The sequence below is a fragment of the Haliotis rufescens genome, unplaced genomic scaffold (genome assembly GCF_023055435.1).
Source record: "Haliotis rufescens isolate VD_foot unplaced genomic scaffold, xgHalRufe1.0.p SCAF_46, whole genome shotgun sequence".
NCBI classification, from domain to species: domain Eukaryota; kingdom Metazoa; phylum Mollusca; class Gastropoda; order Lepetellida; family Haliotidae; genus Haliotis; species Haliotis rufescens.
Window position 1 is genome coordinate 3,087,700 of NW_025964179.1, and position 144,179 is coordinate 3,231,878.

At 41.2% G+C, this 144,179-nt stretch overlaps 3 protein-coding genes across 3 annotated transcripts in view; 1 reads left to right on the top strand and 2 right to left on the bottom strand.

The window, feature by feature from the left end:
* Positions 1-11,495: 11,495 nt before the first annotated feature.
* LOC124119327 lies at positions 11,496-70,911 on the bottom strand. The gene is made up of 13 exons (XM_048383241.1): positions 70,809-70,911; positions 56,709-56,746; positions 39,248-39,407; positions 29,237-29,346; positions 27,795-27,921; positions 27,086-27,232; positions 20,079-22,170; positions 19,222-19,377; positions 18,608-18,868; positions 16,592-16,822; positions 14,980-15,191; positions 13,862-13,955; positions 11,496-13,297 (listed from the first exon to the last, which is right to left on the bottom strand). The coding sequence occupies exons 3-13, from the start codon at positions 39,260-39,262 to the stop codon at positions 12,861-12,863; spliced, it is 3,882 nt and encodes a 1,293-aa protein (XP_048239198.1). The 5' UTR covers positions 39,263-39,407; positions 56,709-56,746; positions 70,809-70,911; the 3' UTR covers positions 11,496-12,860.
* Positions 70,912-82,733: 11,822 nt separating this feature from the next.
* On the top strand, positions 82,734-115,696 carry LOC125372737 (fibrinogen-like protein 1). Its single transcript, XM_048383239.1, has 2 exons — positions 82,734-82,808; positions 115,289-115,696. The coding sequence occupies exons 1-2, from the start codon at positions 82,775-82,777 to the stop codon at positions 115,687-115,689; spliced, it is 435 nt and encodes a 144-aa protein (XP_048239196.1). The 5' UTR covers positions 82,734-82,774; the 3' UTR covers positions 115,690-115,696.
* Positions 115,697-122,956: 7,260 nt separating this feature from the next.
* Positions 122,957-144,179, bottom strand: part of LOC124119326 (dnaJ homolog subfamily C member 1-like) — a 21,996-nt gene continuing 773 nt past the window's right edge. The window contains exons 2-10 of the mRNA XM_046481813.2: positions 143,854-143,955; positions 142,736-142,782; positions 138,368-138,539; positions 133,948-134,218; positions 131,958-132,088; positions 131,089-131,211; positions 127,625-127,691; positions 126,261-126,679; positions 122,957-124,002 (exon numbers count right to left, since the gene is read on the bottom strand). Of these exons, the coding sequence (XP_046337769.1) occupies positions 123,919-124,002; positions 126,261-126,679; positions 127,625-127,691; positions 131,089-131,211; positions 131,958-132,088; positions 133,948-134,218; positions 138,368-138,539; positions 142,736-142,782; positions 143,854-143,955 (1,416 nt within the window). The 3' untranslated portion in view covers positions 122,957-123,918. The remainder of the gene's footprint in view (positions 124,003-126,260; positions 126,680-127,624; positions 127,692-131,088; positions 131,212-131,957; positions 132,089-133,947; positions 134,219-138,367; positions 138,540-142,735; positions 142,783-143,853; positions 143,956-144,179) is intronic.

The following is a 144,179-nucleotide window of genomic DNA, read 5'->3' on the forward strand; positions in this document are numbered from 1 at the left end:
TTCAACTGCAATGTTATGATTACTACATCTTGACTTAGAGATAAAAACTTAAATGTGTTGGTATATCAAAGGTATCTTTCTACATTTAACATAATCTTGTATTCGTTATTTAACTTTACATTCACAATGTCTTGGCTTAGCCAAACATAACTGAAACCATACTGAAAGAGTATTTGCCAGACTTTTCCCTACATCATCCAAAGATCTTAACATTAATTAACACTGATTTGGAAGCCTGTTTTTGGGCAAGCGTATCAGTCTACACCAGTATTTAACTAGTCTGCCACACCCACCAAGAACAATGCCATTAAATGTTGTTCTCTTCACTTTAAGATATTATCAATAAAATATACAGCCTCTATTAATTTACAATGACCAATTCCCATATCCCAGAACCATAGTAGAATATAGGCACTATCATTGAATCAAACAGTGTGAATAAATCAAAGCATGTTATGTTACTAATCTTCTTCTGAAAACCAATTAAAGATATAATAGCTGTATTTACTTGATATGTTAAGGACGTGTGAGCTTTGCTCCATACAAGTTTGGGTGTGAAGACTAGTCCTAGATACCTATAAAATGACAGTTTCAACAGGGCTACCATTATAATACCATTTCAAATATCGGCGTAGGGGACCACCATTTAATCAGACAATAATTTTAATTTTATTCACATCTACCTCCATTCCAGTATCATTACATAGGTTTTCCACAACAATTAGCTTTTTTGGAGTAAAGAAACAACAGAAATATCATCAGCAAATATTAGTGCACACAAGTTAGCAAATAACTGATTTATGACAATCCTTGTCCCACTTCATATTCCATTTTTATGAAGCTCATTAATAAATATGAAAAACATGTTTGGACTCAAGATGCAGCCCTGGCGGGTACCAACAGTAAAGTTAAAATAAGATGAAAGTACATATTTGGTTATACCACGGAATGTTAAATGAGAATACATTGAAGCAATAATTTTATACAACTTGGCGGAGATCCCAGCTTTATGTTATGACTATAGGAGAACATAATGGATGAGTGTGTCAAATGCCTTCGAAACATCTAAAAATTTAAAGAGACAGTAAAATCTCCCCTTTCCTTACATCAGTACTCCTGGATAACGGCCTGTTTAGTGAACATGTGATCTGTAGCGGAGTAATTTGCTCTGTGGCCTCACGAATTATGTCATTATTTTCTCACCAAATTTGAAGCCTTTTATTCCAAATGGAAGTAAATATATTGCAGAGAGTGTAAATCAGTGATATACCCCTGTAATTGTTTGTATCATTCTTACTGCAAGAGACCCATGAAGATCCGGGGTAGAATAGGTCTTAAGCAACCCATGCTTGCCGTAAAAGGCGGCTATGCTTGTCGTAAGAGGCGACTAACGGGATCGGGTGGTCAGGCTCGCTGACTTGGTTAATGCATGTCATCGATCCCAATTGCGTGGATCGATGCTCGTGATATTAATCACTGGATCGTGTGGTCCGGACTCCATTATTTACAGACCGCCGTCATATAGCAGGAATATTGCTTAGTGCGGCGTTAAACAACAAATCAACCAACCAACCAACATCTTACTGCCAGATGTAAACAAAGGACATATAATACTTTTACCCCAGCTGTTTGGGAAGTGTCCACTGTTAAGAATGTTATTGAACATGAATTGAAGCGGCAGGATAATTATATGCCATGCAGTTAATTTGAAATATTCCTCAGCGAGTCCATCTGGTCCTGGAGTTCTATTGTTTGGTTAGTTTGTGACGCTAGATAACATTTCTTATTCTGTAATTGGACCGCTAAGTATGCACGTTTCTGGGGTTCATCTGGAGTAGTGTCAGAAATACCTTGTGAAACTCTGTTCTCTTTAAGAATTTTCCAGAACACATTGGGATCATTTCTTGCATCTATTAGTTTGCCTTTCTGTTTGCTAAATATATCTGTTTCTTTTGAATGAAGGTTCTTCTGAAAAGTGTCTTAATTTCATAAATAGTAAAATATCTGTGTTATTGTCAGAGTGAGTTTATTATAGTGACATATCTGTGTTATTGTCAGTGTGAGTTCATTATGGTGGCATATCTGTGTTATTGTCAGTGTGAGTTCATTATGGTGGCATATCTGTGTTATTGTCACTGTGAGTTCATTATATTGGCATATCTGTGTTATTGTCACTGTGAGTTCATTATGATGGCATATCTGTGTTATTGTCAGTGTGAGTTCATTATAGTGACATATCTGTGTTATTGTCAGTGTGAGTTCATTATGATGGCATATCTGTGTTATTATCAGTGTGAGTTCATTTTGGTGGCATATCTGTGTTATTGTCAGTGTGAGTTCATTATAGTGACATATCTGTGTTATTGTCAGTGTGAGTTCATTATGGTGAGGGGCGGTCGGGTAGCCTAGTGGTTAAAGCGTTCGCTCGTCACGCCGAAGACCCGGGTTCGATTCCCGACATGGGTACAATGTGTGAAGCCCATTTCTGGTGTCCCCCGCCGTGATATTGCTGGAATATTGCTAAAAGCGGCGTAAAACCATACTCACTCACTCACTCACTCATTATGGTGACATATCTGTGTTACTGTCAGTGTGAGTTCATTATAGTGACATATCTGTGTTATTGTCAGTGTGAGTTCATTATATTGGCATATCTGTGTTATTGTCAGTGTGAGTTCATTATATTGGCATATCTGTTATTGTCAGTGTGAGTTCATTATGGTGGCATATCTGTGTTATTGTCAGTGTGAGTTCATTATAATGGCATATCTGAGTTATTGTCACTGTGAGTTCATTATGGTGGCATATCTGTGTTATTGTCAGTGTGAGTTCATTATAGTGACATATCTGTGTTATTGTCAGTGTGAGTGCATTATAGTGACATATCTGTATTATTGTCAGTGTGAGTTCATTATAGTGACATATCTGTGTTATTGTCACTGAGAGTTCATTAAAGTGACATATCTGTGTTATTGTCAGTGTGAGTTCATTATGGTGACATATCTGTGTTATTGTCAGTGTGAGTTCATTATAGTGACATATCTGTGTTATTGTCAGTGTAAGTTCATTATAGTGACCTATCTGTGTTATTGTCAGTGTGAGTTCATTATAGTGACATATCTGTGTTATTGTCAGTGTGAGTTCATTATAGTGACCTATCTGTGTTATTGTCAGTGTAAGTTCATTATAGTGACATATCTGTGTTATTGTCAGTGTGAGTTCATTATAGTGGCATATCTGTGTTATTGTCACTGTGAGTTCATTATGGTGGCATATCTGTGATATTGTCAGTGTGAGTTCATTAAAGTGACATATGTGTGTTATTGTCAGTGTGAGTTCATTATAGTGACATATCTGTATTATTGTCAGTGTGAGTTCATTATAGTGACATATCTGTGTTATTGTCAGTGTGAGTTCATTATGATGGCATATCTGTGTTATTATCAGTGTGAGTTCATTATAGTGACATATCTGTGTTATTGTCACTGTGAGTTCATTAAAGTGACATATCTGTGTTATTGTCAGTGTGAGTTCATTATGGTGACATATCTGTGTTATTGTCAGTGTGAGTTCATTATAGTGACATATCTGTGTTATTGTCAGTGTAAGTTCATTATAGTGACCTATCTGTGTTATTGTCAGTGTGAGTTCATTATAGTGACATATCTGTGTTATTGTCAGTGTGAGTTCATTATAGTGACCTATCTGTGTTATTGTCAGTGTAAGTTCATTATAGTGACATATCTGTGTTATTGTCAGTGTGAGTTCATTATAGTGGCATATCTGTGTTATTGTCACTGTGAGTTCATTATGGTGGCATATCTGTGATATTGTCAGTGTGAGTTCATTAAAGTGACATATGTGTGTTATTGTCAGTGTGAGTTCATTATAGTGACATATCTGTATTATTGTCAGTGTGAGTTCATTATAGTGACATATCTGTGTTATTGTCAGTGTGAGTTCATTATGATGGCATATCTGTGTTATTATCAGTGTGAGTTCATTTTGGTGGCATATCTGTGTTATTGTCAGTGTGAGTTCATTATAGTGACATATCTGTGTTATTGTCAGTGTGAGTTCATTATGGTGAGGGGCGGTCGGGTAGCCTAGTGGTTAAAGCATTCGCTCGTCACGCCGAAGACCCGGGTTCGATTCCCGACATGGGTACAATGTGTGAAGCCCATTTCTGGTGTCCCCCGCCGTGATATTGCTGGAATATTGCTAAAAGCGGCGTAAAACCATACTCACTCACTCACTCACTCATTATGGTGACATATCTGTGTTACTGTCAGTGTGAGTTCATTATAGTGACATATCTGTGTTATTGTCAGTGTGAGTTCATTATATTGGCATATCTGTGTTATTGTCAGTGTGAGTTCATTATATTGGCATATCTGTTATTGTCAGTGTGAGTTCATTATGGTGGCATATCTGTGTTATTGTCAGTGTGAGTTCATTATAATGGCATATCTGAGTTATTGTCACTGTGAGTTCATTATGGTGGCATATCTGTGTTATTGTCAGTGTGAGTTCATTATAGTGACATATCTGTGTTATTGTCAGTGTGAGTTCATTATATTGGCATATCTGTGTTATTGTCAGTGTGAGTTCATTATGGTGGCATATCTGTGTAATTGTCAGTGTGAGTTGGTTATGGTGGCATATCTGTGTTATTGTCAGTGTGAGTGCATTATAGTGACATATCTGTATTATTGTCAGTGTGAGTTCATTATAGTGACATATCTGTGTTATTGTCACTGTGAGTTCATTATAGTGACATATCTGTGTTATTGTCAGTGTGAGTTCATTATAGTGACATATCTGTGTTATTGTCAGTGTGAGTTCATTATAGTGACATATCTGTGTTATTGTCAGTGTAAGTTCATTATAGTGACCTATCTGTGTTATTGTCAGTGTGAGTTCATTATAGTGACATATCTGTGTTATTGTCAGTTTGAGTTCATTATAGTGACCTATCTGTGTTATTGTCAGTGTAAGTTCATTATAGTGACATATCTGTGTTATTGTCAGTGTGAGTTCATTATAGTGGCATATCTGTGTTATTGTCACTGTGAGTTCATTATGGTGGCATATCTGTGATATTGTCAGTGTGAGTTCATTTTGGTGGCATATGTGTGTTATTGTCAGTGTGAGTTCATTATAGTGACATATCTGTATTATTGTCAGTGTGAGTTCATTATAGTGACATATCTGTGTTATTGTCAGTGTGAGTTCATTATAGTGACATATCTGTGTTATTGTCAGTGTGAGTTCATTATAGTGACATATCTGTATTATTGTCAGTGTGAGTTCATTATAGTGACATATCTGTGTTATTGTCAGTGTGAGTTCATTATAGTGACCTATCTGTGTTATTGTCAGTGTGAGTTCATTAGAGTGACATATATGTGTCATTGTCAGTTTTAGTTCATTATGGTGACATATCTGTGTAATTGTCAGTGTGAGTTCATTATGGTGGCATATCTGTGTAATTGTCAGTGTGAGTTTATTATGGTGGCATATCTGTGTTATTGTCACTGTGAGTTCATAATAGTGACATATCTGTATTATTGTCACTGTGAGTTCATTATATTGACATATCTGTGTTATTGTCAGTGTAAGTTCATTATATTGGCATATCTGTGTTATTGTCAGTGTGAGTTCATTATAGTGACATATCTGTGTTATTGTCAGTGTGAGTTCATTATAGTGACCTATCTGTGTTATTGTCTCTATGTTTTCATTATCCAGGGTGGTAGAGTATTATTTCCCTGTTTTGAAACGCCAGAGTATAATTAGCTCGTGTTCTGCAGCTTGATGGAACATATTTACTAAGGCTATAGCTGTATCTGTGTTGTTGTATATCATATTAACCAAAGTGGAATGTAAGTTACTGAAGATATTGCTATAGTAAGTGATGAAGCAGTTATTCGATTCTTTATTCCATGCAAACTGAATATTTTTGTTTCTTGTTTGTCTCCGTTCCTTTCATTTGAAATATGGGTAAATTAATTGGACTTTGTTTTGCAATTTCAAGGTCAAGTGAACAGTATAAAGGGAAATGACAGGACGTGTCTAATGTACCAACCCCAAAATATGTTATGTATGGAATAAATTATGGTGAGGCTATCATGTGACACTACTCCCATTGTGAGTGATACATGTAAATGCAGCTGCTGTGTATTTGAACATTCTGCTATTTAATGTATGAATACAAAAAGAGCGACACAATTCGACTAATTTAACACCATAGTTATTGTACACTGAATTGTCTTTAGAACATCTTGGCAAATCAAACTGATCACTTAGATAATCATCGGAGTCATGTATGAAGTCTAGATTATCAGCTGGCATATGGTCTAGAAAGTCCTTGATTCTCGCATTTAGGTCACCACCTATGAAGACATGTATAGTTGGGTGGTCAGATGTGATAGCATACAAAAACTTTCCAAGTGTTGAAATACCGTCATAATCAGTATCTTTATATACTCTTCAAAAAAAGAAACTTGACACTGACTTTCAAAATGTAAGATAATGCGATTGTTTCACAATAGGACACAGAAACCATAATTGAAACACTGTTTGAAGATCATTGTACACAAATGTTCAAAACATTAATCGTGTCACCTAGGCAGACACACGTACACGATACAGTTAATGACACAGGGGTACAGAAAATGTCAGTATCGGTTGTACCCACCACGTGCATCAATCACCGCATGACACCGACGACCCATAGATGCAATCAAGTTGTCAATAACACGCTGTTGGATGTGCTGCCATTCATGCTGAAGTGCATCAAGAAGCGCCGGAAGTGTTTGGGGCGGTGGATTCCTTCTGCGAACGCGTCGATCCAACTCGTCCCACAGATGCTCAATCTGGGACACATCTGGTGACCGGGCTGGCCAAGGTAATGTCTGGATGTTGTTGTGGTGTAAGAAGTCCTGACAAACACGCGCAATATGCGGTCGAGCGTTGTCCTGCTGGAACTGTCCGCCATGAACGTTGACGTGAGGAAGAACGTAAGGCTGTAGGATCAATTCTCTGTAACGCACGCCTGTCAATGCACCTGCCACATGCACGAGAGGCGTCCTACCACCGTGATGAATTCCGGCCCATACCATGACACTCCCGCTGCCAAATGGGACAACCTGCTGCACACAGTTGGGGGCGTAACGTTCACCCCGACGTCTGTAGACACGTGCGCGCCCATCGGCACGTGTGATTAGGAAACGGGACTCGTCAGTAAACAGTACATTTCTCTACCTTGCACGTGCTCATCTAACCCTCTGTTGGCACCAAAGCAGACGGTCCGCCAGATGACGTGGGGTCAATACATGACATCGAACAGGTCTTCGTGCAAAAAGTCAAACCTCCCTCAGTCTGTTGCGTACCGTTTGATCTGATATTCTGCGTACCCCAGGGATCTGTGTGGTTTTAGACGTGGCTGTGGCAGTGCGGTCTCGGAGGTGTCGCAGCCGGATGTATCGATCTTGTGCTTTGGTTGTCACCCTTGGTCTTCCTGACCTTGGTCAGTCGTCAACTCTGTTTGTGTTGTTGTATCGGGTCCACAGTGCGGAGATTGTCTGTCTTGATACGCCAAAGTGCCTGGCCACTTCTTGCTGAGTTGCTCCAACTTGTAATCTCCAAATGGCGTTGTTCCGTTGAGCTGCATTCAGTCTTGGCATTCTGTCACCGCCTCTACTGCCGTTATAAGGACTGTATGAACAGCCGTTGATGTGGATTTTTATACCCATTCAGCAGGGGGGCCTGCATGCCTAAATGCAGGATCCTGTGCTGCACGTTTTTTACAGGCGGTTGCGTTTGGATGAAGCTGTAAAATTGATCCCCAAACGCTACGTTTATGTGCTTTGCATGTGTTTTCGCGAATTATAGACCCACCATCTTCCTGTTTGACTTATTTGGTTCTCATTTAATGTAATTATTTTAGATATTTGGCAAAAAGTTGTTTTTCATCTATGTCAAGTTTCTTCTTTTGAAGAGTATATATTGACGAAATTTCAGGGGGAGGTAAGGGAGTATCAAGATGGACAGTGTCTTTGTCCCAAGTTGATGCGGGTGTCCGTAAAATCAATACAACACAATTTTCAAAAGTTTTGCAAAGTCCCTGAGTAAGACTATCATTTATGATGTCATATCTTATTAAAGACCTTAATACCGCCACTATAGCGACCGAGTGCAGTTTCTTTCTGACACAATTTACAGTATGACATCCAGGTAGAAAGTCACTGACATCCTCGACACTACGCACGAACTAACCAAATAATTTCATATTGAACACAATAAATGTTTGATATTTGAGGGATGATTGATATGTTTATTCAAACCTTAAATACTCCATGAAAGTATAGAAATTGATCCATGTTTACTGTTCACTTCGGACCGCCTCCGTGGTTTAGTGGTAGAGCGTCCGCCGGGAGAGCGGAAGGTCCGGGGTTCGATCCCCGGTCGCGTCATACCAAAAGACGCTAAAAGATGGTACTTGTTGTTACCCTGTCTGGCGCTCGGCATTAAGGGGCTAACACAAGGACTGGTCGGTTCGGAGTCAGTATACTGTGTCTGAGTGGAAATTCATGTTAAACTTCGGCATGGTATCTCAGTGAGCTAGCACTATAAATCGGCATCAGTCCGGACTAGTACAAGCAGCCACACAAACACACACACGTACATGCACGTCGCTTTATAAGTGCAATAATCTTGGACGCGACGTTAAACCCAATTTCACCTCACCTCACCTGTTCTTTTCGTCTTGGCCTACACATCAATCACCGGCAGTTGGAGTAGCTTCCCTTGTCGTGTCGTTGCTTCCGGCTTGTGCTATAAATAGTGACCCACGTGCATTTCTTGAAATCGGATTCGAATGTAACTCTGAGCCGTTCGGTGTTGTTCTCGGGAAATCGGAGGTTTTACCTGCTACCTGCTTACTGCAATCATTGTCTCTGTCATACACAATAGCAGCTCCATCCACAATAAGTGCGTGTATATTTTGGGGCATTTTGACCCGTCTCTCGCTGACTCTCGCTTGTTGAAACCTGTGTAACATCGACCGCCTGTCCTCCCTATTCTCTGTGTAAAATCTTCCGTGATCTGCGGTTCATGGCAGGTTTTCTCTTGATTTCATGAAAAGTGTACTTTTATCGTTCGATTTTAAGAAGTTTGCAATAACTGGCGATCCCTGTTTCCTCGGATCTAATCTTTGAGTTCTCTTTATTATAACATTGTTTACGAGTTGTTCTTGCCTGGCGTCCTGGCGTCCTGGGGTCCCGGGTTTAAGGCCACGGGTCCACTCATTACAAGTGGAAGGCTAAACAGATAAACAGAAGTACCAGCCTCACACTTTTCAAAATGATCGATGAGTCGCAATGTATTCTTCTTTTTGCTTTATTTGGTTGGGAAAATGTACTTATTTTGGCCCGATATTGGTCTAAGAATTCGCCCAATCGGGAAGACGTGGAAAACACGACTACCTTCCTCGTGCATGCGTAACGTATTTTTTGGAAATTATTGGAAAACGTCCAACACGCTCAAATATTAAATCCAGATAAGTCCCAGAATAATCGAGTCAATCAGAACCAATCACGTTAATGACTATCTTCTTTCAAGCATACGCCTTGAAATCAATCTATTATAATTTAGTTTCAGTTTGTGTGTTAATTCTCATCTCTGATTGTTTCAGGATTGCAGTGAGACTAGTGGCACAAGAACTGGTTTATTGCCTTTGGTCCGATGTCCACCATGTTGGTGGGTCACTACTCTCATATGGTAGTAGCCTGTCAACATGGAAGACCCGGGGTTTCTTTCATAGTCATTCTTAATTCAGTATGTCATGTTATCAATTTATTTATGACAAACCACCCTTTGCACCAAATCACCTTTTGTGGGGGTTGAACAACCAAAGAGGCTCTCAGACTGTCAGTTTTGTGCTCTTTGATTTTGTTGATGGGGCGGGATGTTTCACCTTCGTAGGATTGTCCACAGTTACAGTCAATTTTATAAACTACACCCTTTGGTTATTTGCGTTAAGGTGTGTTTCGGGCGTTGGCTCTTAGTAGGTTATTGATGATGTGAGTGATTGAGTTACTATTTAACGTAAGATCGGCAATATTTCAGCCATATCGATTGAGGGAGGTGGAAATGGTGAAGTAGGTGTCAATATTGGTTTGCTGTTTGAAGAGGCAGCTGATCTTGGAGTAGGTGGTGGGGTCTTGGAGAATGTTGTTGACTTGATTATGAAAGTGGACAGTGCCCATGGTGACTGTGGTCTTGCCCTTGTCAGCATGGGCGATCTGGATAGTCGTGTCATCTCAGAGTTCTTTGATAGCTTTACACTGAGGTTAGGGGTTTGCGTCTCTGTTTTGGCAAGAATGTCACAGATCTGGTGACACAGATAGTCGACCTTTCCCTTTGTTGGGAGTTGCTGAAGACCTTTCTCGATATTAGTTATGAAGTCATCATGGTTCCATAGTGGTCTAGTGGGTATGATCTTCAGGCCTTTGGAAATGACGTTGGTCTGTTCTAAATAAGTTGCTGAGGTTGGCAACAGTCTTTTGGTGGTGGTGTTTGTTGTTAAGGCGACTTGTGCTGGTTTGAAGCTTGTTGAAGAGGAGGTGTTGGAACTTCTTTATGTGGTTGACCTTGGCCTTAGTGTGCAGTTTGTTGTTGGCCTGGGTCTGTGCATAGCGGAGTGAGGGAAAGGTGTCAGGTTGTCGAGTGTTGAGCTGGTTGATGTGGTCAGAGATGTCTTTGAGGGAGGGAGTCTTGATTTGCGGTGAGGGCGGATTCGTTCAGTGAGAAGGGATTAAGAGGCAGTGTGCAGGATGGCTCTGGCAGTGAAGGAGTTGATGGGGTATCTGATCCTGAGGCCTTTGGGGCGATGTTTTAAATCTCTGCATCTCATGAGGAAGGTGAGATGTATGCTGGCTTGAATGTGCTTCTTCTCTAGTCGGATGAGGCTGTTGATGGTGTTGAGTGCCAAGTCTCCATGTAGACGACGCATGAATTGTTTGATAGGCATTACTTAGAAGTTGACTGGTGACAAAGTAGACACAATTTATGGATAACAACTTCTTGATTACTATCAAGGCGACGTTTCAGTACAGATCATTATACCACTGTCAAGCAAGACTGACTGTTAATCCTCCACCTACTATATATATTCTGTACCATGTCCATCATTCAATCTTGCTTGACAACGGTATAAAGATCTATACCGAAACGTCGCTTTTACAGTAATTAAGGAAGCTGTTTTCCATAAATTGTGTCTACTTTGTCATTTTAATGCCTGTCAAACAATTCATCAACATACAACGGTCTCATACCATGTGGACGATTAAACACTGGATTTTCATGCTCTGACCATTTCATGCAGTTGATGGTTTGTTTTTGTGAGTGATGAATATGTGCATGTCTGATATCAATATTGTCTCCCTGCATAATTGAGGTAATATAGACACATGACTCCAGTTTAGATAAATAGGAGTTTATTTACAAACGTCTTTGAAAATAAGAAACAAAACTAACGAAAACACAATGCACACTTCAGTCAACAATATAAACAATGCACAAATAACACAAACATATACCTAGCACTGTTAGAGTAAGTTACTTCCTGAAAAGGAACAACAGAATGAATATCACTACCTTAGTAAATCCAGCCTAATATTAGTTCGGGTTATGCAACACTACTGAAGTAAATCAGGCTATACATATCTTAAATGTCTAAGATATAGTCCCCATAAATTGAATGAATATGTATTGTATTACGATTTGAACTGAAGCAAACTCATAGGTCTTCATGGTGTGTTCAAAGATTTTACTTAGTTTGAGAAAAGGAAGTCAATTTAACAACATCAATACATCAATTTAATGAGCTGACACAATTATAATAATTGTTTTTCAGTCTTACCCTATCACTATTATGGTTTAACATTCTCACGCCATAATAAGAATGGTTTTACAATATTACACAATCATTGCAATGGTTTAACTATCTGGCACCAAAATTACAATAGTACTATAGTGCCATTAACACCGCCTCGATACTCTGTACATTAAAGCGTTTTTAACTTTGTTACATTTGGAACTATCATTAATGACACAATGGCAAGTTCGGCAATAACATGATGTATAGAATAGGAGATACGCATGTCATGTGTATAAATGGTGACAGGGTAAGATTATTGGAGCTTGATCACAAGTATCATATATAAAGCACTTCAACAGCATACATTATGCGACGCACACGTTACCCTGTCTCACATATTTGTTTAATGTTAACCACGTTATGAAGATGTACACTGTACATTTTGTTTCACAATTGTTATGTTTGTCAAACATATGTATAAACTGCACAGCAGTGCAGGAAGTCAGCATTCGATCACCCCAAAATATTCTGCAATCCTGTTTAACAATGACTAAGGTAAGCTGTACGAGCTGTCATGCATACCGTTTATCGCAGGTACCCAGTACCCACACATTAGAGGGTGTTCTGTAGCACGAGCTCTACGTACTCCTAGAAGTAGGGATATGCTGCTACTAAGAAGCATCTAAACTTCGATATGAGAATGTATTGATGACAAAATCATTATCATGCGATCATATATCAGCTTCAAATCCTTAACCCATCCTCTTTGAAAGGTTTGGATACTATCACTGTATCATTAACTAGATAGGTATTCAGTGAGATCACATATTCACTGTGTTCTTGGTCACAGAACCATGTATCTTCTTGCAAATGTATCTGTAGATACTCCAGGCTTTGCTTCTTGCAAACGCTGAATTTGATCGCTTCACCACCTTTTAGGTGGTGTTCAGCACAGTTCAATGAGACTTTTAAGAACTCAAAACTGCATCTTGGTACCATGTTCCCTTCTCGTCACCCAGTGAGATTTTTCATCTTTGAAAATCTTCTTCCCAAGTCTGTGAGCACAGTCTGAAAATCTATACACAGTCATACCGACAACCTGAATGACGAACGAAAACCCATACAGGACTCCATTCATAATGCCGTAGCCACTGAGACTATCAGTCTTCTCGACGGAAGTGGCATAGAACAGGCCAAGACCAATAATCCATATGACATTCGCCACTAAAATGGCAATTAGCGTCCTGAACCTGAGGGATTTGAGGCCATCAGCCAGGACATCCTTCTCCAACCCAAGGTTGATGTCCTTGCCAATCAACTTCTCCAACAACTGTGTCCAGAAGAGCTGTTCCTCGCTCCTCATCGGCTTCAGCTGGTCTAAGGATACCTCCGAATCTTCAGGGTCAACTATGTCTGAAACAACAACATATTAATTAGCGAGTTTGTTTGTTGTGTAACACCTCACTCAGCAATATCCAGCTATTAGACAGTGGCCTGTAAATAATTGTGTCTGAAACTGTAGATCCAGCTATCGTTATTGTGAGCAGCGATCCGCGCCACTGGCTTACGATGGTATGCTAGCAGCCATGTCACCGAGCCTGACCATCCGATCCATTTGCTCGCCTCTAAAGGCCAGCATAGGTTGTTGAGGATCTATCATAAACCGGACTCCGGAAACATATGTAACATTTTGTCAACAGATGTTGGAATAGCGATCATTTTGTCTTTTGTTGAACGTTGTCTCCCGTCGCAATTAGGACATCCCGACGATACCACTATAGCCCAAACATAAATATGTAAAACCGTGGTTGACATCATGAGCATTAATGACCCTCAAATACAAATGCCACCGAGCATCACGACGCGCATTTCCTACCAGGGATTATTCTGCCTGAGAACCCTGATGGAGATGTCTGAAATAAAATAAAGACACCGTAGCTGTTTACAATCATGCACTTTACCACAGCTAGCACGCACCTGCATCTGCAGACTTCTTGCCTTTGTTCTTCTTCTTCTTCCTTCTGAACTTCATTTTAGGGAAGCAAAGCAGTTTTGGTAACTTTGCTTTTTGCTGGAAAATATAATGTTCTTGTTGATCGGTACGGTTTGTTCTAGAATGTGGTGAGGTGAGTTGAAATTGGGTTAAACGTCGCGTCCAAGACCATTGCACTTATATTGCGACGTACATGCACGTGTGTGTGTGTGTGTGGCTGCTTGTACTAGTCCGGACTGATGCCGATTTATAGTGCTAGCCCAGAGCTAGCGGACGCTCTACCACTAGACCACGGAGGCGGTATGATACAGAAATTTCGCTACCCTAAATGTTTTTGTAGTGAGTGAGTGAGTATGGTTTTACGCCGCTTTTAGCAATATTCCAGCAATATCACGGCGGGGGACACCAGAAATGGGCTCCACACATTGTACCCATGTCGGGAATCGAACCCGGGTCTTCGGCGTGACGAGCGAACGCTTTAACCACTAGGCTACCCGACCGCCCGTTATCGCAACTGACAAAGACGAACCTTATATACATTTTGACACCATAACCTTCGTCATTATTCGTACTGTATTTTGTGAAATATAAAAAAGGTCATTTTCTCCTGGGTATGTATGTGTCTCTACATAAGACTACAACTAAAATCATTTACTGAAATGAAAGCAGAGTTTTTCGCCATAAAAATGGAACGTAAACACTTTTGATCATGTACAACGTAAATAACAGCAACAAAACCTGTTCTATAATCATAAGAAATCTCGCGATTCTAAGATTTCCAATATTTCATGAGCATGCATGTACGAATCGCTGTCAAATAGTGATGATACCAGGTGTGGTGACCCGTCCCTGTGTGTTAGTCAGGGTGAATTTACGTTTCAAGGTTTTACATTTGTAATGAAAATAATTTAATTTTCCTATAGACGACTACACAAAAAAGTATGCAATAAAAAGGATATACCCTGTGTCTCGTGAAATATCATGTCTCGTGACGGGGGGAAAAGGAGATATTTATCTCGTTTGGCCCCCGTCAACCGGTAAGAGAAACATGATATTTCACTCGACACAAGATATATTCTCCATATATTTGACAGTGGCTCACGTTGTCTCGGGTTCCCCATGTCTGATCAACGATGTTACACAACGCATACACCGGAAGCAGCATGTGCATTGCGGGAAAGAAGAAGAGGTAGAAAAGACCATTGAAGAGCAGCCAGCACTCTTTCGGGTGGAGCAGAGCAGCGTACAGAAGACTTCCGGTCAGCGTGATGAGGATGTAGTGTTCCTGCAACTGAAGGGTATCCTCCTGGATATCTGAAAAAGGGAGGTTTGTTTGGTTGTTTCTTGTTTTATGCGTACTCAGCAATATTCATGCCTTAAGACGGCGGTCTGTAAATAATTGAGTCTGGACCAGACAATCCAGTTATTGACATCACGAGCATCGATCTACGCAATTTTGGATACGATGACATTCATCAATGAGCTTAGTGAACCTGACTACCCGATCCCGGTAGTCGCCTCCTACGACAAGCATCGGTTGCTGAAGACCAGTTCATACCCGGATCCTAATGGAGCAAAGAAAGGAAGGTAGTTCTTTTAGTTAGTCGGTGAGTACGGTTTAAAGGCCAGAAATGTACTTCATATTCCTGTATCCAGTTTGCAAATCGAACCTGGGCCTTCGGCGTGACAAGCGAACGCTGTAACCACTAGGCTTCCCCCATCGCCTCATTAACTCTTACAGTTGTTCGCTGCATTAGGATCTCCATAAGACCAATTGGTACTTTGAGGCATTTAAACAGATAACTGGCGACACTGTGGTACATATGTGTGATGGTGGTAGTTGCCAGTTTGGTGGAAAATATAAAATCACACCAACAGTAATTATTTCAATTCCCTGGGGAATAGTCTGAAATGAATTGTCAATCAGATATTTCAGTTGTTACAATCTCGAATTTTAGCAGCAGCAACACCAGTACCGTGAAAGAGAATAGTTTTGAGAAAGTATTCCTTGCACAATTTTGTTTGGTATGTAGTTTCAGAAAGGTTAGTACACGAGACCAGAATGTTCAAAGAGATCGCGGTTAATTATGTCTTGGTAGGAAGGTGATAAATATTGATGTATTTCAACTAACGGGTTAATTATGTTTTGGTAGAAAGGTGATAAATATAGATGTATTTCAACTAACGGGTTAATTATGTCTTGGTAGAAAGGTGATAAATATTGATGTTTTTCAACTAACGGGTTAATTATGTCTTGGTAGAAAGGTGATAAATATTGATGTTTTTCAACTAACGGGTTAATTATGTTTTGGTAGAAAGGTGATAAATGTAGATGTATTTCAACTAACGGGTTAATTATGTCTTGGTAGAAAGGTGATAAAAATTGACGTATTTCAACTAACGGGTTAATTATGTCTTGGTAGAAAGGTGATAAATATTGATGTATTTCAACTAAAGGGTTAATTATGTTTTGGTAGAAAGGTGATAAATATAGATGTATTTCAACTAACAGGTTAATTATGTCTTAGTAGAAAGGTGATAAATATTGATGTATTTCAACTAATGCGATCTTTTTTCGATGATCTCTACAACTATATACTGATCTCTAAGTTAACTTCAAAGCCTAATAAACTTCATTTAGCAATTTGTGTCAGACATATTCTCAGGGTTAAGGCCATCAGTAAAAAAAACGTAGCTGCAAAACAACAACTCACCTGTCACCAAGTCTATGATGACGAAGTATGCAGCACCAAGCACAACTGCAGACATGCAGAGCCCGAGAAGGACGATGGAGAATTTCGTGAGGAGGATCTGCATGTTGGATGTGAGACGAATGCACAAGTAGCCATACAGGATGAGGATGAAAGAGACGATGGGCGTGAGGATGTAGAAGTTTAGTCCAACCAGCATGTCCAAACCAACAGTCAACATGATCACTGTGGAACCTGTTGGTTATAAGGTATAACACATGATGTACACAGCTAAACTAAATAAAACAGAATACTCGTCTTTTACTCGATTGTCTGTTTTGTAAATTGGCCACTGTATGACGGGAGGACAACTGTGCGGCGTCCAATACTTGCAGACACTTATGTTTATATACGACCGCGTCCGTGGTCTTGTGAGGTGAGGTGAGGTGAGGTGAGGTGAAATTGGGTTTAACGTCGCGTCCAAGATTATTGCACTTATATAGCGACGTGCATGTACGTGTGTGTGTTTGTGTGGCTGCTTGTACTAGTCCGGACTGATGCCGATTTATAGTGCTAGCACACTGAGATACCATGCCGCAGTTTAACATGAATACCCCACTCAGACACAGTTTACTGACTCCGAGCCGACCAGTCCTTGTTTTAGCCCCTGAATGCCGAGCGCCAGACAGGGTAACAACAAGTACAATCTTTTAACGTCTTTTTGTATGACGCGGCCGGGGATCGAACCCCGAACCTTCCGCTCTACTGTGTCTGAGTGGGGTATTCATGTTAAACTGCGGCATGGTATCTCAGTGGGCTAGCACTATAAAACGACAGCAAACAATAATTCCAAATTGTCCAGATCGCTTGTGTTCTCCTAATATTTCTCAGAAATGTCCATTGCCACCAAAATCGCGAGCTTTTCTCTATCAGTATTTCATCATTAACGGGCACATTACGACTTGTCATGTCACACAACCAAGATATAATGCAGCTTCCAACTTGTGACTTCATTTGTCGCCAACCTAGTCAATGACCATGGCATTTCAATCGCTCACAAGTAAGACATCTCCACAAACTGACATAATTGTTGCAACGCCTATTTACAATGTCCAGCGTTCAATAATGAGACACACCAGACAAATTGTTTGTTTATTTGTTGTTTGACGCCGCACTCAGCAATATTTCAGCTGCGGTCTGTAAATAATCGAGGCTGAAGCAGACAATCTATATTTTGACATCATTAGCATCGATCCACACAAATGGGTGAGGTGAGGGGAATTTGGGTTTAAAGTCGCGTCCAAGATTATTGCACTTATATAGCGACGTGCGCGTGTCTGTCTGTCTGTCTGTCTGTCTGTCTGTCTGTCTGTCTGTCTGTCTGTCTGTCTGTCTGTCTGTCTGTCTGTCTGTCTGTCTGTCTGTCTGTGTGTGTGTGTGAGAGAGAGAGATACCATGCCGCAGTTTAACATGAATACCCCACTCAGACACAGTATACTGACTCCGAGCCGACCAGTCCTTGTTTTAGCTCTTTAATGCCGAGCGCCAGACAGGGTAACAACAAGTACCATCTCTTAACGTCTTTTGTTTTGTCGCGGCCGGGGATCGAACCCCGGACCTTCCGCTCTCCGGGCGGACGCTCTACCACTAAACCACGGACACGCTCCAATTGGGGTACGATGACATGTATCAACCAAGTCAGCGAGCCTGACCACCTTATCCGTTAATCTCCTCTTAGGATAAGCATAGTCGCATACATATGACGTTAAGAAGGACACATTGATCAATTACCTTGTGTGTCTGGACTAACAGTGCTATGAGAAGTTGTAGGTGCATTTTACACCGTGTTTAATGTCATCGTAAGTGACCATAATGTGAAACTATCACAATAGATCATTTCAGGGCAATTTCCATAATTACAATCACTTCGAATATAATAAATACTTTCCATATGTAAATGAGCATAGTCGCCTTTTTTGGCAAGCATGGGTTGCTGAAGACCTATTCTACCCCTTCAAAGGTCTACAGACAAATACCCACCAGGAGAGAGGATGACGATGAAGAACAGTTGCAGTAAGTAGATGGCGTAGATGACAGAGAAGCAGCCATTACTGCGGATTAGCTGAGGAATATTACGGAACACCATCAGAGAGTTCGCGAAATCCGACAGAATCCAGCGTCTCCTCTGCTTGATAAACTCCTCCACAGTGTCAGGGCAATAGGTGCCGTTGTAGGCGAAGTTGGAGTATTGAAGCTTCCAGCCACGTAACATCATCAGTGTACACATCCATCGATCCTCGCCTAAATTAAAGAGAAGTCTACTTTAACAGGAAGTGACAGAAAGAAAAATTGAAGTTCAACATAGGTCTTTTTGTCGCCACATTGAATTTGGAACCAAAAGCGTTGGAATAAAATGATTGACAGCATATGCTGTATTACGCCTGTGTTCATTAAATAAATGATACTTGTGAAAACAAACATCTTCAAAGACATCAAAGACAGGACTGAGAAGGATGGCTTCATTGTTTCATTGTGTTGTTTCAATACAGGTGCTTGCTTGACAAATAGCACCTGTACCTAGACTTCGCTTTGAGACAATAAAGAAAATGAATTCGACTCTTAGCTCCAGCTGTCAGGAGGCTAACACGACGTACCTGTGTCCTTAGTGAAGACATCCCCAGGTTTGAATGTAGGCTCCGAGTAGAGGTGCAACACTCCTTCCAGAGCCTTCACTCTGTACAAGCTGAAGCAGCCAGGGCAGCACATCACGGAGCCAATGATATTCTGGGCGCTCTTGATCAGCCAGAAGTCTGCGAAATCATCATAAACACATTATTTACGGAAAACTTGAAACATGAAAACTGTCCCTTATTGTCGAGCAATAATCCTGCAGATCCAGCCCTTGGTGTTTCACAACTTTTGCACTTTCTACCATGATTTCCGATGTAATTTACATGATAGCGCCAATTGTCACACACAAATAATTCTTGTTAAATTTGCGAAGTCGTAATGATAAATTGTGTTACAATGTGTGTGTTTGGTTGCTAATCTTGCTATGTTTTCTGTTTTTCCAAACGAAGAAAGCACCAACAGCTTTCTGAAAATATCACTAGACCGCCGGGTCACCATTAATTTATTCCACTTGTCCTTGAGAAACCTGACTAAACAAGGGCCAACATACTTATGATTGTGTCAAACTCACAGGTCGTGTTTTGTTATACAAAGTAATCTGAACACTGATTTGGCACTAAAATCACTTCTGAGGAACTTGTGAGTGACACTGATAGCTTTTACATTTACTACTTATGATTTGTACTGGAATAGTAAGTAAATGGCTGCTTCCTCAGAGCGACGACACATGACATTGAAGGAGGACAGTGCTATAGGATATATACTATATAGGACTATTTGTTAGATATCAAGATCACGATATGGCTGAAATATTGCCGATGTGACGTTAAATTTAAACTCACTCACTCACTCACTAGATATCAAGAGGGACAAAACTAACCTTTGGCATATTCGAACATTTGGAACCACACGATCGGGTGTTTCTTCTTCCCCATTGGATGAGTTCGGCCACAGGCGGCTCCAAGACGAAGATCGCTGTTGCATGTTTCGACCAGGTCAAGAACGCTCATATCATTAAATTGCATATCAGCATCCGTCGCCAGAATGTACGTCCTATCATCATATGCCGGCGTTAACTGGGACAGATCCAGGGTTGTTTTATCCTTAGATATTGTGGATATTTTCTCATTGGATGCAAACTCGAGCATATTCAGATCTCTGGCTGAGCCTCTGATATCTGACAAACTTGGGGCATGGCCAGTGAAGGTTGAATCTGATGTAAACTCTGGCAGCCATTTTGGTGGCATCATCTCGTTTTCATCGGGGATGTAGGCAGGGTTGACCTTAGAAATAGGAAAATCTGTTGAGATGAAACTTGTGTAGGACGGAGAGGAAGGGAAGACAGTGCTGGGTCTTTCTGTGCCATCATCCCCGCTGCCATGGCTTTCAGTTTGATCCGCCGTTTCAGACATATAGATCGGCGTGGTCTTCCCGAGAGGATATTCTGCAGAAACTAAATTGGCATAGCTATTGCTTGTTGAGGGCGGGGAGGTAGATCTCCCATCGCTATACTCTGTGGCCTTCTCAGGATACCTTTGACTCGAGGTCTCTGACATGTCATCCCCTGTTTCAATCCCTTGATCAGAACTGTATGCCGAGCCACATTTACTGTGTATGGACCCCTTCTCCTGTTCCTCATCCTGGTCCTTGAGGTTGTCCAGAAGGGACCTGATTTGCATGATCATCTGAGTGTACTTCGTAGGTCCTACCTCCTTCTTCAGCTTCATCTGATGCTGGATCTCACCGATGTGAGTTGTCATCTTGATACGGTAATCGATGATATAATTCATGTACATCACTTGACTCCAGCGTTTCTTAGCCTTAACAAAGGTAGGGTCTTTCAGATGAACAAACAAAGGCATGCCGCCTGGAAGGACGCATGAAATCTGTAGGCCATATGGGGTTTTATAGATGCTTCCATCAGATCGACCAACAGCAAGGCAATTCTGTACCAGAGCCATCAACTGAAGAGCAAATTCTTTCAGTGTTAATCCATCGGCGCCATTATCAAGGAAGATGTGGGCTTCAAGGTATATTTTCTTTTTCTTAAGTCGTTGAGACTTTGATATTTTGGCAAGACTTTTCAGCAGCTGTTCCATCTCATAGTCAGCCTCTCTGTACATTGTAGTGCACATGAACACCCGGCTTCTTCCGTGTCCGTTCAGCCCAGTTTCACGAAACACCAAAGGACAAGGATAGTAGTTGAGAAGAGAGTGTTGGTCGAAACACACAGCACTGTAGCCGAAGGTGATGAAGTTCTCGTGTTCGGGCTTGAAGAATGTATCAGCTGGTACAAAATAGTTCCTTCTCATGATCAGCATGGGAAGAAGCCATAACAGGATCACGAATCCCGCGACGATCAAACTTCCCTCTGACATTGGACACACGTCAACACTTAAGGTGAGGTAGATGCCATCGAAACAGTTCAGAATGTAAATAACTGATGCAATTGTTGTGGACAAGATGGATGGGATTAGAATACCCGACCATGTCGTGGTATAGTAGGCGGAGACTCGGGTCAACCCATACGTCAATAGACCTGCACAGCAATTAACTGCGAGGACGGACATCAAGACGCTGCTCTCACCAAGTGATGTAATCCCATCCCATAGGAACTTTGGAGAATCATAGATATCGATTTCTCCGCCCATGGGAATCACAGCCATCGAGAATATTCCAAGGGATACAATTCTCACAATCGATAGGAGGAGTGAAATGTTGTAGCGGACGGTTTCAGACGAGCATTCTGCTTGAAAGATATACACTTTGATTGGTTGGCTCCAGACTACAGAAAGGGTGAGAACTGCTGCGATAAGGGCGACAACTCGGGGCATCTCGGTAATGTCAAGGACAATCAGGAGGCAGGCGGACAGGATGAAGATACTGATGCCGAAAATGGCCGCCACACTGTGCAGGACTCGCGACACGAATGAGGGTGACGTCACATTGTGGTTAGGCAGGAAATTCCGTATCTGAAAATGCCAAAAGTGCGATGATTACTGATGATTTACATTTCGCCTAATATTATCTTGTTGAAGACTTGCCTTTGAAAATGTTACGTTTATGTTTTCAAATAATATCATAAGTAAGGTTACATTTATACATTTATCTTTTTCGAACTTCGGCTTAAATTCAATGCAACTGTGGTATGGGCGAGTTTAGTTTTATGCCGCTATTAGCAATATTCCAGCAACGGCGGATCACACCAAAAATGGGCTTCACACATTGTACCCATGTCGGGAATCGAACCTGGGTCTTCCGCGGGACGAGCGAACGCTTTTACCACTAGGCTACCCGACCGCCCGTTATCGCAACTGACAAAGACGAACCTTATGTACATTTTGACACCATAACCTTCGTCATTATTCGTACTGTATTTTGTGAAATATAAAAAAGATCATTTTCTCCTGGGTATGTATGTGTCTCTACATTAGACTACAACTGAAATCATTCACAGAAATGAAAACAGAGTTTTTCGCCATAAAAATGGAACGTAAACACTTTTGATAATGTACAACGTAAATAACAGCAACAAAACCTGTTCTATAATCATTAGAAATCTCGCGATTCTAAGATTCCCAATATTTCATGAGCATGCATGTACGAATCGCTGTCAAATAGTGATGATACCACGTGTTCGAGGAAAGGTGTGGCACCCGTCACAAATACATGCAAAGACAAGTTATGTGTTATAAACTGTGGTTCTATCGCGTTCTGGATTCTGGGGATCAGTTTTGATCATGCAGTCCAAACTCATGTATTTAAAAAGCTGGTTCCGATTTACAGTTCAACTACACCGATGTGTATTCTTCGTACTAATCGTACATATTCACTGATCACCGAATACACATTCCACGTAGGGTGTTATTATACATATAATGATTATTAAGCCGTGAAGATCCGGGGAAGTATAGGTCTTCAGCAACCCATGCTTGCAGTAATCCCGTTAGTCACCTCTTACGACAAGCTGAGTCGCCTTTTCGGGCAAGCATGGGTTTATGAAGCCCTATTCTTATCCGGATCTTAACGAGTCTAATATTCAAGTGAAACTACATTATAGTAATAAGACATTGTGAAGGCCACGATGGGTTGGTGTGTGATTGTGGGTTGGTGGGGTGAAGCGGTAGTTTAATCAGATCCGTCATACATTGGCAGCATCCTGACTTGTCAAACTACAGTACTTCTTCGGATTTAAAGTCGGAACTTCAGATATCAGCATTATACTCCTCTCTGTGAACTGCTGCACTACACGTGGACACATCAGAACGCACGGATCAGGATGTAAAGATGGGTGAGTGAGTGAGTTGGGTTTAACACCGCTTGTAGTATTTAAGCAATGTCGAGGCGGGAACATCAGAAATTGAACTCATTATACCCATGTGGAGATTCAAACCCGGACCTTAGGGTGTCGGTTAAACGCTTTATCCACTAGGCTACCCTACCGCCACTAATGTGATAATGAACACAATAAAGTTAAAAATATTTTTCGGAAGTGGGTTAGATCGCTGACTTTGTGTGCTGGCGATTAGGTGCCTCACTCTGGGAGTGTGGGTTCGAATCGCGGATGAGACTCAACCCAAAAAGCGGAAGAATCTGCACTTTACTAAGAAAGTGTAATCCCCAAAATAACATTTATTACATTTGACCACTTTCTACATGGCATTGAGTGTTCACATTTTCAACAACGAAATACAGCATCATGCGGAAACAACACTGCTGAGCTTGGTGTTTCTAAGGGCCGTTCTCCCGAATTGTCTGCCTATGTCAGTTCGTCCTCAAACCGTTTACAAAGGCTGGACGGAGTGTCAAAAATCAGGCAACCCTCACCTCTCCATGGAAGCTAACTTTAACAGTTTATCTATCAGCAAAGCATGTAATTCAGGGTTGCCTTTGGCTTGACTCCCACGCCTGGTCTAGGCTATGTATACACCGTGCAAGCAGATGGGCTAATATTTGCATGAAGGATATCACCTCACTTCAAACAAGAAGTTTGATCTGAGCATCCTATTTTTTCAAGGATTCGTCGTTGTTCGTTCTATTGAGAAAAAATAGCGACCCTGGTGTTTCAGAGGAGGAGAATGAGAGTGTTTGGATGTGGTTCAAGTTATCAGGGACTTTCACTGCTTTTTCAGAATTTGACATAGATAAATTTAAATTTGTTGGTTCCGACAAACTTAAGCTTCGAGGTGTATCCATGAATTTAGAAACTACTTGATTATTGTGGCTTAAGAGGATTGAAACTTGATTCGACTTTATCTATTTATAGATAGGTTCTTCTGTCTCAATACTTGTTGGTGGTTGTTTTGAAATAATTATAAGTGCAAGTACAATATGTACAGTGGAGTCACTAAAGTAGTGGTTAAAGCGTTCGCTCGTCACGCTGAAGATCCGGATTCGATCCCCGACATGGATACAGACCATTTCTGGTGTCCCCCGCCGTGATATTGCTGGAATATTGCTAAAAACTAAAGTATCCAAAGAATGTTGGAGTCTATACAGCGTCATATTTTGTTTTAAGGCTAGCATCAGTGTTTCTTTAATTCAGATGAACCACCCACTCAAAATACTTGACTTACACCACGCCGCTTCAAGCCATACTTTATTGGTTTAGTTTTGTCATTGTGAACCGATCTTGCGAAAACCTGGTGTCATCACTGTCCTTTCATATAGTTTGCACAGCTATTTTGCCCCTTACGCTAAATATGAAATCTGTTTCGGCGGATAATCCAGACTGGTTATTCTCTTACATTGGCGTTTTATAGTTCATACCTCAACTATCTACAAGTGAAGATATAGGGAAACTCAAGGCTGGCTATTCTCTTACATTCATATTTATTTGCAATACTAGAAAATGCAGTGCGGCATAGGGGACTATTTGATACTATTGTACTATTTGATATGGGAATGGTGTTTACTGCAGTACTCCTGCGTCGTTCACACCATAGCTTTGTTATTTAACGCCCAACACAGCACGGTCCATTAAGTCGTCTCGTATAAGGTGAGGTGAGATGAAATGGGGTTTATTGCACTTATATAGCTACGTGTGTCTGCTTGTTCTAGTCCGGACTGGTGACGATTTTATAGTACTAGCTCACTGAGATACCGTGCCACAGTTTAACATGAATACCCAACTCAGACACAGTATACCTGCAGCACCTGCATTGTTATTAATTTGATGAAGCCTGCGAGCATGGTCATTGGATTTTGGCACGTCTGGGGGACGCAACTCTGCACAGCGATTCGCGGCGCCTTAAACCACTTTACATGTCAAACACTAGACACACACACCCTCCCCCGGAGACACGCACACAAAGACAACCACCCCTGGACAGACGCACGCACGCACGCACGCACACCAGACAACGAAGCAGATATATTTTATCCCTGCATAAATATAATTGCAGCATTGCACTATGGTCTCTGATGTATGAATCTTGTTTTGTATTTGTTAACATGGCGGTTGGGTAGCCGAGTGGTTTATACGATCGCTCGTCACGAAAGCCTGGGTTCGATTCCCCTGATGGGTACAGTGTGTGAAGCCGGGCATCTCAACACCTGTAATCGTCTGTATGTGGGGCGAAGCACGGCCTGTCTGACTACCGGATGGATGGGACTTGCTGTACAAGCTCAAATTCAACATTGTTGCACAACGTCAGTAAACAGAGCCAGTTCGACGGGTGGCACGGCAACACAACCTTCGCCGCCTCACGCGAGTATCTGTCTGGCCGAGTCACATCACAACCCCCCGATAGAGAGTCCACCACGCAGCTAAATACGACAACACGACTCCCTGCACACACGTAACAGTAATCCACAGGTAACACATGGCAGCAACCAGGTTGTTTAATGAATTTAGGGATTTTTTTTAAAAAACACAAACTTTTTGTTAATTAAAGACATGCTTGAAATTGGCAATCCAAGGTGACGTCGTTTTTCCTGACCCATCTGAACTTACATCTGAGGTGTTGCCTTCCCAAAGATTTAAAAGATGACAGGGAGACGGTGAAGGGAAAAGTCAACACACTGTTTATGTACAGGAAAGATTAGGAAGCCAAGTAGATTTAGTACACCTGTATTTTCACAGTGTTATTCAATTCCACACAAATTTCATTCACATTTCATAGCTTAAAGGCCTTGTGGTTTAAGCGTTCCCTCGTCACGCTGAAGGCCCGGGTTCGATTCCTCATATGGGTTCAGTGAGTGAAACCACACCCATTCACTCTTTAAAATAGATAGCAACTCCTATATTAACGTCTCCACTATCAGTAGCATCTTCATTGCCACCTGGAGGAAACACTTACTCGTCAATAAACTTGGTATGGATTGTTATCAAGATTTTCTCTTGCTCAAAAGTTCTTTCATCAGGGTTACAACTTTCAAGGTCTCGGTAAATCTTTCAAAATGTTTTATGGTCGACATTCAAAATTTGACGTATCAGTGACATAAATGGTGTCTGATGCAATTCCCTATTTTGACTTATATTTTCTCGTGTTTTTAGGTGAACAATTGATTTGCCTTTGCATTTGTTTGTGATGGATGCCACCGGTAGGGCAGGATAGGCTCAAATTTTCGCGAACACCTGGTATCATCACTATTTGACAGTGATTCATAAACACATGCACATGGTATGTACAATCAAGAATTGGCGCTTTTAATGCGATCATCTCTCTCTCTCTCTCTCTCTCTCTCTCTCTCTCTCTCTCTCTCTCTCTCCCTCTCTCTCTCTCTCTCCCTCTCTCTCTCTCTCTCCCTCTCCCCTCTCTCTCCCTCTCCCCCATCTCTCTCTCACCCCCTCCTCTCTCTCTCATGAATATGGAAAGAGTTTTGTCGCTTTCACATCAATACCCTCATCTAACCCACATCTGAAAGAGATGCTGCGAAGCTTACCGTGGATCGCTTCCACTGCTCCAGGAGCACCTGTAGGAAGAGGAGGACGTTCATCAAGGGGAGGACCAGGTACCCGGGCAGCTGGGGGGACACCTCTAGGGTGAAGAACGCCAGGGCCGCCGACTCCAGGACGGTCGTGAATATACCCTGGGGTGAACAGACAGGCAGTTTAGAATGTTTGTTTTGTTTGTTTGTCGTTCAACGCCGCACTCAGCAATATTCCAGCTATATGACGGCTGTCTGTAAATAATCGAAGCTGGACCAGACAATCCTGTGGTTAATATCAGGAGCATCGATCCACGCCATTGGGATCGATGACATGCATCAAAAAAGTCAGCGGGCCTGACTATCCGATCCCGTTAGTCGACTCTTACGGCAAGCATAGTCGCCATATACGGCAAGCATGGGTCCATACACACAAGGAAGAGAATTGATGGTTGTCAACTTCTTTATGAGGAACAGAACGTTTCGGGGTATATGCTTATTTCTTCACTTGATAAAGAGGTTGACATCCATGAACTCTCTTAATTATTTTTATGTTAATTCAATTAAATAAAATATGCTCGGCAAATATTACACTCACGTGTTTCATATAAGATATGAAATACCTAGTGATATATTTGATGTCATAACACAACTAGGGCTCAACACTCGGCGTATGGAACAAGCTGTATATTGACGTTAAATCACAATTAAAATAATGACTCACGAGAAATATGATCTTGCACGGCGGCCATCTTGCCAGTCGACCTTTCACCACAAACGAGCTGCCCCAGATGATTCGGAGAAAGGTCACAATCTCTGGGACGAGCAGGACAAAGAATAACGCAGCGTACCTGAAACCAGAGCAGATGCGTGTGCAAGATTTGCGCTCGGAGTATTGTAAATCACATCTGTGTCGTGTGAAATTGAATTTTAACTCAATCTCAAGAGAAATATATAAAAAATAGTTTACCTCAAGTGGTATAATTTTACAGTTCTCTGTGACAAGCATGTTTTCTTTGTTTGTTGTTTAACGCCGCACTCAGCAATATTCCAGCTATATGACGTCGGTCAGTAAATAATCGAGTCTGGACCACACAATCCAGTGATTGACATCATAAGCATCGATCAACGCAATTAGGATGCGACGACATGCATCAACCAAGTCAGCGAGCCTGACCACCCGATCCCGTTAGTCGCCTCTTACGACAAGCATATTCGCCTTTTAGGGCAAGCATGGGTTGCTGAAGACCTATTCTGACCCGGATCTTTACGAATGTGACATGCATGAAGACCCAATATTAAACAGTATGCATATGTCGAAATATCCCAAAATATTGATAAAGGGCAAATACAACAGAAAATTACATTTTGTATATGAAGGTGTTTGAATATGTGTTCGTTTAACATTTGACTTCATACCGGTGCGCGACAAGAAACGACAGCGAAACAGATATGAATCATGCAGTTTATAACTAATTATGATTATAGTGTAGATTTATTTTCACAACTTTTTTGTTGTGTTTTGTTTTGTTTCTTGATTAACGCCACACTCAGTAATATTCCAGCTATATGACGGCGGTCAATATATAATCGAGTCAGGACCAGACAACCCAGAGATTGTCATCATGAGCATCAATCCTCGCAATTTGGAAACGATGACATATCAACCAAGTCAACGAGCCTGACCACCCGATCTCATTAGCAAGCATAGCTCGGTGGCCGACGATGACTGATTGGAATCAATCCGACGGCGCATGAATTCACTCATAATATCAAGCACGGATTTGCCTGTCTCGTTTATACAGACAGCCATGATATAGCTGGAATATTGCTAATTATGGCTCAAAACAACAACCAAACATTCCGCAGGATCACGATTACCATAGGCATACAGATTCCCACAGTCCTGGACTCAACGTGTAGATACACGCTTCCGCAACGTTCCCTAGACTCCTCACTGGAGTCCGTTCCTACTAGCCAATGCCGATTAAGAGGCGACTTAATGAATCGGATGTTGAGACTCCATGACATTGTTCATTGCGCGTGATCGTGCAAACAGCTCATAATTGTAACCACTGTTTTTCTTATCCAGACAGGATTAGTTACAGGCGGCTGTCGTATAGATGGAATATTGTTATATATTTGACTATTGAAAATCAGACCTACCACTGCTTGCCATTTGACTGTTGTTTCAGCGCCAGGAGATAGAGGAAGGAGGTCTTTAGGGAAGTGAAGAAGGCCACGCCCACCAAACACAACGCGCATGCCAACAACACCTGAAAATAGACCAATTCCATTTCACAAACATTATCATAAAGTGCCATGTGTATTAACATCAGAGCTGTAGTCCAATGGTTAAAGCGTCCTCCCGTCTCGCGAAGACCCCGGTTTGATTCCCCATATGGACACAATGTGTGAATCTCATCGATTGTGTCTCCCGTGTCATGTACATGTAACTGTAATATTGATAAATCACTCACTCTATTTCAGAGACACTAAATAGAACCTTCTTCATCTAACTTGCTCTTCCTAATGTTATACCAAGCAACCGTTGTCCTTGCAGATGTCACTACTAACGCTCTTGGTCTCAAGGGGTGAATCATATAGATCTGTAAATATATACTATAAAACCCTTTCTACTGGTATATTACTGGTTAGTTGACAGTTAAACAAAACCTGTAACTGCCACACTTGTTCATCAAAAATATCTGCAAAAAGCAGAGTCGCATAACAAACGCCACAACAAACGCGTGAAATTCATAATTGTGTCTTTTAATCAAATAACGCAATTCTTGGCAGGAGCTACCGGTAGGGCAGGAGATGCTTATCCTTTTCGCGAATACCTGCCATCATCACTGATTTTCAGTGATCCATTTATATAATTGTCACCGCTATTTTGCCCATTACGCCAAATGGAATCGAGACTGGTTCTTCTCTGGCGTTGACGTTTAACATATAAATTTGTTTTTCTTATTAAATACATCTTACGCTGTATTTGTGAATCGCCGATAGGGTAGCCAGGTAGATCCAGTTCCGACTCCTTACACGGGACCAATGAGCGGAGCCGTTTCTGGTTGTCCGTCCGCCGTCATATGGCTTTATGTTGCTACGCAAATATGTTCTGCAACTTGTTTTTAAACAAAACTTTGCATTAATGACTAAATTGTTACTATATTAACTTGGTCTCGTCGCTATATGGCTGAGATAATGCCGATGCGACGTTAAATTTTAACTCACTCACTCACCCACTTATGTTGCCACAGGCGGAAGAAACCCCTGGTTCGATCCCCGGCCGCGTCATTCAAAAAGACGTTAAAAGAGGGTACTTGTTACCTTGTCTGGGGCTCGGCATTAAGGGCTAAAACAAGGACTGGTCGGCTCGGAGTCAGTAAACTGTGTCTGAGTGTGGTATTCATGTTAAGCTGCGGCATGGTATCTCAGCGAGCTAGCACTATAAATCGGCATCCGTCCAGACTAGTACAAATCAGCCACACACACACATGTACATGCACGTCGCTATATAAGTGCAATAATCTTGGACGCGATGTCATACTCCATTTCACCTCACCTCACCTCACCTCACCTCACCTCACCTCACCTCACCTCACCTCACCTCACCCCACCTATTATTTCATAATAGCGGTGGTAAGAAAGTGAGATGTAACTCTTGTTTCGCATGTAGAATGAATAATATCTTCCATCTCAGTTTTTTAAGCAATACAACATTTAAGCAGGAACAAGAACACACTTTAAACTGGCGTAAGGACGCCGACCATTGCACTTAGGACGTGATTGGACGTGTCGTCTACATCCGCATATACTTGTAGGGCGCGTGCTGAATATAAAGGTTAAATTGCAGGTGTTAACACTGTCTGACGCTGTAGAACTTCCGTTTATACATGCCCCCACCCACCACAACGTATGTGTGTCACTGTGCAAGGGTTAACCGCAGAGCGAGACCACAATGTATATTTGCACTGTCTATCGCCTCAACACGTCCTACCCACTTGCTTTCCCGTGAGCCAATTACCTAACTGATTTACATGACACATCTTCAAGACAATATATGTTCCAAGACCTTCCGGGCAAATTTGGTGTGATTGATAACTTGACACTCCATTAAGAGGGTGTCTGTCTGTGTTGTTTAACGCCGCACTCAGCCTTATTCCAGCTTTATGACGGCGGTCTGTAAATAATCGAGTCTGGGAAAGGTCACCAGTGATTGACATCATGAGCTTCCATCCTAGCAATTGGGATCTGATGACGTGCATCGATCAAGTCACCGTTATTTTGCTGAAATATTGCTGCAAGCGACGTAAAATCATACTCACTCACTCACTCACTCTATCACTCACTCACTCACTCACTCACTCACTTTGTACTTCCGGCACCCCTCCTATATGTCAACTTGCATGTATAACGCGTCCAGCACTCTTTTGTATCGCCCACACTGGAGGAAGTGTCTAACTAATTTATATGAGTTTGTCAAGGATTACCATGGACCCGCTGACTGGATCAGCGGATAATGTTCGTTCTCAATGGAGCTGAGCCGTCAGAGATGTGCTGCTTGTTGATAGGATGACGCATTTCACGTCGACAAAAGGTTGAGGTTCCCATTCAGGGAGACTCCATAGGCATATGTCGTTGACGTGGAGTGAGTCAGTGATTAAGTTAAAACTTACAATTGCCCCTTGTTTCAAATATGCAGGGAACAATTATATACTGCCATGTCCAGTTAATCTCTGTATCGTAGTCTTTATATCATACATATATAGGTCAAGCATACATTTCTCAGGCACATAAGTCGATTAATTGACCCATGGCGACTGTAGTGTTTTTCCTCGTATTTTGAATAAAACTGTAATTTTCAACATCCTTACTTTCTTCTAACGAGGATGTTATGTCAACGACAATTAGTGATATGTGTAAAATAGTGAGGCATATTATTTCTTTAATGGAAAAAATGTAAAAGTCCATAAATTTGGGTTTAGAAGAAAACAGTACCGTATAGGTCACAGATTTTCATCTAAACCAATCTCTGTCTGGGATGAATGAATAATATCCCGACCTTTTCAAAGCACTCAACCATGTCCAACTTGTATGAATACCTGTACCGTAAGAAGACAGGAATTATATTATCGGGCATCTCCATTAACATACTGTAATCCTTCAATCTTATCCTGTAATTTGGGCATCTCCATTAACTGACTGTAATCCTTCAATCTCATCCTGTAATTTGGGCATCTCCATTAACTGACTGTAATCCTTCAATCTCATCCTGTAATTTGGACATCTCCATTAACTGACTGTAATCCTTTAATCTCATCCTGTAATTTCGGCATCTCCATTAACTGATTGTAATCCTTCAATTTCATCCTGTAATTTGGGCGCCTCTACCAATACATGAGATGAGCAAGTCGCAAACAAAACGTACAGCTTTATAGATGATCATTTATTGCAATAACGTCATTATCCATAACGTTGTACGTTTGGTTATTCACTCTGCAACTTCTATAGCTAGAATGCCAATCAAACAGTTAGTGAGTGAGGCGGTTTCACGCCGGTTTCACGCCGCATATACCTCGTTTATATGTATAAAAATATAAAAATCGCTACTAGCCAAAACCATGTACACTTTAAAATCACTACAATACTTATTTCTGTATGTCGTACGCCTGCCCTATCGTCTTACTCCTTATTGTGACGACACAAAGTTAGATTGCACTATGACGTCATACTATATTAGAGTGCACTGTGACGTCAAAACAGCGTAACGGTATAACTGTACTCTTGAAATTCACATGCGTGAAACCGGTTGAGTAAATTATACAGCTCATTTTTGGACTTTTGTATTTTATATACAATATATATATATATATATATATATATATATATATATACTCAGAGAAACAAACTGAAACTTTGTTGTTTTCTGTGTTCCATTTATATCACATCACATCCATTTTGCTCTTTACGCCGAATAACATCTGTTTCAGCGGATAATCAAGACTGGTTTCTCTTTTCTCTTGTATTGACGTTTTATAATTCATACCACAACTATCTACAGCAGAAGATATAGGGAAAAGCTTTAATTTTTTTATTGGAATAAAAGCTACACAACATATTTCCATGTTGGTGAGAAACCATGTACGATTCCGCAGTTTCATGAGCATATCAAATAGTGATGATACCAGGTGCTCGCGAACCACGATTGTTTCATTTTGAAAGGTTCGAATCTTGTGTTTACTCCTTCTGTTGACACATCAGTAAACACACCATTGACTATCAGTATTTGAATCAGTTGTTATAATGGTTTATTTCTTTTAAATGCTTATTCACTATTTAAGGGATATATGCCTTTTATCAGCTTGGCAGCTTCAAATCTCCTAGGAACTCTTGTACATTGTATTCATTACAGCCCATATCACACATTACTATTCTTAACAGAATGCCACAAATAAGGACGCTTTTGTCTTCAAGAACAGAAGCCTTTTTCACGTCCCTTTTCGTCCCAGAACAAATAAACAAATTCTCCTCTTTACACAACGTAACTATTGGCAGAGACCATGCTGACTATTTGTCCTTAGAGCTATCTTACAGCACCTAAGTCAATGAGGAACTCCACAGTTGGGTAAGAGTTCTCGGCCTGTAGAACCAATGTCAATGGGAATCCTGACAGTTTAAGCCCAGGAGAGGTGTTATGGCACCTGTATCATCGATGGTGTTTAGTCCAGGGTCACGTGATGTGATGGTATTAGTCTATATCTTACAGGGGAAGTGTTAGGCCGGTGACTGTTTTGTTGTGCAAGTCGCTCACAAAAAGGACGATCACTGCTGGTGAAATGTCACGACTCGCTTCACCAAGGGCGTCCTGGGTATTAAAGCTTTGATTTCAACATTAGAAGACGGCCACAGGAGTTGAAGTTCGGGCCAAAATGTGAACCCCGGTAAATGTTAAAAACCTGTAGACATACAGATTGAAGCAGCTGGCAATATCAACACCTCATCATTCTTTTCAAATTGAATTTGTTACTCGTCTGATTGGAATGTGTACTCTAACGACCCCGCTTGTTAAGGTAAATGTTTCATTAGTAAATTAACAGTGATGCTTGGAATAAAGACAGTATTGTAGCAAATGTTTGGCGAATCATCATTTACGATACTGGTTTATTCTATGGGATATCATTAAGACTACTGGAACATTGTTACATTTTGTTTAGGACTACTGGAACATTGTTACATTATGTTTAGGACTACTGGAACATTGTTACATGATGTTTAAGACTACACTGGAACATTGTTACATTATGTTTAAGACAACTGAGACATTGTTCTAGCCAGAGCCATGTACACTTTAAAATCGCTACAAGCCAGAATCATGTACACTTTAAAATCGCAAAAAGCCACAACGTTGCTCTTAAATCGCTACTAGCTAGAACCATGTACACTTTCAAATCGCAAAAAGCCACAACGTTGCTCTAAAATCGCTACTAACCAGATCCATGCACACTTTAAAATCGCTACCAGCCAGAATCATGTACACTTTAAAATCGCTACCAGCCAGAACGTTGCTCTAAAATCTCTACCAGCCACAACCGTTCACACTTTAAAATCACTACCAGCCAGAACCATGTACACTTTAAAATCGCTACCAACTAACGTTGGTCTAAAATCGCTACTAGCCACCACTGTTCACACTTTAAAATCACTACCAGCCAGAATCATGTACACTTTAAAATCGCTACCAGCCAAAACGTTGCTCTAAAATCTCTACCAGCCACAACCGTTCACACTTTAAAATCACTACCAGCCAGAATCATGTACACTTTAAAATCGCTACCAGCCAGAACGTTGCTCTAAAATCTCTACCAGCCACAACCGTTCACACTTTAAAATCACTACCAGCCAGAATCATGTACACTTTAAAATCGCTACCAGCCAAAACGTTGCTCTAAAATCTCTACTAGCCAGAAAACCATGCACACTTTAAAATCACTACTAACCAGAACGTTGCCCTAAAATCTCTACTAGCCACAACCGTTCACACAATAAAATCGCTACCAGCCAGAATCATGAACACTTTAAAATCTCTACCAGCCAGAACGTTGCTCTAAAATCGCTACTAGCCAGAACCATGACTGTACACTTTAAAATCACTACTAGGCGGAACGTTGCCCTAAAATCTCTACTAGCCAGAACCATGTACACTTTAAAATCGCTACTAGCCAGAACCATGTACACTTTAAAATCGCTCAAAGCCACAACGTTGCTCTAAAATCGCTAATAGCCAGATTCATGTACACTTTAAAATCGCTAATAGCTACAACGTTGCTCTAAAATCGCTACTTGCCAGAACTATGTACACTTTAAAATCGCTACCAGCCAGAACGTTGCTCTAAAATCGCTACTAGCCAAAACCATGCACACTTTAGAATCACTACTAGCCAGGACCATGTACACTTTAAAATCGATACCAGCCAGAACCATGTACACTTTAAAATCACTACCAGCCAGAACGTTGCTCTAAAATCGCTACTAGTCAGAGTGAGTGAGTATGGCTTTACGCCGCTTTTAGCAATATTCCAGCAATATCACGGCGGGGGACACCAGAAATGGGCTTCACACATTGTACCCATGTCGGGAATCGAACCCGGGTCTTCGGCGTGACGAGCGAACGCTTTAACCACTAGGCTACCCGACCGCCCCGCTACTAGTCAGAAGCATGTACACTTTAAAATCGCTACTAGCCAGAACGTTGCTCTAAATTCGCTACTAGCCAGGACCATGTACACTTTAAAATCGCTACTAGCCAGGACCATGTACACTTTAAAATCGCTACTAGCCAGAATCATGTTCACTTTAAAATCGCTACCAGCCAGAACGTTGCTCTAAAATCACTACCAGCCAGAACGTTGCTCTCACATCGCTACTAGCCAGGACCATGTACACTTTAAAATCGCTACCAGCCAGAACGTTGCTCTAAAATCGCTACTAGCCAGAACGTTGCTCTCACATCGCTACTAGCCAGAACCATGTACACTTAAAAATGCTACCAGCCAGAACGTTGCTCTAAAATCGCTACTAGCCAGGACCATGTACACTTTAAAATCGCTACTAGCCAGAACCATGTACACTTTAAAATAGCTACCAGCCAGAACCGTTGCTCTAAAATCGCTACTAGCCAGGACCATGTACACTTTTAAATCACTACCAGCCAGAACGTTGCTCTAATATCGCTACTAGCCAGATCCATGTACACTTTAAAATCGCTACCAGCCAGAATGTTGCTCTAAAATCGCTACAAGCCAGGACCATGTACACTTTTAAATCACTACCAGCCAGAACGTTGCTCTAAAATCGCTACTAGCCAGAACCATGTACACTTTAAAATCACTACCAGCCAGAACGTTGCTCTAAAATCACTACCAGCCAGAACGTAACTTGCCAGGACACTGTACACTTCACATCATCACCAGCCATAGTCGAGTGGGTTAAGTGTAAATCTATTACTCTGTTTTACCCATGAAAGCGCCAGCTTTCTACAAAACAAAAAAGCGTATAATTGGATACAACAAAACAATTATACATCCTGGTGATTGTAAATCCTTCCCCATGACTATAACTATGGTGCGATTATAATAACGCTAAACTACTGACATTTTTAATTACATGTCTAATATACTATTAATTATTTATTCCAAAATTAAATGATGGATATAAAACATATTACCTTGGTGGAAAATAGTATTGAAAATGCTGCAGAATATAACAAAGATAAAATATAAAACGTCAAAGAGGATAAAACCGCATAAATGGATCACAGTGATGAACCCAGGTGTTCGTGCAAAAGATAAGCATGTACAGGAGCTCCACTTTGCTATTTATGGCTGCTATATGTAGTCGTAGTCTCTCTCTCTCTCTCTCTCTCTCTCTCTCTCTCTCTCTCTCTCTCTCTCTCTCTCTCTCTCTCAATGTATTTCTTTTTCCAAAGACGAAAACCCTGGTCTCATTTAGCTTGTTGAACGTTGCCGTATTGTCATGAACATGCATATTGCTTGTATGTTAAAAATGTCTTCTTGGCCCTTGATGGCGGCAAGACGTTAGGCAAATATTGAATGGATGGTGAGTGTATGTTCAAACAACTTTGCCCAGACAAGTGTTGATAGAGGCGGCAGAAATAGCCAACAAAGAAGATTATGGATTCTCCGACACCTCGCAAAAACCACCCTGTAGGGTATTCTGACTGACATTTTATAAACAAAACAAGTGTGATGAAACAAGGACTCTTTCGTTTTTCCAAACATACATAGATCTGTGAATTTGTGGATAACGTATAAGCATGTGTATGACACAACTTAATAAACTAATTTATAGAAGGTACACATATCATGAGTGAGAGAGTATGGTTTTACGCCGCTTTTAGCAATATTCCAGCAATATCACGGCGGGGGACACCAGAAATGGGCTTCACACATTGTACCCATGTCGGGAATCGAACCCGGGTCTTCGGCGTGACGAGCGAACGCTTTAACCACTAGGCTACCCGACGCCCCACACATATCATGAACGTATTTTCCATGTGCTTATGGTTTGCGTTAGGGGTCTCAGCTCCTACTGTGACAATGGCAAAGATCAGTACACGTGAAGAAGATGATTAACGCTTCCTCGGGTGCACGTGTGTACTGCATCAGGTGTCTGCTCCAGTGGACTAGGTGAAGTAAAATGGGTTTGACGTAACATCGTAGATGAAACGAAACGTGCATGCACGCGTCTGTGTGCTTGTAATTGCAGGGACTAATGCCGGTTTCGCCGCAATTTAACATGAATACCCGCTCAGATACATTATACTGACTCCGAGCCGACCAGTCCTTGGTCAGCCCCTTAAAGCCGAGCACAAGACAGGGTAGCAATAAGCACCATTTTTCTATGTCTTTTGGTATGACGCGGCCGGAGATCGAACCCCAGACCTTACGCTCCCCGGGCAGACTCAGTGGTTCAAATGATAAACGTGATGAAAACTTGACCGTGAAACTAATCTCAGACCATATTTTAGACACATAGTGAATACATAGCTTTGGCTATTTCCATGTTAACTGTATATTGCAAACAAAGGCCTGATACAGGAGTGAGTGAAAGTGTACATTTTGCTCCCCATCTTAAACTGGATTCCACATTTACATCTCTGAGCAACACATCGCGTTTCATGTGTGTCACTCCTGTTACAGGTTGTAGTATCACCAGCAACCTACATGAATCTATGTATTGTTCGATTAACACGTTATTGGTAATAACTATCAAATGTCATGAACGTATTTCCACCAAATCGTTATTGGTATACCCTTATATTTCGATTTTACCTGAAACTTCTACATTGTAAGTGTTCATGATGCGATGTGGCAATGGCAACGCGATACATTTCTCAAATGTACCAATGTCGAATGGAGTCGATCCTATGTCTGTGACGAACGAACGCTTCAACCAGTATGCCAACCCTACCTGCCCATAAATTGCATTAGACTGATACAGGTACATTAGTGATACATAGATTAATCTTCTTTCAACCCAGTGACGGAATACACTTAACCTTATCACCGTTTTCAATCAGTATCGATACATTCTGACAGAATATATTCCTTTGACAAAAGTTAAATAAATTAAATTTTGAAATTTAAAAACAGAAATATATCCCAAGATACTGATGGCGTAAACTTTTACATGAAAATACACCATTAATGTTCATTGTTGATCCCGTGTTAAAAGGGCATTATCCTGATGACTGTATGCATCGTATTGTTAAATTCAGTATCGATACACTTTGACTTTAAATATTTAAAGATGTAACTGAAGTGACACGAAATATTGCTTTGAGTTTAATAGACCAAACGGAAAATAACATAAGAAAACACAACTAAGAACACTGTTTCCACTTACAAACATCATTGATTTAAAGTTTGGGAGAAAATAATTTAGAACTTTTAAAATTGTCATCTAGGTAAATAAGTGCATAGATGTCTTCTAGTTCTTGTTAAATAAATGTTTACAGCACAAACGAATATAAGATACATATATATATGTAATGCACTTCCAATTTGGGAGCAAAGCCAACTAGACAAATACGAAAACTAAAACATGGTACATATTTGTAACTAAACTGATTAAGTTTAATATAGGCCCTACCTGACCGAGTCTCATTATGGCACGATTCCGTTACTGCTGTATGCAGTCTCCTCCAATTATCCTCCAAGTGTTAGAATTATTGCCCTTTGCAACCTCTCCTCTGGTTTGGTACATAAGGACACTTGATGCCGATGTGACTGGCCACTTGATTCTTTGGTTTCTGTGGTGAGAAAACGAATGCAAAGTTTTAAAACATCAGCGAATGCCGGCGGTTCATTAGAAGTAAATAAAGGTGGAACGGTCGACAACGATGGCCAGTTATCGTCAGCAGACCAATCACGGTATTTAAATTTCACGTTTTGAGGTAAAGCTCCCCATTACGCGTTTTCACGCTGGGAGACGGCTGGCCAATCAGCATCCCGTGTTTCATGACGTTTACCATTAGCCCAGCCCAAAAACAAAAGGGCGGGTTGTTTGTTTGTGTAAAGTCGGTAAAACTCTGTTTATTTCGTTCTTACTACGACGGGTCCACTTCGCCTCGTTGAACACTCAGGTGGCATAGGGAAGTTTACATCGACACGTTACCATGGCACTGACGTGATCCCAGGTAACGCCGTCTCTCATTGGTTGACGTCGTGATGCAAGTCCCGGGGCTTACATCTAAGCTAACATTGATTGGGCAGAGTCGGTGACAAAGTGAAAACGTCAACAAGTATTGTGACGTTGATTGGTTATATTCTCTCCGACACAGCTACGTCAACAGCGACAATGGCAACAGTGAGGCTCCGGGAGCGATAACTCGGTGACGAGAACACAGGGAGCGCGGGAGTTTGGAGATACACATCGCTAGCATCGTGACCACCACGTTATGTACACAGTGTGTGTCAAAACAAGCCCCAGTCGGAGCCCACCGCTAGCCTTACAGTGTATCACCAGCGACTCGCACAGATTTTCAACATTTACTGAAAAAACATTCCGTGATCGACAGTGTTTCTAATTGCAGAACAAATTAAGGAAAAATATTTCAAAAGCAAACAAATAGAGCAGAAAAACTATATCAACCGTTCATTTCAATTTGTAAACGTAGAAGAAATATTTAAAGCAAATATGGTTTCATTGATTATAAAGAGAAACAAAGTGCAAATACGTTAAAATATCTAATCTTTCGACTGTTTGCTAGTGTAACATAGCGAAAGACCTACAGAGGGTATCTTACAGGTTAATATTGTTCTGTGATAAATGCCAAATGGAACCCACACTCTTTGGCCAGTTTCTCACATAGAATATACAAAGTGAGGAGGTGAGTTTGGATGGATGGATGGATGGATGGATGAATGGATGGATGGATGGATAGATACAGTAAACTACGGTTATAACGAACACGCTTATAACGAACTGACGGATATAACAAACTAAAAATAGTAACTTGTTTGATAGGCATTACTAAAAATAGTAGTCCCTTTGAGTTCGTTATAACCGTAGTTTACTGTAGATAGATAGATAGATAGATAGGTAGATAGATAGATATATATAAAGATAGATAGATGAAAAAAGACAACGATGTTATACATTTACAATGCAATAGTAATTGTGTAAACAAGTATATGAGTGAGTGGGTGAGCTAAGATTTATTGTCAGATTATATTTCAGCCATATCGTGACTAACAAAAGCTATACATAATATATACGTTTAAACAATAAAAGTCTGTCAACGAAGGACAGTAAAATAACTAGGATATCACAGATTATTATTTGAAACTAGTATACAACAATAAAAAGATTTCATTATATGTAACGATACAATTTAAAAAGGCTATGGATCGCCAGCACCACACTAGGGGCCATGGGGACTTACAGTACTTTTGCTATCTGCATGGACCCCAGCAGGATTTACACCATCCCCTCAGGTGTTGGCCATGGCTGACACAATTAGCCGAACATTAAAACAAGACATATTCTACGATTAAAATCGTGGAGGTAATCAATATACTTTGAAACATCTGGTCTCAACAAGAACATACAAGGAGTACTGTTATTAAGAAAAGCATGAAATAGTGAGGTACATATACATAACAGTAGTCAACAAGGAGACCCCGCTCGAAGACCGGGACACCATAGAGAATTTCGAGGTCATCTTTGTACAATAAAAGCGACAAAACCTTTTCCATAATCATCAGAACTTTCTGCTGAAAACAGAGCCAATTGTACGGGTCATGAACACGTATTTACGAATGACTATCAAATAGTCATGATATCAGGTGTTCAGTGTGACATGTCTTCAAATAGGCATTGTCCATTTAGATGAAACAATAAAAAAATATAATTTGCTTATTTTTCAAGAACATTTGCACGGTTTTGCATGACAATATATTCAAAGAAATAAAACATGACAGCTTGACCAACGCTTATTAAAGTAACTTCTGTTACAGTTAATGACGGCAATAATGTATTGTTTGAACCATGAGAACGAATCTGGAATTTGAATCCATGTCAAAACTTTTTGTCGCGCCAAAACGAACCTACAACGAATTCGGCGCTTTAGACGACTAGACCACCACTGTCCTAGAAATGCAACTTACTTTGATTGCTAAATGCTGACGATGAATACACCTCCTGCTATTAATGTCCAGTTATCCTTCTACTTATCTTACTTATCTTACATTTTCACCAGCCCAAACTTTGCATTCAGACATTTCCGTCGCACATATAATTTCCGATCGTCTTTACAGTCAAATCATATGTCTGCCTGATACAATGTATCTAGAACGCCGTCGAAAATACAAAAACACTACAAAGTAGCAAGCTTTTCCATAAAACGTAAATATAAAACAAAGCGTGACCCCCTAAAAGCGACCTGAATTGTTGACGTACGATCTTTACAGGTCATTGTCAAAGAACAGGACAAGTTACATAGTTATCGTCCACAGCGTCTAGCGGTCAGAGAGGAGACGACATGAAAGCTGTTATAACATTAGACCTGTAAACGGAATACAATTGACGTATTTGACAGATAAACAGTGTCTGTGATGTGATTGCAAACGTTCTGAGCGCACGGCGACCCCTTTTAATCCAGTGAGACAACCGAGCGTAGCAGCGTAAATCTGATGTTGGTGGCACACTATATTCTGTTCAATCAGAGGTGTCAAATCACGATAACATGTAACGATTAAAAAAAGCTGCATCTCTGCACAATGAATGTCAATCAGAAAGGTAAGAAAGGCAAAAAAAACAATTTCATGGTCACAGGAAATCTCTGCCAAAAGCAGAGTCGATTGTATGATTTCGACTATATCATTAGCATGTGTTTATGAATCACTGTCAACTTTGTGATGATGCCAGGTGTTCGAGAGAAGGTACCCTCTCCCACCGGTCTTTGTCCCCCCCCCCCGGAAAACACGGGAAGATTTATGGAAATTGCATCGGACATAAGTTTTGCCATTTATGTGTAACATTTGGAAATGTTCCCCACAAGTTCCCCCTAAAAACAACTGAATGTTGTAACCGTGATCAAACAACATTTGAGCAAGAAACGTATGACGTTCTTTGAAATGCTCGATTGAAACGAGACTGTAGACACTAAAGGCTGGGGCTGCTGGAATATTGTTTGACATAAAGGGAATATTGAAGTCACCCCCGTTGCCTGCAGTCATACAATTATATAAGGTCAACTGAATTATCAGTCTCGATCCCATTGGTCCTAAAAGTAAAGCTTTAATGAATGATAAATTATATGAATGGATCACGCAAACTCAGTGATGACACCAGGTGTTCGCGAATATAGAGCGCCATGATATAGAGCGCCGTGATATAGAGCGCCACGATATAGAGTACCGTGATATACACTGCTGTGGTGTAGAGTGCCGTTATATAGAGCGCCGTGATATAGAGCGCCATGATATAGAGTGCTGTGATATAGAGTGCCGTGATATACACTGCTGTGATATAGAGTGCCGTTATATAGAGCGCCGTGATATAGAGCGCCATGATAAAGAGTGCCGTTATATAGAGCGCCGTGATATAGAGCGCCGTGATATAGGGTGCTGTGATATAGAGCGCCGTGATAAAGAGTGCCGTGATATACACTGCCATTATATAGAGCGCCGTGATATACACTGCTGTGATATAGAGCGCCGTGATATACACTGCTGTGATGTAGAGTGCCGTTATATAGAGCGCCGTGATATAGAGCGCTCGTGATATAGGGTGCCGTGATAAAGAGTGCCGTGATATACACTGCCGTTATATAGAGCGCCGTGATATAGAGTGCCGTGATATACACTGCTGTGATGTAGAGAGCCGTTATATAGAGCGCCGTGATATACAGTGCCGTTATATAGAGCGCCGTGATATACACTGCTGTCACATAGAGCACCGTTATATAGAGCACCGTGATATACAGTGCTGTGATATAGAGTGACGTTATATAGAGCACCGTGATATAGAGCGCCGTGATATAGAGTGCCGTGATATAGAGTGCCGTGATATACACTGCTGTGATATAGAGCACCGTGATATACACTGCTGTGATATAGAGCACCGTGATATACACTGCTGTGATGTAGAAAAACGTTATATAGAGCGCCGTGATAAACAGTGCTGTGATATAGAGCGCCGTGATATACACTGCTGTGACATAGAGTGCCGTTATATGGAGCGCCGTGATATAGAGTGCCGTGATATACACTGCTGTGATATAGAGTGACGTTATATAGAGCGCCGTGATATAGAGCGCCGTGATATAGAGTGCCGTGATATATTCTGCTGTGATATAGAGTGCCGTGATATAGAGTGCCGTGATATACAGTGCCGTTATATAGAGCGCCGTGATATACAGTGCTGTAATATAGAGCGCCGTGATATACACTGCTGTGACATAGAGTGCCGTTATATAGAGCGCCGTGATATACAGTGCTGTGATATAGAGCGCCGTGATATAGAGTGATGTTTTATATAGTGATATATAAAGCCGATGTACACTTGAGTGAATGAGTTGGATTTAACGACGCTTTTAACAGTATCCACGGCATGTCAGCCTAATGTGGGAGGAAAGCACGAAGTGATGCAGGTCTCAGACGTTTACTACTTCGGTTAAACCCACGAGTACGGGAATGGTGCTGACAAACTTAGAAACATAATCAGGCAATCGAAAACCGGGATTCGAACCCACACTCATAGGTTTCTGGCGTGCCAAAGGGACACAACTCTGCACAGCGAATCGCGGCGCCACCGATGTACATATGCCAAGACCTTAAGTTAATATCGTGTTAAACGATATGTCTTCTTCAGCAGTGGTTCACTGTACATAGTAAAATCAGTGAAGCGATATTGATAAGAACAACAAACTATTTCCATGAGCATAGACAAACAATCCTCATTGTATCATCCAACACTGAAACCTCCCGAACATGAACACCACCACATACCGTGTTAGACGATGGAACCATTTGGCCCCACAGAACACTTATCAAATCTAACGACTAGAATAGACATTCCGTGTCTCTCGAACGACGGATAATTCGATTATCCCCAAGCCTTCGATGTTTGACAATATATTCAAACAATCAGTTCAAACTCAGGAGATGTTTGTTTCTTTCAAACAAAGGTTTTGACAGTTTTAATTCATTGTTTGTGTCGTATTTCATTAGCTGTAACATGAAACTATTCCGATAAAGTACTCCTCAACCGAATATCGACCCCGAGACCGTGAGCAAATATTTGCAATATGCTGTGTCAGCACGTGGAGGTCAGGCTGACCTAGCGCGAGAAATAGGTTGAAAAATTGGACAGCTCACGTGCTCTCGGACCCGTCACGTACAGCGTTTGGTGTTATATGGCTCGGAAGAACGGAAGCCGTCGCGCCAGGAGAACCGAGGTAAAAGAACAGCTTAACTACTGGATCAGTTCAGAATGTTGTAAAAATCGCTGAAATTTTACAAGGTCAAGTTTTAATTGTACAAAATGAAGGAAATATGGTCAAATGTTTAAAAACAAACATATTATTAGAAATATTGATTGATTCATGGAACTATAACACTCAAATATCATTATATCTTGATATCATAGTTAATCTGTCTTGCCGTGTAATATGCAAGAATCAGATTTTCTTTTACCTCTTTTCAATAGTATAATTAAAATGATACAATCACTGTTCGAACATCTAGAGATTGCGGGATGACTACTTAATTCCAGTAGATGTAACTTGATATGAATTATAGCAAACAAACCGAGAACACCTCTGTAAATGGTGATTTACCACATCAAGATAATATAAAAAAATGCAATTATGTACAGTGTTATATACGTAACACAAAGACATTTATGTAAACTGTATTGTTCCCACTGTTCACTTATCTTTCCTATCTGTATTCTGTCTTTTTCTTCTGGTTCATCCATGTTTAGTACAAGCTGTAAATCAATGGTGTAAATATCTGGGAGCAGGTGTTGGACTTGGAGAACTTGTACCCAATCCCATTCACTTTTTGTAAATAAAATATGTTTAAACCAAACACCTCTGTACCTAACAAGACGATGTACCAAAATCTACTAAGACTGCCTCCGTGGTCTTATGGCAGAGCGTCCACCCGAAGAGCAGAAGGTCCGGGATTCGATCCCCGGCCGCATCATACCAAAAGACGTGAAAAGATGGTACTTGTTGTTACTCTGTCTGGCGCCCGCCGGCATTAGGGGCTAAAACAAGGACTGGTCGTCAGTATACTGTGTCTGAGTGGGGTATTTATGTTAAACTGCGGCATGGTATCTCAGTGAGCTAGCGCTATAAAATGGGCATCAGTCCGGAGTAGTACAAGCAGACATACACACACGCTATGTAAGTGCAATAATCTTGGACGCGACGTTAAACCCAATTTCACCCCACCTCACCCCGAAATTTACTAAGAGTGAGTGAGTGAGTGAGTGAGTGAGGTTTAACGCCGCTTTAAACATCAGTCCCGCGTACTAATCCTTGAAAAGCTTAAGGTCAGTATTTGCTCTGAGGACCAATTGACAAATAGTTTCAAACGCTGAGGGCACTTTATGTCAATTAACTAAAGTCTATGAGCTCATACCACGCTTTTAACGAACAAGGTTCCAGCAAGAGGTTCGATAGCACATTGTGCTATTGACGCCACACCAGCATTTGTAGTGAGAAGGGAGATTAGCGCCACGTTCAGCAGTGTGAGATTAATGTAGGAGTAAACCCCAACCTACCCCGGTCTATAAACAACCGCGTGTCCATGCCCTGACGTATATTGCACTGTCCCACAACGGCCCTCACCTAGTCTGTGTGACCACTGGTCACTGTCCTCCCGCGGTGAGAACACATTCCACATGTAGGTGTCACAGATCAGTAACACGCAACCAGCTCGAAATAGGAGGAGGAGGAGGAGTAGGAGGATGAGGAGGGGGACGAGGAGGAGGAGAGAGAGGGGGGCCTTGGTGGGGACAGAAGTCAGTTGCTTTCTCCCTGCATGTCAACGCTGTTTGTGGTGTTTACCAGAATTTAACTTCCATGAACAAATAAAAGAAAGCCCCGATAAAATCAATTAAATTAGAGCCAATTAGATACTCGAAACACTTAAGACTTCACTTGATAGCGGCAAAATTTAAAGGCTTGGTCTAATAAATTAAAACTGACAACCTAAGTAAAACTCGTAATTGTGCGCAGCTACGTGTATAATCAGCCATAACCAGCCCCGACATTGCAATACACCGAAAGACCTTTTATTATTAATATTTACTCGACTTATCGTTAAAGACGTTGTGACTTAATAGCCCCTGTAGAATATCTGTGGGGACTCTGCTCTGATATCAACTCTGCGCATGTCTTGAACTCCAGATAAGTCAAATAGTTTAGTTTGTCATCAGAAATAAAAATTCTAAAAGTATTTTCAAAAATAATTAGAAGTCGTTGTGTGCGTGTTTCGAATTCCAGATAATTCAAAATACATCAGGCACTTCGAGTTGAAGGAGGGTAGGCTCGGGAAAATTAGAAGTCCCCGCAACTTTGATTTATTTCGTTCAAATATCACATTGTCTGCCTGTCAACTCATTTCTTACGTTTATCAATCTAACAGTAAATGATTACCCAATTACATAAAGTCAGCATCTCGGTTTTAAGCGCAGAGTACAAGTAGGTCTTTATTGACAATGTTAATTTCTTTTTTGTTGTTTAACGCCGCACTCAGCAATATTTCAGCTATATGACGGCGATCTGTAAATAATCGAGTCTGGACCAGACAATCCTGTGATTGATATCATGAGCATCGATCCACGCAATTAGGATACGATGACATGCATCAACCAAGTCAGTGAGCCTGACCACCCGATCCCGTTAGTAGAACGTATGGTACAGTCCAGTTATTAGACGTTTCACTTTATTACTTCATAGCTATAAGATTCCAAAGTTAAGTCTAATCATATATGATCAGTGTTACTGATGCGATAACCCAATAAAACAACTTGGTATCGCAATCCAATAAAAATTCAATCGGGTTACCTAGCAGGAATTACTTTTAGACCCATACATCGATGCAGTGTCTACTTGATCGATAAATTGTGTGACGTTCTCAATAAATTTCGATGTCGGTTTTCTGGTGTGTGGTGTTTCTGTAGACAAACATGGTTGAAAATCATTGGGAACTTTGTGATAAATAGGTCGATTCACTCAAACATTGACTGCGTTTTCACTTGATGGGATGAAAACAAGTCTTAGACACACTAAACGTTTATTTTTAAATGAAATTATGGGTGGATCGATTATTTTCTTCGCGTTTCGGTATCGTAAATATCATACACAGGTCAATGGCTCATATAATTCATTTTGTATTCCTAGCATATGATACACGGAAATACAGTCGGTTAATAATCTCATTATTAAGGATGAAGTAAAAATCAAATACGTGCATACATTGAAACTGTTAAAAGTGAATAATTTCTTAGCCATTCGTGCACAAATAAACTCAACGTTAGGGACCAGGCTAGACCAGATAGCTCCTTCAGTAAAGTGAGAGAAAAAAAGTTTGTTTTTCAAACAAAGCATTAACATTAATCCTCTCTTTTTACCACCATCTCCACTGTGAAATGTCCCAGCTTGTCTGCGAGCCCTTGCAACACGACACAGCAGATGTGTCAACTGTTCTGTTGTGTAGATCTACGTCCTTCTGTTTGCACCTCTGTAAAAAACAGATTGCTAAACCTTGCTTCACAATGTGGCAAACTTGCAGACCAAGTGTCATTAAAACAACAGTCAATAGTTGGCGAATTTCATGCCTGCTTTCCCTAATACCGGTAATTTCCTCAGTGACATAAAATAGTCTTCACGGCATGCTCAGCGTTGCATTGCGCATGCCAACCAGTGTTTCTCTGCTTCAAGGGTCATGGAAACAGCCCTTGGCCTCCGTGCAAATTCATAAGACCTTCTTTATTTTGACATTGTAAATATATCGGCGTATAGTTCAACATACAAATGCTTCATGGTGTAAGATACGCCAAGCAGACAAAGCATGAAAGTAACGTGGACATGGGGCAAATTGGAGGAAGTTTCAAACTTTACCATTTGAACTTGAAACAGTTTCTGTCTCTGGCGACTTTGTGTCTGCTATGTCACAGATAGTTGCTCAAAGCGCGGATCACACTGACAACTTCCATTAATAAACGTTTCAAATAGCCTTCATTGCTATGTCAACTAGTCCTCAAACGTCCAACTTAAATCTCCATTATATAAACCGTCAAACAGAGAATACCCAGTCTAGATTGTCCGTCGAACAGATTCCATTTGGTGTTAAAGGCAAAATAGCGGTGAGCGAGTTTGGTTTAATGCCACTTTCAATTATTCCAGTTATATCACTGCGTGTCAGCTTAACGTGGGAGGAAAGCCCGTCTCAGTGATGCAGGTCTCAGACGTTTACCACTTCGGTGAAACCCACGAGCACCGGTATGGTGCTGACAAACCTAGAAAGATAATCGGGGTGACCTGGGATTCGAAATTTTTATGAATCGATCACTGAAAATCAGTGATGACTCCAGGTGTTCGCGAAAAGGGTAACGTGTCCTGTCCTACCGGTATCACCAGTCCCCAACAAGCCACCTCTGGTTGTCCAAGAGAGTATATGAAGGGTGTCCACATTTCCACTTTCTACTTCATATATACCGAGGACAAGTTATCGCTAATTATTAAGATGCATACTATTGACGTATAAAAATAAGACCACATTAAGTATATACAAGAATACCCACTTCCCATAATTTTGATATTATCAATATAATTAATATTTCTGATAGACGACAGTCGGGAATATGCACACTAAACATGTACACATCCATAGTTTTGAAAGTTTTTGAAAGACTATAAATAACAGTGAAAACTGCAGTGAAAGCTCAGTTAGCTATCAAATTTATTTTAAGTTACAAGGATTTCGGGATGCTGATGCACGACATTTGAAAGAAAACAAACAAACAAACAATGAGGCAATACAGTCAAGACAAATCTAGTAAACCAACAGTATGTTATAAGTAGGAAATAGGATTGTATAAACAAAACAAGTTGAGAACAATTGACTTGTCTTTACATGTGTTTGTGACGGGTGCCACCGTTTGAACATGATGCGCTCACCCTTCCCCCAAACGCCTGCTATCATTACTTTAAGGTAGTGATTCATAAACACATGAATGTGATATAGTCGCAATAGTACAGTGGACACAATCGGTAGAGATTTCTTATCATTTTCGTTTTCGTCAATCATACAGTAAACTACGGTTATAACGAACTCAAAGGGACTACTAATTTTAGTTCGTTATAACCGTAGTTCGTTATAAGCATATATACAGTATAACTTCAGCAAATAGTCGTGATCAAAAATATAAGTTCGTTATATCCGTCAGTTCGTTATAAGCGTGTTCGTTATAACCGTAGTTTATATTTCACTTATAACAAATTACATACAGTGAAATCTAGTAAGATCGAAACCTTTTGTCCCCTATGATATGAGTGGCGATTTATATGTATGGTCCCATCAGAATCTTCATGAACACTATGGACGCCCTGCTTATCTCGAATTACGAATGATTCGGCACATAGTGGGTGATGCTCAGATATCACTCCAACAACCACCAGGTGTCATCACTATTTGATAGTGATTCATAGTCTGAGTTGTACAATGATGGACTCTGACTTTAGCAGCAATGTCTTATGATTGTGGATAATGATTATTTCTAGGTGAACAATTGACTTGCCTTCGCATGTGTTTGTGATGGTGTGACCGGTGGGGAAGGACACCTTCATCTTTTCGCGAACACCTGATATTATAACTGTTTGGTAGTGATTCATAAACACATGATTATGAGTGAGTGAGTTGGGTTTAACGCCGCTTTTAACAGTATTCCAGTTATATCACGGCGTGTCAGCTTAATGTGGGAGGAAAGCCCGAAGTGATGCAGGTCTCAGACGTTTACAACTTCGGTGAAACCCACGAGCACAGGTATGGTGCTGACAAACCTAGAAACATAATCGGGGCGAACCGGGATTCGAACCCACACTCATAGGTTTCTGGCGTGCCCAAGGGACGCAACTCTGCACAGTAAATCGCGGCGCCTTAGACGACTGGGCCACCAGTGCCCCCACATGATTATGATATAACCGTTCAATGGATATTATGATTGTGGAAATAGTTATGTCGCTTACATACAGCCAAATGGGGTTCCTGGTTGTTTCCAAGGCCTACTGCATAGAAAACACTTCCACTCGTGGGAGTGCTACATGTACGTGTTTTCATTCTCTTCACGTGATGTACTTGTGACCTAGTTAATAAAGAAGTTGACACACATGTCTTATCTGAGCATCTGGAAGGGTAATAAGATGCAGCTACATGCATCGCTGTTTGGAAACATGTCGAACACTAACATATCATGCAAATTAATGCAGCCCTACCGTAGGCCTGGGTTAGCGGTAGGTGATATTGTTGACGTGGGACTCCACGCCTTGGTGTAAATTACTTATTTCTTTAGTCGGTCGTACGTTCACCAAAGCGGCAAAATCAAACGGTATTATAGTCGAGATGCTGTATTCTAACACCTTGCTCTCAGTTTATTTATTTTCATTTCATTTTTCATTTTACAATGATTAAATGTCGACCAGACAATCCAGTGACTGATATCATGAGCATCGATAAACACAATTGGGATACAATGACATGCATCAACCAAGTCAGCTAGACTGACCACCCGATCCCGTTATCACCTCCACGACAAACATAGTCGCCTATGAAGGCAAGAATGGGTTACTGAAGACCTATTGCACCCCGGATCTTCGCGGGTCGAATGGTCGGTTGAGGCACGTTGCCTCCTACTGAGCAATATAATAGTGCATCGTTACAAAACCCTTTTTTCTGAAAGTCTACACAAATGAATATGGTACATATATTTGTGCGAAACGGTCTTGAAATATAATTATTTTGTTGATTAATAAATAATTTTTAAACGTGAATAATCATGAAACCTGTTATCTGGAACGTCTCATAAAACAAACAAAATTAAAAGATAGCATTAATATACTAGGGTCGAGATATCTACCATTAGGTATCGGATTAACAACCCTCGCACCTACAGAGTAATTGGATAGGAGAAAGGTCGTTTTCAAAGACGTTTAAGGAACGTTCATGAGAAGCTTGGCCTAAGATCTGTTTAGATCTTGTGTGTTTCCAGATTGCATGTATTGCTCTGTTTGTGTAGCATGTCCGTCCCACCTGCCATATTACAGTTTGTCTTGCAGTGTTTGTGTGTTTTCAGTTTCTAATTTATTCAGAGCACCTCTGTCTGTGTTTCAGGGGGGTACTGAAATAGCCTGTGGGTAAACCATCAAATACTCCACATTCATCCCAGTGTGTTCACACGTCCGTTGAGGTGACTTGTTCAAGTTAATGCATTGTCACGTTAAATACTATAATTCCACGTGAGGAATGAAGCAAGTACATTACGCTTAACCAACATTGTCTTGACTGGAATTTCAATAAAAATTGAAATATTTTTCTGGAGAATAATTGAAATGACGTGTTACTGTAAAGTCAGTTTCATTGACAAAATCAATATTTTTATCATGGTATAAATTTAAGACATCAAATTCTAATAAATCCTCCGTGAGAAAGTTCTTGTCACTACAATGATTCAAATGAGGCGATAATTAATTCTGCCGCTTCCATTTATCAAAAAGAAAATACAGTAGAGTAGGGTTATTACGAACTCAAAGGGACTACTAATTTTAGTTCGTTTTAACCGCAGTTCGTTATAAGCATATATACAGCATACATGTAATTACAGCAAATAGTCGGGACCAAAAAAGTAGCTCGTTATATCCGTCAGTTCGTTATAAGCGTGTTCGTTATAACCGAAGTTTACTGTAATTTCAACAAGTTTCAAGTGAGTGAGTGAGTAAGGTTTTATGCCGCTTGAAGACAATAACTACACAGCTGCGAACACCAGAAATGTACTTCACACAAACTACCCACTAGAAGAATCGAACCTAGCCCTAAAGTTTGATTGGCCAAAGCAAAGACTACTCGGCTTTCCTACCTTCCCATGTTTCATGTGCCGCTGTTACCAGGATGAATGGTATTGGATTGATTCCTGACATTTGTAATGAACTGGGTGACGGATGGCGTTATTATCTACCAGTTACTGTGCGGTGATGACATACGTTTTCCTAAGGCTGGGCACCAACTTGAACACACTTCAACGTGTTTCCGTGTTTTTTTTAGGTGAAAAGTTTACCTGCCTTTGCATGTGTTTGTGACGGGTGCCACCGATGGGACGGGATACGCTCACCTGTTCGCGAACACCAGGACCCACTTGCACAAAGCGATCTTAGCGATAAGACTATTGTAAGCCTATGTTAAAGTATGGGAGTTACGATCATCTTAGCGCTAAGATCGCTTTGTGCAAGTGGGTCCTGGTATTACTATTTGTTAGTGGTTCATTAACACATGCTCAGGATACACTCGGAACCGTACAATCGACTCTGCTCCAGAAAGAGTTTTGTCGCTTTTATTCAAATAGTGCAGGTGAAAAATGAGTGTCAGCGTTTTGATATTTTCCCCTTCTCGCATTAAGTGGTCTAATTTTTCGAAAGCATCAGTGCGTATAAATACGCTGACGTCAGTGGGGGATGTTGTGGAAAAGGCATTACATACTTTACATTCTCAACATTATGATAATGATATTACAAAATGACCAATACTAACATTGCAATGTCTGTATGTCAGTCGCAAATACTTAGGGACATGCATCACCAATCACTCGGGATAGATAATACGTAATTACCGAAAGATCCATAGTGAATAAATAAAAATCAATCTATGTCAATAAATATTTCTCAAAATAACTTCAGGACAGATTCTTTCACATTGCTTTTGTTAATCTGCCATGACGTAGCACTGAATGACAGGAGGCTTGACATATTAACTATAATGATAGGAAACAATCAGATGGTCCTTAGCTCTTTTTCAGTCGTATGTGGACGATGTGGACGCAAATATTCGATACGATGTGGGCGAAGTGCCTTTAGTACAATGGCGATTGAATAACGTTCCCAAAAGGTTTATATAGAACTCCCCCGATGTGTTTGAGCTTAGACAGTTTCAAAAGTTACTTTTGTGGTGAACATGTCTTCAACTTCGATTATTTTAAGAATGACATTCCATGGAGGAGAGAACGTTTTTCTCGTGTGATTTCGTATCGTTAATACATAGATGGAATAGTGCTCCCCAAAGACGCTCGCCTATTACAGTTTTTATTCTTAATATATATATTTACGTCTAATAATCTCGATGTAACGGTAAAGTTAAAGGGATGTATTTACCTATATGCTTGAGAGAAATAAAAAGTAAATGCTTCCAAAATAGACAGTGAACTACTTGATGAGAAAGAACAACTTAATTATATATTTCCTTAAACAACATAGACTTACCTTAAAACGTGGGTAGTGTAATGACTCGAGTTGTCAGGGTGTTTCGACTGTCTGCTCCAGAACACGGTAGGAAACTACCAAAAACCGATTCCCAAAAGGAGGGGTTTTCGCATTTCTTACATTCTCTTTATAGGCCTGGGCATTTAATTCACTCTCGGTATAACACAAAGGAACACAAGGGGCATTCCTCGGTATCGACCAGTTAAGCGTTGGACAAACCCTGTACACTGAGCCAGTTTGAGGGCAAGGGTTTCGCCGGCACTACATGGAGATGTATTTAACACAAGTTTTATGTGTACGATTAAAAGTCGCCATCCAAATTGAGAACAATGTAGTGTATGTGTTGACATAGGAAGAAATACATAACTTCAACTGATCTTCCCATCTGAACTAGAAATAGAATAGGCCAGTGAAATCACCTCATCTGTTTCATACTTAGATCTGGGCATAAAGATCCAGAGGGACAAGAAACTATCCACAAGACTTATGACAAGAGGGATGACTTCAACTTTCCAATAGCCAACGATCCCTTTCAGCCGTTCCAGCCTCCAGGTTTACATTTCACAACATTTGAGGTACAATTGCGTATGCTCTTTCTGCGAAGATTCAAAGAGCGCCATACGACACGAGCGCAAAGGTTTAATCAGGGTAACAACATCCAAGGAATCGGTAAAGCTAACAACATTTTCAAATTTAACGCATCAGTGACACAAAAGATGTTTGATGCTATTCCCTAATTTGAGTTGTACAATATGCGCCAGTGTTTTCTTAGGCGAACAATAGACTTGCCTTTGCATGTGTTTGTAGTTGGTGCTACCGATTGGGCAGGATACGCTCACCTTTCCCGGACACCTGGTATCATTACTATTTGATATTGATTTATTATTCCATGCCCGTGACTGAGTCGGAATCGTACTATGGAGATTTCTCGTGATTATGGAAGGTTCACAACTTTTTAACTTTTTCTTTCATGAAATGTTTAGGGCAATGACGATTCTTTCGCTCTTTGTGTACACAGAGTACACCTATGTATCTGTCAATTGGCGAAATATAGGAACAATGACGACATTTGATAGAATCTAGATGTGAATCTGACAAAAATGCCTCTTTGCTTAAAAATGTACATGAACAACAACCACAGACCGGTAACACACTTGTGAGTATTGTATCCTAGTTTATAGTGTATGAACAGCGGACAAGCAGAGGCATAAATGAATCAGACGCAACAATATAATCCTTCATCCCCAAATACACCAAGAGAAGAAAGAGCATCACTAAAATATACGTCTTCCCAACAATGTCGTCACAGTGCACGCGCTCGCTGACCTCTAAAACACTTTCTCAAGACTGGGCATCCAGGTGTGGCGCAGGAAGAGGGGTTGTGACCCACGGTGCCTTCGTCTCAGTCGCAGGTGAATTCTGCGACTCCGCGATAGCGGAAAGATTTGCAGGGAATTTGCCGCAGATTTACAGGAAAATCGCTGAACACTTTCATTATTTTCAACCTTTTCTAAATAAATGTGGGCACTCGGATTATGCCCAAACATTAAACATGGGATTCAAACATACAAAATATGAATCCTACAATTAAACAAAAATTGAAATAATTAATTTTCACCTTTAAAGGCTCTTGAGGTGTTATAGACTAACCATAAATGCATATCAGTGACATTATGCATAGTAATTTGTATTAATTTTGGTAGGGAAAACTTTACCGTAGATAATGTGATATTAGCTACAGAATTTGTGATAATTAATTTCACCGCAGAATTCGTCTGGGACTTTTGTCCTGTCTCGAGTCAGGGGTTGTAATTAGTTGGATCAGTCAAAGTAAGAAAACGTTAGTTATTGATCTATAATTATCACAAACAAGTTGATAACCCACAGCGTCACAGGAGTCATGTATTACAGGTGCCCAGGGGGTGCTGTCAGTACGCCTTTACTGAATGGGTGAGGGTTTACACTGCATGTTGCACTATTCCAGCAATATATTGTTTGTTTGTTTGTTTGTTTGTTTGTTTGTTTGTTTGTTTATTTGTGTAATGTCGCAATATGCCAGATATATCACAGCTGCCTCTAAAAGAGTCTGGACCTGAAAATCCAGTGGTTGATATCATGAGCAAGGTCTCATGCTGTGGGGATGTGATGACACTCGACGTTTCTTACCCGTCGTAATTGACGGGTAAAACAACGCAGTAGACTGCGAATTTAATGCTTTATTCAGTGAGTGGTGGTTATACGCTAGTTTTAGAAATATTACAGTAATATCAAGAGAAATGAGCTTTAAAGCATTGTACCCAAGTGGGGAATCGAACCCGAGCGAAGACCCCGAGTGAAGAGCGACCGCTAAAACCTCTCGACTACACCACCGCCCAGAAACAATATTCTGTGGGAAGACTGACACTATTATTTACAGTAAAACCGTCTCATACCGAACACTACATAATGTACTTTTAAACAAACATTTTATATTATTTGCCAGTTCAGAGTTTACTAACTTGCAAAATATCAAAATAATAAAAGCAGTGATAGCGAAGCAGTTTCTTTAATCCAGTGAATGTCATTTACCTGTTTCTCCTACTGGTTGTTTCTTAACCAAGCTGGATCTGAAAAAAATTAAAACAGTTTTTGGAAGAATGTAAAATACGTTGTCATTACGTGTTCCCTATCCGAATGGAACTGGAAAGAGGACAGTTTATAACACCCAGCAACACGTTGCATCTCAACTAGGAATATCCTCTATTCAATGTATTTCCTGTAAACCTTTAATGTACATAATGACATAAGTTCATTCAATAGAAGGACGCCGGCCCAAATTACATTTGATGCAAATGTCACACAGGACACAGTTTCTAGTTAAATCCTTTGGACGTATCACTGAGTTACTCTTAAATATGTAAAGTAATTCTTCAACGATTGTGTTCTGAACTACAACGTTGACATTGATAATATATTGCATCAGAGGTCACTCGGTGTATAATGCTAAAATGTACACAACACGTTTACAACTATCTGGAGTAACGCGTTTATTATAAACGTTAGTTCGAAATATATTTCGTTGTCAAAATGAGTAGGTGTACCATATCACAACTTTGAATTATTAGTCCAGCCCCACCGCGCATGGTCTGACATCCATGAAGTACGTGAAGGTGAAGGTCACGAATCCAACATGGCCATCCCCTGTAGGTACTCTGAATGACGTCTAGTCGCTAAAACCGGGATCGTCAGGTCGTGTTTGCCGCTAACCCAGTGGGTGTTCGACAAATATCTAATTGGAATTTATTCAGCTTACAGCATATAAAAGCAGCGAGCGGGGCGTGTTCCGTTCTAAAGACATTATTTGTTCGCGACGATTTGCGACCTTGGCCGAGCGTCAACATCTAATCTGACGTTCACACTTCAGACGTAGATCAACAGGTCTGCGCATGCGTCAAAGGTCAATACTGACCCGTCCGCCCTGTTAGGTCTCTGTCAGTGCGGCATTCTGGGTAGTGGTCTGGATTTAGCTCTCTTGGCAACGTTTTGAGCGCATGTATGGTAAAGCGCTAAATGCTAAGCTGTGGGTATTGTTGGGTCTTAACTACTGTTTGGATGAGAGTTAGAGAGGCTATTGTTGTCTCGGAGTCCCCGCCCTCGAGGAAGTGTGTTAGAAATGCCTTGTTCTGATCGTCGGCAGTCAATGGAGACACAAATAGCAACATGTAGTATTTCTGAACATGACATTGCCATAACAAAATAATTATGGACAAATATTATTCCATTCACTGCATATTTTCGGTATATTTCGTTTACACGCTGTGGTCTGAAAGCTGCCCTTGTTGACAAAGTATGACGGAAAACCGGATTGCATATGCTGAAGGATTGACGCTGTTGGATTTTTGTCAATCACACAAGGAAATTATATTTGATTTTCTATATATACTATCTAACGCGTTACACTTAAGAATCGCACTGAAGTATACAACACAGACACTTAATTTTCATATCGAGATAATGCAAGGCAAGATTTTAGAATTCTAGATTAATATAACAAAAGGCTTGTCAAAATATAAAGACATTATCTTACAGACGCATGTGGTACATTTACACAAGTTGGATGAAACCGAGAAACAGGGCCTGGTTATCTGTTTCTGTCAAGGAAAACACCCTTCTATTTCATTCTCTGAAATATCAGAAAAATTGCACATTTCAATAATGACAGCCGCAGTTTAACGCCGAACTCAGCAATATTCCAGCAATATGTGACAGTGGCAGTGTATGACAGTGTACATAATAGGGTCTGGACTAGACAAGCCTGTGATTGATTTTGTAAGCAACGATGCACACCGTGGAGGTTCGAACACAGGTAACCGTCCAAATCACCGAGTGACAAGAATAAGTTGATGGCTGCTGGATCCATCGAGGAATGACAGCCATGATGACGTATATTTGCTGACTTAGCAGATATTACACAGATTAATCGTTTTTTTAATCTTCGATTATATTTTAAGGCGAGATATTTGCAGAACTCTACAAGTTACCCTCTTGCGAACCCTTTCGTAATACACATTTAATCCAAACAAGCCTCAACTTTACATAATGTTAGCATTACTATTGAAAATGAATCCAGGTCTGACCGGATTGACTCGTGACAGTGACGATCGTGTTTAACAGTTGACGTTAGAGTTGATGTAACATTGGGTCAGTAATTCCAAGGTACACAGACAGTGACACTATGGTCACACCTTGATGCTGCAGCAACTGTAGGCGACGTGGGTAACACAAGGGCGATAACCCCAGCTTAAACAGCTGCCCACAGCATCGTCCTGTCAGTACAGGTCAATAAACGTACTGAGGGCAGGTATGTGTGTCAGTGTGTTAACGGGGGCATGGACGCCCAGTCGTCTCAAGCCTCACATTTGGCTATATAGAGTTGCGTCCCTTAGTTATGTCAGGATCTTGTGATCGTATGATTATAATACTTGCTATGTCAGCCCAATAACCATGTTCCTGGGTTTCATGATTATGCTAAACGCCAAAGACTGTTTCATTTTGAGGTTATCATTCCCTTCAAGCTGACACGTAGACCGTTAAAACAAACTACAGTCCGTTTGACTCCAAATGAGAACGATGAATGGCAAAATAACTCAAAATCCAGAAAAGTGTATGAAACATCAATACGGTACTTGACCATGAATACCCTGGACCCAACAAAATCTGTATTTTGTTTAATTTAAGACCCATGACGGATGAAGTTCTTTAAGAAACTATCATGTAATTTTGTATAGAAATGTGTACATGACACGTAGGGGGACAAACCGTGGAAGGAACAGCGCAAGCACAGTCTGCACGTGCTACACAGTGACCGTGTTCATTCAATGACAAGATGCGCTACTCAGCAGATGTTAAACAGTTGATGTTGAATGTGTATGATTTCTTTAGAAGTGAAGCAGAAAGAGCAAAGCTTTTTTATGCAATTAATAAATTCTTGAAACGAGCTTCAAAAGCTCTTGGTATGTCCCCTCAGAAACTTAAAAATGTTGTTAGTCGACGAGATACAAATAGTCAGGCCAAGGAGGTAGGGAACATGTCAAAACCACGCAAGGTTGATAAATTAGACAGTTTTCAGAGGGATCAAGTCAGACGTGCAATTGTTAAACTGCACTCAGAAAATAAGTACCTGTCCCTAAGAATTTTGAAGAAACACCTTGAAACTGACCATGATAAACGTGTTACAAAGTACAAACTATGGCAGCTGTTGCATACATTTGGTTACAAATACAAAAAGATAACTGGAGAAAATAGGGCTGTGCTGTGTGAACGGTCTGACATTGTTCGTCTCCGAAATCATTACCTTCGTACCATCAAGCAGAAACGTGAAGAAGGATATGAGCCCGTCTTCTTAGATGAGACATGGGTAGATGCGTCACACACAGCCAGCAGTCAGTGGGTACTCAGTGGTGACTGTAAGGAGTCTGGTAGAAAGTTACCAATGAGAAAGGGTGAAAGACTCATAGTTCTCCATGCTGGTTCTGCTAGTCAGCGTTTTCTCCCAGACTGTGACCTCGTCTTTAGAGCCAAGGCCAAAGACAACAGGGACTACCACACAGAAATGAACGGCAATGTATTTCTGGAGTGGGTGAAAGATAAATTAGTCCCTGCTTTGCCTACCAAGTCTCTCATTGTCATGGACAATGCACCGTATCATAGTATGCAGGATCCAGAAAGCAAGACTCCAACCTCTAATAACCGTAAAGACATGTTTACTTGGCTGCAACGGAGGAACAATACCTTTCCTTCTCGAGCGACGAAACCACAGCTCTATGAAATCATCAAAACTATGAAACCTGACCCCGTGTATAAAGTTGACAGTTACATCAAGGGTCAGGGTCACGCTGTCTTACGATTGCCACCTTATCACTGCGACCTGAATCCAATCGAGTTGGTATGGGGCGTCGTCAAGGGTGACGTTGGACGATCGAACACAACGTTTAAATTACGAGACGTTGAACAACTCGTAAAGGAATCCCTTGGTCGGGTAGCAGTAGAAACATGGAGGCGTTGTGTGGCCATAGTCGTTGGCGAGATAGAGCCACGTTATTGGTCACGAGATGGACTACGGCCAGCAACAGTCCAACCTATAATAGTGGCAGTCGGTTCAGGCACGAGCAGTTCCGACGACGAGATCTTTGGCATGAGCGAGTCATATTGCGACTGAAATTATCATGAGACGGCCCCTCTAACGCTCTGTCATTTCCCCTACCACAGAACGTGCAGTGCATGCGTGCAAAATACAAAATTACATGATAGTTTCTTAAAGAACTTCATCCGTCATGGGTCTTAAAATAAACAAAATTCAGATTCTGTTGGGTACAGGGTGTTCATGGTCAAGTACCGTATTGATGTTTCATACACTTTTCTGGATTTTGAGTTATTTTGCAATTCATCGTTCTCATTTGGAGTCAAACGGACTATAACCCAGTCTTGCCATTGAGAAGGAGATTTCAGACGGTTGAAAGCTGATATTTATGTTATGCATGCCAATAACGTATAAAAATGCATCATACCTCCATGTCAGAGTGATGACATCTGATTGATCCACGTGAGCTTGATAAAATACTGTGTATTCTGCCATAGAGAGAAATAAGTTTCTCAGCTGGTGAATTAATCCCTTATACCCATTCACGAGCAAGTCAGGCTGCACGTACATTTGTGGGAGGCAGAATAAATCCCGTACACCCTATCACGAGCAAGTCACTCTGCACGTGCATTTTTGAGAGGCTGAAGAAATCCCTTTTCGATGCAAAGCATTTTCCGAGTCAATGAAAGATACTTAACATAGCACAAGTTAACCTTAGCTTAATCAAAAAGCTGTTTTCTATCAATTTTGAATTTGTTCTGTCTTAGTGTTCTTCGTCTAAGGCGCCGTTCACATGCGCCTCTATACTTATGTGTGTATATGTACATACGTGTGTAGAAATTCATACGTGAGTATACTTGTCATGTGAACGCGTTTACTCATGTGCGTAATTAACACCAGGGGCAAATTTGCACTGTGTGTATATGTTGCAATGGGAACGTTTATGTCAACGTAAGAGGATGATCTAATTAATATCTGATCTTTTGCCAACACCAAACAAATTGTCAACAGTTGCCAACTTTTATGCGCATATACAGAGTTGAGTGGACGGTGTTTTCTTTTGGTTACAAGGAGTCAAAACTTTGTGTACAAATTATATCAAACACATGTTGCTTCACGCGGAAACGTTCGGTGAAGTAACTCCCTTCTCATTCAACTTCGATTGGAAAACAACCTGTTTTGTGTTGAAAGTCGTGAACAGACTGACGAATATGTGTGCCTTACACAATTTACATACTTTATTTGCACACCTAACATGCTTTTCATGTGAACGCAGAGTACATTTACATATACGCACGTATGTATAGTTACACATGTGTAAAATTACTTACGTTAGTAAATGTTGTGCATGTGAACGGGGTATTAGTGATATTCATTATGCAGCGATGCGGCTGGTTTAGTCGCGACTTATGATCGTGATTTGAAACCTCAGATTCAAGTGTCTCCTAAACATCAGTATACCACAAATACACTGCCACGCAGTCGATAAATATGGATGACAGTGTTGCACCGTTCACAAGGACAGTGTCGTTCAAAGGGTCACCGGCTCACATCGTTTGTAGTCACCTCATCAAAGACAGACACTGTTTATCAGCCAAATACGTCAACTGTATTCCGTTTGCAGGTCTAATGTTATAACAGCTTTCATGTCGTCTCCTCTCTGACCGCTGGACGCTGTAGATGACAACTATGTTACTTGACGAGTTCTTTGACAATGACCTGTGAAGGTCGTACGTTAACAATTTCAGGGGATCGCTACAACAGGCTTTTTTTATTTTTAAATTTTATCGAAAAGCTAGCTTCTTTGTACTATGTATGTATATTTGACAGGGCTTTAGAGATGTTATCAGAGAATTTGACTTTCAAAACGAATGGAAATAATATGTGCAACGGCTCGTGGAAATGAAAGTCTTTGTCAAGTAAGTGAGTGAGTATAGTTTTACGCCGCTTTTAGCAATATTACAGCAATATCACGGCGGGGGACACCAGAAATGGGCTTCACACATTGTACCCATGTCGGGAATCGAACCCGGGTCTTCAGCGTGACGAGCGAGCGCTTTAACCACTAGGCTACCCGACCGCCCCTTTGTCAAGTAAGATAAGTTGATTCTATTCATCGTTAGCATTTAGCAATCAAAGTAAGCTGCATTTCAAGGGCAGTGGTGGTCTAGTCGTCTAAGGGACTGCAATTTGCCGATCAATTGTTCAGGCGTGACATAAGTATTGACATGGATTCAAATCCCAGATTCGTCCTCTCACTGACACAAAGTTTGTCAGCACAGTGCTCTAATGTACCGCAATATAACAAACATGTTCACAAAGATCATTATACGAGCATGTGTGTCATACGGATTTTACGAAACGAGTGTTGGAATTCTTGTATTGTTTCCCGAGCAAGCATTACATGAATTCTCACACGATTTTCGTAAAATCAGTAGGACACAAAATGCGTGTGTAATGATTTCTTTATTACCCATCATTTCCTATCCTCTTGAGCTCCCCTTTAGAAAAATGCTCTGATCACGACCGCAGTCTTGGAAATCAACAACTGAAGAATGACGTCAACACTCTTCAGCTATGATGTTTCTAGTGTGACGTCACACTAGGATTCGAATAACGTCAGTGATGCCATCAGGATTACGCAAACAATACAAAGGTGCGCGTGAAGTGATATTTACACTAGTGCACATACGATTTTTATTAACTCGGTTAATTCTAATTCTGTTGATAATAAAAATAGCTATCCCACCCACTCACTCTAAGTTTCAGGACAAATCTCTGTTCCTTCAAAGAGCCACATAAACAGTGGCTGTCTCATACGAAGTTGGAGATGAGTATGATGTTCCGTTTCTTATTTAATGCTGCACTCGGCAATATTCCAGCTATATGATGGCGGTCCGTTAATAATCAAGCCTGGACCAGACAATCCAATGATTGACATCATGAGCATCGATCCGCGCAATTGGGATGTGATGACGTGCATCAAACAAGTCAGCGAGCCTGACCACACGATCCCGTTAGTCGCCTTTTACGACAAGCATGGGTTGCTGAAGACCTATTCTACCCCGGATCTCCACGGGTCGGAAATAGGTGTCAGTGGGAGTTTAGGATTTTGTTTGAGTTGACTTCCTGTATTGTAGCCACGGGACGTATGGTGCCTCAGTCAGTCGAACACACAGCATCGGTCCTCATTATATCAGACAGGGCCCTGGTAACTACCCTACAGTCTGGCTAGCAAAGTCGCGGCATGTCAGTAAGCCGGTTACTTCTCCGGCAGTGTCCACCCGTGAGATGACCCGTGAGCTGACCAGTGTGGTGCCACGAGGTGTGTGTCCACGCGTACACTGCATGTGTCAACACTGACTGTTTGTCTAAGGGTCATTATGGCCGTATATACACCCAGCGTCAAACAGCAACTTGTTGACCTGGTAAGGGCTTCTGAAGTGGTGAGTTGGCCTCAGCCTATCGTTGTTTCGCCGTATTGGGGACAATTCGTTTAATAATGTGGAAGGGCCGGGGAAGGAGGGGCTTGTGCCAGAGACAAACCATTGATATACGATCCTGCTTCAAGACATAATTATATCTTTTCCTATGAAATATATGTACAGCAAACCACGGTTACAACGAACTCAAATGGATCACTAATTGAAGTTCGTAATAACCGTAGTTCGTTATAAGCATCTATACAGCATATACACAACAAATGGCAGAGACTAAAAAGTGACTACTAAGTTCGTTATTTCGGTAAGAACTGACGGATATAACGAACATTTTTTTTGGTTCTGTCTATTTGCTACATATATTCCGTAGATTTGCTTATAACGAACTACGGTTATAACGAATTAAAATTAGTGGTCCCTTTGAGTTCGTTATAACCGTAGTTTACTGTAAATGTAAAACGCTAACGCAAGGGACTAACGGTTTCGATTATCCACTTGATATTTGAGAATCAATACTTTATTGTATAAGTTCAGTGTTCGGGTCAGCCTCTATTAACTTATCAGGCTCACAAGTATTTTCAAAATCGTGATATGAGATCAGGTTTTTGTTTGTTTGATGGTTGGTCAACACTGCACTCAGCAATATTCCAGATATATGACGGTGTAAATAATCAAGTCTGGACTAGACAATACAGTCATTGACATCAAGAGCATCGATCCACGCAATTGGGATACGATGACACTCATCAACCAAGTCAAATCTCAAACCATATATTTCCATGAGCATCTTTTTCAAAACTTTGTTTTTGTTTTCACGTCTGAAGGAGTCCGAAACAATGGGTCTAACAAAGCATACAATACACTTATCTATGTTGGAAAATACTGTGTCGACAGATTTGTTCAGTAATCCTTGTATTGGATCTGACAACAAATTCAAGTTTGTTATTATCCCATACATGTTACGCGTAATGTCGATTAATATTGTATTTTGCTGATGAAGCGGTCGTAATTTTAAGTTGTAAGGCCGCAAAGCGTTGATGAGGTAATAACACTGTCAACTACACTAACAACTAGGGCTGGGACGAGTCCAAATTTACCCGGGTACCCACCCCCTATTACCCGACCCTACCCGGGTAGCCACCCCCCTATTACCCGACCCTACCCGGGTACCCACCCCCTATTACCCGACCCTATCCGGGTACCCACCCCCCTATTACCCGACCCTACCCGGGGACCCACCCCCTATTACCCGACCCTACCCGGGTACCCACCCACCCCTATTACCCGACCCTACCCGGGTACCCGCTGTAGGTCTCAAGAGATAGGTACAAAATGTCTGATTGGGAATAGTTTGACCGTAGACCTGGACAAAATGTATGAAGATACATGTATAAACGATCTGGTCATTCATACACTGAAGTTGATCTTTATTCAAACCTAAAGGTGAGAAGGAATTGGAGCATGGTCACAAAGAAATGCGAACGTTAGTGGCTTGTAGTGTAACCATATTCAGTTGTAGATCATTTTGTCATTAAACAATATATCACATGACTTATCACAGGTCCGTGTAGTCCCGAGGGCACCCGGGTCCTTCTCAGTACCCACCCGACCCGAGTACCCGAGTTACCCGCCCCAGCCCTACTAACAACGTTTACACACAAGAAGGTAGACCCACCCAAGGGCGAATCTGTTCCAAATCTTCCATTCATTATATGAACATTTCAAACAGAGCCTTAATTGAGTAGATCCCTCCCCAACCTTTTACAACAATTTAAAATAATCTACATCTGAGCATATAAAGTTAGGGCTGAAGAAAGTATACTGAGTTTACTTTTTATGTAATTGAAAATTGAAAGAACTATAGTAAAATTGGGTTTTGTGTATTTAACCATCACGCATTCCTGCAACAGCAACACGTGGCTGGGTAAGTTTGAGAAAATCAAACTCATGACATAATCAACTGAGGGGTATGTTTTTTTTCTGCTCCTCAGTATAATTGGAAAATAATGTTTACACACACTGTGGAGATTCTTCAGGTATGTTGTCTCACGAGGTTTGGATCACCAGGACGAGGTGTTTGCCTGTTCCTGGGCATAACCTGCAGTAATCGTATCACGGCGCTGCTCCCTATAAACGATTTTAATATTGACTTGTTACTACACAGAGCTGCGAAGGGCGGTCGGGTAGCCTAGTGGTTAAAGCGTTCGCTCGTCACGCCGAAGACCCGGGTTCGATTCCCGACATGGGTACAATGTGTAAAGCCCATTTCTGGTGTCCCCCGCCGTGATATTGCTGGAATATTGCTAAAAGCGGCGTAAAACCCTACTCACTCACTCACTCACTCACTCACAGAGCTGCGGACTGTCCCAGAGTATTTCCCTAATAGATCCCCGATCCTAATCTGCATTGCACATGATATGCTTCAGCAAAGTGCAAGCGGCGCGAGCTAAGGACAAATCAAACATGATCAGCTGCCTTTAAATACGAGTACTATATTTTAGGTCATGAATTACATATCAACTTATCGAGCTGAAAACTGGACCGGTAAAGATTTCTTGATCCTGCCAAAGCTGCGTACCCAGTCGATGATATCAAGTGATAAGTACATGGAAAGATGCATTATCGAAAAAGTAAGTACACATATTTGACGGCACGTGTTTAAGGAAGCGAATCGTGTTGCAGAATTCATGGTTTAAGTTTTATGTACATTATAACAGGGATGTTAGCGAGGTACATGTATGTGACGAATCGGGAATCTATTAGGAACACATCAAGTCACAGACCTTTGATCAGTTTAGCGACAAATCAATGTCACAATCGTTTACTGGGAGCGGCACAGACATACAGTGATCTCTCTACACGTATGCTGTTGTAAAAAGCGAACGCTTTAACCACTAGGCTACCCGACCGCCCCGCACTCGGCTGCAAGTGAGGCTACGAGGTTTTCTCTCGCTCTCGCTCTCGCTCTCGCTCTCGCTCTCGCTCTCGCTCTCGCTCTCGTTCTCGCTCTCGTTCTCTCTGGCATCTTTTAGGATGTCCACAATACGTATGAGTCAAGTCATGTCACGAAAGTAAGGTCACGTCATGTAAGTCACGTCACGTCACGTCAAGTCAAGTTAAAGATAACATACAACATAACAACAAATCCGAGACTACGGCGAAAACAATCAGATTTGAAACACAAATTTCTTTAATGTTTTGATAGCTCCATTTCCCGGCCGCCTTGACTGTGACGTAAGCCTGCTTTTGTTTCTTCAGCTATGGGTGGAACGAGCATTCATTCAAACAGCCATCTGCGTAATGTTACCCCTGCGTCGCAGGGCCATATGACACAGTTGAACCAATCAACTCAACTCGAAAGGGTGCACGGGAATCACGCACGCATGAATACGGTGTTAGCGTTGGGCGTCTCAACGTGCGTGATTCGAGTGGAGTTGATTGGTTCAACTGTGTCATATGGCTCTGTGACGCAGGGGTAGCATTATGCAGATGTCTGTTTCAGTGAATGCTCGTTCCACCCGTGGCGAACAGGTCTGGTTGTTGATGAAATATAGTGATAGCTAAATAAACAGATTTTTTATTCATGCACCGATTGACTTTAAATGTAATATCCAGTTATGTATGTCTGTTTAATAATCTCATACCAACTTTGACTGGAGTAGGTCCGATAGTTTTTTTCAGATAATGTAGTAAACGTCGGTACCTTAGATTACCTTCCAGACTATACCCCAGTTTAACGTGAATACCCAGCTCAGACAGTATACTGACTCCGAGCCGACCAGTCCTTCTTTTCGCGCCACCGACAGGGTAACAACAAGTACTATCTTTCAACGTCGTCTGGTAAGACGCGGCCGGGGATCGAACCCCGGACATTCCGCTCTCCGACCGGAAGCTCTACCACTAGACCACGGGGGCGGTCTTAAACTGTCACAACGACTAATCCGTTTTAAGTTTACACAGAAAGAAACGTCTGTGTAGCTCTGGCAGCCGAATATACTGGTAGCTAGGATGGTGGCTGCAAGTTGTATCTGTCGTCAACGGAGACAGAAAGTTCACAGCACGTCTAGCTTAATACCTGCATTGGGTGTCTGGGTGCATGGGTGGGACGCGATAGTTCTACTTCAACAACTTATGAGTGATTAGTCTCTGATAGGCAACAACGGTGAATGCACCTGATATAAGGGGGAGGGGGTGGATTCGGAATAAGGGGTTGTGGGGATTGGGGGTTAGGGTTTGTGGATTCGGAGTAAGGGGTTGTGGGGATCGGGGGTTAGGGGTTGTAGGCATTGGGGGTTAGGGGTTTGTTGATTCGGAGTAAGGGGCTGTGGGGATTGGGGGTTAGGGGTTTGTGGATTCGGAGTAAGGGGTTGTGGGGGTTGGGGGTTAGGGGTTTGTGGATTCGGAGTAAGGGGTTGTGGGGATTGGAGGTTAGGGGTTTGTGGATTCGGAGTAAGGGGTTGTGGGGATTGGGGGTTAGGGGTTTGTGGATTCGGAGTAAGGGGTTGTGGGGATTGGGGGTTAGGGGTTTGTGGATTCAGAGTAAGGGGTTGTGGGGATTGGGGGTTAGGGGTTTGTGGATTCGGAGTAAGGGGATTGGGGGTTAGGGGTTTGTGGATTCGGAGTAAGGGGTTGTGGGGATTGGAGGTTAGGGGTCTGTGGATTCGGAGTAAGGGGTTGTGGGGATTGGGGGTTAGGGGTTTGTTGATTCGGAGTAAGGGGTTGTGGGGATTGGGGGTTAGGGGTTTGTGGATTCGGAGTAAGGGGTTGTGGGGATCGGGGGTTAGGGGTTTGTGGATTCGGATTAAGGGGTTGTGGGGATTGGGGGTTAGGGGTTTGTGGATTCGGATAAAGGGGTTGTGGGGATTGGGGTAAGATGAATGTAGTGCTGCGATGTTGCTTGAACATTTCCTGATGCCTGCAAGAAGTTCCTCCTTTTGTTGTAATATTGCTCCGTGTAATACAACCTTCAGTCTTCAGAATGCATTCTCGCAATATGATTGGTTGGTTGGTTGGTTTGATGTTTTACGCCGCACTCAGCGATATTCCAGCTATATGACGGCGGTCTGTAAATAATCGAGTCTGGACCAGACAATCCAGTGATTTATATTATGAGCATCGATCCACGTAATTGGGATCGATGACCTGCATCAACCAAGTCAGCGAGCCTGACCACCCGATCCCGTTAGTCGCCTCTTACGACAAGCATATTCGCCTTTTATGGCAAGCATGGGTTGCTGAAGACCTATTCTACCCCTTCTACAGACCTGTCTCCTACAGACCTGTCCTCTATTTGCGTGTCTCCTACAGACCTGTCTTCTACAGACTTGTTTTGGCCATAACACTGAATGACACATTGTTGACACAGCCTTTGTTTACCTCTGGACTGTGATGGGCACGTGCATCACAGTAGAACAAAGGACATTGTGTCCAGCGACGTCAGCACAACAAAGACATGCTGCTCGTCAACAACGAATCTTGACATTGACTAGCGAGTAAGTAAGGAAAATATACGACATTTATAAGGTATTTCGTCCTTATTTCGTGGCCTTAAAACGATGGTCAGTACTGGGTGATTATCATATTGAGCATGAGATTTGTATCAGTGCTTAAGCATCGTGAAGGGGAAGTGGTATATTCTGAGTTTCCAAACAAGATGATGACAACCCTTTTCATATTCATTAGAAATAACTGTCAAAACCAGACTTGATAGTACGATTCCGCCCATAACATTAGCATTGGTTAATGAATCACTATCAAATAGTCATGGTACCAGGCGTTCGCGGAAAGGTGAGCGTATCCTGTCCCGCCAGTGGAACCCGTCACAAATACATACTAAGGCAAGTCAATTGTTCACCTAAAAATACGCGTGAACGTACACTGTATAGTACAGGTCAAAATAGGGAATTCTATCGGACATAATTTTTGTCACTGATGTGTCAACTTTGGAAATGTCCTCTACATGTCTACTATAAAACTTTCTGAAAGCTTACATATTTTAGGAATATTTATATCAGGAGATAAACATTCTTTGTAATCAATGTTGAACTAGATCACCTTCCTCGCACAGTTATAATCACTGTAGTAATTATTGACAGTGCGTATTTTTATTGAAAAGCTCAATCTAACGCATATTTCACTCGAGTAAGTATTTATGTATCATGTTCGGAATTGAATCCTTCAAATTGGCTCTTTTCACATAACTTCATCATCATCATTTATTGTATTGAAAACCTCTTACATATTAATCTATAAATTATGATATATTCAATGGGCATTGTATTCTCTTACCGAAACTTACAGAGTACGATACGACAATAACAAATCTATATAACAAATAATTATAATGATGAATTCAGAAGTGATTTTTTTTATTGAAGCGACAAAGCCATAACTATTATCGCAAGCAATGACTCTTAGGTATCGAAGGTGTTTGTCACCACTATGTAATATATTTCCTAGTAATGATAATGAATGTAGATGTGATATTATGCAAGCGACAAAACCATTTTGCAAATAATAAGTAATCTCTGCTAAAAGCAGCGCCCATGGCGACCGTGTCTTCATTATGTAATACATTGCATAGGTACGTGGAAAACTCATATATCTTACCTTAATACAGTACAACTCTCCGTGGTATTCTGCAGGGAACGTTGTCCTTAAGAGCGGCGCGGATAAATATCTTATCTTGCACTAAGGGCCCACGTGTGTCTAACTACATCGAAATTCATCCCCATTCACGACTTGACAGTTTAATGCTAAATGTCGCCACTCTAACTTTGTATTTAATCACATTAACGGAGATATTTAACTGCTAAAAAACAGGTGCGTCGACGTGATACGTGAAACTTGACGACCTTTGCCACCCAGCACGTGGGCTATTCATTGCAACACAACAGTCTCGGTCTTGCCTCTTTGCTATCGTGTGTGACGTCATCACGGACGCGCCTTATGAGAAGTCACGCAGCGATAGTTAAGCCAGAAGCTCTGGGATATACAATATATTTGTATCTATCGTAAGTTGATTATTGTCAATGAATTTGATTCATTAATTTAACTACGTTGATTTCTGTACATGACAAGGTTGCGGTAAACTTTGTAATTATTACTGAAAGATTGCTGAATCACCAAAAACAATAGCATTGTCGGAACAATGTGGTTGGTTGGTTTGTTGGTTAAACGCCGCACTCAGCAATATTCCAGCTTTATGACGGCGGTCTCTAAATAATCGAGTCTGGACCAGACAATCCAGTGATTGATAACATGATCCACGCAGTTTAGATCGATGACATGCATCAACCAAGTCAGCGAGCCTTGACCACCAGATCCCGTTAGTCGCCTCTTAAGTCTTACAACAAGCATAGTCGCCTTTTACGGCAAGCACAGGTTGCTGAAGACCTATTCTACCCCGGATCTTCACGGTTCCGGAACAATGTGACATCGTATTCGGTTGGTAAACACATAAAGTTTTAGCTTTTTAACAGAATGACCTGTGAAATTCGTATAAAGAATATATGAGATAAAATGCATTGTCGATCGTAATATCGCGACAATGAAGAAATACCTTCGAGTATAATATAGCGACTAACCACGTGACCGAGCCAGACCATCCGACCCCAGGGCTTTCACCTATTCCCACTCGACGTCCACACAAATAATAATTACATATTGAATATTATGGATATAAGTTGTTGGTGCTTTTTTCTGCATACACGGTGGAATAGATAAAAAGATGATGTCAATCACACAATGGCAAAAACGTCAATAGTCACTTTAATAAAGTAGGCACCATTTGTGGATAACAACTTCTTTATTTACTGTAAAGGCCACATTTCGGTATATATCCTCATACCATTGTCAAGCAAGATTGAATGATGAACATGGTACAGAATATATATAGTAGGTGGAGGATTAACACTGACAACAATGCATACATGAGAGAGATGACAAGAGTAGGTTAAATAATAGCAACAGGAGGAATATTGGGTTATTTTCATCATTCAGTCTTGCTGAAACTAGCTGTGTAAACCTTAACTCTCTGCATACGCAATCATTTATCGTGCTGATCCCCAGAGTGAGTGAGTATTGTTTTACGCCGCTTTTAGAGTATTCCGGTAATATCACGGCGAAGGACACCTGAAATGGGCTTCACAAATAGTACCCATGTGGGGTCTTCGGCGTTACGAGAGAACGCTTTAACCACTAGCCCCAGCCCACCCCACACACACACACCACACACACACACCCACACCCTACCCCACACCCTCCACCCCCGCCAGATGCAACCGTTGTTTAGGAACCGTTGCTGAGGAAGGGTGTATCAACAGAAGAATGTACGTCATTTCAGTTAACCAGACCACTCAAACAAATATGCTGCAAGCTAATCATTGTAACTCTTTCATTGCTCGCCATTATTGACATGCGTGTCCATATAAATAAATAATAAACATATATAAACAAACGTATCAGGGCGCCACCGTTACAACAACTTGGCTGAAAACGATCATAATTACAATCTTTAATAAGTTCGATACCGTTTACGTCTCGCTTGTCATCATGTATTATGATTGCGATCAATTCAATGTTGTCGATAATGCACATGTTAGTTTCAAAGGACATGTTTACGACAACGTTAAGTAAGGTATCGCAGTTCGTTCGCGAGATGTAATAATAATAATAATAATAATTGTATAGCGCCAGCTTTATGACGGCGGTCTGTAAATAATCGAGTCTGGACCAGACAATCCAGTGATTGATAACATGATCCACACAGTTTAGATCGATGACATGCATCAACCAAGTCAGCGAGCCTTGACCACCAGATCCCCTTAGTCGCCTCTTAAGTCTTACAACAAGCATAGTCGCCTTTTACGGCAAGCTGAGGTTGCTGAAGACCTATTCTACCCCGGATCTTCACGGGTCCGGAACAATGTGACATCGTATTCGGTTGGTAAACACATATAGTTTTAGCGTTTTAACAGAATGACCTGTGAAATTCGTATGAAGAATATATGAGATAAAATGCATTGTCGATCGTAATATCGCGACAATGAAGAAATACCTTCGAATATAATATAGCGACTAACCACGTGAACGAGCCAGACCATCCGACCCCAGGTCCTTCACCTATTCCCACCCGACGTATAATAATAATAATTGTATAGCGCAGAATCCATATCACTAGGAGACATGCTTAATACTCAAATTCAGCATAATGTGCATATATACAACAGCGAGGGGACAGTTAGATTCAGTTGTAGCGTCCAAAAAGGTCCAGACTTAAACACAGTGATACCGGGTTCACCTTTGAGGCTGAAGGGAAGGGAGTTCCAGAGAGAGGCGCCAGCATGAGAGAAGGATGTGGCTAAGATTTATCAAGTGGGTTTTGAATCCCCATCATGTTCCAGACCCAGGGATCAGTGTTTGCGCATCCCCTCCCCCATTCCTTGCATGTGAACTTTATTACACCCAGACGCCAGCAGCGACATTATAGGTACTATTCAAGTACTCATGACCCGAAATGTATTACATATAAACACCATTATAATGTCATAAACATCTTTTCAGAGCAGTCGAATCAGGTAAAAACGCAAATTCTAGAAATTTGTAAGCATTTACGAAATATTCTTTACATGTTTTAACTTTATCATGATGATTCAACACATACTAGATACGTTTCTTTCATGTTCCTAATCTCAGATTATTAAGAAGCAATTTCACTTTAAACATATTGGGTTTAAAATGCCAGTATTTATGAATCAGTTGTTTACTCTCATTTTCAAATGAAGGACAAATAACCAAATATTGAAATTTGTTCATCTCTAATATCACCTACATGGAAGAGTGGCATTTTCTTTCACTCAACCGTAGTTTCCTCCATCTGCTTGTAAATTATGACTAGAGGAAGATTTGAAGATTTGACACTTGCAGCCGTCTAGGATTGCTTGTTGATATAATTTAGATCATCCCCCACTATACTGCGACATAACCTTGACTTTGATATAACATTTTGTGATATCAATTTGTGACTAGGGCTGATTTCGTTACAAATTCGACACACCTTGATGTACTAGAGTACATACAACACATGCACCCATCACTCGTTCAGACACCTCTTTCACAACTCACAACGGCAGACAACTAGGCGCCACATGTAACACAATAACGAAGTATTAAACACGAGGTTATAATGGATTTGGGTATGAGGGAGTGTATATATCAACTGGGTCGTATCATCATAAGCTCAGTCAACTACAAAGGTTGTTTGGGCCGAGACGAATGTATTTCTTAACGTCTTTCTTTAATTATAAGCGGCAAATATCTGCACTTGTACACAGCAGACCACATTGTCGTTTATTTATACCTTACTTTAATCAATAGGGTAAACAAACGTGTTTATAGTGTTCAAGGGTACATTATATACTCTTCAAAAAAAGAAACTTGACACTGACTTTCAAAATGTAATATAATGCGATTGTTTCAAAATAGGACACAGAAACCATAATTGAAACACTGTTTGAAGATCAATTTACACAATGTTCAAAACATTAATCGTGTCACCTAGACAGACACACGTACACGATTCAGTTAATGTCACAGGGGTAAGGGGGGCACGGGTGGCCAAGTCGTCTAAGGCGCCGCGATTCGCTGCGAGTTGCGTCCCTTGGGCACGCCAGAAACCTATGATTGTGGGTTCGAATCTCGTGCTCGTGGGTTTCACGGAAGTGGTAAACGTCCGAGACCTGCATCACTTCGGGCTCTCCTCCCACATTAAGCTGACACGCCGTGATATAACTGGAATACTGTTAAAAGCGGCGTTAAACCCAACTCACTCACTCACTCACTCACAGGGGTACAGAAAATGTCAGTATCGGTTGTGCCCACCACGTGCATCAATCACCACTTGACACCGACGACTCAAAGATGCAATCAAGTTGTCAGTAACACGCTGTTGGATGTGCTGCCATTCATGCTGAAGTGCATCAAGAAGCGCCGGAAGTGTTTGGGGCGGTGGATTCCTTCTGCGAACGCGTCGATCCAACTCGTCCCACAGATGCTCAATCGGGGACAAATCTGGTGACCGGGCTGTCCAAGGTAATGTCTGGATATTGTTGTGGTGTAAGAAGTCCTGACAAACACGTCCAATATGCGGTCGAGCGTTGTCCTGCTGGAACTGTGGTTACAGGCCGGCAAAGCCACATTTCGATATTAGATAGCCCAAATCTCTGGCATGAAGGCCCCTCCTTGAACCCAACTGGTTGTCACGTAGTCCATGAAGGCAGTCACTTTAGGGCCAGCAGGAGAGTCAGCAATGGCATCAAGCCACACATCATCCACTTTGTCATGAGGTACTAGAGGGAGGGCAGCAGCTCTTCTCATCAGCTTCTTCACCTCCTCATCTTCCTTATAGTCCATCACCAGACCTTCTTTCTGCACCCTCCTCCAGATACATTGGGTGAAGTGAAAGAAACACCCTCTAACTAATGTCCCAGGAAATACATCAGTCACGGCATTGTGAGCTGTACGTTCAAAGTCCAACTGAATTGTAAGTGGGGCAAACTCTAGACCTCCTCTACTAGCAAAATCGCATAGGTACTGAAACATGTTGACATAACACTCTTTTTTTCGATTGGACAACAAACAGTAAACTAATGGAAACATATGGCCAAACACCTCAGCATGTAAACAATAAAGCTGATCAAACAACTTGAGACAGGCATAAAATGTACCATCACAAAATACAATGTCTGCAGTACACAAATGTCCAATGTTCTTGTCTGTAGTGAAGATGAGGATGGCGTCACTAACACAGTTTAGGAACCGGTCGCCTCCCTCAGTCTGGGAGAACTTCTCCTCCAGCTGGATCTGGGGTCTGCTGTCAGGAGGGGCAAGGTCTTGTATCTCTGGCGGTAGAGGATAGTGGTGAGAGACTTCAGGATGGTATTTAAATGTGGGACACTCATTTAAAGGTATCTCTAAAGAACACCACGCTTAGTAATTTAAATGTGGGACACTCATTTAAAGGTATCTCTAAAGAACACCACGCTTAGTAATTTAAATGTGGGACACTCATATAAAGGTATCGGTAATCGGATTAATTAATTACCCGCTAGAATAGGTGAAATGCACTCAGCTGAAAATGTGGCTCTACCGGCAATAGCCATTTCTGAAATGTGGCTCTCCCGGCTAGACACCGGAACTGTCCGCCATGAACGTTGACGTGAGGAAGAACGTAAGGCTGAAGGATCAAGTCTCTGTAAAGCACACCTGTCAATGCACCTGCCACATGCACAAGAGGCGTCCTACCACCGTGATGAATTCCGGCCCATACCATGACACTCCCGCCGCCAAATGGGACAACCTCCTGCACACAGTTGGGGGCGTAACGTTCACCCTGACGACCGTAGACACGTGCTCGCCCATCAGCACGTGTGAGTAGGAAACGGGACTCATCAGTAAACAGTACATTTCTCCACCTTGCACGTGCCCATCTAACCCTCTGTTGGCACCAAAGCAGACGGTCCGCCAGATGACGTGGGGTTAATACATGACGTCGAACAGGTCTTCGTGCAAAAAGTCCAGCCTCCCTCAGTCTGTAGCGTACCGTTTGATCTGATATTCTGCGTACCCCAGGGATCTGTGTGGTTGTAGACGTGGCTGTGGTAGTGCGGTCTCGGAGGTGTCGCAGCCGGATGTATCGATCTTGTGCTTTGGTTGTCACCCTTAGTCTTCCTGACCTTCGTCCGTCGTCAGCTCTGTTGGTGTTGTTGTATCGGGGCCACAGTGCGGAGATTGTCTGTCTGGATACGCCAAAGTGCCTGGCCACTTCTTGCTGAGTTGCTCCAACTTGTAATCTCCCAATGGCGTTGTTCCGTTGAGCTGCATTTAGTCTTGGCATTCTGTCACCGCCTCTACTGCCGTTATAAGGACTGTATGAACAGCCGTTGATGTGGATTTTTATACCCATTAAGCAGGGGGGCCTGCATGCCTAAATGCAGGATCCTGTGCTGCACGTTTTTTACAGGCGGTTGCGATGGATGAAGCTGTAAAATTGAATTATTGTTTTCGCGAATTATAGACACATCATCTTTCTGTTTGACTTATTTGGTTCTCATTTAATGTAATTATTTTAGATATTTGGCAAAAAGTGATTTTACATCTATATCAAGTTTCTTTTTTTTGAAGAGTATAATTATAAATATGCATACGTTCATTGAAAATTAGCGAACACCCGGGTGTCACATCGACTTCATCGACAGAAAGTACGACGACTACGACATGGGGTTTGGCAACCACAACTGCGAAGTGGACAATCAAAACCTTTTCCCGAACTATGGAGATTCATGGGAGGATGTACACTCTGCTGGTTGGAAGATGGATTTGTCTATGGCGACAACCGGAACCTGTTGGGGGCGAGATTTGGGGCTGCCGGGAACCCAGACCCTGCAGGGTGTGCGGAGTCTCAGGGCACGGGGTGGTGGTACGGGAACGACTGCAACTACGTCAACCTCCACCTACCACTCAACACCACCGCTACGGAATTGTCAACAGCTGGGTCAGCAGTCTACAGGGAATAGTTTCGATGGACACGAAGTCAGGCGGTCCCACTGGTCACCATACCCTACGTCTTCTAACCCTGGGCCGCGTTTCTAAACGCGACCGTAGCTCAACGACTGCCGTAAGTCTATATTAAAGAATGGAAGCTTTTGTGAAAAGGCGCCAAGGTCCCTGCTGGCTGATCTGTTTGTTTTTGTTTAGGTTACTATGGAAACAGCTTTGTAAACAGATCAACAAAAAGGCATATCTCACCAATGTGACACTTCTTTCATCTTATCGAATATCGAACACTTCGTAACCAATGAAGGCGGGCATGGATATATTCTTGTACATCATCAATACTCAAGTCGAAGACCTGCTGTTACCATGCCCATCGTTATTCATGCTTGTAAACAGAATAATCCCCCTCGTGTCAATACAAACGGAGATGTTTTCATGTGGCGCAGTGCATTGAAAGCATCTGTCCTGTTTCCCAGATAAACTATACATTGACACATCCACCTAAACGATTTATTACCATCGCCATTATGTGCACATGGGAACCGTTTAAAGATATGTCAGCATTATTTGTCATTATTTTGAACGGTTCTTCTCAGACAGCTGACTACATTCTGAAGCCACGATGGCCCAAGTCGGCTTGTCTTCTCTGCTCTGTATGGTTTGGTTCCTCCGGCCAGTTTCTGGATGCAGTGAAAGACAGAAACGCTTCCTGCCAGAGGACCTATGTCCTGGGGATGAATGTTTCTCGGCAGCTGCCGTTGATGTCCTGGGTATTTCGAGCAGGATGGAGTGTGCTGCAGCATGTCAGCTTCATCATACCTGCGTGTCAGCTACCTAACACCGCGAGTGGTGTCAATGAGTGCCGCCTCTATGACATCGTTGCCAATTCCACCTGCGTCAATTCTGTTGCAGGGTGTATCTACATGAAGCTCCGTGATGTAGTTAAGGTACATGTTACAATTTTATTATAGATGTACTCATATCGTAGCTCATCCTCGATTATCCAGTGTATTATGCATCCACTATGTTCTGATGAATGTCCTTGACCCTCCGTCACCATAGCTTAATCTCTGAAGTGAGTGAGTGAGTATGATTTTACGCCTCTTTTAGCAATATTCCAGCAATATCACGGCGGGAGACACCAGAAATGGGTTTCAAACATTGTACTCATATCGGGAATCGAACCCGGGTCTTCGGCGCGACGAGCGAACGCTTTAACCACCAGGCTACCCGACCGCCCCTCATCTCTGAAGTTACGTCAGTACCTCAATCTCTCCAAGCTCGGAAGGGGCTCAGACTGATGCTATGGCAGTGAATGAGTCCAGGATATTTATCATAATAGAATGCACAGATAATTACGGAAACCTTTTATGGCCATTTGTTTGGGTTTTTTTGTTGGTGTGTTTTTTGTTGTTTTTGTTTTGTTTTCGACGCTATCTTGAAATTACAAGATACTATGTTGAAATTTCAAAATAATAAGTTGAAATTTCAAGACACTATTTTAAATTTCAAGATACTAAGTTGAACTTTCAAGATACTATGTTTGTTATGTTGAAATTTCAAGATACATACTAATTATAAGTTGAAATTTCAAGATAACCAACTTGAAATTTCAAGATAGTATCTTGAAATTTCAATTTAGTATCTTGAAATGTTAACGAATCATCTTGAAATTTCAAGAGTGAGTGAGAAGGGTTTTACGCCGCTTTTAGCAATATTCCAGCAATATCACGGCGGGGGACACCAGAAATGGGCTTCACACAATTGTACCCATGTCTGGAATCGAACCCGGGTCTTCGGCGTTACGATCGAACGATTTAACCACAAAGTAAGGATAAGAATTTATGGATGAACAACTTCTTTATTACAATTAAGAGCGACGTTTCGGTGTAGGTTCTAACACCGTTATCAAGCAAGTGTTTTTCAATTTCAAGAACAAAATAAACAAACAAATGGCCCTCAACGGCTTCCGTAGATAATACCAAGGATAATTGTATCTGCACATTAGCCTTTCTCGATATTCAGCGTATTATATTTCTTCAGTCTATTTGGATACATTACTACAGTTTCGTTTGGGAAGTGAGTGAGTTGGGTTTTACGCTGCATTTAGCAATATTCCAGCTACGTATATCAACGCGGGAAATCGGTTTGACGCAACGATGACAAAGGTTATGTCCGATACAATTTCCTATAGTGATTTGTACCATTTGTGCCCGTGTTTGATAAGGTCAACAGTTTACTTTCATTTGCATTTTTTTTAAAGTTTGTGACGGTTGCCACCGATGGGGCAAGATACGCTCAACTATTTTGCGAACAACCAGTGTCATCACTCACCCATAGTGATTCATAAACACTTACTCATGATATAGTCGGAGTCGTACAATCGACTCTGCTTTAAGCAGAAATATTTTATGGATAAGGAAAGGATTTTGTCACTTTTATTGTTTGTTTGTTTCTTTCTTTGTGGTTTAATGCTGTACTCAGCAATATTCCAGCTGTATGACGGCGGTCTGTAAATAATCGAGTCCTGACCAGACAATCCAGTGATTGCACGATGACATACATCAACCAAGTCAGCGGTCCTGACCACCCGATCCCGCATAGTCGCCTTTTACGGCAAGCCTGGGTTCCTTAAGGTCTTTTCTACCCCAGATCTTCACGGGTCCGCTTTTATTGACACATTGTTACCATGTGGGCAATCGGAACAGGGTCTTCGGCTACCCCACCGCCCCCGTTTTGGAAGTTGCATCAAGCACCCGTCTCATATCTTACCACGCAGGCGGTCGGGTAGCCTAGTGGTTAAAGCGTTCGCTCGTCACGCTGAAGACCCGGGTTCGATTCCCGACATGGGTACAATGTGTGAAGCCCATTTCTGGTGTCCCCCCGCCGTGATATTGCTGGAATATTGCTAAAAGCGGCGTAAAACCATACTCACTTACTCATCTTACCACGCAATTCCCCTCAGATGCGTTTCAAATTAACAACCAATCAAAAGGACTTTTCTAAACGAGAATTCGACATAGGTCTGTACAGTCAATCGCTTGCAAGCGATCTAGACCGATTCTCCTCACAACGGGGCGCTAACTGTCAGCCGCCTGCAATCGCACTGATCGTTGACTGGGGTCACTTCGTTCTCAAGCCAATATGGCGTCTGAGGTCGACAGCAAGAAGTTCTTGACTGTATCAACTTGGAAATGGGCAAAGGCCAGCACTTTCAGTCGGCTCCATATCTTTAAAGTAGTCATAAATGCATCGGCTCGTCATCGAGCCCCTTCTATGACGTTCTTCATTAGAGCAAGACAACCAAGCGGCATTCGCGCCGCCATTTTGGAAGAGTGCGCAAGCGTTTCGAGCTGTTGCAGAGCCTGCGATGAGCGATTAATTTGCTTACTCAAAGTGATTCTTGGATTGCAAAGCGCCCCAGATGTTGTAATACCAAACTTACGTCCACCATATGGGTTCCATAATCCAACAACACGTAATCTGATTGGTCGGCTATTTTCAGCAATGAATCCAACCCAAGATGAAGCTGTGCAAGCGAATGCTTTCGGGGAATTGTCCTTACAGAACTGAATCAGTTGATTTATACCGTGATTATGTCAGTGAGTTGGTGAGTTGGGTTTAACGCCGCTTTGAACAGTATTCCAGTTATATCACGGCTTGCCAGCTTAATGTGGGAGGAAAGCCCGAAGTGATGCAGGTCTCAGACGTTTACCACTTCGGTGAAACCCACGAGCACGGGTATGGTGCTGACTCACCTGGAAACATAATCGGGACGAACCGGGATTCGAACCCACAATCATTGGGTTCTTTCGTGCCCAAGGGATGCAGCTCTTCACATCGAATTGCGGCGCCTTAGGCGACTGGGGTGACGTCGGTACGGGTGACGGGGACGCGTCGTTAATCTTGGCAAGGTCAGGGGGTGATGTCGGTACTGGTGACGAGGCGACATCTGTACCGGTGACGGGGTGGCGTCGATACTGTTGGCAAGGTCAGGGGGTGATGTCGGTACTGGTGACGAGGCGACGTTGGTACTGTGACGAGGTGACGACGGTCCTGGTGACGACGGTAATGGTGACGAGGTGGCGACGGTAATGGCGACGAGGTGGCGACGGTAATTGCGACGAGGTGGCGACGGCGCTAGTGACGAGGTGACATCAGTACCAATGACGAGGTGACGTCGGTCCTGGTGACGACGGTAATGGTGACGAGGTGGCGACGGTAATGGCGACGAGGTGGCGACGGTAATTGCGACGAGGTGGCGACGGCGCTAGTGACGAGGTGACATCAGTACCAATGACGAGGTGACGTCGATACAGTTGACGAGGTGACGAAGGTACTGGTGACGTCGGTACTGGTGAAAGGTTGACGTCGGTACTGATGACGAAGTGACGTCTGTACTGTTGACGAAGGAAATGGTGATGTCGGTACTGGTGACGGGGTTGCGTCGATACTGTTGGCAAGGTCAGGGGGTGACGTCGGTGTTGGTGACGAGGTTACGTTGGCACTGTGACGAGGTGACGACGGTAGTGGTGACGAGGTGACGTCGATGCAGGTGATGCGGTGACGAGGTGACGTCGGTACTGGTGACGAGGTGACGTCGTCACTGTGACGAGACGACGTCGATACTGTTGACAAGGTGAGGGGTGACGTTGGTGCTGGTGACGAGGTGACGTTAGCACTGTGACGAGGTGACGACCGTTATGGTGACGAGGTGGCGAGGGCACTAGTGACGAGGTGACATCGGTACGGGTGACGAGGTGACGTCGGTACTGGTGACGTCGATACTGTTGACGAAGGTGCTGGTGACATCGGTTCTGGTGACGTCGATACTGTTGACGAAGGTGCTGGTGACGAGGTGACGTTGGTACTGATGAGGAAAATGGTACAGGATCCTACTCCACCCTGGAATTTCAACTGCCAAGCTTTGCATCAAGTGTTTCTGTTTGTTTCAGCAAACTCTCTGCCCATCTGGTCAAGCGTTGGGCGATGATGGTCAGTGTGCATGCAGTCCTCCCTGGATGGCCGGAGACAACTGTGACATGTACTACGAAGGTTGGTACTGGGAGGACACATGTTCAGTTGGTTTTAACCCACTGTCAGATACGGGGGCACGGATGGCCCAGTCTTTTAAGCTGCCGCGATTTTCTGTGAGAGTTGCGTCCCTTGGGCACGCCAGAACCTATGATCGTGGGGTCCACCTCCGTGGTCTAGTGGTAGAGCGTCAGCCCGGAGAGCGGTAGGTCCGGGGTTCGATCCCGGCCGCGTCATACCAAAAGACGTTAAAATATGGTACTTGTTGTTACCCTGTCTGGCGCTGGACATTAAGGGGCTAAAAAAAGATCTGGTCGGCTCGGAGTCAGTATACTGTGTCTGAGTGGGGTATTCATGTTAAACTGCGGCATGGTATCTCAGTGAGCTAGCACTATAAATCGGCATCAGTCCGGACTAGTATAAGCACACACATGCACGCGCACACACACACTTCGCTTTATAAGTGCAATAATCTTGAACGCGACATAAAACTGCTACAGGCGTCCGGGAGAACGTTTTAGCGACGCTTGCTTTACTCAAACACAAGGCTGGTCAAGCGCCAGTGGAGACGTGATGCATCGTAAAAACTGTATCGTGATGTCTTCAGAAATACAATTTCTTGCAATATTTATACTACGAGATAGTAAGGCTAATGCTTACGCGCCGGTGGAGCGTAGACAATATCGCTAATACAGATATAACGTATTTGCATGTTGATACTAAAGACAAACACTCATTATTTTTGCAGTAACGATATAACACTTATACACGTTTATTGGTGACTTTCATCAGTTTTGCTATTCATTTTAATAACTTTGTTTTCACATATACAAGTAGCAATACCCGACTAGCCTGTCATACATACTTATGGGGCAGTTTTCAGTCTAGTACTGACTTATTCTGTTGTTCCTGAACGAAGCTTATTGGCTTGGGTGTTATATCCCGTTTTTCTGGTAATCCTATTATTACTTCATTTTTATCTAATGACACCCTGTTCTCTGGATCATGGCTCCGTGACTATCCATAACAATTAAGATGAACATTCAGATCAAGTACATGAATGAGTTTGTTTTGACGCCACAGTCAATCAAAGACCAATGCTGTGCGGTTTGATTACACACTTCTACCAGGTCGAACATCGTTGATCTTTATTTTCTATCTAAAGAGAATCATAGTCCATATGCTAATCCATCTACGAAAACCATCTCGCTCAAGATGACCTTACTTGTTGTTAGATCCATCATCTATCCCCCCACTGTCACCCCCATGCTCCCCCCTCACACACATACATACACGCACGCACGCACGCACGCACGCACGCACGCACGCACGCACGCACGCACGCACACACACACAACGGACCTAAATAACCTGGACAGGAAATACTGCTGATAGCCTCTGGCCAACACCGCCGCGCTACCACAGAATGTTCGTCCAACTCTGCAGGGGGCATTCTCAGTAGCTTCAAACGCGCTGAAATGTTTTCGCCTTGCATCGAAGATGGTTGTCAAGTGAAATCGTATGATATTTGGCTATTTTAGGTCGATATGTCTTTTTGGATTACCCAACAAAGTCAATTCATGGTTACACGGTTGTGAAGAAGCTTTATAACACTTATTAATCTCCATCTCCAATAGAGCTACTCGTACTCACATAAAGTTGTAGTTATTATGTCACTGTTTTATTTCTTTAAAAGTATATTACGTTTTCATCAATAACAATCAAGATGAACATTCAATTTCCGATACAAGTAAATGAATAAGTGTGATTTACGCCACGATCAGTCAAAGACCAACGTTGTCCGGTTTGATGACACACAACCTACCAGGTAGCACATTGTGTTCACCCGATCCCCATTTAAATCTCCTCTGTGGGTATTCCTGGTGCCGAAAAGGCCCCATGTACCTAGGAATCTCATTAATACATTCATGTGCGCCATTCTCTACCGTAAGAAGGTCATAGCTAACATGCTTATCCAACTCGAACTACCATCCCGCTCAAGATGAATGTTTAATGTGATATACAACAGGCCCACATTCTAAACACACACACACACACACACACACACACACACACACACACACACACACACACACACACACACACACACACACACACACATGTTGAGTTACCAATCCCTGAATTGAGAAGACGTGCGTTGCGAAACTCCTCCAAGTCGTCAGCAATATCCGTAAATGTCAGTGATATTATTACCTATCAAAAGCCGAATATACATTTATTGTGCTTTCTTGACAACAACTGTTATAATTGGGATAACACTTTCTCGGTAAAGTACAGATTCTCCCACTTTTTTAGGTTGAGCCCTGTCCGGGATTTGAACCCACACTGTAAGTGAGGCACCCTATCGCCAGCACACAAAATCAGCGATCTATCCCAGCCGTCGAGGCTTCCACCAAAAATGTTATATTTGGATAAAACTTTCTCAGACTGAGTAAAGTTCAGATTCTCGTACTTTTTAGGGTTGAGATAATAGACGTTGATGGTTGATTATCAATGGACAAATTAAAGCCAAAACCTTACTTATGAATGATTGGTAATGGGTAATGGACAATGGCCAAACGGGAGACCGGAGTCATTATGACTACACTGCTTGCAACTCAACCAAACCATCCCTTGTTACGTTCCCTCCTTTGCTATCTTTTTACTTTTGTTGTTCCTACAGGTACATATATATGTTCTCTGCCTCATAGCATTTAATAATATTCACCTGATGAAGGAGTAAGTATATACTCCGAAACGTTGTGTTCCTCACAATAAAGACGTTGACATCAGACGTTTTCCCTTATGTGCATCACTTCTTAATGCCCTTCAAAGACTCAATCTAGCTTAGTTTTTAAATGTGGAGATATTTGCGTAGAATATAATATGGTCATGCCTATAAACATTTGGGGCTTTGTCTACATGAGCATTTAGACATAAATTCTATAGCTAACGAAATTGCTAAATCTGCAGGGATGAAGTACACTTTATAGCAAGCTGTGATCTTTATTCACACTTTAGATGTTCGTAATTGAGATCTGTAACTGAAGTTTTTCGTAATTTTCCGCAACTCTCACCTCCTGACCAGTTGAACTACTTAGTGCATTCTGATGTCATTGTAAAATTACAGGCTGCCCGTCTTTCTGTGATGTTTTGACGGATGAAATCTATTGTGTTATAATATTCTCTGTTTGCTGATATTTAATATGTACATATTGTAAAATATTTACGATATTTCAAACGTGTAATTCGATGCATGCAATGCAATGTGAACATGAGTGCGGATGCATGAAGGTGGTTATAAACTGACGTGCAAAAGAAACTTTACCAACTGAAAATATAAATTTCAGACAAGTAGAAATTTTTCTTCGATAAAGGCTATCTAAAACACATAACCTAAATACAACAATAGTGTATGCAGAAAATGTTAATCGTCTGTTACATGTTTGCGAGATAACACGCGAAAAAGTGAAAAACACGTGCACAGCGGACAACTGCAAATACACTGCGGGTATGGGTATAAAACGACTGCAACGGCAAGTCAGACATCCACAGTGATAAATAAAAACATATAAGAAATGTCAAGACTCACAGCCGAACAACGTGAACGAGCCTTGGGTATGGTACAGATGGGAGCCACCCACGCCCATATTGCACGAACCTTCGGTTGCTCCCGTGTTGCCGTTACCAACTTGATGCAACGTTACAGACAGACAGGCAGACCCGGGATGACCACGCCCCATGATGACCGGTACTTGCGTACCTTGCACTTCCGACATCGCTTCCTGACAGTGACGTCATCAGCGACAAATGCCTTAGGTCACAGGGTTAGTCGACAGACAGTGGCCAGGAGACTCAGGGCTCATGGAAATAGGGCTTTTAGACCATACAGAGGACAGCTATTGACAGCGCAACATCGTCGTCTGCGATTGAGAATTGGCCCGGTCTGTACGACGTTGGCAACGATGTGACTGGCAGAGGGTTATCTTCACTGACGAAAGTCGATTCTGTATGTTTAGGGCTGATGGAAGCCAACGTGTTTACTGCCGGAGGGGTGAACGAACGGCGACGTGTTGCGTGCAGGAGGTCGTCCCATATGGTGGAGGGAGTGTCATGGTGTGGGGAGGGATCTGTGGGCAGGAGAGGACACCGGTGGTCATCGTTGACGGAAACTTGACAGCTCAGCGTTACATGGATAACATTCTTCGTCCAGTTGTCCTACCATTTCTCCAACAGCAGCTACGTGGTGTCATTTATCGGCATGACAACGCTAGAGCCCATACAGCCAGAATTGTCACTAACTTCCTGGCAGCCACCAACGTCAACGTCCTGCCATGTCCTGCACGCTCACCCGACATGTCCCCAATAGAACACCTCTGTGCGTCGAGGAGTTTTTGCGTGTATTGAGGCATTTGGTGGTTACACACGCTACTAATGACTTGTTATTCAACGTGAGCGATTGTTTATGTACTCTGCCTTTTGTCCATGATTCTGATAGCTCGAGTTTTGTACCACACCCAACCTGGGGGGGGGGGGGGGGGGGGGCTCTGACGTCATTCCCGGTCGCGGTATGATTGTCATTTTCAGTGTCGATTATATTGATATATTGATCTTCTCAATACACTTTACTTCATGCATGTATGTTTTGTTGTTTTTTAGCAAGAGTGATTTCAAACTCTGGTAAAGTTTCTTTTGGACGTCAGTTTAGTTATAGTTATAGTGCGATGGATGTAGAGGAATGGTAGGAGGGTGCATATGTATTTAAGCACGAATACCGATAGATGAAGGCTGATATAGTTATAGTTCGATGGCTGTTGGGGAATGATGGGAGGATGGATTATGTATCTAAGCATGCGCATAGATCAATGGTGGCTGACGTAGACATAATGAGATGATTGTAGGGATATAGTTGGGAAAGATGTGTGTGTAAGTGCGTGCGTGCATGCGTGCATGCGTGCATGCGTGCGTTGTGATACGAGGGTTGGCGAACATGTAGTGAGATGATTGTGTAAGTTAAATGGTTGAGGATGTGGCAGGTTTGAGTATTGATACATGCAGACTTGGGGTTGGGGGACTTGGTGTGCCGGTACTAATGTCTTTTGTTTCACTCACTTGTGTTTTTTTAATCAATAAATGTTTGAATGACTGAAAATGTAGTGTCTCAAAGGTCATACTGCCCGGCGCTATCTACATATCTACCCCCGAACTACGTAGCCATTTTTATGCTGTACAATTCTTCTTTTTCTTCTTCACACACACACACCACACACCACACACCTCTCCTTTTGTAGAATAAGGTTTCACATTTGTAAAATGATCTCTCTTGTCTGTCTGTACCATCAACTTAACTGCCCTTACCCCCTGCAGTTTTCCCGTCCCATATTGCCAAGCAGGTGACCTACAAGGAGGAATACCGCCCTCCCTCAGTCCAGTTATACTGTGCCTAGCACAATATGTTGTGAATACGTAGCCTTGCTGTGGCCACGGACCTATATAGAGGTAAGTAAGTCTATATAGAGGTCCGTGGTAGTACCAACTCAATCACTCTGTTTCGAATATTCAGCAGCAAAAATGTATATTAACCAGCTGTGAGGAGAGATATAGTTCTTGTTTACTTAAGAGCAGAGTTGGCCATGTTAGATCATATAAGAAAAACTCCAGGAGCTCCGGCGGGGGCAAACAGGTCTTGTTATTGTGTGATATGAGCCGTGACGTAGACCCAAGAGAATAAAGTAAAAAATGAGACCAACGCAAGGCTACAAAGATTGGAAAGGTCTAGATTTCCACAGCCCTAGCCTGAAATTAAGATTTGTTCTGTCCTCCTTTTTAATTTTATTATTTTTATTTTGTAGACATGGATAGACCAACCAGGAAAGAAATTGATTGAATATTAATATCACATGACACCAATGACCCAGTTCAATTCATCACACAACAACATATTAGTATTTGATATTACGAAGGGCATGATCAGGTACATGTTCACTGTAGTAATGTACATACTAGTGAACTTGATTATAATGTTTATTATAGTGTAGTGTGGCATCAATGATTACTATATGATATCCTCACTTGTAATCGATGTATTGACATCGAAAACATGGACGATAATTCGAAATTCTTATTCCAGCTATAAATAGCTTCAACAGGGACAGTACCGGTGGTAGTAAAATTTGCGTAGATAAAAATATGTATCTACAAAATATAATCCAAAGTAGCCAAGAACAATATTGTTTTATTAATGCTTACTTCCATGGATATAATTAAGACAATCTAGGCTAAGCTGGATTCCTTTTAAATTTATTCTATATGGTCTGAGAGACGTACAAGGGTGTCAGTATCGCATGGAGAACTGACGTTTGGGAGAATCCAGCTGGGTCAGTGTAATCGGATATAGTGTGGAGTGTCGGGTTTGGGTTGCTTGCTGAATAGAACAAGGGCTCGCGAACAAGGGCACAATGTAGAGATTAAAGACACATCTGTTTATATCAGCTATGTTCTTGTGATTTGAAATCTCTTTTTGAACACTTGCGAGTTATTGTATACTCTGTATTCTTTTGTCATGGTGGAATATGGATTTTCTATGTTGCTTTTTTAATTATCCACAAATAATGAGAACTACAGTGTAAACATCTATCTGGAGATATGCAATAATACTACTGAAGGGCATATCTGAAAAATGGGACTAATTGACCAATATTTCTTTTTTAAACACTGTCCGTTACAGGCATTCTATCATTATATTATACTTTGTATATTTTAAAAGTTGAGAAATATTGCATTTCAAATAATGGCAAATTGTGCATCTTTCAACATTTTGAATTCATTATAATTTCTGCACTAAAACCTTAACATCAGATAGTGATATAAACGAATATGATCTATACTGTGATAAATAAATTATTAATTTCGTATTATGAATTAAATAAGTTGAAATATGATAGTACAAACAGATTATTTTCATCTGTTCGTGTGAGTAGGTAACGAAAGATCGAGGCAACTCACGAACGTAACCATTTGTGAAAAATCAAATATTCAAAGTTTAAGGGTTTGAACATCTGCATTGAATAACAGACAAGAAAGCAACGCAATGATTAAATTATGAATCAAATTATTTTATAAATAAAACTAAGTATACAGAAAATATTAGTTTAATTTCTCATTGTTAGAAGGTGCTTAATAATAGTTTTTGTTTGATTGTTTGTTGTTAAACGCCGCACTCAGCAACATACCAGCTATATGACGGTGGTTTGAAAATTTTCCAGTGTGGGCCAGACAATCCAGTTATTTACATAAAAAGCACCGATCTACGAAATTGGGATACGATGACATGCATCAACCAAGCAGCGAGTCTGATCACCCGATTACGTTAGTCGCCTTCGTACAAGCATGGGTTGTTGAAGGCCTCTTCTAACCCGGATCTTCATGGGTATTTCTTTTAATAATAAGGTACAATGAAATTCTGTATATGTCCATAATAAGTGTGTATAAGTAAATGGATAATATATCCATACACGCAAATTAAATAGGTTAAACTGCATATGGCTCAATGATGAACTCTTTTACAAGTCCTTATTTCAAGACAGGTATTTGATATTCGTAATAACTCCACAAAAGCTACACAATGGCGACAAAACGGTACCAGCATCACCGATACCTATAATACATTTTTGAACATGAGATACATATAATTACTTTAAGTTTGAATCATATATCTAAATAGTAAATTAGAAGGATTCAAAATATACACTTCTGACATTTTTCGAATTTCTTTTCGTTTGGAGAGAGAAGAAGTGACAGCAGTGACTGGTATCTGATGGGTGCAAACAGGTGCTGAGTCGCTGTCTCAGATGGCTCTAATTTCGTAGCTGTAAAGATCACGACGGCGATACAGACCGTGAAGTAGTTTGTCTCACAGTCCCTGAACCATATTATTTTCCCTTCCGCCAAGGCCTCACTGCAATTCTACAGCCCGAAATGAAATAAAGCCTAGAGTTTCTCACTTGGGCTCCTTTTAAATTTAAATATAGTTTCTCGTTTTAACCAAAATAAATATATTTTCAGAGACTAAGCGTTAGTCTGACCGTGACGTACAACTATCCAAAAGATCCCATGCATGTCTATATTTCTTCAGACAGACTCTCCATGTTCCAAACGATATGTATCAAAAGACAAATGAATTAAATATTACAGCACTGGTGAATAGGTTATATGCGCATGACAGCGTCGATCCTACAATATCCTTTTCCGCAAAATACATATTTACTGCTGAATAAACGTAGTAATACAACGCAAATATATGCCCAGATGTATACATCAGTTTCATCTCATGATCTTTATTCATGTTTTTAGCTCTTTTTCAACAGGAGATTATGGGGTGTTACATCACACCAGAAAGCCAGGTCCAAATTCAAGTCATAATTTCATGGTCCGTCTTGTATGTTGGAAACCAATATCGTGATATGACTGAATATTGCTGAACGTGGTATTTACCCGATTACTCACATAATTATTCCATTTTCTCCATGCAAGTTCTACAATCACCTACGATCACTATCTTTAAGGAGGTATATCTATATCCATCCAAATATCCATACATATATGTCCACATATATATGTATTAAGCAAGTCCGAAATTCTTCTTTAAAAAATATATGCTAAGCATTTCCTCTGTATGTATTTATATATGTAAATATCGGTTTAATGTCAACGTTGATGCAGTGAATGTACCCAAGACCTGATGCTAGAATAACATCTAATGTCTGAAATGAACATATTTTGCAGAAAAACCCAGTTGTTAAACAATCGTTATAAACTATAATAAAAAGGAGCAAATAGACTTTCTTCCTTTTGCCAAATTTTGGGCTGTATTGGACATATTTGTTTCGGGGTCTGTATAACAGACAAACCTAATGCTTTTAAGTATAAAGATAAGTAATTATAGCTGTTGTATATATTCAAATATTTTTGTGATTAACTTGACCTTGAAAAATATTGAAGGATGAGTGGTAACTATTTATGTCATTATTTCAAATTAGAATGATAGCACATCAGGAAAGCATGGCACTTTAATATACTATCTTGTTAGCCCAATAATTGTTTAAGTAAGATCAACATGTATATCGAGAGAATAGGTTTGGTGCGTGACTTATCACACATTACTGTCAGAAAGTGTGCATATTATGTTTATCGGCAATAGATGACATAAGGCGATTCAAGCGGGTAAATACGATTTACTTCAGAACTAGTGTAGATTACCTTAAGTCAGGAGTAAATGTATGTAATTAACAGAACTTTGGATTTCGGCAAGCTTCGTGATAAGGGGGGTTGTTTGGGCGGGTTTAAAGGATTCGGGTCCTGGCTTGGGCTTTGTGTTGGACGTGTAGACGGCATTTCCAGGTTTGACGTATCAATGACCAAAATGATGTCTGATGCAATTCTCTATTTTGACTTGTACCGTGTGTTTCCGTGCCTTTTCGGGTGAACAATTGGCTTGACTTTGCATGTGTTTGTGGCGGGTGCCACTAGTGGATCGGGATGAGCTCGCCTTTTTGCGAGCACCCACCGTCATCATTTTTATGGTGAATAATGAAACATGCTCCTGTGTTGTCGGAATCGTGCAGTTGGCGCTACTTTTGGCAAGGGTTTCTTATAAGGATGGAACGGCTTATGTCGCTTTTGTCAACTGATAAACATGAGATATAATGTCAGTGTATATGGTCATGTAATTAAGAAACAAACCGCGAGTGGGAGTTGTTTATTGTACGATAAACAACGACCACGACTCATTTATTTCTTATGTGAGATATCAACATTACGTACAGCCTCTTTAAGGGTGATACGAGATACAATGACATGCATCAACCAAGTCAGCGAACCTGACCACCCGATCCCTTTAGTCGCCTCTTACGACAAGCATAGTCGCCTCTAACGGCAAGCATGTGTTGCTGAAGACCTATTCTAACGCGGATCTTCACAGGTCAAGGGGGATTCAACTGATATATTAAGATGAAATAAAACCGAATCATATTTGCTGTTTACATGTCAAAGTTTGCCAAATTGTTACAAAATGTTTGGCCGCAGCACGGACCTATATAACCTGGATAGGAAACGATACAGATTTCCTGAAACTATCTCTGCCGCGCATCCGCGAATTTAAATCCGAACGCCATGTTATCGGTATCCCGCAGGCCAACCACATGTGGACAGCTTATGGCGCATGCGTAGTAGGGCTTAACTTGACTTCCCCAGGTTACCTAAACATCCGGCTTACAAGCATGTGTGGCGATCGATAGCTGTCAAAACACATCGTCCCATGTGCATCAGCTTTTTATCAAGTAAACACGAAACGGTAATCATGATGATCGAGATATCAGACCATATATATACAATGCCTTGCAACATTATCGTCATTCCTAACCTAATACGGATACATATTTAAGCGTTCAGATTCTCTCGTACCAACTACAACATGTCCGATTTCGTCAACTGGGATGATTCCGATTCGGATTTGTCCGTACTTCTAGGCGAGTACACCGAGTATGAAGTAGAGAGAAACTCGGATTCAACGTTCGATGACTGCGATTCAAAGGTACAAAAGTCTGGCGAAAACCAGAGACCAATTTCTGGATTCCGTGGCCATGTGATCAAAGCACATGGAAGATCCGATTTACGAGGTAATTAAAATAACAAAACAGTAAAGTTTTCATATTTTATTTACATATATATTCTTAAATAAAAATCACCATCATGGGTATATGAATAATGGTAAAATATAGGCATATAATTATAAGAGGAAAGCAGATACTCTAAGATGTTATAATGTGTGGAATAAATAGATTCTTCAATTAACGTATTGCAATTTTGTCCTCCAGACTAATATAATTTCAGATTTAAGTAACCCTATTTGTATTTATCATGTATTTATCTGTCTTAATTTGTATACATATAATCTAATATTAACACATTGACCATGGATACATTAATTTGACTGCTGTAGAATAATAATTGAACTAACATGATCGGATTATTTACAATTTCTGTGTGATGCCACACCCCTCGTTATAGCGCAAGTATTCGTGATAGAAAACGTATGATGTCCGGAAACTTAAGATCAGACAATAATAGTATTGTGTTATGAATAATAATAAAGGCATGTTTGGGGCTGAAAGCTCTGATAAAAAACAGGACAATCTGCGACGGTTTTTCGGAGTACTTTTAAATCTTTGATTATATTTTTACGCGAAGGTGATATTTCCGAGGACTACTGTTTTAAAAAACGCGATTTCCCGCGGAGATTTCACATTATAACAATGTATACCGCTCAATTTAACCGTACAAACCAAATTTAACACTTTTAAGTAACAATGATATAGCTTTCATCCTCTGTGCAATCCACTCAGTTGGCTAATCTGCTATGCGCACGAGTGCATGTTACAAATCACTTCGCGGCATCCAGTACAAACAAATCTGAGCTCAGCACGAATCGATTTCAACACTTTCAAGTGATTATAATAAAGAAATCACCGCCAATGCAATCACCTCCGACTGCTAATCCGCTCTGTGCAGTTGACCATAAAGTCTACACACATACTTGTTCTGTTTTTTTTGCAGTGTATCTAATATACTACACACAGGAATATTGTTTTCTTCAGACTTTACAAAACGTGATATCCCTTACTTTCTCGCAAGACATATTGTACCATTGTTTCCGGGAATGATGTTAAAACTACCCGCCTTGCTGAACTTAAGAGTTTCCTACTGCATCAAAATTATCCCGCAAAGCTAACTGAAGGTAGCATACAGAAGGCGCTATAAGTATTGAGGAACTAAAACTGTGAGAAAAGTCTGAAGAAAACAATATGGGGAATAATTTAACTCCAGTATCTACCTTCAACCCTCATCATGAAAAAACATCATCCATGGTTCAACGATACCTGCCTATTTTGAATCAAAGTGTTAAAATGGAGAAGATATTGAGCAAATACAAAATTATCAACAGCCAAAGACAACCCAAAAATCTTAGAAAGATTTTGACAAGTTCTAAATTTGATTCCGTTGTCATCACTCCACAGGTTACTAAGTGCGGTGACAAACGTTGCAGCCACACAACCGCACGATTCCACTCAATGAATATTTAGATACATGTGGAAGCTTTTTAGTTTTCGCGCTATATAAGCTAAATTTTGATCATGAACCTACATTGTTCCAAAAAGAGCAACATTTCATTCATAAATACGCGCCTAAGTTAAAGGTAAAGGCGTAAGTTATTTGTCCATTGTCACCTTGGTATTGTGACGTCATAGTTCTCCTACATGTTATGACGTCACGTAACTATATGTTACTACTTCCTGTCCGTTATTCAGTTATGGCCTGATGAGACTCGTACGTGGTAAGAGTTGAAAGCGCTAACCAATTAAAACTGTTCAATCTTACTCCACTTATTTCATTATTAATAGAGAGAGAGAGAGAGAGAGAGAGAGAGAGAGAGAGAGAGAGAGAGAGAGAGAGAGAGAGAGAGAGAGCAAATCTTAACAAAACCTACCTGCGAAACAAGTGCTAGTTCGTTCAGCGTGTGTTTGATTAAGGAAATACAGCCCCTCAGATCTTGGTTTACTGAATACACCTTGACCAATGTTCAGTGATATAACTTATTAAGATATTGAAGCTACATGGCCGCCAATAGTTTCGAAGCTACACTTTCGTGCTTAATGAAAGAATATGAATATGAAAGAATATGATGACTCATTTTGATGTACTTTAAAAATGCAATTCGACAAAGAAGATGTAACATATGACTCGACAACATCTTTCACTCATGAATGAGTTCAACCTTAGCAGTCAATGCTCGCGTGTGTCAGGTTGCCCTGACCTCGCTGTCACATCAATACACAAAACAAGTTCATAGTCTAAACTAGGCTACATATGCATTTCTTCAGCCGTTTCAATAATGCAGTGCGCTGTCACAGCATGCTGTGTAGGTCTGTACAGCACAATGAATTTTATTAGTAATTGGTCGATCCTTCATAAATCATATTTTTGCCATTCATTTCACATATGCCTCGGTAGAATTGAGGTAGGGGAAGGACTTCTGGTCAGTTAACAAGGTATTCAGATATCCAGAGACTCGTTTTTCCGGACAACATTTTAGAAAAAGCAACTGTCCGGATAAGCGAGGTTCGACTGTATAGCGCGTGATACATGACAAAACAGATGTGTTAGGACCTGATTCGCACTTGCTGAAGGGATACCAATGGACCCTGATCATAATACATTGGTTGTTTATTATTATTATTAAACATATTGTATTGTCCAAAAAGACAAAGGTATTGGGCACAAGTGCAGCACTTATTACCGCCTTCTCCCCATATACAGTTATACATAATATTGCATAATAAAAATGAACAATTTACAGTTGAAGCTTCACATTGTGGAAACATAGTGCGCAATATATACTGAACCAAATTAAAAACTTCACAATCCTAAAATTTTAACATTTTGACCAGTTATCATTGCGGGCCCCCGATAAGACCCGTTTTTGTGCAGGTTAATCGATCAAAATCATGTGCACAGCACTATAGTTGCAAAAGTGTTTTTTTACGTGCAACTGGTCACATGGTCATAATACCGTACGTGTTTTCAGCCATACTTGTTAGCAGTCATTAACAAAAAAAGAAAAACACAAGAAAACAAAAGTCTTTACGGCCATTTGTCATGCCACGCCTTTCAAATGTGCAACGTGAACATGCCATCGGCATGTTGCAGACGGGAACGTCCGTAGCTGAAGTCGCAAGGACGATGGGTTGTAGATGACGGACTGTTTATGACCCTCGGCCAGGTCGACCACGTTTGACGTCACATGCAGAGGGTCTTCAGATTGTCTTACGTCACCTCCGTAACCGATTTTTGACGGCTACATCAACCAGAAATGAACTGTTTAGGGGTAGACTGAGTGCGCAAACTGTTCGAAACCGTCTGAGAACTGCTCACCTTCAAGCACGACGCATACTGCGGGCCAATTCTGACTCAATTACACAGACGTCAACGTCAATTGTGGGCACAGCGACACTTACGATGGACTCAGAGGAATTGGAATCAAGTCGTCTGCAGTGATGAATCCCGATTTAATCTTCGATTTGCTGATGGTAGGGCGAGGGTGCGGAGGCGCCGTCATGAACGTTACGCCCAGTGTTGTGTACAGGAAGTTGACAGATTTCTAGGTGGAAGTGTCATGGTGTGGGGTGCTTTCTGTTGCAATGCACGTTCCAAGCTTCTTGTCATCCGTGACAACCTCAACGCTGCTGCTTACCGCGACCAGGTCCTGGCACCAGAACTTCTGCCTTTTATGGCAGCACATGGACCCGGTTTGATCTTCCAACACGACAATGCCAGACCCAACACAGCAATTTTGACAAGGAATTTCCTTCAGAATGCGGGAGTCAACGTCATGGACTGGCCGTCAAACACCATCGAACACGCTATGGGATGCCCTTGGCAGAAATCTGCGCACTCTCCAGAACCAACCACAGAATTTGCAAGATCTTGGCACCATTTTGCAGCAACAATGGCGTCGTCTTCCCAATCATGTGTTCACAAGCATCACAAGGTCCATGCGGAGGCGTTGTGTGGCGGTTGTCAACGCACATGGTGGCCATACACGCTACTGAACTTGTGTGCCATTAGATTCTCGTGCTTGGGACTTTTGATTTAAACTGTTGATGTTATTACCGAATACCGTAGGTGCTTGGAACAAATTATGGTTACCACCGTTAATTAAAATCCTTCTTTGGACATTAATGATTAAAAATTACCTTCTCTGATACATTTGTCCGTTGTATATCATATATGGGATTACTTTTAAAAATGTGAAGTTTTTAATTTGACTCAGTATAGTTGACTGCGACGTTCCACAGCAAACAAATGGCTTTTCAAAATATCAAAAGTTGACGTCGATACCCCTGTCCTTTTGTTTTGATAGACGTACTTCAATAAATACCGATAACTTTGTTTATTATCAGATTCTCCCACGGGAGAAACATTTGTCCGTTGTATATCATACATGGTATTACTTTTAAAAATGTGAAGTTTTTAATTTGACTCAGTATATATACAGTGCTCATATGAAGGATATGTACAATGTGCTGGAAAGTGAAGACAGTGTGCATCTCATACATATGCTAATATTATACATTTTAGTGTTGTATATAGATTTATCTATCTAATGTATCTATAATATAAGACCTTTTAAACGTAGATGTCCGTGCAAATGGAACTACAAAATCATGGCGGTTTCTGAGATTATAATTGACGTTCTGTGACACAGCTGGTGGTATAAGATCAGTTATATATGAAAGACATTGCTTATTTATTATTTTACACATAGTCACAAGTTTGTTGACGTTTTTCTATACGCTTATATTTTATATATATATATATATATATATGTATCCACGTCACACACACCTAGAACAAGTACACTTATTTGAATATTACTAATATTACAGGAATGTTACTGAGCAGTCAGTGAGAGTTTATATCTTTGCGCTTAATCAGCAACATTAAGCCTTTCACGTATATGACAACTTTGTAAGTTAACTTTCCTTTCCAGAAATACCATACAATGGTGACAGAGATGAACTTTCTACCCCAAGGGATGTGTCTTTGACTAAAATCTGCTTTGTTATTTTGATTTCAAGTGATAGCCTTCACCTGGAAGGAATTTATATTTGTATTATTTCAATTTTTCTTTCAATAAATATCACTCTGAATTTTGGGTTTTAAAATAGCAAGTCGGAGAAATAACAACTTTATGACGGGGGGCGGGGTCATATGAGCAAAGGTATCAACATATGTGAGAACAAAGAAACGTGAACCCAATATTTCAAATGTTGGAAAAAAGGAGAAAACAGTACAGTCACGGTCTAGTGACCGTACCGTTTCCCTCTCGCTTAATTATCTGGCTTCCGTCACCATCCGGCAAAGTCCGGTGGTCGTCGTTGTCCAGTGTCTTTACATTCATTGTTAGAGAATTGGTGACCCGTAAATTTGGCGTCTTCCCATCTGTCAGACATCCCACATGTTAGAGGCTTTTAGTAATGGTTGATTCATTACTAATACCATGCCTGTTACCTACGGGTTAAGTGGACTCAGCCCTTGCTTCACCCCTCTGTCAGCCAGTAAGGAGTAAGGAAAGAACACCACAAAGTGTTACTCGTATGTTTATTTACAGCACTAACAGTTCAAATGACATGAGTCATATCAACAAAATTAAATCAATGTCAGCACCAATATTAGCATATAAAGTATGCAATGTATTCATTTGATATATTTATCTCATACATCTTTGCTACCTTGAGGAACGGTCTAAGTTATCAAGCAAATGATGTCATTTGCTTGATAACGGTGTTAGAATCTACACCGAAACGTCGCCCAATTGCAATAAAGAAGTTGCTCATCCATAACAATTTTGTCTTAAGAATTAAAATAACTGAACAGAATAAGCTGTGGATAAAATGATGTTTATGAAATCACCTTCATATAATTACTTAACATTTGTTGTGTGTTCATGTAAGTCTATAACACAGTATCATAAACGATCATGTTTATAGTTCATATAATTTAAGTATCTTAACAGACACCTTGCAATTGTGAAATAAGGTATGGCGATACTAATGGCAAATCTTCCCCGATCCGTCTTGCCAATTTGAAGATACTGAACTTTTTATGCTAATGGTGACATTCTTTAATGTATATATGACACATTAAGGCTTTCCTATGTTAGTTATCTTATATTTATAAACACCAGGAGATTTGTGATTAAATAAGTCTTCATTACATTTAAATTATTTTTGATACTAATATAGCAACAAAATCATTCTTGTTTCGATGTGAAAAGAATAATACCTTATATTACCATACGACAATACAATAACACGTTGTCATAGATCAATATCTGACTCCAAGACACGTATTATTGATATATCATGTTCTTTTATTACGGGCTTCGAATTTCCCCCACGCCACTGCTTTGAGGCCATACAAACAAAGAACTACAATTTTGAAAATACCGGTCATGGTTTGTTTCATCCGAGGCTGTAATCTATCCCAGTAAGCAGATGGGCCTTGTGATAACATTGTCTCAATTTAAGTAATGATAAATATGACAATTTAATTATTGGACAGAGACAAGAGAACTATCTTTAATAAATATATATACGTCATGGGGGCTTCTCAATTTTGAAAGGATAAAGGGTGAAACATTTCATTTTGTTCTGAGGTAGTTTATAAATTAATTGTAACTGTATATTGTACGGTAGGCTTGACCGCCTTTCTTCGGAAAAAATACATGTCTGTCTGATACGAATATGCATCAATATAAAAGGAATTATATCAAACATTAGCAAACTAACACTTCTCTGCAAGTGATTGTAGTCGTCTATGGGAATTTCGGGTGAACGGCCTGTGCTCACTTAATATATGGATATAGTAAAATTTGCAATCGGGATATGCCAATGGTGCTGTGCTATGTTCAAATGTTGGTGTGTATGTGCGCGCGTGTATGTGTGTTCGTTTGTGTGTGTGAGTTTACAAGAACCTTGTAAGTTTTAAAAAGGAACACGAGATTGAATAACTCTAAAAAAAACACTGGGATATAATAATGATCTGTCGAGTTCATGCTGTGATACAAATCCACTGTAACAACTTACATAAACACCGATAGCACAGATGCTGACATGGATTACTCTTCCTATATTTGGCTAAAATGTTTTTTTGTCCTTATGAAAATATCTGTGATGGATCATATTAATTATCTTGGAAACAAAATGTAGTAAAATACCTCTTGTTCCAAATTATTTTACACTTCACAACGCCTGACTGATTATTTATATTTCAGTGTCCTACATTCATAACCAGAACATAGACTTTAAAACCTAAACAATATATGTGGTATTATTTCAAATTGCTTCAGTTTAACTTTATGGACACATATAATTTGACGATTTTTCATAAGTTGACATGTATCATGGTGACATGCAGTTCATACCGAAATAATCTTCCAGATATGATTTTGTTTCTTAAATGCGTGTTACACGAATATGTAGTGGTAGAAACATCTGCACACAAGTTGCACGTCAAGGTCTTTACAGGGACAGCGGGTGTTATTCTTTAACCAAGGACTGTCTCCTTGTGTATGGTCTTCATTGTTAACACATGAGATCTATCTATTGTGGCCCGATTACCCGTAGCTTGTAAATTACAGTGACGTATTTATTGAATTTCACATCAACAATATGTTGAATCGGTTTAAAAATCCATATTATATTATACTGGTACTGTCAGACCCAAATAGTTACAAAACTGAGATTGTGTATTGAACTCCTGTAAACACTAATTACTTAAACGGGAAACATGATAGAAATATCTTTAGAGTAAATGCGCGAATGCTTCTTGGTTTTCTAATACCCCTCTCTCTCTCTCTCTCTCTCTCTCTCTCTCTCTCTCTCTCTCTCTCTCTCTCTCTCTCTTGAGCAACCACAAGATGCTGAAAATGCTTGGATTTAATTTTAAATAAATCAGAACTTATTACTCACCCCGGCATTGAAAGACTTAATGACTCAATCAGAACTTATGTATGGGCTGTTGTTGGGGCTCCGGCGCAAACACATACAAACATCATTGGTGGATTCGCAGCATTTGTTGCACAAAAGCAGTTTGCTGAAACGTAGAGGATGCTATTTCATCACCTGTTGGTCCACCTTCGGCCAACAACCCATATCAAGATGCTCTACAGTATGCTGGTGGTAAAGTAGACTATGTTTTTGGGACAGGTCTGTATATGACACCGAGTAACATGGAACTTAAGATTGTTCAAGTGGTAGGTTATAATAACAAAATTGTAATTACTACTGATAAACAAACACTAGGTATCAATTCAGATATTAACACTGTCTTAATAACTCACCCAAGTACGGGTGAGACAGGAATAGTCAAACCACAGCCATCTGCTGTAATTCAGCCAAACACAGAAGTAACATCTATTATACTATTATACCAGATGACAAACTTAGTTATCCTGTCACACTAATCCTTGTTTACAATGAACGCATGTCAACTTACTAAACAAACATTCTTTTTATGTACTTAAGTAGAAGTATCACGATGGACAGTGCATACAACTGTTTGTCAAACAATATCAAGCAATGTTTTAGATTCAGAATCACCATACCATGACATAACAAAAAGACATATATTACATTGTATATATTCATATTTGCCGCTATTCACGATAAATGTATTTTACCGTCACTGTTTAAAACTACTCTGAAGTACTTGTATGTATAGATCATCTTATTTGTAAACAGTAGGCGGGCGTATGATATATCTAACTGTTACAAAAGTCTGCTGAAATCTTCTTTTCTTTATTATGTAAAATGCCGTCAACATGAATAAATTCCAATTATTTCATAACACTCCAAATATAGTTGTCATAATGAACATAGTTTTAAAGTATATTTGTCACATACAATAATACTGTCCGGTATTATTAGTAATATTTTCAATATCAACCACATATTGTGAGAATCCAGTAGGAAGAAATTGAGTTAAGCATTGGTAAAATCTATCTATATATACAAAATTGTATATTTTTTAATATACCATTTATACAAAATTGTATATTTTTGGACATACCAAACATACAAATTGTATATTTTGTATATATTGGAATTTTCCCTTGTGATACAACATGCAGTATACAGTGTGTCGCGAGCTCAGCGCTGGGCTCGAGCACATATTTTCTACCCCTCTCCCTTCGGCAAACACCTCATGGTGGGTGTAACGAGGTCACAGGTCAGGCGTGCACTCGTCAGTTGTCTGATGCGGTCAAGAGTAAGAGTAAGAGTAAGAGTAAGAGTGTTGATGAGGTACAACGTGTTCGGAACTGGGAAGAACTTATAGAGAAGACCTCACAATAAAACGTAATGGACTCGCGGACGGACTTGTGTTTTCAATTCAAGACTTACATGTATCAGGTTGAACTTCTACGACAGATGTAACTTGGTTACCGCTCCCTAACCGTAACATTAACTGAACTTTACGTCTTTTATACACATTTGTGATGGGGCGACAATGCAACAACGAGATATATTTTGACATTGAAAATGTCGCGCTGCGGCATTGTCGCCCTTTTGTAAAATATAGAAAAAGGTTATTCAAAGAGCGACAATGTGACAACGCGACAATGCGACAAATGGCCAAAATATCGCGTGTCGAATTGTCGCGCTTTGGTTAATTTTGACATGTTTTGTTTTTGTAAGGGCGTCAATGCGACAATACGACAACGCGATAATGTCCCTTCCAAGATTCCATAGTGATCCGTGCAAATAAAACTGAGTTATGAAATACAAGTCTAACATGCCAATTTAAAGATAAAATGTAAAAAAGCGCTATAGCTCTTCAAGAAGGATTATCAATAATGGGATGGGTAATGAGTTCATCTGCATGCCGAGTCTAAACGCTGTGATTAACAATAATGCAATGAGTCAATGCCTTTTTTCAAATGTATGACATGTATTACCTGTAGGAACATATTGTTTATACTCGTCCAAGTTTTTGACGGACAATATAATTTACATGCTCGGTAATAGCGAGGACGGGCATCATTGTGTGTTTCCGTGCTTTGTTCAGGTGAACAATTGACTTGTCCTTGCATGTGTTTGTGACAGGTGCCCCATCTGTGGCAGGATACGATCACCTTTTCGCGAACACCCGTTGGATGGCCATAACCACTTCGGATTTTTATCCCACATCAGTCTGATACACCGTGATATAACTGAAATACTGTTCAAAGTGGTGTTTAATGCGATCATCGTTGTGTGTTACTGCAACTGTCCAAATTTTGTGTAGTGATGTTATGTAATATGTAAAATAAAGCATATTCAATTATCCAATTGATTTGATTAGAATAAACTTGCGTCAGTGTATTTTATTAAATCCCCTAACCGTATTTGTTAAACACATATGATAACAGATCATGTACACGCATGGTGCCTTTACTTACTATTAGCTTTAATAGGCCATTCCGGAATGAAATAGTTCCCCCAAAAGCGAGGAGCATCTGTTTTGGTTTGTTAACAAGAAATATATTCCCAAAAAAATCCTCATTAGATGTGAAGGTCTGTTAAGAACTACCTCAGTAAGTCAATTACAATGACAGGGCGTCGTAATACATTCACATCAACTACAAGACGTCAAAATGGCCGACACGATAAACGTGACGGGAGATATTTCCGAAGTTGTTAATTAACCTGTGGCGATTTCGAACCTTTGTCATCACTGATCAATTGGTCGAATAGATCAAATAGATACTAAGGTAAATTCATAGATTGCTGTAGATACGATACGATAGTTTGGATTTTATTTTATTTTTTTTGGAGGGGGATGGGGGGGGGGGGGGGGAAGAGAGTGGGGGGGGGAGTGGGGGGGAGGGGGGTGTTCTTGATTTTTTTCCTCTAGGATGGGTTGTAGCGAGGGTATCCCTAAACGGGCATGCAACCAAACTCTATGACTTATCCCAGAGTATGCTAAGACGCTACGTTCAAAATTAAAGGGTCTAAATGATGAGAAACAACGCTTCTGTATGAATTCGTACGAGGGAATTCCCAGGGTTTTCTCCAAGAATGTGGAAGTAGTCAGTGTTTACGTCATTTCAAGAATACAGTCACGTGAAAAACGTCATGTGACCCACCTCTCGTCCTATGGAAAAGCCGTATATCGTGTAAACTTCACATTACAAAATTAGTTACTGTTATAACTAAATGAAACACAACCCATCATCCGATAGAGGTATCTGTGCATAGCCACTAAACTTGTTAACTTGGTTTGGTTTGACTTCTTGGCGCGTGTCTGAATTCCAGTAACATGCTACATATCCTAAAACTGACTAATCAGCAAATCTCGCTGCACTGCGCGCGACAGATACTAGAGCAAGGCATGCCAGAAATACGAAACCTAATGCGTCCGAAAGGAAGCCTTGGGCATCACGTGCGTCGGGGGACCAGCGCCATCTGATTGGCCGTTAACAGTTATACAAGGCGGAGCAAAAAGCATCGTTTTTCCCTCCATTTTACGCTTGAAAAACTCGACGCTTTTCCGTACACTTTCTAGACGCTAACCAATTAATCAATTTTAATGAATTTTAGCCGGTTTTCCGTCCAATGACCAAATACGGAGAATTTTGGCTCATCGGTCACTCATCGATTGCAAAGTTTTTTACTTCCGGTAACCCACCGAAGAGTATCGTATCACAATCCGATGAATCCGATTTGTGTTTGTCGCCTATCAGGTCAGTGTCCGACGTGTCGGGCGTGATCCGATGAGGCGAAATCGCCCGATGAAGGCTCAGAGCTTAGTTCGCCATCGGACGCCATTTCCGGTCGCAAATCGAGTCAGTGTCGGATGAATGTCGAGTCAGTCCGATGTGTGTCAGAATCGTGATGTGCAACTATCGGACGTGTCTACCCGACGTCTGGCGGCAATCTGATGAGTGTCCGATAATTAACAATCATCTGACGCTCATCTGATTGCGATCTGCGGTCTGCCTGACGCGCCTGATAGCCGCCCATCACCAATTCGATTCTCATCGGAGGTTAACGTGATATTTAGCACCGTCCGATTGCTATCCGTTGTGACATCGGAGGGTAATCGCTCATTAACTCAACTGCCATCCGACACATATCGCATAGCAAGCGGTGACATCTGACTGCCAACGGACTACGAAAGGAGGGTCAGCCGACACTCACTTCGCAGATTATCATCGGACACTACAGCACCAAGATCCTGAAGATGGCTCCAAGAAAGAACAGAAATGTTGGAGGACAGAAGGCAAAGAAGAGACCTCCCAGCACTCCTGAACAATCTCAAGTGCCAGAAGACTCCTCTGTGCCTCCTCCTGAAGATGCAGAGACGGGGGATAGGCCTATTCAGGCCCCAATCTCTGCTCAGCCACACTGCATCTTGTTGCTTAGTTTGTTGCTGGAGCATAAAAACACAGCCCAGGGCTGCAGCGTTGCGAAGAAGTTGATCAATGTCTAGTACTGTCAGGAGGTGCAGCCCACTTTTATACTCGACTGCCGATTTTGGCGACAAATCCAACCAGTATTGGGTCAGTGTCCGATTACCCTACGAATAGTAACCGATGTGTCGGACTGGTGTCGGGAGAGAGTTGGAAGTGTCAGATTAGTGTCAGGTCACCCTCGAATTACAATCCGACCGCAATCGCAAATGGCGGACAGATATCGGGCCGCTACCAGTCTTACATACGATTACCCCGATCAATGTTGCATCTCTATCGGATTTTACGGAAAACGGGGACCCAAAGAAGAGGATGTCGGGTGAATTTTCATCGGAACTCATCGGAACGCTGAATTTTTTGCAAAACTGGGATCAGATGGGAACCTTTCAGATCAGGTTCCGATGGTCAGTGGAACGGGGGTATTATTCGATTGAGATATATCTGCTTAGGGTATCTTAGACAATACTACATGCATCATATCGCTGAGTGTCTCACAACAGGTGACGTGCACATGACGTCAGGAACACGGGGTCGCAATTGCACTGTACACAGGAGTGATATTAAAATGGCAGGCATTTTCTTTTGCCCGGTTGTGTATATATATCATGGGAATATAATTTTAAACAGTTTGGTGTTGTTAGAATTGGTGTCGTTATTTTCTTTTACTGTTCTAATATATTTGATACTGTACAGCAGTAATGAATAGTTTCCTAGACAGAAAGCATGATCTATGAAACGGTTTCTGGTAGTTCGTAACACTCTTTGGACGACCTCCACTTCTCACTGCAATCCGACCTTCCCCTCTCCCTGCTTAGTTACATCATGTCAAGAGGTCTTTGTGTGTCAAGGACGTAAAAAATCAGCTGATGCCCGATGCTGAAGAACCGTGTTCACAGCTGACCGACTTGGTAGTTTTCTGCACTGACAGAAACTGGACCTACTGACACACAGCTATTATGGATATTTAAATAACCCCTGATCAAATAGATGCCCTTCGTTAATCTCTGCATCGATCCCAATTGCATGGATCGATGCTCATGATGTCAATCACTGGATTGTCTTGTCCAGACTCGATTATTTACAGACCGCCGTCATATAGCTGGAATATTGCTGAGTGCGGCGTTAAACAACAAACCAACCAAATCGTTATTCTCTGTGTACCGTATATACCTGTGATAACGATACCGGTGGCGATGCTGATGCTGATGCTGATGGTGGTGATGATAACGATGGTTGTGACGACGATGATGATGGTGATGATGGTGATGGTGATGATATGCTGACATCCTTGCATTTTACAGTGGTGATAAACATTATCTGTGATTGCAAACTTTAACCTTTTGAAAATGAAAACACATAAAGTTGGTCATATGATCAAGGCCGCTGGCGTTGCCTAATAGTAAAAGCGTTCGCTCCTCGTGCCGAAAGTCCAGGTTCGATTCTCTGCATATCATAGGCACAATGTGGGAATCCCCCGCCGTGATATTGCTGTAATATTGCCGAGGCGGCGTTAAATCCGACTCACTCACAAACTCCCATAAATAACTGTGCCACTGCTAACCAAGGTTCTGCAGATGACATGAGAGTATGTAAGGATTCAACTCTCGGTTGGTCTTCTTCCATTATATCTCAATAGGTGGCGCTACTGACCTCGCTAGGTCGTTCATTCATCCACAGGGCATTGTACATGAATGGCGGCACTTATTAAAGCGGTTGTCAAGTAGGGGTTTATGTAATTGGAAGTGTGTCGCTCTGTGACAACACGTACAAAAGAAGGTCTTTGTACAGGAGATGCACTGGGCTATTTATGACCGATCACAGGATTTTACGGATTGTGAACCGGCCCCGCGATGTCTAATCCGTTGTCCTGGCATACATATATAGTTGTTTGATTCTTCGGTAGCATTTTCAATAGATGAGGTTCTTGAGTACATGAATCGAGACTACGCTATCCGCATGGATGACCTATTCCTGCCAAGATATATCTAGATCGGTGACGCTAAGCCGGTGACCCGTACCCAGATAGATCCGGACATACCAGTGACTCACTCGCTCGCTCGCTCGCTCCCTCCCTCCCTCCCTCCCTCCCTCACTCACTCACTCACTCACTCACTCACTCACTCACTCACTCACTCACTCACTCACTCACTCACTCACTCACTCACTCACTCACGCACGCACGCACGCACGCACGCACGCACGCACGCACGCACTCACTCACTCACTCACTCACTCACTCACTCACTCACTCACTCACTCACTCACTCACTCACTCACTCACTCACTCACTCACTCACTCACTCACTCACTCACTCACTCACTCACTCACCTCACTCACTCACTCACTCACTCACTCACTCACTCACTCACTCACTCACTCACTCACTAAAACAACCAATTAAACAATCAATCAACTTCATAAAACAATACAATCAATATAACAAGTAAATCAATCAATAAAACAACTCAATCAAACAATTAAATAAAACAACTCAATCAAACAACACAATCAAACAATTTAATAAAACAACTCAATCAATCTACCAATCAATTAACTCAGACAATCTATCAATCAAACAATCAATCGTGGTTTCTAAATGCAAGAAAATGGAAATCGAGTAACGGATGCTTGACTCATTGAGCTGTGATGCCATTACCCCTGCCTGGACCAATATTCTGAAAGACCACAGATCCCACTCTCTGGTTCAGTCCGATTCAGACCCAAACCATTATGCTTGGGCCGCCCCACGGGTCTCTTTCCATAACACAAGCATCAGCATAACGTTCGCCCCTCCCTCGCCAGACCCTGACTCTGCCATCCACCGTTGAAACACAGTAGCGACTTTCATCAGTGAAGATGATTCTTCTCTATTGCTGTTGACGCCAATTTTGATGCTGCCTGGCCCATTGCCGTCGGGCCTGTCGGTGACGATCTCTCAGGATGGGTACACGAGCAGGACGGTGGCACAAGATGTTGTTGGCAGTTAGGCGACGTCGGACTGTACGATCACTGATGGCACGCTGGTGGTTGCCAATGATTTGCCGAGCTGTTTCAGTGGCCATTCGGAATCGGTTCTGCAGATGTTGGCGTATCATGAACCGATCTTGTCTGGGAGTGAGTGAGTGAGTGAGTATGGTTTTGCGCCGCTTTTAGCAATATTCCAGCAATATCACGGCGGGGGACACCAGAAATGGGCTTCACACATTGTACCCATGTCGGGATTCGAACCCGGATCTTCGGCGTGACGAGCGAACGCTTTTACCACCCGACCGCCTCTGTCTGGAAGTAGTGACTCGAGGACGACCACTACGCGGTCGGTCGTCGGTGGTGTTGGTGGTGTTGTGGCGATGTTGCAAACGATATATCGTTCTGACGTTGACATTGAATGCATTAGCAACGACCTGTGCACTCTGGCCTGCTTGCAGTCTTCCGATCGCTTGTTGACTCTCATTTCCTGATAATCTTGGCATGGCTGATGAATCAAAATAACGAAAGCCAGCTTAACAGTTTTGGGTGTCTTTTATACCCATACCATCCACGATATGCACGTGCATCATGTTTTTGACAAGACTTTTCCGCAACTGAGTCCCATTGCACTTTTGTAGGCTGCGTTTGGGCAAAGCACTCCATTTTAAACTCAATTGATAAAAGGCAACAAAAAGAAGCAGTAGCACGATAAATGTGTTTATTGACCACAGAACATGTAACTGCCAGTGTCTGTTAAGTTTTATCAGTATTTTCAGAAGTGACGTTTCTTTTGCCTTTCAGTGTATATCTGTTCTCTTCCTCAAAGCGTTAATTCACCTGATGAAGGAGTAAGGCTTTACTCCGAAACGTTATGTTCCTCATAATAAAGACGTTGACATCGATACATTTTCTTCCTTATGTGTATCACTAGTTAATGCCTTCAAAGCCTCAATCTAGCTTTGTTTTTAATGTGGAAATATTTGCGTGGAATATAATATGGTCATGCCTATAAACATTTGGGGCTTTGTCTACATGAGCATTTAGACATAAATTTTATAGCTGAGGATATTGCTAAATCTGCAGGGATGAAGTACACTTTATAGCAAGCTGTGATCTTCATTCACACTTAAGATGTTCGTAATGGAGATCCGTAACTGATCGTAATTTTCCGCAACTCTCACCTCCTGACCAGCTGAACGTCTTAGTGCATTCTGATGCAGTTGTAAAATTTCAGGCTGCCCTTCTTTCTGTGATTTTTTGACGGATGAAATCTATTGCGTTATAATACTCTCTGTTTGCTGTTATTTTATATATGAACATATTGTAAAATATTTACGATATTTTAAACGTGTAATTCGATGCATGCAATGAAATGTGAACATGAGTGCGGATGCATGAAGGCGGTTATAGTTATAGTTATAGTGCGATGGATGTAGGGGAATGGTAGGAGGGTGTATGTATGTAAGCACGAATACCGATACATGAAGGCGGAAACAGTTATAGTTCGATGGATGTTGGGGAAAGTGTGGGAGGATGGATTATGTATGTAAGCTTGCGCATGTATCCATGATGGCTGACGTAGACACAATGAGATGGTTGTAGGGATAAAGGGGAAAGATGAATGCGATGTGTGCGTGCGTGCGTGTATGCGTTGTGATACGAGGGTTGTTGAACATGTAGTGATATGATTGTGTAAGTAAGTTAAGTGGTTGAGGATGTGGCAGGTATAAGTATTGATAAATGCAGACTTGGGGTTGGGGACTGGATGTGCTTGTATTTGTAAAATGATCTCTGCTATCTGTCTGTATCATCAAGTTAACTGCCCTCGTCCCCTGCAGTTTTCCCGTCCCATATTGCAAAGCAGGGGACCCACAAGGAGGAATACGGCCCTCCCTCAGTCCAGAATCATGAGTTATACTGTGCCTAGCACAATAAGTTGTGAATACGAAGCCTTGCTGTGGCCAAACATTTTGTAACAATTTGGCAAACTTTCGATATGTAAACAGCACATATAATTCAGTTTTATTTCATCTTAATATATCAATTGAATCCCACTTGACCTTTGAAGATCCGGGTTAGAATAGGTCTTCAGCAACCCATGCTTGCCGTTATAGGCGACTATGAGGCCATATGCAGTCTAACCCATTTAATTGGCGTGTATGGATATATTATCCATTTACTTATACACACTTATTATGGACATATACAGAATTTCATTGTACCTTATTATTTAAAAAAATACCCGTGAAGATCCGGGTTAGAATAGGCCTTCAACAACCCATGCTTGTACGAAGGCGACTAACGTTATCAGGTGGTCAGACTCGCTGCTTGGTTGATGCATGGCATTGTATCCCAACTGCATAGATCGGTGCTCTTGATGTCAATAACTGGATTGTCTGGCCCAGACTGGATTATTTACAAACCGCCGTCATATAGCTGGTATATTGTTGAGTGCGGCGTTTAACAACAAACAATCAAACAAAACTATTATTAAACACCTTCCAACAATGAGAAATTAAACCTTTCTTTTCTATATAGTTAGTTTTCTTTATAGAATAATTTGATTCATAATGTAATCATTGCGTTGCTTTCTTGTCTGTCATTCAATGCACATGTTCAAACCCCTAAACTTTTAATATTTGATTTTTCACAAATGGTTACGTTGGTGAGTTGCCTCGATCTTTCGTAACCTACTCACACGAACAGATTAAAATAATTATAGTATGTACTATCATATTTCAATTTATTTAATTCATAATACGAAGTTAATAATTCATTTATCACAGTATAGATCATATTCGTTTATATCACTATATGATGTTAAGATTTTATTGCAGAAATTATAATGAATTCAAAATGTGGAAAGATACACACTTTGCAATTATTTGAAATGCAATATTTCTTAACTTTTAAACTGTACAAAGTATAATATAATGATTAGAATGCCTGTAACGGACAGTGTTTAAGAATGAAATATAAGTCGATTAGTCCCAGATTTCAGATATGCCCTTCAGTAGTATTATTGTATATCTCCAGACAGATGTTTACATTGTAGTTCTCATTATTTGTAGATAATTCAAAAAGCAACATAGAAAATATATATTCTACCACGACGAAAGAATACAGAGTATACAATAACTCGCAAGTGTTCAAAAAGAGATTTCAAATCACAATAACATATCTGATATAAACAGAGGTGCCTTTAATCTCTACATTGTGCCCTTGTTCGTGAGCCCTTGTTCTATTCAGCAAACAGCCCAAACCCGAAACTCCACAATATATCCGATTACACTGACCCAGCTGGATTCTCCCAAACGTCCGTTCTCCATGCGATACTGACACCATTGTACGTCTCCCAGACCATAGAGAATAAATTTAAAAGGATTCCAGCTCAAGTCTAGAACGATTTGGCAAGCCCAGATTGCCTCAGTTCTATCCATGGAAGTAAGCACTAACAAAACAATATTGTTCTTGGCTCCTTTAGATTATATATTGTAGATACATATTTTTAACCTTGAAAATGTTGATACCACCGGTACTGTCCCTGTTGAAGCTATTTTTAGCTCGAATAAGCTGTCGAATTATCGTCCATTGTTCGATGTCAATACATCGATGACAAGTGAGGATATCATATAGTAATCGTTGATACCGCGCTACACTATAAGACCAGTTAGAGCTGGTATATTTTGAGTGCGGCGTTTAACAACAAACAATCAAACAAAAACTATTATTAAACACCTTCCAAGAATGAGAAATTAAACCTTTATTTTCTATATAGTTCTATATAACATGGCCAACTCTGCTCTTAAGTAAACAAGAACCTGATCAGTGAGGGGTCCTTTATCATCCCTATTTGACTGCTTATAAGAATCGTATATCTCTCCTCACAGCTGGTTAATATATATTTTTGCTGCTGAATATTCGAAACAGAGTGATTAAATTGGTACTACACATGTAGTTTTAACGCCGCTCTCAGCAGTATTCCAGTGATATATGACGGCGGTCTGTTGTCACATGAAATAAATGCAAATTGAATCTTGCAACGCGACAATGCGACAAATACCCAAAATGTGGCGTTGTCCAATTGTCGCGCTTTGGTTAATTTTGACATGTTTTGCTTGTTTGCGTAAGGGCGTCAATGCGACAATACGACAGCGCGACAATGCCCCTTCCAAGATTCCATAGTGATCCGTGCAAATAAAACTGAGTTATGAAATACAAGTCTAACATGCCAATTAAAAAATGAAGTGTAAAAATGCGCTGATGAGTTCATCTGCATGCCGGGTCTATACGCTGTGATTAACAATAATGCTTTGAGTCAATTCATTTTGTCAAATGTATGCATGTATTACCTGTAGGAACATATTGTTTATACTCGTCCAAGTTTTTGACGGACAATATAATTTATATGCTCGGGAATAGCGAGGACGGGCATCATTGTGTGTTTCCGTTCTTTGTTCAGGTGAACAGTTGACTTGTCCTTGCATGTGTTTGTGACGGGTGCCACCTGTGTGGCAGGATACGATCACCTTTTCGCGAACACCCGTTGGATGGCCTGAACCACTTCGGATTATTATCCCACATCAGTCAGATACACCGTGATATAACTGAAATACTGTTCAAAGTGATGTTTAATGCGATCACCGTAGTGTGTTACTGCAACTGTCCAAATTTTGTGTAGTGATGTTATGTAATATGTAAAATAAAGCATATTCAATTATCCATTTGATTTGATTAGAATATACTTGCGTCAGTGTATTTTATTAACGCCCAAAACCGTATTTGTTAAACAGATATAATAACAGATCATATACACGCATGGTGCCTTGACTTACTATTAGCTTTAATAGGCCATTCCGGAATAATTGGCCGATCATTGAAAGATGATTGTAAAGATGTGTCAAATAGATACTACGGTAAATTCATAGATTGCTGTAGATTGTCACCACGATAGTTTGGATTTTTTGTTTTTCTTTCCTCTAGGATGGGTTGTAGCGAGGGTGTCCTTGAACGGGCATGCAACCAAACTCTGTGACTTATCCCAGAGTATGCTAAGACGCTACGTTCAAAATTAAAGGGTCTAAATGATGAGAAACAACGCTTCTGTATGAATTCGTACGAGGGAATTTCCAGAGTTTTCACCAGGAATGTGGAAGTAGTCAGTGTTTACGTCATTTCAGGAATACAGTCACGTGAAAAACGTCATGTGACCCACCTCTCGTCCTGTGGAAAAGTCGTATATCGCGTAAACTTCACATTACAAAATTAGTTACTGTTATAACCAAATGAAACACAGCCCATTTTCCGATAGAGACTCCATTTTACCTCAACTCCCCCTTCCCAGTAAAATAAATGTTTTGTAAAAAATAGTGGTATCCAGATTACTTTTAACTTTAAAATGTAACGAATTTAAATCAATTTCAGTTAAATCAGTTCACTCAGTGCCGAAAACAGCAGTTGATAAATATAAACACTGCAAAATGTTTTCTGCAAAACATTCAATTTCAAAGATATTGGAATACAGTACACCTCATATGCCCTTATTCGCCATTGCAAAACATTTTGTATTATAAAAAATTAAAAAAAACACGAATAAAATCATTTAATTAGTCAAGACACAAAAATAACATAAGCATGAAGACAGTTAAACAGCTGGCATTTTGTAAAACAGATTTAGTTCTTATAAGAATAAAGGAGTAACCTATTTGATTGTAGGAATATAGGGCAACCTAAATGGTTATAAGAATAAGGGGCAACCTATTTGATTGTAAGGATATAGGACAACCTAAATGGTTATAAGAATAAGGGGCAACCTATTTGATTGTAGGAATATAGGGCAACCTAAACGGTTATAAGAATAAGAGGCAACCTATTTGATTGTAAGAATATTGGGCAACCTAAATGGTTATAAGAATAAGGGGCAACCTATTTGATTGTAGGAATATAGGGCAACCTAAATGGTTATAAGAATAAGAGGCAACCTATTTGATTGTAAGAATATAGGGCAACCTAAATGGTTATACGAATAAGGGGCAACCTATTTGATTGTAAGGATATAGGGCAACCTAAATGGTTATAAGAATATAGGGCAATCTATTTTTTATTGTAAGAATATAGGGCAACCTAAATGGTTGTAAGAATAAGGAGCAACCTATTTGATTATAAGAATAAAGGGCAACCTAATTGATTGTGAGAATAAATGGCCAACCTATTTGATTATAAGAATATAGGGCAACCTAAATGGTTATAAGAATATAGGGCAACCTATTTGGTTATAACAATAAAGGAGCAAACTATTTGAATATAAGAATTAAGGAGCAACCTATTTGATTTGATTTTTTTATCACGGCGGCGGGCACCAGAAATGGGTTTCACACATTGCACCCATGTGTGCTTTAAGGCTATCCCACGGCCCCTTGAACTGATACATGTAATCTTATATAACATGATGTTTCTATACAGATTGCAGTGCTGCGTTCGCCGCCGGGTTGACGGTCCCAGGTCACATCGAGGTTATACAGATAAAGCCCCTGGATGTCATTGCGCCGTTCTTTGCGAAGTGCTACCTGGGTGATGGGGGATACACCTACATCGAGGAGCGCAACCCGAGCTGTGACACCGACTTCATGAACAGACAGTACGACGACTACGACATCGGGTTCGGGGACGTTGGAGGTTGTTCCTCCTTTTTAGGCCTCAACAAGATTGAGAAGATCTTGAAGAGTGAGTCTTACAAGCTGGATGTGGAAATCGTGGGGGATGGCTTCTCTGGTCATGCTTACTACAGCAAGTTCTTCCTGAAAGGGTCCAGTGACAAGTATGAAGTGTCGTGGGACGTTTTCAGCTCTGATGATTTAGAGTGAGTGAATGAGTGAATATGGTTTTACACCGCTTTTAGCAATATTCCAGCAATATCACGGCGGGGGACACCAGAAATGGGCTTCACACATTGTACCCATGTCGGGAATCGAACCCGGGTCTTCGGCGTAACGAGCGAACGCTTTAACCACTAGGCTACCCGACCGCCCCTCTGATGATTTAGAAGATGGATTCGTCTATGGCGACAACCGGAACCTGTTGGGGGCGAGATTTGGGGCTGCCGGGAACCCAGACCCTGCAGGGTGTGCCGAGTCTCAGGGCACGGGGTGGTGGTACGGGAACGACTGCAACTACGTCAACCTCCACCTACCACTCAACACCACCGCTACGGAATTGTCAACAGCTGGGTAAGCATCTTGGCCCGTAGGGAGAGTATTGAAGAACATCTACTCCGTCAAAATGAAGGTGGTGAAAGGTACTTAGAGAGACAGCCATATAAGAGCACTGGCTTCACCAGACGCCTGCGTCTTGACCAATTAATGGGGCGTAAGTGAACAAATTTCTTCACGTGACTCTGAACCCAATGTTTATTATGTCATTACCAGATTTTGTTATTCGTTTATTTTTAATTACTATGCTTTCATGCTTCCTGGGGATGTGTTATGATTATAGGCAGTTTTTTTGTCGTTTTCGTTCATTGAATCATTGGTTGTTTTTTATAGTCGGAATCGTACAATCGACTCTGCTTTTTGCTGAATATTGAAAGGGTTTTGTTGCTTTTTATGTCAAGCATTATTTGATTATTTAAACGTGATCTTATAACAGGGGTACATACTTCTCTATATGATTCTGTGCTTCGCATTTCTTCTAGCGGTGAGTATATATAGCAGAGTTTGGCAATGTACTCTTGTCGTGTTTGCTTGTTGTTTAACGCCTAATGTTTGATATATACGTTTTATTTGGCAGCAAAATGTGCACATATTAACGTAGGTATTGAAATAGAGGAATATTTAAATCACAATGAACATAATATTCTCTAGATGTATGTGAATAAGATGTGCATCGATATCAAGTATTTTCTGACGTGTGCAATAACCTTAAATGCTGTGCATATATACCAAGGATTTAAATCCCCTTGAAAATCTAATTTTTCGATCATAGGTAAACGGAAGATTGCGATTTTGACAACAGTTAAAATGTATTTCAATGATTTAGTAACAATCATAACTTACAGGCCGCCGTCATATAGCTGGAATAGTGCTGGGTGCGGTGTTAAACAACAAACAAACAAAAGACTTTGTTGCACGAGATACGGTTACTGACCGCGGATAGCAAACCCGCTCAAACATTGACCATTCCACCTGTAAAACATGCCGTCTACGGTATACATCCTGGTTACTTGCATGTGCCAATAAATCTGTATCTTGGTACCTTGTCCATCTAATGTCTAAAGGTGCAACATCCCCATGCCATCAATGAGCTGCTACCACATGCCAAAGTTCCCTGGATGTTGCGCTGATGATAAGGTGTTCCCATCTGCCTCCAGACACGAGTCCTACCATCAGTGTGGTGCAATCAAAACCGACTCTCGTCAGACTAATGAATCATCATCCATGACCTCAAGTTCCAGCGTCCTCGAGCCTGACACCAGGCTAAACGGTCCCGCATGTGTTGAGCTGCGAGGAGTGGTCTTCTGGCCTTCCTACTGCATTCAGTCGACGTCTGGTGGTGCTAAGGGACAATCTGTTAAAAAGTGCAAGTTGGCTGCCTTTTAGCCTGGAGCACAAGGATCCTGTCCTCTCTGGCATTGGTCTTCCGTTGACGTCCTGATCTCGGCAAGCCCCTCACATTTCCAGTCTATGCAGGGTTTCTAATGAGTCGACTGCTTACAGAATGTTTAATGTTAATGGCGGTGACAATAGCCCGACTTGACATGCCAGTTTGGTGCATGTCAGTGATTTTCCATCTTTTATTTTTGGGGATAGTGCGCTAAGGCATTTCACTTACAATCCTTCCAAAGACAGACTTTCAAATTGGTTCACCTTTCATTCCAAATCATTGTTATATATACCAGCTTTGAAGGTAACCGGAACAATTATACAGCTTATTTGATATTTGAAGATATTATGCACAAGTGATAATTTGTGTACGGGTGGGACGCAATGACAGAGTATTGCTTTCGGGAACATGAAACTTTGCGAACTGTGTCTTGGGCAAGATGTTAATGTAAATACTACATTCTCGTTGGATAGCATTTTTACGCCGTGAGTGGACTCGAGTAGAAACAATAAAATGTTCACCTTCGTAAAATGCACAAAACACGGGATTCTTGACATTTCTATCCATACCCACTAACAAAATATCCTGCTTTTGTGTGCAATCATGACACCAGAAACGTTCAGGATATTTATTTTAGAGCTTCATATAGAACAAACACAGTGAGTGAGTATGGTTTTACGGCGCTTTCAGCAATATTCCAGCAATATCACTGCGGGGACACCAGAAATGAGCTTTATACATTGTACCCATGTCGGGAATCGAACTCGGGTCTTCAGCGTGACGAACGAACGCTTTAACCAGTAGGCTACCCGACCGCCCCTGAGCATAGCTATGATCACGGAAAGAGAAACATTTAATAACTCACAAATATCCCCCTTCATAAACGGGTAACTTAATAGCCTTAATGTCATTAAATGTCACTGTAATTCCACACGATTCTTACCAGATGACTACATTCGTTAGCTTTCGATACTGACTTCACGGGTTCGAATACCGCTAGCGACACGTTTTTCGTACAGTTGTTCTAGCATCAAGGTAAATTAAGGGAAAAGGAGTTCCGTCAATGCCAAGTGGAGTTTAAACTAGAAATTCGGTTAGTTAATGCATAGTCAAGGAGGCAAGGATTAATATCAACCAAACGCTGAAAGTTCATATCGAGAATCCTAAAAGTAATCTGGTCACTGGATGCATTTACTACTCTATTTGTGTTTGTTTCCGATCACTGCATGCATTGATTACTGTATTTGCATGTTTCAAAGGTGTAAAATCCATCTCTTTGGTCCTGGGCAAGTCACCTTGACTTGAGCACCCGATCAATTTAGTTAGTCACCTTTTATGTAAACCAAGGGTGGTACCCTACTAACCCCGAATCCCAAAGGAGAGACAAGTCATTAGAAATGTGGGTCCCGTATTTGGTTGAATGAGCACAACGCAATCGCAACCACGTGGAAGAGGCCCTCAGTAGATTTCATAATCGTAACATAAAAGCAAATGGAAATGCTATTGAGTACTTTTGTGAGGGGTAGGTCAACACGTTGATCACCCTTTCATGCAACGATGTCTAGTCTAGATTAATGTTCCGGTCACTGCGTCACACAGTCACTGTGTCACACGTACTTATAAAACACCTGGTATCATCACTAGTTGATTGTGATTCACAAACACATGCTTGTGATTTTGTTGGAATCGGTGTGAGATATTTCTTATGAATATGGAAAGGGTTTTGTTGCTGTTATTCACAATCACCAAGACAAGGAAATCAATGTAACAACTTTATTTTTCTGAGGATACCCTTCCCTGGAGCTGTTGGTCACATCTTTCAAAGTATGTATAATACCTGACGTGCATCTTTATTTCTCACAAGTTTCACAAAAAGTTGGGGTGGGGGGGGGGGGGGGGGGGTGGGGGGGTGGGGGGGGGTAATTTTCATGAATTTCTCCATTCAGTATAAGATCATAATCTTTGGCATTAATAGAAAAATATTATGTTCACACCTGTAAGATATAATCAATGATTCTTATAACTTTCTGCAACAAATATATTCAACATTTCCATAATGTTCCAATTTATCCGTATAAACATGTACATGGTTCTAACTACAAAAACATTCACAAAAATTTCATTACAAAAGATCAATACAGAAAAGTTGAGTATAGTTTTCACTTTGTTTGGCAGGGGCAAGAGGAATGAGCTTCCTACATTGTACCCATGTTGGGAATAGAAATCAGGCCACTATGTCACAAGGTCACTAGGTTACCCAGGTCACAATGTCACTGGGTTACCTAGGTCACAAGGTCATTAGGTTACCCAGGTCACTTAGTGAGGTGAGTTGAAATTGTGTTTAATATCGCATTCAAGATTATTGCACTTAACAGAGAAACAAGATAAAAGCAAAGAAAAGAACAGGTAAAAGAATTAAGATAAATCTAATTATGGATAGAATTACATGGAAAAGAGAAGCAGCCAAATTGCCTTGCCTTTTCTGTAGCAAAAGCTGAGTACCAAGTACGCAGATAGCGATGAACATGTCAATTTGGTTACTTATATTTAAAATTAAGTGGGGCTTCTAGAGTCCCCCTAAATCTTAAACTCTTAACATAAGGGTTATGCATGGTTTTACCTTGACCTACAACACTAGGGGTCTAGGGAACCCCCTGAATAAGTAATCTAAAGGCCCTTACAGGAATGAATATTACTGTGCATCCATCCAGATGACAGTATATTCTTTTCTGCATCCATTCAAGACATTTGTGCATGAGAGATGCACATTTCTATATCGTGTAATACCCTGGTTATGATAAGGACACCTTGACTTTTATGCTGAATTTAGAACACTGACTTTACAACTCACAGAAACTCATCTCATAACATCACTACTATCACAAAATACCAACAAGGCAACAGCTGTCCTTGTAATACGCTAGAAATGCCTCTCTTATAAGCAAACTATCTACAGTAAGTCTTCCTGTGAATTTCTATTGTTGACCCCTTAATTAGATTTACAAAACATAAAAGTAATGGTTAAACTTTGAATGGGAACTTGGAGTTTAACAGCACGTGAATAAGGTGTTACATCACTTTGTCACTTTGGAATATCACAGCAGGAGACACAAGAAACGTGCTTCACACATTCTACTGATGTGGGACATAGAACCCAGGCCTTCCCGTGACAAACGAGTGAGTGAGTTGGGTTTAACGCCGCTTTTAACAGTATTCCAGTCATATCACAGCGTGTCAGCTTAATGTGGGAGGAAAGCCCGAAGTGATGCAGGTCTCAGACGTTTACCACTTCGGTGAAACCCCACGAGCACGGGTATGGTGCTGACAAACCTAGAAACAAAATCGGGGCGAACCGGGATTCGAACCCACAATCTTAGGTTTCTGGCGTGTCTAAGGGACGCAACTCTGCACAGCGAATCGCAGCGCCTTAGACGACTGGGCCGCCCGTGCCCCCCCCCCCCCCCCGTGACAAACGAACACCTTGACCCCGAGGCAACCCCTATGCCCCTGACACCTATCAAGGCTATGCATAACATCTATATTAAATTTGAAATCCCTTTCAGCAACTGATTGTGTGACTCATAAAATGCCCTTGAGAGTGGATTTGACCTTAGACATAAGTAAAACATATGTTAAGAAAATTCACCTGGGCCATAAATATTTGTCAAAACACAAGGATATATTCAGTGTCGTCATAACTAAACATGACACATTAATTAGGTAAAGTAGGCCGCAGTGGTCGACTGATATGACAAATATAAACATGTTCTTGACACACACCCAGTTGTGACCTTGAGATTCAGTTGAACTTCTTGAGAAATGTCAAGGTTGAACAAAAGAGCAGTAATATCTGGCAATGCATGCTATGACCATATATCTTGATAACTATGAGGGCCTTCAAAGGTGACATGTGCCAATGACTTTTGACACTGTGACATAGGCAAACATTGTTTTGTGTTTTGAAATAACCCAGTGACCTTGACCTGCAACTTTCTTTGACAAAAATAAAAAATATTCAAAGCAGGACCACATCCTAAAATGCACATACAAATTTCAGTGATAAAAGAATATGTTTCGCGAAAGTGCAACCGCAATTATTTTAATGGGCGATTGTTAATGCATTACCTTGACCTTGAAAAATTTCTCAATAAGAAGTGGAAGATAAACATGCCAGGCTATACTATAATGTCCACTATCTTTGCAGTTTCCAAGTGGAATTCATGGATGGCAAAACCTTTCACAGGGCTGCTCAGTTAAGTCAAAAAGAAAGACAATGCTTATTCCTACTGCAAAACAAGAATAATAAAAATATGAATCATAATATATCTTGGGTAGATTAAAAAAAATTAAGGAATAAGCAAAGAAATATAACAATTTCTATTTGATTTTTTCGAGGGAAAAGTCTACAAATGCCCTCTACGTCTGACAAAAACAACAAACAAAAGACATTGTTTTTTGTCTCGTGACATTGGCAAGACATGTTTTGAAGAAATGAGACTAAATATGTCCAATCTATGATGTGGTAGACTGTTTTCAATGAGTGAATGAGTTGGGTTTAACACCGCTTTGAGTAGTATTCCAGTCATATCCCGGCATGTCAGCTGGATGTGGGTTTCACTACAGTGACACTGGACATCTACCACTAGGGTGGAATTGACCTCTACTGTTACTTCCCCAGCCAAGGCTGCAGCTTCAAACACAAACATGATGACAAGACTAAATTGAATAATCTATCGGTCATGATTATGATGATCATATAATCAAATTTGTCCTACGTTATCATTATGATGATTATTTAGTACATATTGTAGATTCATCCATTTAAGAAAACATGATGATGTTATGGGCTGAGAATCATTTCATTATTTATATATTCATATTTCATATACATGGTGGTGAGTGTCACTTCAAATAGCAACAGCAATAATGTGACAGAAATAAACATGATCATAAACATATTAAACAACATATAAAACAATGATCTTATGAACATTTCCTCGTGGGGGGCTGTTGAAACATGTTGGAAAGTCTGTCAAGGTGTAGAATGGATACTAAAAGTGCAATAAATGTGAAAATGTAAGTCAGTTTGGACAATGCAGCAGCATGCACATCGAATTTACTTTGTGGGTTTGTAAACACTACAATCTTTCCTCAATCATGAATACACATGGCCAATGTGTGATGTAGTCACACCCAACCAACAAGCCACGACAAGGACTGAGGAACCCAGCAAGTGTTTGTACGAATGATGCCTCAGATGGCATCACAAAATCAGCAATATTTCTCCTGCAATATGTACCACAGCTGTACAGCTATCTGCTGTACATACTGCTTTAACATCTCGCAGTGGAAAAGTGTGCACAATGTTCATGAGGCACGTTCATGAGTTTTGTTTGTTTGTTTGTTGTTTAATGCTGCACTCAGCAATATTCAAGCTATATGACAGCAGTCTGTAAATAATCGTGTCTGAAACAGACAATCTAGTGATTGACATCATGAGCATCGATCTCCCCGATAGGGATACGATGACATGCATCAACCGAGTCAGCAAGCTTGACCACCCGATCCCGTTAGTCGCCCCTTACATAGTCGCTTCTTATGGCAAGCATGGGTTGCTGCAGACCACTACACAGATCTTCACGGGCCACCTTCATGAGTATGGCTCTTAGGACTTCCATGAGTCATAGGGGCAGTCGGGTAGCCTAGTGGTTAAAGCCTTCGCTTGTCACACCGAAGACCTGGGTTCGATTCCCGACATGGGTACAAATTGTGAAGCCCATTTCTGGTGACCCCGCCGTGATATTGCTGGAATATTGCTAAAAGCGGCGTAAAACCATACTCACTCACACACTCCATGAGTCATAAACGGCATTATTTTCTTAGATGGCTAAAAACATAAAATCAGACACATGCATTCATGTTTGAGAGAGGAAAGTGAGTGAGTGAATATGGTTTTACGCTTTTAGCAATATTCTCTCACGGCGGGGGACACCATAAATGGGCTTCATACACTGTACCCATGTGGGGAATTGAACCCGGGTTTTCGGCGTCACAAGCCAATGTCTTAACCAATAGGCTACCCCACCACTGATGGAGGAAAGCAGTGTATACGAAACCTGTCATCAATGCAGTTCCCAAGAACCAAGAATATATTCTAGTTTTACAATATGTATGGTGCATAATATATGCATGAAGACATAATGCATAATCTACCCATAAAGACAAAATCAAAATAATGTTTCAAAATAGAATCCTGAAACATTTATCACAGGGTGCCTCACGACATCCATCCCATAAACACACACCATCACATTAAATAGCAATATTTCCCACCACATCCTATAACATTGCCTTTATATACATGTATCTTCTGTATCACATGCCTCATAAAGAGCCCCCACGGGCTATATTTCACCATAGGTAATGCTTGTCCATAATAAATGCACTGCTAGGTAAGTCAGTTAGCACCAAGAGAAGATCCACTTTCCAAGACCTCAACTCTGTTCCTCAGACGTCTGGCCAGTCTTCTTCTTCTTGACCAGGTCAGCAAGGTGCTTGAACCTCAGTATGCAGTCTTCCTGCAATCAGTTAGTGAGAAGGGATTAATGCCGCCACTTTGAACAGAGGTGGTGAGGTGAAAAGGGGTTTAACGTATTGCACTTATAGAGCAACGTGTGTGTGTGTGTGTGTGTGTGTGTGTGTGTGTGTGTGTGTGTGTGTGTGTGTGTGTGTGTGTGTGTGTGTGTGTGTTCGTGTGTGTGGGTGTGGGTGGGTGGGTGTGGGTGTGGGTGTGGGTGGGTGTGTGGGTGTGGGTGTGGGTGGGTGTGTGGGTGTGTGTGGGGGTGTGTGTGTGGGGGTGTGTGGGGGTGTGTGGGTGTGTTCGTGTGGGTGTGTTCGTGTAGGTGTGTTCGTGTGGGTGGGTGGGTGTGTGGGTGTGCACTGACTCCAAGCAAACCAGTCCTTGTATTAGTCCCTTATTGCTGATCATCAGACAACCTAACAACAAGTACCATCTTTTAACATCCTTTGGTATGAAGCGGTCTGGGATCGAACCCCAGACCTTCCACTCTCTGGGCAGACTCTCTACCACTAGACAACGGTGGCAGTCCAGTAATTTAGTTATAGGATGACATGCCAGCTCACGATGTGGGAGGAAATGCCAAACAGATGCAGATCTTAGCAGTTTACCGGTACTTTGTTGAAACCCATAGGCACAGGTATGGTGTTGACAACCTGGTAACGTAATCAAAGGGAACCAGGATTCAAACCCATTCACAGGTTTCATGCGTGCCCAAGGGATGCAACGTTGCACATCATAAGGACTAGTGGACTGAAACTACTAGTTTTCATCGCTGCCGGGTCGAGTAAAGTTCTGTTTGGTCTAGAAAGCGCAGCTAATTATAATCCATTTAATAACACTAAACCCAATTAACTTTGAATTGCTTAAGTATAAACGTACATTAAAAACCCACAAGTAAAAACATCACTGTGCGTAATTACCAATGTAGCCTTACAGAGTTGTGTAATTGAATATCTTTATTTACTGATTGAATGCAGGTATCACCTATACATAAACACATAAACTGCAGTGACTAATGCACAAGAGTGCTATGTCTCTGACACACTTGCAACTGACACTTGTATTGCTGTTGTGAGGTAAAGCAACAGGTGACACATTTGGGGCACCACAAGAACAGAAGAAAACAAAAAGTAACATCAAACAGCATTATCATTTTAAATACCCAACAGACTGGATCCAAGAGAGTAAACATATAGTGAATAACCAAAGAAAACCATCAATACCCAATGTGTATGATAACATGAGAGTAGCGTGGTACGCAAAATTATTGCAGAAGATATTTAATAATGGTGCACGCTTACTACACTATTAAATATGTCATACACAAAATGTTTCTTGTTTCTTGTTCTTGTCAAACCAATTTCGAATGGTGGTAGGGGTAATTCCACTTCAAAAACATTCCAGAAACTATCATAAAAAAAGTTAAAGTGTATACTAACAAGTAGCCGTGACACTGTAATATTGTGCTTTGATTTGAATAAGCAAACAGACAACAAGGGGTGTGGATTACAAGACTTACAGATACATGTACCGCGATAATATAGAGTCATAACGTAAATACTCTGTGGCCTAAAACATTATCTGGAGCCCTGCTACTCACTTAAACATACATACATAAGATTTATACAAATACTCATCATGCTAAAAGTGAGAGTTTCACATGACACATGGACCCTGCATATTTGACAAATTACTCATAGTTCATAGTTTCAATAAGTCAACATCGACACAACATTTCAAACCAAGGTATGGTTATTGATCATAAAGTCTTTGTAATGTCTGACAGTCCTGATGCTTTATAAATCTACAACTCCTAAAACAAATCATAGTGTGTCATGAATACATCAGATATCAAAGGCTATATGAGTGAGAGAGTTTCACACCACTTTTAGCACTATATTCCAGTAACATTAAGGCAGGGGACACAAGAAATGAACTTCACAGATAATACCTATGTTGGGAATCGATGTCAGACCTTCGGCAAGACGAGTGAACCATTTAACCACAATGAGTGAGTGAGTGAGTGAGTATGATTTTACGCCGCTTTTAGCAATATTCCGGCAATATCACGGCGGGGGACACCAGAAATGGGCTTCACACATTGTACCCATGTCGGGAATCGAACCCAAGTCTTCGGCGTGACGAGCGAACGCTTTAACCACTAGGTTATCCGACCGCCCCCATTTAACCACAAGGCTACCCCACTGCCCAAAAGGCTATGCAAAGCCCTGTTAATCATGTTATAGTAGTACTCACTTTTGATTTTCCTGGAATTTGATCAGCAATTTTCTCCCATCTCTTCTCCACCCCTTTTGGTGTATGCTTCAGAGCCCACTCAAATATGACCTGCTGATTCTGAGTCCATGTTGTATCCCCAGTCTTTAGCTTCACAGACTCTGTGGTATTACCCTGTACTGAGTCCTGACTCAAGCCACTCGCACTGGCAGGTGCCTCCCTCTCTGAGGGCGGTGCAGCTGCAGGTTTGGAGACTGGCTGACTGTCAGGTATATGCAGTGATCTATCAGCAGTTTTCACCACTTTGGACGGTTTGTTTCTTCTCCTTGGTTTATTCTCCTCCTCTGTGTTTTCTGAGGATGCTACTGAATCTGTTGTAGTTATGATAGAGTCACTTATATCCCATTCTTGTTTCTTGGTTTTCCCAGAAAAACTACCACCTGTTGGGAAAATAGCATTGGCTATTAGCATTTGACAAACTGGCTACACAGAGAATCTGACCCTTGAGTCGAGTCTTCTTATCTCAAATATGTTAACACAAGTCAATAAAAGTTTAAAAACTCAGAGTCTCTTAAACTTTTATAGACAAGCATTGTAACGCAATTTCACCATGTTCTTTCTTGCACTATCTCCAAGGAGACATCACATGATCTCACCCAATCGGTATTTCCTGTGAAAGCCAGTTTTCAAAGTAGACACAACTTATAGATAACAACTGCTATATTTACTGAAAAGGCGATGTTTCGGTATAGATCCTCATACCATTGTCAAGCAGCCTTGTGTGACAATGGTATAAGGATCTATACCGACGGGTTTACAGTCAATAAAGAAGTTGTTATCCATAAATTGTGTCCTCTTTGTCATCCATCAGCCTCTAAGTAATGCCGATCAAACAATTTAAAGCCAGTTTTGGATGAATAAAATTCAAGAAACAATAAGACAGTGATTTTGTATCCTTTCCACAGGTCAAATCTTTCATAGTACTGTTGTTTTGTTTGTTTGTTGAGTGCTGCACATGGAACCACACAAAGAACATGGTGAAGTTATAAAGGTGCTTACTGGCATAGTGAAATCAGTGAGTGAGTGAGTGAGTTGGGTTTAACGCCGCTTTTAACAGTATTTCAGTTATATCACGGCGTGTCAGCTTAATGTGGGAGAAAAGCCCGAAGTGATGCAGGTCTCGGACGTATACCATTTCGGTGAAACCCACGAGCACGGGTATGGTGCTGACAAACCTAGAAACATAATCGGGACGAACCGGGATTCGAACCCACAATCATAGGTTTCTGGCGTGCCCAAGGGACGCAACTCTGCACAGCGAATCGCGGCGCCTTAGACGACTGGGCCACCCGTGCCCCCCATAGTGAAATCAACCAGCATATTACCTTGAACAGAAGAACTCAGGTTCATTGCAAAAGCGCCACCTTTCACCTTTTTAGATTTAACAGTCACCTGGAAACAAAGAACAGGCTCTGAATAATGTGGACTAAACTACACACTCTCGAAATGATCAGTTGTCTCTGATGCCTTCTCGCAACTAACTTTGATTATAACAACGTCCAATGGGCCTCAAAGTTCCCTTTTTTATTTGTAGCATTTCTCAAAGCAGTGTATCATCACACATTTCCTTTAATCATGATAGTGAATGAGACTTACATATTTCAACAGGGATAATTCTAGGGTGGGGCTTTGTGCTTTATCCCCTACATTTGAAAAGAGGCCCACATTTTTTTTCAAATACAATTGGGCATCTTAACATTGTGCTATATGGGCAAGTGTGGGTGTACCTCTGGAATATTTGAAATTTTCACATAAAGGGCCCATGTCAGAAGATTCCTAGAGTGAACCCTGTTTCAAGGATTTAAATCATTCCAATAACAAGCACCTGTTTCATATATCAATTCATGGACAATGTATACAATGTCAGAAAGCAATTGTATCAGATGATTGATGATTTGGAAAAAAATGAATGATCAATTCCCAACACCTGTTACAATTGCTCACAAAACAGAACTAGCCATATTGCAATTACATTCTTCAATGTATGTACTCTTCAGTTGTTAAACACCGAGTGGGCAACAAGATTTGTCACATCATTACATTTCTTAAATTAGGCCAAAAAACATTATGAAGCTTGGCCAAAGAATTTTGATTGCAGCCCTCTTTAATTGACACACTGGCCATGTCCTGCGACTTGTTACAGTGTCTAAAAAGGCCAGATTGTACATCCGCTTCATTTGACAAGTGTCATCTTGAAGCAGCGGTAGAACCACACTGGTTTAATCCACTAGTCCTTATAATGATAACAAAAATTGGCAAATCTTTACTAGTCCTTATGATATCTTAACTATTGGGCAGTTTGTCAAGGACTACAAGACTACTGCTAATTTCTAATGCTGTTGAAGTCAGGTTTCATCGCTGCTATTCTCAAAAAAAAATTTGTTATTGTGCAATGGATTGATTTTATGCCTGCTTCTCTCAGTAAGTCTTGGGTTTGGGTATCCTAAGTGAATGACTGCAGTAGACTGTGGTTTATCATTATAGAAACTAATTATAAGGAATAAATTATACACATCAAAACAAACTGTATTTAAAAAGAAGAGGCTATCCTTAGATGCCAACTAACAAGATCCTGAAAAAGAACTTTTGTTTGAATATAAACATAAAGTCAAACGATACAAGGATCGATACCGAAACATCGCTAACCGAAACATCGCTATCATAATAATATATAAAAGAACTTGTTATCCATAAATTGTGTCTACCTTGTGTCTACTTTGTCAACAGTCAACTTCTGAGGAGTGTTCACCAACCAATTCATGCACAAAAACATGGCCATGATGACAATTACACAGCGAAAATTTCAAATATACCAGAGGTACACCCACACTTGCCCATACAGCACAATGTTAATATGCCCAATCGTATTTGAAAATGTGGACCTTTTTTCAGCTGTAGGGGCTAAAAGCACAAGGCCCAAACCTTGAATACTAAAATCCAAAATTATTAACTCTAGATCCTATTGTCTGGACATAATGAACTTCATACTATCTAAGAACACATTCAACTTAATTTTTATTCAGTCACTGTCCTGTCATGAAGTAACAACAAGGCCTTAGTTAACTTTTTTTGACAGGATGGGGTAAATATTTGTACAAGTATCACTTGTCCCCAACTTGATTCAAATAAAACTGTTTTCTATAAAAAATCTAGGGGGGCAACTGCCCTCCCTGCCACCCCGGCTGGCTATGGCACTGAACAATGTAACACCTAGTCCTTGCTTGCTATGTTATATGTGGCTTATCCCACCTCCTCAACTGTCCTGTCATGAAGTAACAATGTAACACCCAGTACTTGCTTGCCATGTTATATGTGGCTTATCCCACCTCCTCAACTGTCCTGTCATGAAGTAACAATGTAACACCCAGTACTTGCTTGCCATGTTATATGTGGCTTATCCCACCTCCTCAACTGTCCTGTCATGAAGTAACAATGTAACACCCAGTCCTTGCTTGCCATGCTATATGTGGCTTATCCCACCTCCTCAACTGTCCTGTCATGAAGTAACAATGTAACACCCAGTACTTGCTTGCCATGTTATATGTGGCTTATCCCACCTCCTCAACTGTCCTGTCATGAAGTAACAATGTAACACCCAGTACTTGCTTGCTATGTTATATGTGGCTTATCCCACCTCCTCAACTGTCCTGTCATGAAGTAACAATGTAACATGCAGTCCTTGCTTGCTATGTTATATGTGGCTTATCCAACCTCCTCAACTGTCCTGTCATGAAGTAACAATGTAACATGCAGTTCTTGCTTGCTATGTTATATGTGGCTTATCCCACCTTCTCAACTGTCCTGTCATGAAGTAACAATGTAACACCCAGTCCTTGCTTGCTATGTTATACGTGGCTTATCCCACCTCCTCAACTGTCCTGTCATAAAGTAACAATGTAACACCCAGTACTTGCTTGCCATGTTATATGTGGCTTATCCCACCTCCTCAACTGTCCTGTCATGAAGTAACAATGTAACACCCAGTCCTTGCTTGCCATGTTATATGTGGCTTATCCCACCTCCTCAACTGTCCTGTCATGAAGTAACAATGTAACACCCAGTACTTGCTTGCCATGTTATATGTGGCTTATCCCACCTCCTCAACTGTCCTGTCATGAAGTAACAATGTAACACCCAGTACTTGCTTGCCATGTTATATGTGGCTTATCCCACCTCCTCAACTGTCCTGTCATGAAGTAACAATGTAACACCCAGTCCTTGCTTGCCATGTTATATGTGGCTTATCCCACCTCCTCAACTGTCCTGTCATGAAGTAACAATGTAACACCCAGTACTTGCTTGCCATGCTATATGTGGCTTATCCCACCTCCTCAACTGTCCTGTCATGAAGTAACAATGTAACACCCAGTACTTGCTTGCCATGTTATATGTGGCTTATCCCACCTCCTCAACTGTCCTGTCATGAAGTAACAATGTAACACCTAGTCCTTGCTTGCCATGCTATATGTGGATTATCCCACCTCCTCAACTGTCCTGTCATGAAGTAACAATGTAACACCCAGTACTTGCTTGCTATGTTACATGTGGCTTGTCCCACCTCCTCAACTGTCCTGTCATGAAGTAACAATGTAACACCCAGTCCTTGCTTGCTATGTTATACGTGGCTTATCCCACCTCCTCAACTGTCCTGTCATGAAGTAACAATGTAACACCCAGTCCTTGCTTGCTATGTTATATGTGGCTTATCCCACCTCCTCAACTGTCCTGTCATGAAGTAACAATGTAACACCCAGTACTTGCTTGCCATGTTATATGTGGCTTATCCCACCTCCTCAACTGTCCTGCCACAGAAGTCAGCTATTTTCTCCCATCGCTTCACTGTTCCCCCGGGGAACTTGTTGACAGCCTTCGCCAGCAGTATCAGCTCCTCATCAGTCCAGTCTCCATCTTTCTGTGATACATTAACAGAGGGGGATCACATACATGGACACATTGATCAAGTCAAAAAACAAATCAGCTGTCAGCTACAGCACAAAACCATTCAAAAAGGAGTCTAGCCAGCTCTATTCCACTGTTTCTGAAATCAGCATTAGGAAAAGAATTTAGAGGAGAAAAAAGTATTGTGTAATAATTTTGTTTTGTTTATTTGTTGTTTAACGCCGCACTCAGCAATATTCAAGCTATATGATGGTGATCTGTAAATAATCAAGTCTGGAACAGACAATCCAGTGATTGACATCATGAGCATCGATCCATGCAATTGGGATTCAATGACATATAATTGCATCAACCAAGTCAGTGAGCCTGACCACCCAATTCTGTTAGTCGCCTCTTACGACAAGCATAGTCGCCTTTTACGGCAAGCATGGGTCGCTGAAGATCTATTCTACTCCGGATCTTCACAGATTTTTTGTGTAATTTCTTTATTCTCGGGCCTTTCCATCAGCAAGCTAGGCTATGCAACAGCTCGTGACTCTTTGCCCTTCCCATTGACTGACATATATATAGTCCATAAAATCTTCTATTGTGTAATAAAAGACTTTGTGGACTATATGTCAGTCAATGGGCAGGCCAAAGAGTCAAGAGCTGTTGCATTGCCTAGTTTGATTGTGGAAAGGCCTGAGAATGAAGAATTATTGTGCAACCTTACTTTATTTCAGAATGGCCGAAGAGTCAGGAACTATTGCATAACCGTACTTTATTGTGTTTGTGTTCACTCTCTGCAGACTGAACTTCCGCTTCTGTCTGATTGGACAGGAGATGCTGATACAGATCGGCTTGATATTCAGGTATCTCCACCTTCTTCCGTTTTGCTTTCCGTGTGGATTCTGAAAATGAATAATTTGTTTATTTGTTGTTTTTGTCGTTTAATGCTGCATTCCACCATCTATGAGCATCATGAATTAAGGTGAGAACTTTCTTTGTCATTGGGTATCGTGACATGGATGTGAACATTCTGGTCCATTCGGGTTTGTTTGTGTTTTTTTGTTTCTTTCATATTTAAAGCCGCACTCAGCAATATTCCAGCTATTATGATGACAATCCAGTGATTGACATAGTGAGCACCAATCTATGTAATTGGGTAATGATGACATGCATCAACTAGGGCTGGGAGTACACAGGTCAGCTGGGTCCAGAGTGGGACCCAGGTACCCACAGGACTTCCCAGACATGTGGTTAGTCATGCCATATATTGTTTAGTGACATAACACTAAAATTCCAACATTATACTTGTACACGTCGCTAATGTTTGCATTTCTTTCTGACGATGCGCACATTCCTTCTGACTTTTATATGTTTGAGTAAAGACAAAGCTTCAGTGTATCCACGATCAGATCGTTTTAGACCATATTCATATACCAGGGCTCCGGTAAAACAATTCCCAATTGACCATTTTGTACCCAACTTGAGACCTACAGCGGGTACCCGGGTAGGGTCGGGTAATAGGGAGTTGGGTACCCTGGTAGTAAATTTGGACTCGTCCCAACCCTAGCATCAACCAAGTCAGTGAGTCTGACCACCCGACCTCCCATTTATCACCTCTTACGACAACCATGGGCTGCTGAAGACCAGTTCTAACCTGGAGCTTCACAGGTCTCTATTCTGGTATTTAAGATAGGTGATCAGTATGTTAAGCATTGTTTTTTTGTATGCATAAATATATTTCTGAATTCAACCCCTTCTATGAATATAAAATTCCAAAAGGGACAGTTTATTTCTAAGCCTGGTTCCGAATTTGACACTATAACCTGAGGGGGTGGAAAGTGGGGGTCGCCCATCTCCTAAATAACCTTTAAAACTCTACCGTGCAGGTGCACCTTGCTGCAGAAATTAACCAATAGAATCTGTGAATAAAATCCAAGATCATAGAAATCTTGCACGCCAAAGGGATGCATTTCTGCATTTCAAATTGCACACTTCAGACAACTGCAGTCTATGCAAAATACATTTGAGTCAAGCACTTATTTTGCCTTTACTTTTCAGTACATTTTTAGTCTTAGTACATGAACTAGAATAAGCTGATCTCACAAGAGCAGAAGAATTTTACTAGACTCTGGCTTTCTGATTAAAATCATAGACTACAACTGGGCAACCTCAGATGAGAAGCTATCAAAAATAATTCAAAGATGTCCAAGACGTGTAAGGGTTGTCAACAATGCCAAATATGAACAATGAATCCTGTCACACAACTCCTGCGCACAACTAATCCTGGATATGAACAATGAACTCTGGCTACAGAATGAGTCCTGTCACACAACTCCTCCTCCACACAACTAACCCTGGATATGAACAATGAACTCTGGCTACAGAATTAGTCCTGTCACACAACTCCTCCACACAACTAACCCTGGATATGAACAATGAACTCTGGCTACAGAATGAGTCCTGTCACACAACTCCTCCACACAACTAACCCTGGATATGAACAATGAACTCTGGCTACAGAATTAGTCCTGTCACACAACTCCTCCACACAACTAACCCTGGATATGAACAATAAACTCTGGCTACAGAATAAGTCCTGTCACACAACTCCTCCACACAACTAACCCTGGATATGAACAATAAACTCTGGCTACAGAATAAGTCCTGTCACACAACTCCTCCACACAACTAACCCTGGATATGAACAATGAACTCTGGCTACAGAATAAGTCCTGTCACACAACTCCTCCACACAACTAACCCTGGCCCTCCTCCTCTTCCTCCTCCTCTTCTTCCTCCACCTCCCTCCGAGACTTGACAAGCTCGATCAGTGCCCGGACTGCTTCAGGTGACATGCGCACCAGGTACACCAGAAAACCAGGCAGGCGGAACATCCACAAGTCCATCAGTTGGGGGCGGGGCAGGGACTTCAGCTCTTCCTCTATCTCCTCCTCCAGTTCCTCCACCCCCACCTTGCTCTTCTTCTTGTTCTTATCGGCCACCTTCTTCTTCTTTGAGGCATAGAAGTCTTCCTGCATCACACAAGTGATTATGTTATTCTATTTGAGGCATAGAAGTCTTCCAGCATCACACAACTGGTTATGTTATTCTATTTGAGGCATGGAAGTCTTCCTGCATCACACAACTGATTATGTAATTATTTTTGAGGCATGGAAGTCTTCCAGCATCACACAACTGATTATGTAATTCTATTTGAGGCATAGAAGTCTTCCAGCATCACACAACTGGTTATGTTATTCTATTTGAGGCATGGAAGTCTTCCTGCATCACACAACTGATTATGTTATTCTATTTGAGGCAAAGACGTCTTCCTATATCACACAACAGGTTATGTTATTCTATTTGAGGCATGGAAGTCTTCCTATATCACACAACTGATTATGTTATTCTATTTGAGGCATAGACGTCTTCCTATATCACACAACTGATTATGTTATTCTATTTGAGGCAAAGACGTCTTCCTATATCACACAACAGGTTATGTTATTCTATTTGAGGCATGGAAGTCTTCCTATATCACACAACTGATTATGTTATTCTATTTGAGGCATAGACGTCTTCCTATATCACACAACTGGTTATGTTACTCTATTTGAGGCATAGACGTCTTCCTATATCACACAACTGATTATGTTATTCTATTTGAGGCATGGAAGTCTTCCTGCATTACACAACTGATTATGTTATTCTATTTGAGGCATAGAAGTCTTCCTGCATTACACAACTGATTATGTAATTCCATTTGAGGCATGGAAGTCTTCCTATATCACACAACTGATTATGTTATTCTATTTGAGGCATAGACGTCTTCCTATATCACACAACTGATTATGTTATTCTATTTGAGGCATAGACGTCTTCCTGCATTACACAACTGGTTATGTAATTCCATTTGAGGCATAGACGTCTTCCTATATCATGTATATCACACGACTGGTTATGTAATTCCATTTGAGGCATAGAAGTCTTCCTGCATCACACAACTGGTTATGTAATTCCATTTGAGGCATAGAAGTCTTCCTATATCACACAACTGATTATGTTATTCTATTTGAGGCATAGACGTCTTCCTACATCACACCCAGTGCTTGCGTTTACGGCGTCCCATATACAAAAATACGCACTGAAAAAAAATAGGACGCAAAAAACACAACATACACGCGTCTCCTTATGCGTTTTTCATTCTGGAAAAAGTTCACTTCACGCATAACTTATTGTTGTTTTGTTTCGTGTTTCTCTCGCTACCCAAACCCATGTGGTTATGTGCATCCAATATTCGCTGAGTTCCGGTGCTAGCCAGATTTCGGTGTGAACGCGTGAAACTAAGAGGTATCTGATGACGTTTCTCTTCCATGTCGTGTCCGTAATGGCATCGCTGATTGGTTTACAAAACGGAAATAGAAACGTAAGCCAATCGCACACCTTGTTAACAGTATTTTGGCAATGTCAAGGACTAAGGTCCAAATGGCATCGCCGAAACTTTGTCAAAAGAAAAATAAGTTTCAAGAAAGTTTGCTTGGAGAGCCATATACTCTTTCAACACCGAAGGCCGGTAGACCAGCCAAGCCGTAGTCACGTCAAAATAGAGGGTGGATCTATATAATTTTATGAACCTACCTGTCATATCATTCATTTATTCAATCTATCACATTTCACAATGTCTGAAATACGTATTCCATTTCAATTTATCATATTTTATCGATAGATTAAACATTATTCGCTATTTCCCGCGATGTTATTGAAAATAAAATTCTCGGACACACACTTTGACAACAGGTCCACGTCAAATGTCCATGTCAAAGAGCAAAATAAAGACGTTTCTTGCAAATCTTTAAATATAGATCTAGCATACAAGTATTAAATAAAATCGACCAAAATATATCTATAAGTTGTAGACATACAGCTAAGTTATTATTTCCATCTTTTCGTGCGATTGCGTGTAATGTAAATCAAATGACATCTCGGCTTTCGTCGCCTTGATTTCTCGGCTCGGATATGATGATTCCAATATGCCTGAAAAACCTTTGTCACAGTTCCTAACCTAGCACGATACATCCACGAAGTTCCATGTTTTTAATACTGTTCGCGAGTTTCCTGCTTGAAACGTTCAGAATAACAAAAACCTTTCGCCAAAATCTTAAATTCATTACACACGCACCATTGTTGTACAGCCTTAGGTCATGTGCTCTAGTTTGACCAATCACCACCCTCGGAGCAGATATCAGCAAGAAAGCATGTTACAGCGACAAAAAGACTCTGGGCGAGGTTAGTGTAGATGAAAAAATAAACTTTCTAATACGAAGCTTCGAAAACGGACATATTTATTCATGTTACTGAGCGGACAGCCACTGTTATCGGTAAATTGGTGATGACAGATACTATTTACAATTATTTTTAAAATACTTCTCAAATCACGTAAACAATGAAAATAAAAAAGAAATAAGTAAGTGGATTTTATGATTTTTTATATTTGACAAAAATCGTCAAATTTTCGCTTCCTTGGTCCTCAATCATGACGTTTGAATGTGTTAGCTTATTTTATTTTTATTTACAACTTACTTAAGTTGTAAATGCTTTATTTAAATAATGTGATAAACATAAATACGTATAAACAGTAGGATTAGACCTTTCAAATGGTGTACATGGTGTATTACATGTAGTTGCAAAGATGTTTTGCTAGACTAATATTTAGTCTATGAATCTTATATTACACAATACCCTTCTTGACTCTAAAAATAAATATATAATTTCCCCTATGCTGATTTCCTAGCTAGAGCTGGCTAGACTTGCTTTTGTATACGTTTCTAGATTGGTGTTGCTTTCATAAAGTAAACATATTTCACAGTCATGGTGCAGGACTAATGTTTTACAAGCAGATCTTTTCCTTGATAAATGTTGGCTTCATCTATCACATAAGAGTCTCTGAGAACTCAGTGTCACAGCAGTTAAAGCTTCTGGTTGACGGGTGTTGAAAGAGTCAAGTGGCTAATCTATGAAGATTCAAAGATGTTTCGTGTACACACATAAAAACTGACACTTAAAAGATTTTAACCACACACTTATTTATGCTCAGAATGGCCTAAAGTTCACCATTTCAGGTCCACGTTTAACAACATTTCTCGGGGGGGGCATGCCCCCAAACTCCCCTAGATAGCTTCACACCTACGGCGCCATAGGGACCCCATTATTTTGGAGAAGAATGCAAACACTGACACCCATTGATTATGTTATTCTATTTGAGGCATAGATGTCTTCCTATATCAGACAACTGGTCATGTTATAATATTTGAGGCATGGACGTCTTCCTATATCAGACAACTGGTCATGTTATAATATTTGAGGCATGGACGTCTTCCTATATCAGACAACTGGTCATGTTATTCTATTTGAGGCATAGATGTCTTCCTATATCACACAACTGGTCATGTTATTATATTTGAGGCATAGACGTCTTCCTATATCACACAACTGGTCATGTTATTCTATTTGAGGCATAGATGTCTTCCTATATCACACAACTGGTCATGGTATTATATTTGAGGCATAGACGTCTTCCTATATCACACAACTGATTATGTAGCTCTATTTGAGAGCAGAGGTTGCAGCTGTAAATGTTTTTCTTTTAGAGAATAGTGGTTAAATAGGTAGCAACTGAAAATTGTATTCTTTTTAAGCATAGATGTTCACTTACACCCACAGATGTCATGAGATAATTTTTAAGAAAAAGCACCTATGCTCTTTCTGTTTAGAGTGCAGGATATTTTAGTGTATTTAAAACAGCATGTAAAGATATTTACAAGAGAAGGCTTTGTTCCCTTGAAATGGGTTCTGCATGGGCCACAAATAGACACTGTTCAAAATTAAGGAGTTCTCTCAGTATTATCTGTGGTATTTGAATATAGGGACCCCTAAAACTTTAACTTGTAACCTTAGATTTCCCTAAATAACATGCTTACTTTGGAACACTGGATACACACTGCATTTGGTCAATCATTATTAAAAAACTATTTTGTGGAACAGAGCAGTGAGTCAAATATAAATAAATCTAAACTAATTTTATTTCCCAATTGGGACTTTTGCACTTGGTCGGTCGAATTCATACACACAAAAATTAAGAAGGTATGGCCTAATAACATTGTCCAACATGTGACAAGACTGACCAGGGAGAGCCTCTTCTCGAAGTAGACAGCCCACGCCACCAGGTACTGTCCAATGGTGAGGATGAAGCCCAGGAGGCCGGTCATCTCCAGCATGCCCATCTTGCGGACACGGCGGTAGTAGAACACCGGCTGCCTCCAGTCAGGGAGCCCCTCCACCAGCACCTGGTCATACCTGGACAAAAACAAAAAACAAAGCATTTAAGCTGGAAATTGATGCAAGTGCATTAGTGCTGAGTGTGGCAGTTAACAAAAACAAATAATACAGAAAAACTGGGCCCACCATGCAGGTTAAATTGAAAAACTGGGCCCACCATGCGGGTTACATAGAAAACCTGGGCCCACCATGCAGGTTACATAGAAAACCTGGGCCCACCATGCAGGTCACATAGAAAAGCTGGGCCCACCATGCGGGTTACATAGAAAAACTGGGCCCACCATGCAGGTTACATAGAAAACCTGGGCCCACCATGCAGGTTACATAGAAAACCTGGGCCCACCATGCAGGTTACATAGAAAACCTGGGCCCACCATGCAGGTTACATAGAAAACCTGGGCCCACCATGCAGGTTACATAGAAAACCTGGGCCCACCATGCAGGTTACACAACCACAACAATAATCAGGTCATTCTACTGTCTTTTTTGCATGTGAGCTTGTGTTTTGACGTAAACGCTACAGTAATTTGTTTATGTTTAACACTACACTCAGCAATATATTCCAGCTATAAGAGGGCAGTCTGTAAATAATCAAGTGTAAACCAGACAAAACCAGTGATTGACATCATGGGCATCCATCCATACAATTGGATTATGACGACCTGCACCGAACCAAGTTACAGAGCCTGACCACAAGACGATCCATTTAGTTGCCTCTTACGACATGCATAGGTTGCCGTAGCAATGTCACCATATATCTCACTATCGTATCGATAAATTGTTAATGTCAATACATTATCGATTTTGATAATCATGTTTATAATCAATATATTGATATATCATGATACTTTGATACATCACTACTGAACTTTCCAATCCATTGCCACCCTTGAAGCTGGGGACAAATATGCTTACTCTGAACGCTCACTGGTTATGGCAGTAAGAATATTAAAGTTTAGCTGCAGTAACCAATATTAGTTATGCTGCAGTAAACAGTATTATACAATCAGCCATGACACAATATCAGCCAGGTCACTACTTGAACCCACACAGTCAGGGAGCCATGACACACAATCAGCCAGGTCACTACTTGAACCCACATAGTCAGGGAGCCATGACACACAATCAGCCAGGTCACTACTTGAACCCACACAGTCTGGGAGACATGACACACAATCAACCAGGTCACTACTTGAACCCACAGTCCTGGAGACATGACACACAATCAACCAGGTCACTACTTGAACCCACACAGTCAGGGAGCCATGACACACAATCAGCCAGGTCACTACTTGAACCCACACAGTCAGGGAGCCATGACACACAATCAACCAGGTCACTACTTGAACCCACATAGTCAGGGAGACATGACACACAATCAGCCAGGTCACTACTAGAACCCACAGTCAGGGAGACATGACACACAATCAGCCAGGTCACTACTTGAACCCACATAGTCAGGGAGACATGACACACAATCAGCCAGGTCACTACTAGAACCCACATTGTCAGGGAGACATGACACACAATCAGCCAGGTCACTACTTGAACCCACATAGTCAGGGAGACATGACACACAATCGGCCAGGTCACTGTTTGGACCCACAGTCCTGGAGCCATGACACACAATCAGCCAGGTCACTACTTGAACCCACAGTCTGGGAGACATGACACACAATCAACCAGGTCACTGTTTGGACCCACAGTCAGGGAGCCATGACACACAATCAACCAGGTTACTACTAGAACCCACAGTCAGGGAGACATGACACACAATCAGCCAGGTCACTACTTGATCCCACAGTCAGGGAGACATGACACACAATCAGCCAGGTCACTACTTGAACCCACATAGTCAGGGAGACATGACACACAATCAGCCAGGTCACTGTTTGGACCCACTGTCCTGGAGCCATGACACACAATCAGCCAGGTCACTACTTGAACCCACATAGTCAGGGAGACATGACACACAATCAACCAGGTCACTGTTTGAACCCACATAGTCAGGGAGCCATGACACACAATCAGCCAGGTCACTACTTGAACCCACATTGTCAGGGAGACATGACACACAATCAACCAGGTTACAACTTGAACCCACAGTCTGGGAGCCATGACACACAATCAACCAGGTCACTACTTGAACCCACATTGTCAGGGAGACATGACACACAATCAACCAGGTTACTACTTGAACCCACAGTCTGGGAGCCATGACACACAATCAACCAGGTCACTACTTGAACCCACAGTCCTGGAGCCATGACACACAATCAGCCAGGTCACTACTTGAACCCACATAGTCAGGAAGACATGACACACAATCGGCCAGGTCACTGTTTGGACCCACAGTCCTGGAGCCATGACACACAATCAGTCAGGTCACTACTTGAACCCACAGTCTGGGAGCCATGACACACAATCAGCCAGGTCACTACTTGAACCCACATAGTCAGGGAGACATGACACACAATCGGCCAGGTCACTGTTTGGAGCCACAGTCCTGGAGCCATGACACACAATCAGCCAGGTCACAACTTGAACTCACAGTCTGGGAGACATGACACACAATCAACCAGGTTACTACTTGAACCCACAGTCAGGGAGCCATGACACACAATCAGCCAGGTCACTACTTGAACCCACAGTCAGGGAGACATGACACACAATCAGCCAGGTCACTGTTTGGACCCACAGTCCTGGAGCCATGACACACAATCAGCCAGGTCACAACTTGAACTCACAGTCTGGGAGACATGACACACAATCAACCAGGTTACAACTTGAACCCACAGTCAGGGAGACATGACACACAATCAGCCAGGTCACTACTTGAACCCACAGTCAGGGAGACATGACACACAATCAGCCAGGTCACTACTTGAACCCACATAGTCAGGGAGCCATGACACACAATCAGCCAGGTCACTACTTGAACCCACATTGTCAGGGAGACATGACACACAATCAGCCAGGTCACTACTTGAACCCACATAGTCAGGAAGACATGACACACAATCGGCCAGGTCACTGTTTGGACCCACAGTCCTGGAGCCATGACACACAATCAGTCAGGTCACTACTTGAACCCACAGTCTGGGAGCCATGACACACAATCAGCCAGGTCACTACTTGAACCCACAGTCAGGGAGACATGACACACAATCAGCCAGGTCACTACTTGAACCCACAGTCAGGGAGACATGACACACAATCAGCCAGGTCACTACTTGAACCCACAGTCAGGGAGCCATGACACACAATCAACCATGACACACAATCAACCAGGTTACAACTTGAACCCACAGTCTGGGAGCCATGACACACAATCAGCCAGGTCACTACTTGAACCCACAGTCAGGGAGACATGACACACAATCAGCCAGGTCACTACTTGAACCCACAGTCCTGGAGCCATGACACACAATCAGCCAGGTCACTACTTGAACCCACAGTCAGGGAGACATGACACACGATCAGCCAGGTCACTGTTTGGACCCACATAGTCAGGGAGCCATGACACACAATCAGCCAGGTCACTACTTGAACCCACAGTCAGGGAGACATGACACACAATCAACCAGGTCACTGTTTGGACCCACATAGTCAGGGAGCCATGACACACAATCAGCCAGGTCACTACTTGAACCCACATAGTCAGGGAGACATGACACACAATCAGCCAGGTCACTACTTGAACCCACATAGTCAGGGAGACATGACACACAATCAACCAGGTCACTGTTTGGACCCACAGTCAGGGAGCCATGACACACAATCAGCCAGGTCACTACTTGAACCCACATAGTCAGGGAGCCATGACACACAATCAACCAGGTCACTACTTGAACCCACAGTCAGGGAGCCATGACACACAATCAACCAGGTCACTACTTGAACCCACACAGTCAGGGAGCCATGACACACAATCAACCATGACACACAATCAGCCAGGTCACTACTTGAACCCACATCCTATCCTCAATTGGGCCCTTACAACAACGGTGATACTGGGCAAATAATCAGCCATGAATTCCCCATCAGTTTAATAGTGTTGAAAATAATCATTAACATACATATGAACAATCTTATTTTATTGCTGCTGGCACACAATGTTTACAACTCCTCGTCAACCATTACTGACTCATGTTCTACTCAGCACCAGATCTTGTTGGAAACATAATCTTGGGACAATGCCATAATTGACATACCTCTGTCTTCTTTCTTCATCCTTGAGGACTTCATACACTGCAACCATCTACAACACAACCAGGGCTTGAAACTTACATAAGTCTGCTTGTCCAGGACACCTTACATACAGGAAGGACTGATGACATATTTTGTGGACTACTACATTTTGCCATAATAGGTTGATTGCAACTCTGTAGCTGTTACTTTAGAACACTGAATGATATATACATAGTGTTTCCAACACCAGCAATTTATGTAAACGAGGAATATCACCTGGTTGCAAAATAATAGAATTATACATCTTACATTTGCAGTAACAGGAATTTTGCAAGAGACAAATGGCATCAGCATATTCTAGACCATTCCTCTCCATCATTCCTACTACCAGTGGTTATTTTGAAAAAGAATCTTTAGGACCTTCAAACAGTCAGTGTCCTGGAATATGAACTGATCGGAACTGATCCCTATTATCAGATTATATAAGATAGCTACGCAATAGCAAAGAACAATGAAGAACAAGGCGTGGTTTATTTCACGTTATAAAACATTGTTCTATCAGGACGTTATTGCTTGAGATTCAAATATGCGCTCACAACTTGATGACATCATATTTTGGACGACGTTATCTTTTAGAGGGAAGTGTTTAGTCAGTGGTACCCACAGACGTGGCTGTGACGCTGATAAACGCAGTGGCCAAACGATCACGTCCAAAAGTGGGAGAAACATAACAAACGGAATTAGGAGAAAAGCTACCGGTAATCGACAAGGCTGCACATAATGCTTATATCACATATAAAAAATTAAACGACTCGTGGTTGTTGTTTCTCGTACAATAAAACACTTGTTCATTGTGCGCCCCTCATGGTTTATTCTCCCTGCAGTCACTGAGTGTTTGATTTTACAAAAACCAATGACCACAAGTCATTTATTACTTAAATATACAGCATCCTTTAAAGTTAAAACAATGGCAAACATTCATGAAGCTGTTAGATGAAAAATGCCCTGTAACTTCAGCACTGTTATTTATGACTATGTAGAACAGTGTCTTTTCTGTTTTGTACAACATCTGGGCTTGCTTATGTATTGACGATGCTCCACACTAAGAACCCTAACTGTAATATCTGAGCAGAGTACGAACCCGTCTAAACTGATCCTCCGCATCATCAGCCTTGTTCTTGTCCGGGTGATATTGCAGGGATAACTTGCGGTAAGACCGGCGGATCTCAGCAGTTGTTGCACTCTAAAAACAAAAGACTTTGATCATCGTGGTGCCAATTGCTGACAGATGAAAAAAACATTTGTTAAATAAATCATCTGAAGCTAAGTTACTGTGGATTTATTGTGATTGAGTGAATACGGTTTATGCTGCTGTCAGCAATATTCCAAAAGTTTCATGACAGGCGACATCAGAAATGGGCTCCATACATTGTACCCATGTGGAGAATTGGAACCCGGCCTTTGACG

What these genes read in the sequence shown, in the direction of transcription:
- LOC124119327 (XM_048383241.1), bottom strand. An exon ending in CAGTCAAATGGCAAGCAGTG is followed by an intron (nt 27,922 to 29,236) that starts GTAGGTCTGATT and finishes CTCTGGTTTCAG; the next exon opens with GTACGCTGCGTTATTCTTTG. An exon ending in CATCATAGACTTGGTGACAG is followed by an intron (nt 15,192 to 16,591) that starts GTGAGTTGTTGT and finishes TCCCTTTTTCAG; the next exon opens with ATATCCAGGAGGATACCCTT.
- LOC125372737 (XM_048383239.1), top strand. Translation starts at nt 82,775, where the DNA reads ATGGCCGGAGACAACTGTGACATGTACTACGAAG. An exon ending in CTGTGACATGTACTACGAAG is followed by an intron (nt 82,809 to 115,288) that starts GTTGGTACTGGG and finishes GTTTCTATACAG; the next exon opens with ATTGCAGTGCTGCGTTCGCC.